Here is a 144,179-nt window from a genome sequence, read left to right on the forward strand (position 1 = left end):
AGCTGGGACTACAGGCACGTGCCACCACGGCTGGCTAATTTTTTTTTGTATTTTTAGTAGAGATCATGTTTCACCATATTGGTCAGGCTAGTCTTAAATTCCTGACCTCGTGATCTGCCCACCTTGGCCCCCCAAAGTGCTGGGATTACAGGTGTGAGCCACTGTGCCCAGCTTATTTCCAATTTTTTAAATTTATGAGTCTTATTTAATTATTCCCAAGAGCTGAACATAAGAGTTCAATTTACGCGCACAAATTTATTTACCAAAGGAAAGCCCTGCCTCTTGTCATACTCCTACTTCACAGATAACTTAAAATTTTAGCCACATACTACATTGCACTACAAAAAATGAAGTAATGAAAAAGAAAGTGCATCCAAATTTATATCTTGTATTGGTAACTTACCACAAAATGCATAAACTGTATTAGGTCATGATAATTTTATCTTGATGTAGCTACTTTTAGTAACCTGTTAAGGGAGGAGACCACCCCCTCATATTGTCTTATGCCCAATTTCCGCCTCCAAAGAAAAAAGAAGTAAAAACTAAAAGGCAGAAATGAAATCCACAGGCAGACAGCCCAGCGCTGCGCCCTGGGCCCTGTAGTTAAAGATTGACCCCTGACCTAACTGGTTATGTTATCTATAGATTCCAGGCATTGTACAAATTCCTGTCCTGTTCTGTTTCATTCTGATTACTGGAGCATGCAGCCCCCAGTCACATACCCGCTGCTTGCTCAATCGATCACAACCCTCTCACGCAGACCCCCTTAGAATTGTGAGCCCTTAAAAGGGACAGGAATTGCTCACTCAGGGAGCTTGGCTCTTGAGATAGGAGTCTTGCCGATGCTCCCGGCCGAATAAACCCCTTCCTTCTTTAACTCAGTGTCTGAGGAGTTTTGTCTGCGGCTCGTCCTACTACACTATCATCAGGTTGTGTTCTGAATTTCTCAGGTCTTACAACAGTATTTCTCAAAATATAAATCCAGACATTAGAATATGCTTCTTGAATACGAAAATAAATTATTCCCTGACTTAAAGTATGTTACTTACCTACATAAAACTATTTGGGAATATTTAGTTATAATGGTATATAGTACATAATTGTGTGATGCAACTTTTTCCCCACTTGAATCATTTAATATAATTTTAATCTTAAAACTGAGATAGTAAAGATTTACTTTTTGGTATAAAAATTCTAAAATGTGGTGTGTTACATTAATTTGACCTCAGGTTCATTTTGCAGCTACCGGAGAAATGGCACCCTCTGTACTATTTTGTAACACCTCGTGAGTCAAACTATTTCAAAATAAAAAGCAGTTTTAATTCATGGCAAATAAAAAATATATGTCAGACTGATGAATCTAATTCTTTCCAACTTATTTTGATTTTAATTTTTTATTTTTATTATTTTATTTTATATTAATTAATTTATTTATTTTTGAGACGGAGCTTTGCTTTTTTACCCAGACTGGAGTGCAGTGGTGTGATCTTGGCCCACTGCAATCTCCGCCTTCCAGTTTCAAGTGATTCTCCTGCCTCAGTCTCCCAAGTAGCTGGGATTACAGGCACCCGCCACCACCCCCAGCTAATTTTTGTATTTTTAGTAGAGATGGGGTTTCACCATGTTGGCCAGGCTGGTCTCGAACTCCTAATCTCGTGATCCACGAGCCTTGGCCTCCCAAAGTGCTGGGATTACATGCATGAGACACCACACCCGGCCCCTGCTCACATTTTATGACTGATGTGGGTAGCTAAGAAAATTGTGATACTAGGTAGGCTGGGTGCGGTGGATCAAGCCTGTAATCCTAGCACTTTGGGAGGCCAAGGTGGGCGGATTGCCTGAGCTCAGGAGTTTGAGACCAGCCTGGGCAACAATGGTGAAACCCCATCTCCACTAAAATACAAAAAATTAGCCAGGCGTGGCAGCATGCACCTGTAGTCCCAGCTACTTGGGAGACTGAGGCAGGAGAATCACTTGAACCCAGGAGGAGGAGGTTGCAGTGAGCCGAGATCACGCCACTGCACTCCAGCCTGGGCAACAGAGTGAGACTCCGTCTCCAAAACAAAACAAAAAGGAAAATTGTGATACTAGGCTAGGCACTGTGACTGGTGCCTGTAATCCCAGCACTTTGGGAGGCCAAGGCAGGCAGATCGCTTGAGTTCAGGAGTTTGAGACCAGCCTAGGCAACATGACGAGACCCCCATCTCTACTAAAAATACAAAAACTTAACCAGGTATGGTGGGAGGGTCGCTTGAGCCCAGTGGGTGGAGGTTGCAATGAGCCGTGATCGCTCATTGTGATGAGATTGTGACATGCAGACAAGCCAAGAAGTGCAGTAGGTGATTAGGATTTTCTTAGATTTTGGATGCTTTCATTTGTATCTTACTTATTTAAACTTACTTAAATAAGTTTATTTACACTTACTTGGGCATGGTATGTGAGTATTTCTATGGACAGAGCTGCTCCATTGGTCAGTAGAGTAGCCTTATCAGTTTTTTTCCCCCCCACACTTTAACTCAGGAACACTGTTTTATTTATAAACAAGCTTTGATTGCTAAAAAGGCAGGTCCTGAATGTTGTCAACAGAAGAGAGTATTGGTCAGCGTTCCCTGGGTTAGACTTACAACTAACTATATTTTGGGGGGTGCCACAAGTCAGCTGGGAGTCTATGGTTTGGCAACTCTGCTCCAGGCTGTAGGTAGATGGTGGGCGACTCCATGGTCCTCTCGTTCCGTGTTGTGGAGGGGCTTCACCCAGATTGAGGAAGCAGAGGTTCTTGGGGACATGTTCTCATCACAGGAGCCAAGAGTGCTGGTGGGAATTTGTAGTACCTCTAAAAGCTTCTGCTCAGGTACAGCACGCTCACCTCTTTCATCTTCTGCTAGCCAATGCAAGTCTCATGGCCAAGTCCAAAATCAATGGAGTTGGGGAAATATACTGTGTCTATAGGGAGGGGTGGCAAAAGTGGGGGGAATTAATCATTGTGAACAAATAATATAATCTACCACCCACAGTAAATATTATTAAGTCCAGTGTCTCTCTCTTTAAAGCGTGTGGAAATGGTATCAACTTACGTGAGTTAGAAGAGCTCAGTTCTATGAGTTATATAAATTCGAAGATGGTTGGCACAGGGATGATAATTAACATATATATTCAAATTGGAAAATGAAATCAGACCCTTTTGGGGGGCCGGAATTTAGTCTGATTCAGGTGATTAATTTGACAGTCAAGACTAACTTTGCCAATTAGGGTTTACAAAGGATGCTTCCCATAACCAGCTGAGCTAAATTTGTAGCTCCGAGGTTTTGACAAAAGTATATTTAAAACACATGCTACCGGAAAATCATTTTCTATCATGTTGGCCAACGTGTGTTGAAATTAACATTTTTATTACCCAAGAGCTTTCTGACTATACTGAGTCTTAAAAGATGCTTCTCAGCCGGGCGCAGTGGCTCACGCCTGTAATCCCAGCACTTTGGGAGGCTGAGGCAGGCGGATCATGAGGTCAGGAGATCGAGACCATCCTGGCCAACATGATGAAACCCCGTCTCTACTAAAAATACAAAAAATTAGCCTGGCATGGTGGTGGGCGCCTGTAGTCCCAGCTACTCAGGAGGCTGACACAGGAGAACGGCGTGAACCTGGGAGGCATCGCGAGAATGCCGTGAATTCAGGAGGCATCATGAGAATGGCGTGAACCCGGGAGGCATCGCGAGAATGCAGTGAATCCAGGAGGCATTGCGAGAATGGCGTGAACCCGGGAGGCATCGCGAGAATGGCGTGAACCCGGGAGGCATCGCGAGAATGTCGTGAATCCGGGAGGCATCGCAAGAATGGCGTGAACCCGGGAGGCATCCGGTCACTGTACTCCAGCCTGGGCGAAAGAGCGAGATTCCGTCTCAAAAACAAACAAAAAAAAGATGCTTCTTACAAGGATCACTTCAACACAGGAGTTCAAAGGTACCGTGAGCTATGATCATGCCACTGCTCTTCAGCCTGGGAGACACAGCAAGACCCTGTCTCTAAAAAAAAGAAACAAAAGGAATATAGGGATAAATAAACCCCAAATTTAGTTTAGCTTTAATCTGTGGGCAGGGGGCATGTGATTAAAGAGTGTGATGCTTCGGCTGTATCTGAAGTGTTTTATTATTTGTAACTGGCTATGATACAGAGATATTTATCATATCATCCTTTATTCTTTCAAAAATATTTTAAAGATGGCATCATAAACATTTCTAACATTTTAAAAGGGACTCACGTGCATTTAATACTAGAAATGTATTCATGAGGTGCAACGTATAAGATAAAGAAAAAAAATATTTCCGACAGAATAAGGAGAGCTGATGTCCCGCTTACTGAAAATGTAGTCCCCTCCAACACGATCGTTTTTTTCTGGAGGCAAGGGTTGTTAGGTTGGACACAGAGAGCAGCCCGGGATGAAAAGGCTGTACTGTGTGTTTTTTACTTACGCAAATTTCTTTTTATCACTGTGTGTATAAATGACGTCTGAATTAAAATGCAAACTTTGATCTCTTTCCAGATTGATGCTGGGTCCAAAGTTGTGTGTCACTGTAGTATTAGTAGCCTTGAATTCCACAGTTTCCTTCGGGCTGAGTGAGGTTTCACATTTTCTCCTTCACTCTCTTTAGTTCCTTTTTTTGCGGAATGGCATGCAATTCTTAAGTCCTTTCTCCCTCCTGCAGATGCATTCATCAATAGAAAAGATGAAAATATTTGTGTTGGGGGGATATCTTTCTATCAGTAAAATGTGTACTTTTTTTTTTTTTTTTGAGACTGAGTCTCGCTCTGTCGCCAGCAGGCTGGAGTGCAGTGATCTCGGCTCACTGCAACCTCCGCCTCCCGGGTTCAAGCGATTCTTCTGCCTCAGCCTCCCGAGTAGCTGGGACTGCAGGCACCCGCCACCACACCCGGCTAATTTTTGTATTTTTACTAGAGACGAGGTTTCACCATATTGGCCAGGATGATCTCCATCTCTTGACCTCGTGATCCGTCTACCTGGGCCTCCCAAAGTCCTGGGGTTACAGGCATGAGCCACTGCACCCGGCCAAATGTGTACATTTTTATGGCATGTTGCATATCATTGTTAAAGATGCCACGTAAAGTTTATCCTCTGAATTAAATTAGACGATGATTTCTTTTTTAAAGAAAGTTGTCAGAATCCCAAAGAAGACATCTGTGTTGGGAATGGAGGGAGAGGATTAGTGTGAGATATTTCAGAAAAAGACTCTGTAGGACAGATGTTTCCTCTCTACTGGAAGATTCTCAACAGTGTACACACATTTGGTACCGTCTATCTCAGCAAAACCCTCTCTTCCTTACACGCCGGTCCCTCACCTGTTTTTCTTGTGGCCTTGGTGGCAAAGCTCCTGGGAAGGGTTGTTTATACTCACTGTCTTCACTTTTTCTCTGCCCATTCTCCACTGAACCCATTCCAGTCAGGATTGTGTAACTCCATTCAGACCGTCTGTCAAGGTCAGCAGTCACCTCCAAATCACTGATCTAATGGCCACCTTTCAGTCTTTACCTCGCTCCCCCTTGGCAGCATCTGTTACTACGGAGCCTTCTCTCTTACAACACTTTCTCGACTTGCCTCCCAGACACCACACTCTCTGGTTTTCCTTTCACCTTCTCAGTGACTTCTTCTCAGTCTCTTTTGCGAGTCAAGTTCTTCTGAAACTCCAAACATTGGAGTGTCCCAGGGTTCAGCTGCTCCCTGTTTTCATCCAGTTTCACGGCTTTCAACACCATCACATGTAGACAGCTCCCAAATGGATGTCTCCAGGCCAGCCCCAGCCTCTCTCCTAACTCCACATTTGCGTCTCTGGCAGCCTACTTGACAACTCTACTTGAATTTCTAATGGGCATCTCACACATAACACATCCAAAATCACTCCAGACTACCATTCCCCAGCCCAAACTGCAATCTTTCCCATCTTAGCAAATAGAAAGTCCATTTTTTTCCAATTGCTCAGGCCAGAAGCACTTGGATTGGGCCAGAAGCATACCTGTAATCCCAGCACTTTGAGAAGCCGAAGTGGGTGAATCACTTGAGGTCAGGAATTCAAAACCATCCTGGCCAACATGGCAAAACCCTGTCTCTACTAAAAATACAAAAATTAGCTGGGTGTGGTGGCACGTGCCTGTAATCTCAACCACTTGGGAGGCTGAGGCAGGAGAATTGCTTGAACCCGGGAGGCAGAGGTTGCAGTGAGCCAAGATCACGCCACTGCCCTCCAGCCTGCGTGACAGAGTGAGACTTTGTCTTCCCCTAAAAGAGCACTTGGATTATTCTTGACTTTCTTTCACACCCAGACTTCCAACCCAGTCCTCTGGGCTCTAACTTCTAAATATATCTATCATGCAGTTATTCTCCTCACCTCCATGGGAGCCAACCTGATCTAACCCTCATGCCTAGATTTCTAACTAATCTCCCTGCCTTCATACTTACCTCTGTTCAGTCTATTCTCAGAACAGCCCCCAGAGATAACCGTTTAAATCATAATTCCGATCATGTCACTTCTGTGCTCAAAACCCTCCACTGACTTTCCACCTCACTCACCATAAACTCAAGGCCTTCAAAATGGTCATGTGTGTATTAGTCCACTTTCGCATTGCTATAAAGAGATACCCGAGACTGGGTAATTTATAAAGAAAAGAGGTTTAATTGGCTCACAGTTCTGCAGGCTGTCCAGGAAGCATGACGCTGGAATCTACTTGGCTTCTGGGGAGGCCTCAGAAAAATTTCACTCATGGTGAAGGACAAAGCAGGAGCAAGCATCTTCAAATGGTTGGAGCAAGAGGAAGAGAGAGAGAGCAGGGGGAGGCACTACACACATTTTGTTGTTGTTGTTGTTGTTTGTTTTTCTAGATGGAGTCTCACTCTGTCACCCAGGCTGGAGTGCAATGGTGCGATTTCGGCTCACTGCAACCTCCGCCTCCCAGGTTCAAGCGATTCTCCTGCCTCAGCCTCCCGAGTAGCTGGGATTACAGGCACCTGCCACTATGCCCAGCTAAAAGTGGACAAAGGATATGAACAGACACTCTCAAAAGAAGACATTTATGCAGCCAACAGACACATGAAAAAATGCTCATCATCACTGGTCATCAGAGAAATGCAAATCAAAGCCATAATGAGATACCAATGAGACACCAGATAGAATGGTGATCATTAAAAAGTCAGGAAACAACAGATGCTGGAGGGGATGTGGAGAAATAGGAAAGCTTTTACACTGTTGGTGGGAGTGTAAACTAGTTCAACCACTGTGGAAGACAGTGTGGCAATTCCTCAAGGATCTAGAACTAGAAATACCATTTGATGCAGCCATCCCAGTACTGGGTATATACCCAAAGGATTGTAAATCATGCCACTATAAAGACACCTGCACATGTATGTTTATTGCGGCACTATTCACAATAGCAAAGACTAGGAACCAACCCAGATGCCTATCAATGATAGACTGGAGTAAGAAATGTGGCACATATACACCATGGAATACTATGCAGCCATAAAAAAGGATGAGTTCATGTCCTTTGTAAGGACATGGATGAAGCTGGAAACCATCATTCTCAGCAAACTATCACAAGGACAGAAAACCAACACCACATGTTCTCACTCAGAGGTGGGAATTGAACAATGAGAACACTTGGGCACAGGGCGGGGAATATCACACCCCACGGCTTGTCATGGAGAGGGGGGCAGGGGGAGGGATAGCATTAGGAGAAATACCCAATGTAAATGATGAGCTAATGGGTGCAGCAAACCAACATGGCACATGTATACATATGTAACAAACCTGCACGTTGTAGACATGTACCCTAGAACTTAAAGTATAATAATTAAAAAAAAAAAAAAAAAGAGAAAACCTTTTCTGCTCACCCACACAAGTAGCAGTCCCAAGCATAATTCACAACTGCTTTTCATGCTTTGTTTATTTTCACCACCTGATAGAGCATAACTATTTTGTTTGAATCTTCTCGTCCCTAGTAGAAGATAAGCTCTATTAGATCAGAGACCGTCTGTTCTGTTCAATGCCATAGCACCCATCACCTGGAATTTTCTCTTCCATGGTCGGTGCTCAAAAAATACTTGTTGAACAAACGAAGGTGGGAAGAAGAGGGACAGGCTAGTGTGACTTCCAGGTTTCTGGCTTGGGTGGCGGGTGGCTGGTGATGTCATTTACGAAGATAGGGATATTTCAGCAGAATGGAGGTGGGGAGGGCAAGCTAGTGAAGTTTTATTTTTGCCTGGTTGGATTGGAGTCATCTGCTGTCTGGAAGGCAGATAAGTAATTTAGATTTCAGGGGAGTGGTCCTGCTGGAAATGGAGAGTTGGAAGCCATCTGACAGTGATTTCCCCAGAGAGAAGATTTTACCCTGCAAAAAAAGAAAGGGCTCTGCCAGAACTCTGGGAGACACCAGACTTGAGCAAATGAAAGGAGGAAAAGATGCTGATGGAGAAGACAAAAAAGGTGCAACAATGGAAGAAGGAGGAAAACAAAGACAGAGGAAACCAATGGAAATCAAGGATTGGAAGGGATTCAGGAAGGAGAACCAATGGACATCAAGGATTGGAAGGCATTCAGGAAGGAGAACCAATGGAAATCAAGGATTCAAAGGGATTCAGGAAGGAGGGAGGGGCTTACAGTGCTGACTGTTGAGTGCATGAGGACTGGGCAACAAGGTCATTGCAGATGGAGTGGAGTTCAGTAGCAGTGGAGGCAAAAGCCAGGTTGAAGCAGAGTAGGGAGAGAATGGGAAGCCATGCAAAGCAACACCAGCAAGATTAGACTGCTCCTTCCAGAAGTCTTACTGTGAGGAGAAAAGAAAAGCGAGGTGTACTTGAAAGGACTAAAGGGTCAAAGGAGATTTTCTGTTTATTTGCTTTTTTAATGGGAGAGACATGCACAAATTTATATGTGGGGGTGGGAGGAGAGAAGAGGCCATAGGAGGTAAAGAAAAAGAAGAAATAGGAATAGGAATGCTATGAAAGAAAGCTATGGAGGACTGGATAGAATTGCCTTTGATGGGAAGAAGGAGATTGGGTAAGGGATGAGTCAGAATGCAGAAGTGCAGGTATCAGGGAAGATAGAGCTGTATCAGTAAATAAAGCCAAAAAGAAAGCAGAAAAAGCTGTGCATGTTACCACAAAGCTAGTGATGGGACACTGGGACCTCTGCTGATGTTACACTCAGAAAATCCCAAAGCCTTGAGGACTGAGTTGGCCAACAGAAAGAAGCAGGAAGCCCAGACTCCACCTTCCCTTTCTTACAGATCTCTTGCAATGCATCTGATTGTCGAAATGCGAATCACAGCTGAAGCCCTGGCTGCAAAGAAAACTGCAATGTGGGAAAGTACACAGGAGGAGGGTAGAATGGATGTTGAGTCCCAGTGTTCCATATTCAGCCACCCATGTTTTATATATTGTTTTATATATATATACACACACACATACACATACATAAACAAATATATATGATAATGTATTTTTACATAAAATATAAAATTATAAAACTGTATAAAACGTAAATATAACATTCTAATAATATATTTTAAATTTAAATATATAAAGATATTTTTACATATACAATTATGCATTATATGTTTTTTTTAAATATATATATATATATATTTTTTTTTGAGAGACAAGGTCTCACTCTGTCACCCAGGCTGTAGTACAGTAACGTGGTCATAGCTCACTGCAGCCTTGAACTCCCGGGCTCAAGTGATCCTTTCTTCTTGGCCTCCCAAAATGCTGAGATTACAGGCATGAGCCACCATGTCAGGTCTATATTTATTTTTTATATGTAAATAAAAATTATATGTAAATATTTTATGTGTTTTATGTAAATTATTTTATATGTAAATAAAAATTTTATTTATATGTAAAAAATTTATATGTAAATAAAAATAATTATAAAAATAAAAATTATGTAAATAAAAATAAAAATTTAGACACATATCTTCTTTACTGAGATATAATTCACATCTCATACAATTTACCCATTTAAAGTATACAATGAATGGTTTTTAGTATATTCACAGAATTGTGCAACCATCATCACGATCAATCTTAGAACATTTTTATCACCTCAAAAAGAAATCCTGGAGGTGGAGCAAGATGGCAAAATAGAAGCCCCCACCAATCATCCTCCCTCAATTGCCTCCCTTCTGAACAGCAAGTGACTCCAATTCAACCAGTCAAAAATGATATAGGTTCTGCTATATCATTTTGAATTCTGGCTTCTACCTCCACTGCTACTGAACTCCAGTCCATCAGCAATGACCTTGTTGCTCAGTCCTCATGCTGTTGACAAGTGGTAGTGCAAGATGGCTGAATAGAAGCCTCAACTGTCTACACACATAAAGCATCACTGCAAGAACTGAAAATCAGGTGAGTGGTCACAGAGCCTGGTTTTAACTTCATATCGCTGAAAGAGGCACTGAAGAGGGTAGGAAAGACAGTCTCAAGTTGTTGATGCCGTCCCTCCCCCATCCCCTGACAGCGGTCATGTGGTATAGAGAATTTGTGCATTTCAGCGAGGAAGAGTACAAGCGATTGTGGGACTTTGCATTGGAACTCGGTGCTGCCTTATCACAGCAGAAAGCAACACTGGGCAGGACTCAGCCAACACCCACAGAAGGAGCATTTAGACCATCCCTAGCCAAAGGGGAATCATCCATCCCAGCAGTTGGAAGCTGAGTCCTGGTGAGCCTTGTCACTGCAGGCTAAAGTCCTCTGGGGTCCCAGATAAACTTGAAAGGCAGTCTAGGCCACAAGGACTGCAACTCCTAGGCAAGTCTTGGTGCTATGCTGGGCTCAGAGCCAGTGTCTTACCAGGGCATGAACCTTGTGAGATACCAGCCAGGGTGGCTAAGAGAGTGCTTATGCTACTCTTCCTCCAACCCCAGGCAGTGCAGCTCATAACTCCAAGAGAGACTCCTTCCTTCTGTTTGTGAAGAGGACAGGGAAGAGTAAAGAGGGCTTTGTCTTGAATTTTGGGTACTAGCTTAACTACAGTAGGCTAGGGTACTGGGCAGAGTCCAGAGGCCTGATTCCAGGCCCTAGGTCCTGGATGACATTTCTAGACATGCCTTGGGCCAGAAGGGAAGACACTGCCTTGAAGGGAAGGACCCAATCCTGGCAGAATTCATCATCTGCTGACCAAAGAGCACTTGGGCCCTGAATAATCAACAGTGGTAGCCAGGTGGTACACACCATGGGCCTTGGATGAGACTCTGAGATGTGCTGGCTTCTGGTGTGACACAGCACATTACCAGCTATAGTGGCGATGGAGAGAGATTCCTTTTGCTTTTCTAAAGCAGAGTAAAATGGACTTTGTCTTGCAACATAGGTACCAGCTCAGCCAAGGTAGAGTAGAGCACCAAGCAGGCACTTAGGCTTCCTGATTCCAGGCTGGGCCCTTGGTTGGCATTTCTGAACCTGCCCTGGGCCAGAAGGGAGCCCACTGCCCTGAAAGGTGAGACCCAGGCCTGGCAGCATTCACCACAAGCAGGCTGAAGAGCCCTTGGGCCTTGAGTGAACATTGGTGGTATCCCAGCAGCACCCCTCCTTTGACCCTGTGGGCCTGTGGTGGTGGTGGCCATGGGGAGAGACTCCTCTGCTTGTGGAAAGGGAAGGGAAGAGTGGGAAGGATTTTGACTTGTGGCTTGGGTGCCAGCTCAGCAGCAGTACACCACCAGGTAAATTCCTAAAATTTCTGACTCCAGGTCCTGGCTTCTAGATACCATCTCTGGACCTGCCCAGGACTGGGGAGAACTTGCTGTCCTGAAAGGAAAGACATGAGTGTAGCTAGTTTTACTACCTGCTAATCGCACAGCTCTAGGACCTCAGTGAACATAGGTGGTATCCAGATAGCGATCACAGTGGGCCTTGACAAGACCCAGTGCTAGGCTGGCTTCAGGTCTAACCAAGTGCAGTTCCAGTGGTGGTGACAACAGAGGTGCTTGTGTCACTCCTGCCCCAGCTGCAGGCAGCTCAGCACACAGAGATAAGCTCTTTATTCGGGAAAAAGTAAGGAGGAGAGCAAGAGCCTCTGCCGGTAACCCAGACAATTCTTCTGGATCTTATCAAAGACCACAATGCAGATCCATTCTGCTATTAAGAGAGTCTGATGCTTTCTTGGGTATGACAGATGCATTTTTCAACTCCAAAATTTCTGCTTGATTCTTTTTAATTGTTTAAATCTCTTTGTTAGATGTATCTAGTAAAATTCTAAATTCCTTCTTTGTGTTATCTTAAATTTCATTGAGTTTCCTCAAGCTATTTTGGGGCACATGTTCTCAGGACCTCCTGAGGGCTGTGTCATGGAAAAAAAAAAACACCAGCTATTTTGAATTATCTGTCTGAAAGGTCACATATTTCTCTCTCTCTGGGATTGGCCCCTGGTGTCTTATTTAGTTCATTTGGTGAGGTCACATTTTCCCAGATGTTGTTGATGCTTATAGATGTTCATTGGTGTCTGGGCATTGAAGAGTTAGGTATTTATTGTAGCCTGTGCAGTCAGAGCTTGTTTGTACCCATTCTTCTTGGGTAGGTTTTCCAAGAGCCCACATAGCCAAAGCAAGACTAAATAAAAAAGAACGAATCTGGATGCATCACATTACCTGATTTCAAACTACACTGTAAGGCCATAGTCACCCAAACAGCATGGTACTTGTGTAAAAATAGGCACATAGACCAATGGAACAGAGTAGAGAACCCAGAAATAAACTCAAACACTCACAGCCAACTGGTCTTCAACAAAGCAAACAAAAACATAAAGTGGGGAAAAGACGCCCTATTCAACAAATAGTCCTGGGATAATTGGTGAGCCAGATGTAGGAGAATAAAACTGGATCCTCATCTCTCACCTGATACAAAAATTGACTGAGGATAGGCTGGGCATGGTGGCTCATGCCTGTAATCCCAGCACTTTGGGAGGCCGAGGCGGGTGGATCATGAGGTCAGGAGATCGAGACCATCCTGGCTAACACGGTGAAACCCCATCTCTACTAAAAATACAAAAAATTAGCCGGGCGTGGTGGAAGGTGCCTGTAGTCCCAGCTACTTGGAAGGCTGAGGCAGGAGAATGGCGTAAACCCGGGAGGCGGAGCTTGCAGTGAGCCGAGATCCGGCCATTGCACCCCAGCCTGGGCGACAGGACGAGACTCCATCTCAAAAAAAAAAAAAAAAAAACAAGAGTATAATTGGGTTGTTTGTAACAGAAAGTATAAATACTTGAGGTGATGGATACGCAATCCCAATGGGAATATTATGCCTTGCATGCCTATATCGCAATATCTTAAGTATTTCATAAATATATATATTTATATATATATTTATGCATTGGATCTGTAAATTGCTTTCGGCAGTATGGCCATTTTAATGACACTGATTCTTCCTATCCATGAGCATGGAATGCCTTTCCATTTGTGTCATCTCTGGTTTCTTTTAGCAGTGTGTTGTAATTCTCATCGTAGAGATGTTTTACCTCCCTAGTTAGCTGTATTCCTAGGTATTCTATTCTCTTTGTGGCAACTGTGAAAGGGATTGCCTCCAGTCCCTAGTAACCTTGGACTCTCTAGATCCTGAAGGCATTAATGCCTAAGGCTGTGAAAAAGCAAAGATAGTGGCCTGGCCCTCCCCCTGGGAGCTCTATTCCAGGGAGGTGTAATGCTGCTACCAGTGACTGGCTGGAGTTCTAAGCCAGTGGGCCTTATCTTGCAAGGTGCCATGGAAGCAGGGCCTACGGATGGTCAATGCTCAGCCCCCTGGATTTAGCTCCTTTTCTAGGGGTAGAACCTCCCACTTCACTAGAGTTGCAGCTGCTTTTGCCAGGAAGTCCAGTTATCTAAAGTTCCTGGGGCTCCATGTATGCCTGAGTGGCTGCTCTGCCAAAATTCCACGTAGCTCTGCATGTCAGAATGCAGACCATGGTGGAGTGGGTTCATGAAGGGATCTCCTGATCTGAGAGTTGCAAAAATATATGGGGGACACATGGATCTCTGGGGTTGTTCACTCACTCATGGAGGCTCCCCTGGCTCTGTGTCACTCCTGGGCAGGCGATTGTCCTGCCTTGCTTTTCTCCATTCTCTGTGGGTTAAGTTGTTTTCCTGATGAATCCCAATAATTATACCTGGATGACTCAGTTGAAGGTGCTGTATTTACTCACCCTTTCTATTTGTCTCCATGAGAGTGGCGCACACTAGCTGCTTCTAGTCAGCCATCTTGACCATCCTTCTCCCTGACTGCCTTTCTTTTGGGTATATACCTAGCAGTGGGATTGCTGGATCATATGGTAACTCTATTTTTAGTTTTCTGAGGAGCCTCCAAACTGTTCTCCACTATTAGTACAATAGTAGTTGTACTAATTTACATTCCTATAAACAGTACGAAGGTTTCCTTTTCTCCACATCCTTGCCAACATTTGTTATAGCCTGTCTTTTGGATAAAAGCTATTATAACTGAGGTGAGATGATATCTCATTGTAGTTTTGATTTGCATTTCTCTGATGATCAATGATATTGAGCACCTTTTCAAATGCCTGTTTGCCATTTGTATGTCTTCTTTTTGAGAAATTTCTACTCAGATCTTTTGCCCATGTTGAAATTGGATTACTAGATTTTTTTCCTATAGAGTTAGTTGAGCTTCTTAAATATTCTGGTAATTAATCCCTTGTCAGATGGGTAATTTTCAATTATTTTCTCCCATTCTTTCCGTGGGTTGTCTTTTCACTTTGTTCATTGTTTCCTTTGCTGTGGAGAAGCTTTTTAACTTGATGTGATCCCATCTGTCTATGTTTGCTTAGGTTGCCTGTGCTTGAGGGGTATTGCTCAAGAAATCTTTACCCAGTTCAATGTCCTGGAGAGTTTCCCCAATGTTTTCTTGTAGTAGTTTCACAGTTTGAGGTCTTAGATTGACATCTTTGGTCCATTTTGATTTGATTTTCATGTACAGCAAGAGATAGTGATCTAGTTTCATTCTTCTGTACATGGATATCCAGTTTTCCCAGGACCATTTATTGAAGAGACTGCCATTTTCCCAAAGTGTGTTCTTGGCATCTTTGTTGAAAATGAGTTCACTGTGGGTGTATGGATTTGTTTCTAGGTTCTGTATTCTGTTCCATAGGTCTACATGTCTGTTTTTATGCCAGTATCATGCTGTTTTGGTGACTATAGCTCTGTAGTATAATTTGAAGTCAGGTAATGTGATTCTTCCAGTTTTATTCTTTCTTCTCAGATAGCTTTGGCTATTCTGGGTCTTTTGTGTTCCATATATATAAATTTAAGATTGTTTGTTCTAAATCTGTGAAGAATGCCTTTGGTTTTTTTTGTTTTTTTTTTTTTTTTTTTTTTGTGAGATGGAGTCTCACTTTATCACCCAGGCTGGAGTGCAGTGGCCGGATCTCAGCTCACTGCAAGCTCTGCCTCCTGGGTTCACGCCATTCTCCTGCCTCAGCCTCCCAAGTAGCTGGGACTATAGGCACCTGCCACCTCGCCTGGCTAGTTTTTTTGTATTTTTTAGTAGAGATGGGGTTTCACCGTGTTAGCCAGGATGGTCTCGATCTCCTGACTTCGTGATCTGCCCGTCTCAGCCTCCCAAAGTGCTGGGATTACAGACTTGAGCCACCACGCCCGGCCGTCGTTGGTATTTTGATAAGGATTGCACTGAATCGGTAGATGACTTTGGGTAGTATGGACAGTTTAACAATATTGATTCTTTCAATCCATGAACATGAAATATTTTTCCATTTTTGGTGTCCTCTTCGATTTCCTGCATCAATGTTTTATAGTTTTCATTGTAGACATCTTTCACTTCTTTGGTTAATTCCTAGGTATTTAATTTTATTTATAGCTTTGTACACAGGATTACTTTCTTGATTTCTTTTTCAGATTGTTCGCTGTTGGCATGTAGTTCACCAGGGATACAGCAGTAAACAAAATAGGCAAAAATGTTTTTCCTCGTGGAACTATATTCTAGTTGAGAAAAATAGATAAAAAGCAAATCAAATATATAGTATTATGAAGAAAAACTAAAGCATGGAAGCAGAATACAGAATATAATGGAATTGGGCAGAAATGTTAGATTGGTTGCTTTGGAAAGGCTTTACTGAGAAGGTGTCTTTCGAGAAAAGACCTGAAAGAAGTGAAGAAACTGTGTCCACACGGATTCCTGGGTAACAGACTTCCCAGTGAATGGCTAATGCAGCTGGCTTCTGTAGTGGGAGCATGCACGGCTAGTTCCTCAAACAGCAAGGAGACAAGTGTGGCTGCGGTGGAGTCAGCATGGTGGGTAAGAATGAGATATGAATGAGAAAGACAACAGGTGAGAGAAGGTTATGTAGGACCCTGTAGATTATAGTAAGGGCTTTGGCTTTTACTCTGTGTAAGCTGGAAAACTGTTGGAGGATTTTGAGCAGAGACCTGACATGTTCTGACTTACATTTTAAGTGGATCACTGTGGCTGCCGTACTGAGAACAGACTTTGAGGGGCAAGAGAAGAAGCATGGCTAGAGTTTTGTTGTTATTATTGTTATTATTTAATTTTACTTTAAGTTCTGGGATACATGTGCAGAATGTGCAGGTTTATTACATAGGCATACATGTGCCATGGTGGTTTGCTGCACCTATCAACCTGACATCTAGGTTTTAAGCCCCACATGCATTACGTACTTGTCCTAATGGTCTCTCTCCCCTTGCCCCACCAACCCCCCAACAGGCCCCGGTGTGTGATGTTCCCCTCCCTGTGCACATGTGTTCTCATTGTTCAATTTCCACTTATGATTGAGAACAGAAGCATGGATAGAGTTTGAAGATCACTACAACAATCGAGGTGAGAGATAAGGGTGGCTTTGACTAAGGTGATAACAATGGAGATGACAAAAGATCAGGTTCTCAGTATATCTTGAAAGCAAGCCAACAGGGTTTGCTGAGAAACTAGATGTGGGACGTAAGAGAAGCAGCAAGGATGTCTCCAATATTTTTGGCCTGAGCAACTGGGAAAAAAAAGATGCCATGAACCCACTTGGGGAATATCAGAAGACAGCTTTGGATATGTTGAATTGGCTAGCCTATTGGATATCAAAGTAGAGATGTCAAGTTGGCATTTGGAGAGGAAGGATTTTGCCCCACAAAACCTTGGAAGGCTTAGAAACTGGGGGCACCGATTTCCATGGACAGTAGGTGTGAGAGTAGGGGCTGAAAACTGTGTGACTGGTAGAAAAATCTGCAAATATATAAGTTAGACCTCAGGTTCCCTATTCCAATACTAGCAAGTTCATTTTTGAAGAAGCTGAACCAGAAAGTCCCTGGACTCAGAACACCGGGTACTGTGCAGGGCTGGATGCAAACATGGAGGTTAGGTGAAAGTCTATGTATTGAACAGTGAGGTCTTCAGCTCCTCATCCCCATGCATTTCTCAGGTTTATATTAACCAGGCAAGCATTTGTAAGATCCTTCTCTGAATGGCCCAAGAGAATAGACCTGCAGATACTGACATCTGGGAGTCAGTTAGATGAGTGAAGGAAGTCAAGTACCCAATCCTCTATAGTAAGCTAGGGTTTCACCATATTGGCCAGGCTGGTCTTGAACTCCTGATGCTGTGATCCGCCTGCCTGGGCCTCCCAAAGTGCTGGGATTACAGGCGTGAGCCATCGTGCCTGGCCAATAAATTGTATCTTGATCTTGGAAAGAAACAAAAAAAGCCCAAACTGAGATTTGAGAATCAAAGTTTGCCTTTGCATCCAGGCAGTTAACTGCCTGCAACAAACAAAAAAAATCTCAATGGTTTCAGAGGGAGCTAAAAGAAACCAGCATCTATACAACATAATATTTACAATGTCTAGCATTCAATCCCAAATTACTTGACAAGCAAAGAAACAGATAAATGTGATCCCTTATCAAGAGAAAATACAATCAAAAGCCCAATCCAAGATGACCCATATGTTGTAATTATTAAACAAGGATTTTAAAACATCTATTGTAACCATGCATAATGATGTAAAGAAAAATACATATTTATAATAAATAAACAAATGGAAAATCTCAGCAGATAAATAAAAACTCTACAAATAAACCAGGTGGAAGTTCTAAAATTGATTAAAATATCTAAAATTAAAAATTAACAGCAGCAGATAGAAGATGACAGAGGAGTCAGTGAATTTGAAGATAGATCAACAGAAATTATCTAATCTGAAGAAAAAAATTAAAATAGAAGAGATCCTCAACATCAAAATCTCTGAGATACTTTTAATGAGTCCCAGAGAAAGAGACAAAGAATGGGGCAGAAAAAAAACCTTACAAAACAATAGCTGAAATTTCTCCCAATTTGGTGAAAGACATTAATTTACAGGCACAAGAAATTCAGCAAACCCCAATCAGGATAAAGATGAAGAAAACTATGCATAGACAAATCGTTATCAAACTGCTGAAAACCAAAGACAAAAAGAAAACCTGATACCTGTCAGAGAAAAATGACAGATTACATACAGGGAATGACAACTCAAATGACCATGAACTTCTCACCAGATACTATGGAGGCCAAAAAATTATGCTTGATGCATCCCCAAGCATAAATTAAAAGGGAATTTGAAAAAATATTCAAAGAATCCAAAAGAAGGCAAGAAAGGCGGAACGCGGGAACAAAAAAACAAGGGACATACAGGAAAAATGACAATAATGTTGCAGACCTAAATTCAACTGTATCAACAATTATATTAAATGCTAATATACTAAGCACTCCAATTAAAATATGGAATTGGACCCTGTTCACAAGATATTGCCAAAAGCCAAGAAGGAAGCTCCTGCCCCTCCTAAAGCTGAAGCCAAAGCAAAGGCTTTAAAGGCCAGGGAGGCAGTGTTGAAACGTGTCCATGGCCACATAAAAAAGAAGATCCACCAAAAAATCAAGATCCACCCACCTTCTGGCAGCCCAAGACACTGTGACTCTGGAGGCAGCCCAGATAGTCTCAGGAGAGTGCCCCCAGGAGAAACAAGCTTGACCACTATGCTGTCATCAAGTTTCTGCTGACCACTGAGTCTGCCATGAAGGAGACAGAAGACAACAACACACTTATGTTCATCGTGGATGTTAAAACCAACAAGCGCCAGATCAAACAGGCTGTGAAGAAGCTCTGTGACATGGATGTGGCCACGGTCAACACCCTGATCAGCCTGTTGGAGAGAAGAAGGCATATGTTCAACTGCCTCCTGATTATGATGCTTTGGATGTTGCCAACAAAATTGTGTTGAGTCCAGGTAGCTAAATCTAAATATATGTATGTCTTTTTCACCATAAAAAAATATGGAATTGGAAGTAGCTCCCCAACTTACTGCTTGCTGAGGAAAAAGCATAGATCATCCATTCCCTTGCTTCCATACTCATTTGATATGTATCTACCCAAAAGTAATATGCTGTTTCACTCCCCTGTACTCTGCCTTCTGCCTCAAATGCCCTTCCTATCTCACACCATCCTCACCCCCAGCATTCAACACATACACACACACACACACACACACACACACACACACACTCCCTCATGTCTTGCCTTTCCATGAAAGTGATATGATCTGACCACTCCACTTACTGCAATAAAAATAGATCATATTTACGCATGGGTGAAATTATATCTTGCTATGCAAGCTCACTAAGAGCTGAGACTTCATTTTGTTTGTGATTGTAGCCCCTGAGCTAGGTGTATTTAGCTATTATGTCTAGGTGTATTAAGCTATTTAGCTATCAAAAACATTAATCAGTAATCAAAATTAAGTAGTGAATATGGTAGGCTGTTCCCCACTAATAAAGTTTATAATAACAAACTTGAATAGGGGAGTAATTCAAGCCAGACTATGTCCTCTGTTTTATAAAATAATATGCTGCCAACTTGGCATGACATTGTATTTTTTTTTCCTGACAAATACTGACATATTTGCTCAAATAAATTAATATTCTTCCTTTGATTCACTTTTTTTTTGGAGGAAATAAGTTCACATGTCAATGTAAAAGCTGATCCTTACAACCTCTCCTCCAAATGAATTTTTATGTCTTCATGATAACAAGATAATTAAGGAACAATAAACTTTTCTTTGTCTTTTTTTTTTTTTTAGACATAACCCTGGCCTTCCAAATGGAGCCCTCGTTACTGAGATAGAAAAACAATGATATGCTGCTAAATATTTAACAACCAGATCTTGGGGATGGGGAGATACTCTGATTTGTAGCATTTGCCCGTTTCCATGGTTTAAATACTCTCATTACGGCCAATTTTAAGGTATCGACATGACCTTACAAATGGAACATTAAGAAGAGCTGGACAAGTCGGGCACAGTGGCTCATGCCTGTAATCCTAGCACTTTGGGAGGCCGAGGCAGAAGGATCATGAGGTCAGGAGTTCAAGACCAGCCTTGCCAAGATGGTGAAACCCCATTTCTACTAAAAATACAAAAATTAGCCTGGTGTGGTGGTGGGCACCTGTAATCCTAGCTACTCGGGAGGCTGAGGCAGAAAATTACTTGAACCCGGGAGGCAGAGGTTGCAGTGAGCTGAGATGGTGCCACTGCACTCCAGCCTGGGTGACAGAGTGAGACTCCATCTCAAAAAAAGAAAAAAAAGAAGAAGAAGAAATGGACACAATATCTCAGAGCCAGTGTGAACCATTGTAAGAAAGACTACGTGATGTCAAGGACAGGGTAGGAAGAAATACTTGTAAGTTTCTATTTTTAAGAATTAAAACACTAGTGATTCTCTAAAATGAGAATCTGAGTGATTGTTTATTACCACAACTTAACCATATGAGTAAGTTCACCCCAAATTCTGAGTGAAAAGACTCTTGAGTCTCTAAACTTTTTCTCTTTCACCTCCCCCACTCCACCATAAAAAGCAACAACAACAACAAATTGACATATATGGTCATTTGTCCTGAGTTCCATGAGATTTGCTGCAACCAAGGTGACTATACCATGATCAAGATATTAAAAAATTGGTTGCATGCAGTGGCACATTTCTGTAATCTCAGGACCTCGGAAGGCCGAGGTGGGAGGATCACTTGAGGCCAGGAGTTCAAGACCAGCCTGGGTAACATAGTGGGACCCCATTTCTATAATTTTTTTTAAGTTAGCTGGGTATGGTAGCGTGTGCCTGTAGTCTGTGTGAAGGCAGAAGGATTGCTTGAACCTGGGAGTTGGAGGCTGCAGTGAGCTATGATCAAGGCTGCACTCCAGCCTGAGTGACAGAGACAGACTTTATCTCTTTACCATATATATATAATCTGGGAAAAGGAGAAGGCTCATAACACTGACCCTCGTAAACGTCAGCGAAGAGACCTGGACATCTGGGCTGTGATTGCTGATTGGATGGGAATGGGTTGGTGGCGAAAGTGGGTGAGATGTTTTAACCCGGGGCAGGGCACGGGGGAAATGTGAATGTGTGAAAAGAGACTTCTCACAGAAAGAAAGGAAGAGAAAAGTACTGGTCACTCCCCACAGAGAATGCCATGGAGTTGCTGTTTCTTGCCCATGAGTTTAATGACAAGCTTCCTTCCCCTTCACATGCCAACTAAGCAGCAGCCAGCAGGCCATTCCCCGTCTTTGCTGCCCAACCAGGCGTACAGTCTTCCCCAAACACAGTCACAGATATTCACAGGCTTGAATGCCATCCAGAGACTAGTCATTTGATGCAATTGCCTGTGGTCTGACAAACAAACTCCCACCCACACACGTTTTGCTTGAGGAGTCTGAAATCTACACATCTCCCGGGACTCGGGGCCCACTCTGACCGCAGGATTCTTCTAAAGACACCACCGACAGAAGTGTGTGCAATTGCACCATATAATTTTTGTCTGGGAAGTGAAATGTCTCTGTTGTTACATCATCTTCCTTAGCGTAGTGATCCCTCAAAAGAAGAAAGCCGAAATAAGATCCCTTTTCAAAGTCAACTATTAAAACAATCCTTTTTAATATTCTCTCCTGTCTTCCATGTTGTACAAGTAGAGCTCTCACACAATTTCTCTTCTGATCTTCAAAACGATTCATGGAGGGGTGTATTATTCCTGTGTCCTAGTCCAGCCAGGACTTCCTGCTCCTCCTTTCCCCCATTCCTGCAAAGGTGACATGGCCAGCCCGGCCAATTCACGTCTGAGAGACCGGCTTCCTGTGACAACCTTCGCCTGCCCCCCCGACCCACAGGCCCTGACACAAAGAGACCGCCGGAAACTCCCAACAACAGCCAGGCGGGTAGCCACAGTGTCCTGGAAAGGAATTCTAAGCCCACAACAGAGCGTTTCTCATCTAGTTTTTTTTTTTTTTATGGGACGGGCTGGCAACCAGCCAAAGACGGGTGGCAGAATGATGAAATCATGCAAGTCCACGGCACCGATTGATGTTGTAGTGGAAATGGGGACAGGCTTTTGTGCTAACCAGAATGTTCCTCATACACTGTCTGATTAATAATAGTGATGGCCCAGGAACAGCCATGGTAGTCGAAGAGAAACATTGCTTTATCTGTAATATTCTATTTTTTTAAAGAGCATATATGCATATATTCGTTATGTAATATAAGTTATCTTGAGAAATGAAAAGAAAATGGCCATTGCTGCCGCTTGGAGAGCCCTCAGACTCAGGGCTGTTGTGTGAGTGGGGGAAGATTTCTAACTCCCTGCTTAATTATCTCAAAACACCCCATCCATTCCGGTCAGTCAGCATTTGACTGCCTGCTACTGCAAAGCCCAGTACTGCACTGCCTAATAAGCGCAAAGCCCACAGGTCCCTCCAGGAAGGCAGGGGTGGTTGGTCAGAAAGAGCTGGCTCTCAAATCGCCCATGCCTGGGACTGGATGGGGAGGAGTTGAGACAACAGACACACAGCCAACTAACCATAACCAGAGACGAAGAAGGTAGGTTCTAGATCAGTGCTGGCATAGGAGTTGGTCCTGAAGAACTGCTGGGATTTTGATGGGGAAGGGAAGGGGTGGTGTGGGTGGGACAGTCTGCAGGAGGAAACATCTTGGAAGAAAATTCGGATGTAGATGAAAAGCAACCTATGGTCACTTCTAATTCCACCCCCATACCCTGGCCACACCTTCCATTCCTCTAAGATGTCCAGTCTATACACCCCTGCCACCACCCCTATCCCATCTCAGCAGGAGACAATGTGTGAAAAGAAAGCTCTTCGTTTTTATTTCTTTTTTCCTTCCTTTTTTCCTTCCTTTCTTCCTTCCTTCCTTCCTTCCTTCCTTCCTTCCTTCCTCCCTCCCTCCCTCCCTCCCTCTCTCTTTCTTTCTTTCTTTTGACAGAGTCTCGTTCTGTTGCCCAGGCTGGAGTGCAGTAGTGCAATCTCGGCTCACTGCAACCTCCACTTCCCGGGTTCAAGCGATTCTCCTGCCTCAGCCTCCTGAGTAGCTGGGGTTATAGGCACACACTACCACACCCGGCTAATTTTTGTATTTTTAGTAGAGACGGGGTTTCTCATGTTGGTCAGGCTGGTCTCCTGACCTCACGATCCAACCACCTCAGCCTCCCAAAGTGCTGGGATTATAGGCATGAGTCACTGCGCCCGACCTGCTTATTTTTCATTCTTGATATTCACAGACTGCCCAGAGACAGACAGGAATGGGCAGTGAGGGTCAGAAGGATTAAGGAGCTTGCCTAGCCAGTGAGGAAGGGAACAAGATAAGATGCAAACCTCAGTCTCTGACTCTTGGTTAAGTGCTCGCTACCCTAACCAGCTGTCAAATGAGGTGGATGGGGTCTTGATTAGGTACATAGACACCTGAATAAGATCAACCTGGTGTGAATCCCAGCTCTGATGTTGAGTGATTGACCTAGCCTCTCTCTGTCTCCATTTTCTCTTTTTTCCTTTTCATTTTTCTTTTTTGAGGCAGAGTCTCACTCTGTCACTGCCTCTGTTTTCCACAGCAAAATGGAATCAACAATGCTTACCTGAGGGATTAAAACGAAGACAATGCCTACCTAATGCTTAGAATGGTGCCTGGAACCTAGACGATGCCAAAGCAGTCCTTCATGCTTCCCTCCTATCGCTGTGATCATCAGTACCACCACGCACTGCTTCTCATTTAGTGCCTGAGTTTTAGAGCGAGCCTGCCTGGAAGCTGGAGCCCTGCCTGGACATTTCCCTTAATCTTGTTACCCTCCTCAGAGAGGCGGCACCCACCCCACTGGCAGACTCCTCGGGAATTCTCTGGGCCTGCTTGTCATCACTTCAGACGTTATTTAGAGTCCTTCTGTAAGCACAGCTGTTTCTAGTATCTGCAAAAACTCTAAGGGCCCCGGGGAGGATAAACACCAGATTGGGTCTGGGCTCACACTACCCTGCCTCCCCAGAGCCTCCTGGACGCTGTTTGCGAAGTCCTCACCGCCTGGAAGTCCAGGAGCCATTTTTAGGGAACAGCATTCAAGCTCAACACGGCAAGTTCCCTCTTTTCCTGCAGAGGGAGGACCAGAAGGGAGCCGGAGATGGGGGAGAAGGGTGGGAGGTGGATGGTTTGGAAAAGGGATGGAGGCCCAGACAGAGCGAAGCCAGTCAGCCAGGGTAAGCGAACAAGCTGCTGCCCAGGAGAAGCCTGGCCTCAGGCTCCCGGCCTCAGGCTCCCACCCTCAGGGAGGTAGATTCGGCTGTGATAGCAGCAAAGAATAACCACAGAGAGCGACAGCAGGTGCTGGCCATGCTGTAGAGGGGCTTCCTGGGAGGGTCCAGCCACAGGAATCAACGGGGAATCCTGAGCCGAGAATTCTGAGGGTAGGATCTCCTCCCTCCCTGAAGCTGTGGGCTGGGCCGTCGGAAGACTTTCAGTTTTGTTTCCTTGCCTGCAAGAAACGAAACTCAACTGAAAGACTCCAGAGAGCAGAACATGGAAGGAGCCTTCTCGGTGTGCAAGAACTGGTAAGAAAGCGCTTTCTCCAGCAGCAGACCTAGGCTGGTGAGGGAGAAACACCGAGGAGATAGGGCTGTTTCTGACGGGAGGAGAAAGTAGTTCCTGCATAAAAACACTTAGGAGGACAAGCAGCTGGAGACCGTGGGCCCCGAGGGTAGGAGGGTCTAAACTTGATAATCTCTGGGTGAGGGTGAACAGCATTACCTCCACTTCACTGCAGCCCCTTCCCCCCAAATTTTAGGCTTCCTGGGACGGTTGTGAAGACAAATAGCCCGGCCAGTGGTCCCAACTGGGCTACTCATATGTGAGACCTTGGGTCCTAATCTGGGGTTCTGATACTCTGACCTTCACACCAATCTGTGAAAGAAAGGGTCCCACGGAGATTCTCCAGGACTACTCTCACCCTCCTTGAAAGGGAGCCGTGGGGCAGAGCAGGGAGGACAGAGCAGGGGGCTGGGACCACACCTCTAAAGGGGCGGGGGCGGGGGCAGGGGCGGAATCTGACCCGTGGAAAATCCCCATTCTCAGAGCTCCCTACCTGTGGCAGGGACTTGAGTGGGACTCTCCCCAGAGAGCTTTGCTCCAGCCAGACCCTTCAACTACTCTGGTTTCTCAACCAGCCTAGGAGGAGCAGGGGGAGAAGGGACCAGGCCAGGCAGAGGAGAGAGAACAGAGGAAGGGAAAATGCTGCTGCCTGTGTGCCCGCTGCCTGGGCAGAGCAGAAGCAAAGAGCTTGTTCACATCAAGAGGAGAGAGGCTTTGACAGTCCCTCTCGGGGCACGCCCCATGTGCCAGGGACATGGGCATGCAACTGTTCTCGTCCTCTGGGCCTTTATGGCTACGGCAGTTTATCTGTAGGTCAACTATACTTCTATAAGGCTGTTTTTAAAATGAAACATTTCACTTTAAATAATGTAAATAATTAAATTATTTCAATTTCAACAATTCGAGAGAAGTGCCAACTTCTCTTGAATCTTTTTTCTTGTTTTCTGGTGCCCCTGTTTGGTCCACAGTGTTAGGAACACAGCCCTGCTAGGGCAGCCCTGCTCCCCATTTCCCTTCTCCTGAGCTGCCACAAGCAAGAGCTGATGGAAGTGAAAAGGGTCATTTCTTTCTTTCTTCCTTTTTTTTTTTTTTTTTTTTTTTTTTTTAAGATGGAGTTTCGCTTCTTTTTGCCCAGGCTGGAGTGCAATGGTGCGATCTCAGCTCACTGCAACCTCCACTTCCCGGGTTCAAGTGATTCTCCTGCCTCAGCCTCCCGAGTAGCTGGAATTACAGGCGTGCGCCACCATGTCCGGCTAATTTTGTATTTTTTTAGTGGAGATGAGATTTCACCATGTTGGCCAGGCTGGTCTCTAACTCCTGACCTCAGGTGATCTACCTGCCTCGGTCTCCCAAAGTGCTGGGATTACAGGCGTGAGCCACCACACTTGGCTAATTTTGTATTTTTAGTAGAGATGGGATTTCTCCATGTTGGTCAGGCTGGTCTTGGATTCCCAACCTCAGGTGATCCACCCGCCTTGGCCTCCCAAAGTGCTGGGATTACAGGCGTGAGCCAGGGCGCCCAGCCGAAAGGAGGCGCTTCTTGGTGAAGAGGATGGTTGGAGAAAAACGCCCTGCCCAGGAAGTGGGAGGCTCAGAACCCTTCATTCATTGTGGTCTCGGGAAGAACCTCGGAGTCTCTGTGAGTTAGCGCAGGTGAACCTGGAGGCAGAAGAGACTTGGGAAGCTCTCGCTTTGGAGATTCTGGAAGTTGGCATGGCCCTGGCGGGAAGCATGAGCCTAGCAGGGCTGTGTTCCTAACACTGTGGACCAAACAGGGGCACCAGAAAACAAGAAAAAAAGATTCAAGAGAATTTGGCACTTCTCTCGAATTGTTGAAATGGAAATAATTTAATCATTTACATTATTTAAAGTGAAATGTTTCATTTTAAAAACAGACTTATAGAGGTATAACTGACCTACAAATAAACTGCACATTTTAAAGGGTAGTAATTGGTAAGTGTTGGCCTATGTTATACACATCCATGAAACCCATCACCCCCAAACCTCCCCTGTGCCCCTTGGTAATTCCTCCCTCCTGCTCCTTCCCATGCCCCGCCCCAGCAATGTAAGAGCTCTGCAGAACGTCCTTATTCTTATTGGATGCTGCCGCACTGTTCTGGTTTTGGACCGACACAGGGAGTGTGGGGCAGGAGGTCATCATCATCACATGTTCAGTGCTTAAGGCCTCTGGAGATCTAGCCCTGGGTATGAAATACAGCTCCATGTTTTATAATTTGAAAATAAGTCTGCTTTCCCATCCCCCCACCTTGACCCTGTAGCAAAAGACACGTAGCCTCTGCCCACTTTGCCCTCCATGAGGCTCACTGCCTGCGGTTCCTGGTCTTGTGCCCGGAGTGTGAGGAGCCTGTGTCCAGGAAAAACATGGAGGAGCACTGCAAGGTTGAGCACCAGCAGGTGAGGAAGTGGCAAGGATGGGGTCTGGGAATTGGGGCAAGGGTGCAGTCCTGCCTGCAGGAGAGATGGGGTCTGAGAGTTGGGGGACGAGGGTCCAGTCCTCCCTGCAGGTGAGATGGGGTCCAGGAGTCAAGGTGAGTGTTCAGTCCTCCCTGCAGGAGAGATGGGGTCTGGGAGTTGGAGCGAGGGCTGGGGACTTAAGGCAAGGGTCCAGTCCCCCAGGCAGAAACTCACTTGAGGGTCATGGGAAGTCATTCAGCCCCTCCACACGAAGCCCCGTGGAAAGGAAATGTTAATCCTGCCTTTTCATGCTAATCTGAGTCTACCTCCAGTTTTCCCATTTCCAATCCTTTCCCTATAGGTTTATGGATCTGGCACAGGCAAGTAGTTCTGGTTTCAGGAAAAACTGGCTGTTCTCTTGAGATCTGTAAAGAGAGGACGTGAAAAAGGAAGGGCCTGGAAGGCAGTCAGGTTGAGCTTCATTTCCCGCCTTTCCATGTCCATTCCTCCTGGGGCCCCTGATCTGTCTCTCTGGAGATACTCAAGCTCAGGCAGCCACTGCGACTCAGACTGGTCTGACAAACCACTTCTTGAACACTGGGCTGGGTGCTAGAGAGAGACTGAGGTAGGCACACCGGATCCCTGCCCTGTAGGAGTTCACAGACCGAAACCCAGAACACTGTGAGCCAAAGTGGATGTGGGGCAGGCCCTGGGTGCTGGGTGGACCCACATCTGGTGTGTGTGTGTGTTTAGGTTGGGTGTACGATGTGTAAGCAGAGTATGCAGAAGTCCTCGCTGGAGTTTCATGAGGTAAGAGCCCCATGGGGTCCATGAGTCCAACAGAGCTCAGATCTCCCGAGGGCAGTCCCCCACTCTGGCCCTTCTCATCTGCTTACTCGTATTGGCCACAATTCCCTAGGGAGATGGGCACAAGTCCTTGATCTGCCTACAGTCAAAGAGGCCAGTGATCGGCCAGGTGCAGTGACTCGTGCCTATAATCCCAACACTTTGGGAGGCCGAAGTGGGCAGATCACGAGGTCAGGAGTTCAAGGCCAGCCTGACCAACATGGTGAAACCTCGTCTCTACTAACAATACAAAAATTAGCTGGGCGTGGTGGCGCATGCCTGTAGTCCCACCCACTCAGGAGGCTGAGGCAGGAGAATCACTTGAACCCAGGAGGCAGAGGTTGCAGTGAGCCAAGATCAAGCCACTGCTCTCCAGACTGGGTGACACAGTGAGACTCTGTCTCAAAAAAAAAAAAAAAAAGGCCAGTGAACATGCCCTTCCTGCTCCCTCCCACAGGTCAATGAGTGCCAGGAGCGCCCTGTTGAGTGTAAGTTCTGCGAACTGGACATGCAGCTCAGCAAGCTGGAGCTCCACGAGTCCTTCTGCGGCAGCCGAACAGAGCTCTGCCCAGGCTGTGGCCAGTTCATCATGCGCCGAATGCTCGCGCAGCACACAGATGTCTGTCCTAGTGAACAGGCCCAGCTCAGGAAAGGTGAGCACACAACTGGGGTGGAAGAGAGACGTTCCAAGGGCCAGAGCCTTTCCTGGATGGGATGCAAGGAAGGGAAGCTCTCAACAGGACGAATGACAAGTGTATTTGCTGTATAGATCTCAATTCATCTGACTATTCTAATTCTAAACCATGCCTCAGAGTGGCCTTCCTGTGTATCTGCTGTGGTCTTCAAATGACTGGTCCAGGGAGACCAGGAGGCCGGGGCTAGAGCCTGGCTGCCACAGAGTTGAGTAAAGAGGCCACGGAGAAGCTGGGCGGGGTGGCTCATGCCTATAATCGCAGCACTTTGGGAGGCCGAGGCGGGCAGATCACCTGAGGTCGGGAGTTCAAGATCACCTTGACCAACATGGAGAAACCCTGTCTCTACTAAAAATACAAAATTAGCCAGCCGTGGTAGCGGGCGCCCATAGTCCCAGCTACTTGGGAGACTGAGGCAGGAGAATCGCCTGGACCCAGGAGGCGGAGGTTGCAGTGAGCCGAGATCACGCCATTGCACTCCAGCCTGGGCAACAAGAGCAAAACTCTGTCTCAAAAAAAAAAAAAAAAAAAGAAAAGAAAAGAGAGACCATGGGGAATCCTAGGAAACAGGGGGCTTTCTTTGAGTGCCTCCAGCACAATCCTAGCCTGGCAGAGATCCATCGCATCCTTTTACAGATGAGAAACCTACACACAGAATAAAGCAGGGGCTTGCTAGAGGCAGAAATAAGACTGGACTCCCACATTTCCTGGCACCGAATCTAAGGCTTTTTCCATTATCAGCAATGGCCAGAAGGGAGCTAGTGATAGCTCCTGGCCAGGGGGCCTATGTATTGGCTCCCTGGTACCATTTTATGTTCACTTGACTCACTCACCTCTTTATGAGGGTATATTTATTGTCACACAACCATTTGGTGCATTTGCTGGTTGTTTTGGTAACATGGGAGAGAGTCTAAAACTCCCCAGTCCGTAACCCTCTCCTGATAAACAATCGATCCAAGGGCAAAACTGGCCAATGCAAACCTGAAAAGTGTGAGAGTCACGTCCATTTCCTTCATCCCAGCATGGCTGGACTTCAACAGAATCAAACACAATCTTCACAACTTCAGTGCAACACAACACAAAACACAACACAACACAGCTTCAACACCATCAACAAAGATGTGTTCAACCAACACCTGGTCTGATCACAGAGGCTGGAAACTGGTGGAATGAAAGCGCAGTCAGGTTGGAGTGGGTTGGCATCCGCGGCTACAGCTCCATTCATCGCCTCAGAAACCAGTCCTGCTCCAGGAAAACGTCTCTCCATTAGGGTTGTTGCTGCCCTGAGTGCACATCTGCGGCCGTAAAGGAAATGATGTGGGCGACTCGGCCAAGAGTTGCCTGTGTGGTCAAGGATGCCGGCAGCGCAGAAAAGTCGAGGCCAGGGAGGCCCGGGGGGTCAGTTCACGCTCATGAGTACAGGCCGTGTAGGCAGGTGTGGGAGAGCTGGGCTAGCCATTGACAAGGCGTTGTTGTTTCTCTGCTTATTCAGGAGAAAGAATTTCAGCTCCTGAAAGGGAAATCTACTGTCATTATTGCAACCAAATGATTCCAGAAAATAAGTATTTCCACCATATGGTGAGTAGCAATTAGTAATTTTCTGATGGTGCCAATAGTTCGTCCACATTCTGAAAAGTATCATAGGAAAGGCAGACTCTGGGCCCAGTTTTACATAGCACGGATATTAAAGGGTCCTACATTTATTTTTTGCTTTGTTCAAAAAGATATTTTAGTGACTCGCTTAGGCTAATCAAGCACACACAATTGGTCTTCATTTGTGCCCAGCCCTTCAAAGGGGCCTCTCTTACCACTCTGAACACCCCCTGATCACCTCTGACCATCTCCAGCCTTCATGGCCTGGACATTGCAATTTGGTCCTCAATAGGGCCTGTCCTACTGCTTTCTGTCCCATGTGGGAGTCTTCTCTGTCAGACTGTGAGTTTCCTACCAAACTGAATGACTTTTTCCATTTTCCTGACATCAGGGCTTGGTGCAAAAAGAGGACTCTGTAGAGATGCAGCTGTGTGACTGACTGACTGACTGATTTTGCCTGGGAACACTCACAGGCTCTTCCCTCCATAGCCCTAAGTGCCTTTTAGTGCACCGCTGTGCCAAGTTGCTCCCTTCTTTTGCACAGAATGAAGCATTTCCCCTTTGGGAAACTTACCAAGACTTCTCTCCAAAGAACTCTTCTCCTTGGGCAGAAAGTTGTTTACCTTTCTGAACACTTCAGTTCCTAAAACTACAGAATCTCAAAACTAAAGAAACCACAGAGAGGATCCAGCTTTTTGCTCTTTTGTGTGTGTTTTTACTGTTGCGGTAAACCACATATGATGTAAAATTTGCCATCGCTGTAGAGACATTTGGTATGTTCGCAGTGTTGTGCCATCTGGTTCTAGAATATTTTCATCATTCCAAAAAGAAATCCTGTACCCATTACCAGATACTATCCATTCCCTCATCTTCCCAGTTCCTGGCAACCACGAATCTGCTTTCTATCTTTATGGATTAGTCTATTCTGGACATTTCACATCAATGGAGTCATATACTATGTGGTCTTATGTAACCATCTTCGTTCACTTAGCATAATATTTTCAAGGTTTACCCATGTTGTAGTTGTGGTGTGTGTTAGCACTTTATTCCTGTCAATGGCTTTTTTTTTTTTTTTTTTTTTTTTTTTTTTTTTGAGATAGGGTCTCACTCTGTTGCCCAGGCTGGAGTGCAGTGGCGTGATCTTGGCTCACTGCAACATCTGCCTCCCAGGTTCAAGCGATTCCCCTGCCTCAGCCTCCCGAGTAGCTGGAACTATAGGTGCCCGCCAACACGCCTGGCTAATTTTTTTTTTTTTTTTTTTAGTAGAGACGGGGTTTTACCATGTTGGCCAGGCCGGTCTCAAACGCCTGACCTCAGATGATCCGCCTTCCTCGGCCTCCCAATGTTAATGGCCTTTTTATGGTCATCCCACATTTTGTTTCTCTACTTGTTGATAAACATTCGGATTGTTTTCACCTTTCAGCTCTTTGCTTTTTGAAGTGCAGTCTGTGGACCAGCTGCATCAGCATCACCTGGGATCCTGCTAGAAATGCAGACTCTCAGGCCCTCCCCCTAGAAATGCTCAATCAGAATATGCAAGGTCACATGATTTCCCAGGCATGTCAAGTCTGAGACGCGCCGCCCCAGCCACGGGATTCTCAGCCTTGGCTGTACATGGAAATCACCTACTGACTTGCTTTCCTTAGTACTGATGTTTATTCGATGCTATAAGTGGTCCATGTCTTCTATTTGAATGAGAAGATACTTGGTGAGCACCCAAACAAGAGTGAAGCTGACTACTCCCCTTCAAATGTTCAGCCTGGCAACCAAGGCCCCTACCTACATACTTATTTGAAGGCTGCAGGGAGGTGGGGAGCTCCAGTACACATGGAACTGGATTTGTGCTCAGAAACTCTGAATTTTAGTTCTGCTCTGCCCCTTACTGGCTGTTTAACCTCTCTGAACTTCTTTCTTCTTTTGAGGAAAATGGGGATAATGGTTTATCTCCTTGTTCAGGAAAAGAAGACATCCACGACCAGCCAACACCAGATCTATCTCCTTGGCAGCATCCACACTCACTTACTTTGCCTTCCCACCTCTTAACCATAGAGGAACTTTCTTTTTTTTTTTTTTTTTTGAGATGGAGTCTCGCTCTGTCACCCAGGCTGGAGTGCAGTGGCCGGATCTCAGCTCACTGCAAGCTCCGCCTCCCGGGTTCACGCCATTCTCCCGTCTCAGCCTCCGGAGTAGCTGGGACTACAGGCGCCCGCCACCTCGCCCGGCTAGTTTTTTGTATTTTTTAGTAGAGACAGGGTTTCACCGTGTTAGCCAGGATGGTCTCGATCTCCTGACCTCGTGATCCGCCTGTCTCGGCCTCCCAAAGTGCTGGGATTACAGGCTTGAGCCACCGCGCCCGGCCTCATAGAGGAACTTTCTATGTGCCCATCTAAAGCCTATCGCCTCCTACTGGTATACTATATCCTCTCTTTCTGCCTACACAAGGTCACACAAGGTTTTTGCTACACTACTCCAGCAATTCTCCCCTCTCTGTCCTGCAACAGGGAGAGGTTAAATGAGCTGTACCCATAGGCAACAACAAAGTCTCAAAACTCTAGGATGTCCTAACATTTCTTACAATAAGTTTTTAAAGGGGTACCACTACTGAGTATGTATATATCAATGGTGAATCTTTGGCCTTGCATGAAAAGCATTTTCTTTTTTAATTTTTGAAAATTAAGGATTGAAATCATGTATACTAGGTGGTTTGTGGTTTTCAGTCTTTAACTTTTTATTAACACGACCTAAAACCAGAAAAACATGTAATAAACACGACCTAAAACCAGAAAAAAACATGTAATACTTCTAATCCCATTTCCTACAAGCTACCGTCTTCTTTGTTGCCCTCCTCAGAAAAACATTTGAACTAGTTGTCTATAGTCACTGCCTCCATGTTTTCTTCTCCCATTCTTATTCCCACTCCAGTCTCGCCCTCCAATGTAACCAAATCTGCTCTTGTCAAAATCAATGACCTCTGCATTGCTAAATCCAATGCTCAGTTCTCAGTTCTCAATTTACGGGGAGCATTTACTGCTCATCACTCCCTCTTCCTTAACGCACTTTCTCAGCTTCCAGGGTACCACACTCTCATGGTTTTCAATGACCTTGGTGGTCTCTCATTCTCTACCTCCCCAACCTCTTAATTTTGAGGGGCCCTGGGGCTTAGTCTCTGGTCTCTTCTCTACCTCTATTCACTGCCTTATTTCATCCTACCTCCTGAGTTTTAAAAATGCCATATGTAGTCAGACACTTCCAAATTTATATCTAAGTCTAGGCTTTTCTCCCCAAACTCTAGATTTGCATATTACTATTTACTGCATCTTCACTTGAATGCTTCATAGACATCTTAAATGTAACACATCTGAAATGGAATCCTCTCTGCCACAGCGTGGCCCATCTCAGTTGATGGCAACTCTATCCTTCCAGTCGTTCAGGCCAAAATCTCAGTTTCGCTCTCAATTTCTCTTTCCCTCCGTGTTGCTACCCTGATATGAACCATCATTTTCTCTAGCCCAGATGCTGCAGCAGTCTCCTAAACAGTCTTCCTACTTCTCACCTTGCCCCCTGCAAGTCTATTCTCATCACAGTGGTCAACGTGATTCCTGAAAAATACAAGTCAGATTGTTTGGCTCCTCTGTTCAGGTATCTGTACTGATTCTTGCCCCATTTTATGCAAACTCAAAACTACAGTGACCTTAGAGATCTATATCATCTTTGCCTCCCTTCCTATCTCATCACCTCTTTGATCTCACATACTACTCCTGTTCAGCTCACTGGCCTCTTGATCGTTTCTTGAGCATACCATGCCTTAGAGCTTTTTCACTGGCTACTGCCTCTGGCTGGAAGCTACCTCTTCACCTTCCCCACCTTATTCCAGGAGCGAACTCTCTCACTTCTTTCAAGTCTTTACCCAGATGGCACCTGCTCAAGGAGATGTACCACAACAACCTATTTAAAATTGCAACCCCCTCTCCATCACATATTTACTACCCCCTTACCTTCTTCTATTATTTTTTTTCCATAGCATTTGCCAACTTCTAACATATTATCTAATTTACTTACTTATGATGGCCCTTGTTAATTATCTCCCACCACCTCAGTAAAACTATAAGCCCCACTGCTCCCCTTCATGCTAACTACTCCCCAGACACAAATACTCTACTTTCACTTTTAGCTGTTTCTTCCAGTAATCACCTTCATATGTCTAAAGCACCTTCTTACATTTTTTCCAATTTTAGATATTACCTGTTGACTCATAAGGATTTAGGAATATAGATTTCACTTTTTTATACCACCCATCCCACACACGTACCTCCAAAGTTCTTCATTTCATCCTTTCAATTTATTGATTTCACTCATTCTGGTTAAATAAATATTCGATATTACATTAGTATAACCACGTAAACATTATAAATGGTTTTCCACATGAACTGTGATTATGTGTGCTTTCTCCTACAACTTTTTGTTTTCCCTGGACTTAATAATTGCTTCAGTTTTTCATTTGCTTCACTTTCTAGGTACTTATCATTAAATCATCCCTAATATTCTCTAGCAGATATGAAAATTCCCCTGAGTACAACTAAACACATCAGATAGTCTATCCATTTCATTTTGGGAGCATGTTATTCTCCAGGCTTGATGATTAGCTGTTGGTCTGGAATTTCTTCCACTCTCTCCACGGTTGGAATTCTGATTCCCAAATCTCAGGTCTCATCTTTCTCTTTCTTAGGTTACTCCTTGTTTGATAGAACATATCCTAAATAGTTTCTTGAGAAAGAAAGCATGAGAGGCAAATTTTTAAGACCTTATATGTCTGAAAATGATAGCTTGAGTGGCTATAGAATCTATTGACCATCTTAATTTTTTTTAAAAAAAATTTATTACAATTCTGATTTGGCCACTACACATTGTATACATGTACAGAAGATCACTCTGTATTCTATAAGCATGTATCATTATTACTTGTCCACTAAAAATAAAAGAAATAAAATTAATTACAAAAAAATTCAAACAAATATGAAAGTAGAAAGTTAATACAATAAACGTTCATGTATTCACTCCCCAGATACAACAGTTGTTGTTCTAAACAAAGTTAATAAAAATAAATCTACTCTTAGATACATTACAGGTAAGAGGCAAAGGTAAAGAAGAAGATTACAAGCAAAGGAATGGCAATTAGGCTGAAAGAAAATATATCAACAGCAATAATAGAAGTGGGTATGCAGTGGAATAATCTTCAAAGTGCTAAGAGAAAATAGCTGTTAACATGTGGAAATCAAAAGTTTTCCAGACTTGAACTATTCTGTTTTCTTTTTTCTAAAGTATGTTAAAGCAAATCCAAGACATCCTGTTATTTCACCATCATTCTTTCATATCTCAAAAATACAGTCATTTTCTTAATCACGATGCCTTTATCACTCTCAATGACATTAACAATAATTTTTCCCCAATTGTTTTGAGGCCTTGCATTTACCACTCTTGTTCATTACTACTGCTGGTGCTGCTGCTGCTTGCTTCTCCCTTGTCTTCTATTGGATTGAGCAAGATTTCTTTATTCTTTCTTCTTTTCTACGGATTCAGCAATTTTACATTCTATTTCTATCATTTCAGTAGTTATCCTTAACATTTTAATATGAATACTTGACTTAATAAAGTCCAAAATTAGTCATTAGCTCTACTCTCCTTACAAACAGTATATACATTTGAGAACATGTTAATGCTGATCCTCTACTCCTATCTTACATGAAAATGCTGCCAGAATTTTGTTTCATTTTGCTTTCATACTACCCCTCTTTAGTGATTATTGTTGTTATTTATGTAACTCATGCCTGTTTAGATATACTCACAAGTTTTTTGTTTTTGCTTTTTTTCTTTCCTTTTTTGAGACAGAGTCTCACTCTGTTGCCTGGACTGGAGTGCAGTGGCATGATCCTGGCTCACTGCAACCTTCGCCTCCAGGGTTCAAGCAGTACTCCTGCCTCAGCCTCTTGAGTAGCTGATACTACAGGGGTGTGCCATGTCTGGCTAATTTTTATATTTTTAGTACATATGGGGTTTTTCCATGTTGGCCAAGCTGGTCTCAAACTCCTGATCTCATGTAATCTGCCCACTTCGGCCTCCCAAAGTGCTAGGATTACAGGCATGAGCCACTGTGTCCGGCTGGATATACTCACAAGTTTACCTTTCCCTTTGCTCACATTCTTTCTTGGATCCTAAGCTTTCCTTCTGGGTAAAATTTCTGTCTTCCTGAAACACATCTCAGCAGTTTCTTCACCAAGAACCTTGAGTAGTAAATCTTCAGTTGCCTGAAAATCTGCTTTTTGTTTTTTGCATTCATGAATGATAGTTTAGCTGAATATCAAATTCTAGATTAACAGCTATTTTCTCTTACCATTTTGTAGATTATTTCACTGCTGTCCCACTTCTGTTATTGCTGTTGATGTATTTTCTTTCAGCCTAATTGCCATTCCTTTGTATGTAATCTTTTTATTTGGTTGATTTCAAGATCCTCTTTGCCTTTTACCTGTAATGTATTTAAGAGTAGATTTATTTTTATTCATTCCGTTCAGAACAATGTACTCAAATGTGTTTGCTTTTCTCCTGCTCAGGATTTCTCTTTCCTTGATATAAAGATTTATACCACTAATCACGTCTGAAAATTCTCATCTATTATCTCTTTGAATTCCCAACGTTCCCCAGCTCTCCCACATTCTCTCAACTCTCCTTCTGGAACATAACACATGTGTATTAAACATTCTTATTCTAGCTTCATGTCTCTCTTTTTTTCATGTAATCTTTCCCCTTTTAATAGCCTTATGTCTCTTAACCTTTCATATTTTCTCTATTTCTATCTCCTGTATTCTGGGTAATTTCTTCAAATTATCTCCAAGTTCATTCATTCTTTCTTGGCCAAATCTAATCTGCTGTTTTTAGCCCATCCATTTAGATTCAGTACCTGCATTTTTCATGTCTAGAAGTTCAATTTATCTTTGTTTCAAATTTGCCTATTTTTGTTCTAACTACAAAAAAAAAAGATAGGTATGTGAAGTGATGGATATGTTAATTAACTTGACTTAATCATCCCACAATATATACATATATTAAAATATCACATGAATATATAAAGTTATTATTTGTTAATTACAAATTAGAAAATTTCAAATTTGCCTATTCTCTTTTTCACGAGATGTTATTCTTTTCCCAGAGTTAACCATTTTTAATTAATTTATTTTACAGTCTCTATTCCTATAGTTGCATAACCTGAACTTCTTGGAGGCTAATCTTACTACTTTTGTGTCTGTGACTCTTACTCAAGGTGGATTGCTTCCCTGTGTGTTTGTAATTTTGGATTGTGAGTTTTTATCTGGCGGGACTCTACCTGTGAGGATCCTCTATGACCTATTTTGAGGCTCTTGTCCCTCCAGAGAAATTTTGTGATTGTTTCTGCCAGATATCTCAATGTTTGTGTTAATTCTTCTGCTCAGGGATTCCCAGACCGTGAGGCTAAAGTAAATCCTAATGCCAAACACAGGAATGGCATGGACCTGTGAGTTTGAGTTTTCAGGGGCATGAGTTTTCTTCTCCACACTCAAATACCGACCCAAGAAAGAAAAACTTCCTTGCCACTTTCCTTTTCTCACTAGCTGATACTTTTCCTCTTACCCACCACAATTTACCCTTTAAAGCTTCCAGCTTTATGCAGGGTCAATAGAGTCTTACTTCCAATTCCCCTCCTGTGTGAATGGGATTTCCTCTCATCCAAGCCCCTAGTTACAAAATTGACCCTGTGTCTCCCATAACCAGTGTCAACTCCTGTGCTTAACCAGTCCATTTGTGCTGCTATAACAGGACACCACAGACAGGGTAATAATAAAGAACAGATAATTATTTCTAACAGCTCTGAAGGCTGGGAAGTTCAAGATCAAGGCACCTACCATTTGGTGTCTGGTGAGGGCCTTCTTGCTGCCTCCTAGCATGGTAGAAGGCAAAAGAGTAGAAGGCTGGAGCCAGATGCTTCATGAAGCCTCATTTATAAGGACCCTAATCTCATTAACAAGGGAGGAGCCTTCATGATCTAATCGCCCCCAAAGGCCCCACCTCTTAATACCATCACATTGGCAACACCTGAATTTTGGAGGAGACACATTCAAACCTTAGCAACCAGTCAGACCTTCATTCCTGGAATGCAAAATTTTCTTTCTTTCCTGCAAAGCCAGCTATTAAATTGAATGTCTGTCACATTTTATACAGCATATAACAGTGTTTACAGTGGGAATTTTTGTGTTATCTAGTCTACTGTATTTTCTGACCATGAAAGCTGAAGTCGTTTTAAAATTTGATATATTATTCACAATTGCAGGGTAAATGTTGTCCGGACTCAGAGTTTAAGAAACGCTTTCCTGTTGGAAAGTCAAAAATTCTTCCTTCATCTCTTCCAAGTCAAGCCGCTGAAAATCAAACCTCCACGATGAAGAAAGATGTTCGTCCGAAGACAATTAGTATAAACAGATTTCCTCTTCATTCTGAAAGTTCATCAAAGAAAACACCAAGAAGCAACAACAAAACCTTGGATCCACTTTTGATGTCAGAGCCCAAACCCAGGACCAGCTCCCCTAGAGGAGATAGAGCAGCCTATGACATTCTGAGGAGATGTTCTCAGTGTGGCATCCTGCTTCCCCTGCCGATCCTAAATCAGCATCAGGTACTCAGCCTCTGTTTTCTGCTTACCGTGCTGTACACCGTCTGCACAGTGTCTTTAAAAAGTCCAATACCTGAAAGCCACAACAAATGTTGTGACTGAAAAGGCCCTTTTCTCTGACTCCTGCTTCTCTGGGTGCCCAAATGCACTCTCTCGTAGCACTTACCACCTGGTTTATTTGCATCACCTCCGAGAAACTGAGTCACCTTTGACTCAAGCCAGGTCTTTGAAGGTGGAGCCAGGTCCCTCATCTCTGTGTCTTTAGCTTTTAGGCCAGGGATTGACATACAGCAAGTGCCCCAAAACGGTTGAGTAAACGAATAAAGCAGTGGATACCCAGTCTCTCTCTCTCATGGTGTAGACATGCCACTGAGGCTCAGAGATGAGATGTCTTGGTCAAGTTGGTGACTTACCTCCAGCAGATCAAGGTTTGCTTCAAGAAGATCAGGGTTTGTAGGCAACTCCCTGAATATCCTGATTTTTACGTCCTAGGTTATTTTGGTTTTTTTGAGATGGAGTCTCGCTCTGTCTCCCAGGCTGGAGTGCAGTGGTGTGATCTCGGCTCACTGCAAGCTCTGCCTCCCAGGTTCACGCCATTCTCCTGCCTCAGCCTGCCGAGTAGCTGGGACTACAAGTGCCCGCCACCTCGCCCAGCTAGTTTTCTGTATTTTTTAGTAGAGACGGGGTTTCACCGTGTTAGCCAGGATGGTCTCGATCTCCTGACCTCGTGATCCGCCCGTCTCGGTCTCCCAAAGTGCTGGGATTACAGGCTTGAGCCACCGCGCCCCGCCCGTCCTAGGTTACTTTCTAGTAATAATAACAATTGACATTAGACATTGTTAACCATGGTGTGCCAGTTACAATGCAGAGCTCTTTATAATCCTCATCATAAACAACAGGCATGTATTTCATCCCCATTTTAGAGATAAGGTAAAGTAACTTCCCAAGGGCTATACAATTAGAGGGTGGCAGGATCCAGCCTGAGTCTCCATGTATATAGCTCCAAAGTTTATGCTCTTAAGCTCCAGACTAAATGCCTCACTTAAAAAAAATTTGTTTACTCTATTTTTTTTCAACATACAAAAGTACTAGATTTTGTTGGAGCTAGTTAACATAATATCATATAAAGAGGTATAAAAGCAAAGCTAACCCTGCTTCTCCAACCCCGTACCCTGAGATACCAATTTGGACAGTCTTATGGGCATCTTTTCAAAGCTCTGTCTTTGTGTATACAAACCTAAACAAGGTTTTACTCGTTTCTTTTATCTGCACATACTATCTTACTGTACTTATGACTCTGCCACTTGCCTTTTTCACTTAGTATATGGCGCATGCTCCTTACAAAAGACTTAGTAGGCCAAAACCTTTTTTTTAACTTCCTTATGCATCTGTGTATGCACATAAGCATATAATTTTACAAAAATGGGCTCATTTCATATTTGCTGGGGGTGTTACTAGTGCCTTTTTTCCTGGCCTCCCACAATTTGGTATATTTCCTTTCACAATTTTCTCCATCCTTATATAACAGAGTTGCCAGATTTGGCAAATAAAAATACAGGACATTCAGTCAAATTTGAATTTCAGAGACACAAAGAATTGCTTTTAGTATAAGTATGTTCCATGCAATGATTGTTTTGCTGAAATTAAAATGTAACTGGGGCACCCTGTATTTTATTTAGCAATTTCTGACATGACCACATACAAACATATACATCTGGAGTCCTGTTATATACATTTTTTTACTTTTTCTTTTTTTTTTTTTTTTTTTTTTTTTTTTTTGAGACAGAGCCTTGTTCTGTCCACCCAGGCTGGAGTGCAGTGGCAGGATCTTGGCTCACTGCAATCTCTGCCTCCCAGGTTCAAGCAATTCTCCTGCCTCAGCCTCCTGAGTAGCTGGGATTACAGGCACCTGCCAGCAAGCCCAGCTAATTTTGCATTTCAGTAGAGACGGGATTTCACCATGTTGTCCAAGCTGGTCTTGAACTCCTGATCTCAGGTGATCTACTCGCTTTGGCCTCCCAAAGTGCTGGAATTACAGGTGTGAGCCACCACACCTGGCCAACATTTCTTTACATCCTAATGTAAATTCAGCAATACCCAAGGAAATCCCTACAAGCCAAACAATATGGCTTATTTTTATTTTTATTAATGGCTGCCTATGATTCCATGGTGTGAGTGTTCTCCCATCTGTCCCCTCACCCAGTGATAGCAACAGGCCCCTGTTAAACTTTGTTGCAAGCCTCCTGTACTCCTGGCTCAGTGGGCTCCTGACCTTTTCTGTGCCATTACACGCCAGTCTTTGGGCAGGGCTCATGCTCTGTAACGAGGGACAGCAATATCCAGAGATACTCTAGGAGCTAGCACTTCTTACTTTAACCATATCAAACTTTTTTTATATCTGTTTCTTAGGAGAAATGCCGGTGGTTAGCTTCATCGAAAGGAAAACAAGTGAGAAATTTCATCTAGATTTGGAAAAGAAAAGGTACTACAAATTCAAAAGATTTCACTTTTAACACTAGCTTTCCTGCCTGCTTGCTGGGGTGGTCTTGTGAAACATGATGGGTTTTATTCGTTGGGCTTTAAAAGAAAAGGTTTGACAGAACTAAAAACAAAACCCACATATCATCTCAATAGATACAGAAAAGGCTTTTGATAAAATTCAACTTGACTTCATGTTAAAAACCCTCAACAAACCAGGCGTTGAAGGAACATACCTCAAAATAATAAGAGCCACCTATGACAAAACCACAGCCAACATCATACTGAATGAGCAAAAGCTGGAAGCATTACCCTTGAGAACTAGAACAAGGCACTTCAGTCCTATTCAACATAGTACTGGAAGTCCTTGCCAGAGCAATCAGGCAAGAGAAAGAAACCATATAGGAAGAGAGGAAGTCGAAGCATCTCTTTGCAAACGATATGATTCTATACCTAGAAAACCCCATGGTCTTGGCCCAAAAGCTCCTAGATCTGATAAACAACTTCAGCTAACTTTCAGGAGACAAAATCAATGTACAAAAATCAGTAGCATTTTTATACACCAACAACATCCAAGCTGACAGCCAAATCAAGAATGCAATCCCATTCACAATTGCCACAAAAAGAATAAAATACCTAGGAATACAGCTAACTAGGGATATGAAACATCTCTACAACAAAAATTACAAAACACTGCTGAAAGAAATCAGAGATGACACAAATGGAAAAACATTCCATGCTCATGCATAGGAAGAATCAATATCGTTAGAATGGCCATACTACTCAAAGCAATTTATAGATTCAATGCTATTCCTATCAAACTACCAATAACATTCTTCACAGAATCAGAAAAAAAAAATGCCTTAAAATTTATTTGGAACCCAAAAAGCACCCAAAAAGCCAAAGCAATCCTAAGCAAAAAGAACAAAGCTGGAGGCATCACATTACCCAACTTCAAACTCTACTACAGGGCTACAGTAATCAAAACCGCATGATACTGGTACAAAAGCATGGTACTGGTACAAAAGCAGACACACAGATCAATGGAACAGAATAGAGAGCCCAGAAATAAAGCTACACACCTACAACCATCTAATCTTTGACAAAGTAGAGAAAAATAAGCAATGGGGAAAGAACTCCCCATTCAATAAGTGGTACTGGGATAACTACCTAGCCATATGCAGAAGATTGAAACTGAACCCCTTCCTTACACCAGGTGCAAAAATCAACTCAAGATGGATTAAAGACTTAAATGTAAAACCCCAAACTATAAAAACTCTGGAAGATAACCTAGGCAATACCATTCTGGACATAGGAACAGACAAAGATTTCGTGGCAAAGATCCCAAAAGCAATTGTAACAAAAGCAAAAATTGACAGATGGGACATGGTTAAACTAAAGGGCTCTGCACAGCAAAAGAAACTAGCAACAGAGTAAACAGACAACCTATAGAATGGGAAAAAATATTTGTAAACTCTGCATCTGACAAAGTCTAATATCCAGAATCTATAAGGAACTTAAATAAGCTAACAAGCAAAAAACAAACAACACAATTAAAAAGTGGAAAAAGGACATGAATAGACACTTTTCAAAAGAAGATATACACGTGGCTAACTAACAAGCATATGAAAAAATGTTCAACATCACTTCTCATTAGAGAAATGCAAATCAAAACCACAACGAGATACTATCTCACATCAGTCAGAATAGCTATTATTAAAAAGTCAAAAAGTAACAGATGTTGGTGAGGTTGCAAACAAAGGGGAACGCTTGTACACTGCTGGTAGGAATGTAAATTAGTTCAGCCATTGTGGAAAGCAGTTTGGCAATATCTCAAATAACTTAAATCAGAACTACCATTGACTCAGCCATTCCGTTATTGGTTATATACCCAAAGGAATCTAAAGCATTCTGTCATAAAGACATATATACACAAATGTTCACGGCAGCACTATTCACAATAGCAAAGTCATAGAATCAAACTAAATGTCCATCAGTGGTAGAATGGATAAAGAAAATGTGGCAGCCGGGTGTGGTGGCTCATGCCTATAATCCCAGCACTTTGGGAGGCCGAGGCGGTGGATCACCTGAGGTCAGGAGTTTGAACCCAGCCTGGCCGACATGGTGAAACCCCATCTCTGCTAAAAATACAAAACTTAGCTGGGCGTGGTGGCAAGCGCCTGTAATCCCAGCTACTTGGGAGGCCTAGGTAGGAGAATCGCTTGAACCTGGAAGGTGGTGGTTGCAGTGAGCAGTGATCGTGCCACTGCACTCCAGCCTGGGCAACTAAGCGAGAGTCTGCCTCAAAAAAAAAAAAAAAAGAAAAGAAAAGAAAAGAAAATGTGGCACATATACACCATGGAATACTATGCAGCCATAAAAAAGAATGGAATCATGTCCTGTGCAGCAACATGGATGGAGCTGGAAACCATTATCCTAAATGAACTCATTCAGAAACAGAAAACCAAATATCACATGTTCTCACTTATAAGTAGAAGCTAAACATTGAGTACACGTGGTTACAAAGAAGGGAACCACAGACACTGGGGCCTACCTGAGGTTGGAGCATGGAAGGAGGGTGAGGATCGAAAAACTACCTACCTGGTACTATGCTTTTTATCTGAATGATGAAATAATCTGTACAACAAACCCTCGTGACATGCAGTTTACCTGTATAACAAGCCTGCACATGTGCCCCCGAACCTAAAAAAAATAAGTTAAAAGAAAAACGTTTGGACTATTTTCTTCCTTTCGAACAAAGACAATGGTTTGCCCAAGGACTACAAATAAACAAGGGGAAAAAAGAAAGGTTCCAGTTTTGTCTGAAAATTCTGATTAAACCTCTGGGCCCTGCAGCCTGGAGAACCTGGAGAACTCCTACACCCACAGAACCCGGCTTTGTCCGCAAAGAATAAAAACACCTTTCTAAAAGCTGCTCTTCCACCTTTCTTTGGGTTCTGCCCTGGTTTTCTAGGGCCAGGGATGGCCACAACCGGGATCCCAGGATGAGGGCAGTGCTCAGGGAAAGGGGAGCACAAGGTGTTGAGGGAGGGAGAAAGAAAGGAGGCTGGGACAGTGGGTAAGGGCCAGGTGAAGTGGAGAGGCGCGGCTTCGAAGCCTTCAGGCAGGGAGAGTGGCTGGGGGAAGCCTAGCGATGCAACCTATCCAGCCGCAAACGCACACTCCCACCTTTCTGCCTGGGCTTTGAGGAGACCCAATTAGGGCACCCGCCTCTGCTAGGGGAGGAAAATAGGTGGATAGGACGTCTTTAGATTTCCCTCCCTGGTTGGCAGCTGTGTGATATGGTGGACCAACCCTGGGTTCGAATCCCACCTCCCCACTTCCTACACATTCTCATTGGGAAACTTTATGCACCTTCCAACACCTCCGTCTCCGTATTTGCGAAATGGATGTGTTTGTATTCCTACCTTCCTTGACGGGAAGGTGGAAGCAGTTCTCTGGCTTTGTCTTGCCCAGGTAAGTCTGGTGCTTAAGGCTTTCCTTTGGGAGCCTTGTCTAAAGAGAGGAAAGTGGACCCGAGGGCTGAGCACGCTGCGGCGGCTTCGATTTAAAAAAAAACCCGGGGCTGGGTCAGGATGGGAAAGGCAGCGAACTGAACGGGCTTGAGCCCCAAGTTTGGGGCTGAACGTCTTCCCTGCGTGCAGAAGGAAGGGCAGAAGCATGCCATCCTCACCTGGAGCGCCGGCCGAGCCTCCCGCCTCCCAGCGCCTGGCCAGGGCCCCGTCCGGCCCTCTGCACGTGGGATCCACTGACCTGGCAACTGTAGGTTTGGGACTGAGGCCTGGGGGCAGGAACAGAGTCTTGCAGGTGGCGGCGCGTCACAAAGGCGGCCCGAGGTTGGCATTTAGCCTGGGCCAGAGCAAGGCGCAGACCCCGGGCGCCCACGGAGTTGGCATCGGAGCAGCAGCTGCGCGGGCGTAGCAGGCAGGCGCGCTCGCAGTCCCCGCAGCCCAAACTGGGCGCAGCCCGAGCAGGGCTCAGCGAACGGGTAACGGGCGAGCGTGGGCGGGAGCAGGCTGGGGTGGCGGTGGGACGCCCCGAGGCCGGCGTAGGGGAGGCGGGCTGCTCTCATCACCTCCTCTGGGAAGGGTCTTTGGCTGCAGGAGTTGCCGGGCCAACTCTCCTCCCGCGGTGGGTAGGATATCTTTAGATTTCCCTCCCTGATTGGCAGCTGTGTGATATGGTGGAACAACCCTGGGTTCGAATCCCATCTCCCCACTTACTACACGTTCTCCCTGGGAAACTTCAATCACCTTCCAACACCTCCGTTTCCGTATTTGTGAAATGGATGTGTTTGTATTCCTACCTTCCTTGACGCGACGTTGCAGAAGTACCTGAGCACCCACTTTCTTCTTAATGGCCGCCAGCTCTTGTACAGCGTTTACTGTGGGGTAGGCACTGTTCCTGGTGCTTTCCAGGTATCAGCTCACTTAATCCTCCCAACACTAGGAGAAAGGCACTATTACTACCCCATTTACAGATATGAGGACTCAGACACAAAGCAGTGGACTTGCCTAAGGTCATCCGACTGCAATGGGCATAGCTAGGATCCAACCCACTAAGCTACACTGCCTCTGATGGGGTCTGGGGGGATAAGGGGAGGCTCCCAGGCATTAAATAGGACTTCGAGTCTCCTTGCAGCTACTCTTCCAGACAAACATATTCTTCCAACCCCACCCTACGGCACCAGCGTCTGATGATTTTTCTCACCTATGACCTTGCTGGCCAAAAGGCTTCATGGAGCTTTTATTTATTTATTTTATTATACTTTAAGTTCTGGGATGCACGTGCAGAACGTGCAGGTTTGTTACATAGGTATACATGTGCCATGGTGGTTTGCTGCACCCATCAACCCGTCATCTAGGTTTTAAGGCCCGCATGCATTAGGTATTTGTCCTAATGCTCTCCCTCCCCTTGCCCCCCACCCCCCAATAGGCCCCAGTGTGTGATGTTCCCCTCCCTGTGTCCATGTGTCCTCATTGTTCAGCTCCCACTTATGAGTGAGAACATGTGGTGGTCGGTTTTCTGTTCCTGCGTTAGTTTGCTGAGAATGATGGCTTCCAGCTTCATCCATGTCCCTGCAAAGGACATGAACTCATTCTTTTTTATGGCTGCATAGTATTCCATGGTGTATATGTGCCACATTTTCTTAATCCTGTTGATCGTTGATGGGCGTTTGAGTTGGTTCCAAGTCTTCGCTTTGTGGAGCTTTTAAGTTGGATTCTCTCTTCTGCAGCCCCTTTTAGGAGCTTTGCTTGGAGTGCTGTGGAGGCCCCTAGCCTTGTGCAGTTCACAAGTGGTTGAAGAGACCTATTTCTTCATTTGTTAAATGTTTAAGTAACTTCTTAAAAGCAGAAGGAGGACGTCAAGGGGTGTGTGGGTCCCTTGGGAGAAAAGGCAAGGACACAGATTATAGGTCAGACACTTTCCAGACTTCCCCACCTCTTCCTTCAACAGTTACCAAATCATGTCTTCTAAAGAACTCGCAAACACATCCCCATTCCCGCCACAATGCCGGGATTCTGCTCTTGACCATCCTTCCTCTACCCACCCTCCCCCTAGAGTGTCCTTTCCACACTTCAAAACTCACCACGTGGCTTCCAGACATGTGACCCATCAACCTTCATGGCTCTCCGTGACCTCAGCTGGGGTTTTCCACCCTGTTCTGCTGTTACACCTCTTGAATGTAAACACATCTGTCCACAATGTAGCTAGATACCGGAAGGGGACAGGCCATGCCAGTTTTCCAAAATCTTGGGGAAATGGGAAGTGGGACTCTCTGGCCTCTAGGACATAATCTTTATCCCTTCACTCAGGACCCCTTGATCCAGCACCTCCCACTGCTCCCACGTGATCCAGTTCCTCCATTTCCAGCCCACGTAACAAGTGCCAGATGACCAAACCATTTTTCGTTCCCTGAACGGGAACATATCACATACATTCACAGTTCTTTTTTTTTTTTTTTGAGATGGAGTTTCACTCTTGTTGCCCAGGCTGGAGTGCAATGGCACAATCTCAGCTCACAGCAACCTCCACTTCCTCAGCTCAAGCGATTCTCCTGCCTCAGCCTCCCAAGTAGCTAGGATTACAGGCATGCACCATCATGCCTGGCTAATTTTGTATTTTTTTAGTAGAGACAGGGTTTCTCCATGTTGGTCAGGCTGGTCTCGAACTCCCAACCTCAGGTGATCCGCCCGCCTCGGCCTCCCAAAGCGCTGGGATTACAGGCATGAGCCACCACGCCTGGCTCACAGTTCTGTGGCTTTGCACATGTTGTTCCCTCTGCCCAGAATGCATCAGTTCCTCCACCACTACCACTAGGCCCACCTGATCTGCCTCACAAATCCTACTCATCCTTCAAAACCCAACTCAGACGTCACCTCCTCTGAGCAGCCCTCTCTACTTCCAAACACTGTATTTAGCCAAACAGAGTAAGTCACCCTCCATGTGTGCTACCCCGCACTAGAGTCTGCCTGAACCTTCCCACTCTCTCACAGGGTTATAATTGAGTACTGGTCTGTATCCCTGGATAGACTGTGAAATCCTTGCAGGTGTGGACTGTCTCATGAATGTATCATTGAACCACCCACACCTAGCACAGTGCCTAATGCACTTGGGACCACAGGGAAAGCTGGTTCATTTGAGTTTCGTCTCTGTTTGACAGATAATGGCTCTTCTTTTTTACTCCCCACAGAAAGCAAGTGATTGCTTTCCTTTCCTCATTTTTGGAAGCCCTGCCTAACACACAGCTGCACTCTACATCCCAGTTCCTGGATGGATGAAGAAAGTGAACTGATCCAGCCCCAAGACCAGAGCTGCTGGGCCACTCTGCCCGATGTGTGTCTGTGCCGTGTTTTCTGGTGGCTAGGAGACAGGGACAGGTCCAGGGCTGCTCTTGTCTGCAGAAAGTGGAACCAGATGATGTATTCTGCTGACCTCTGGCGGTACAGGACCATCACCTTCAGCGGGAGACCTTCCAGGGTACATGCATCTGAAGTTGAGTCAGCTCTTTGGTATGTTAAGAAGTTTGGTCGTTATCTGGAGCGCCTGGAGGTCAAATTCCTGAATCCTTACAATGCTGTCTTGACCAAGAAGTTCCAGGTCACCATGCGGGGCCTCCTGTCTTGTCTGAGTAAGAGCAACAACCGTCTGAAATCTCTTTCCATCCAACACCTGGAGCTGGACCGCCTGGTGTGGAGGAACAGCATCAGGAGCTCATTCATCAGGAGCTTGAGCTTCTTCTTAAAGAAGATGGGCAAACACCTGGATTACCTCAACCTAAAAGGGGCCAGGCTGACCGTGGAGCAAGGCTGCCACATTCTCGACTCCCTCAGCCACCTGAGGAATGAGAATGTGATCTCAGAACTCAACATCGAGGACTACTTCAGTCATCACCTTGCTGTCTACAGCAGCCCCCAGTTCAAAAAGACCATGTCCACATTCCACAATCTTGTGTCCCTGAACCTCAACTACAACTGTATCTCCGACGAGCTGCTTGAGAACTTGTGTGAGAACGCCAGCACCCTCTGGACCATAAACATCAAATGCCACATTCATGACCCCCACGGACAGGTCATCTGGGGTATGTCCTGGGCCAAGCTGGCCAGGCAGGCCACCAATCTGAAGGTGAACTTCTACTTTGAACGGATCATGAAGTACGAACGCTTGGCCCGAATCCTCTTGCAGGAGATCCCAGTCAGGAGCATCAGTCTGAGAAGCTGCTATTTCAGTGACCCAGACTGGTCCATGAGACCCACTCTGATAGATCTCCTGCCCACCTTCCGGCACACTCTGCAGGTAGGTAGGACTTGTGAGGAGTGACTGCTGTTTAGGTGACTGGCTTCCCCAGAAGAAAGCCCACTGCTGCCTGCTCTTGGCTGGGTTCCCAAATGTTCACTCAATCTCAAATTGAAGTTCTAGCAAATATCACCAACTAAGCCTTCTCCCCTCCTCCCAAGACCACAGTAGGCAACAAAAGCTGCTACTCACTTCCTACATGTGGTAGACACAAGGAATTATCTGGTTAGCTGTCAGCCAGGGAAAGCCCCTAAATCCCCACTCAGAGCTATGAAGCCTGAGCCAGGAGGTGCCCTGCAGGTGAAGAGCGGCTGGGCTGCCTCTTCCTACCTTTCCACCAGGTCACAGCAGCATGCAGGAGACCCTGTGACTCCTGTGGTCAGATCTCAGTTGGGGGATCTGTCTGGTTATAGCAGTGCCAGTGCCTGGTAACTGGGGAGATAGAATGGGGAGGACCAGTCCAGACAAAAAGTCAAATTTGATTTACACAACCGAAGAACTCAGAGTTTCGGGCTGTTCCCTAATCTAGCAGCTTTCTCATCTGTAAGATCAGGATCATTTTGTCTTTCCAAGGACCTCACAGTGGTTGTGACAATTGATATTAACAAGTTTATGTATCTCTACAAACATGGATGGACTGCAAGGTGCTCGTACCTCATTCGGTATCCATATAACCCTAAGGTGGGGTAGGGCAGACATCGTCATGGTGCTTGTATGCTGCAGAAGAACTTGAGGTTCAGTGACCAGCCCACAGTCACCCAGCCAGTCCGCTGCAGGGCTGGGACGAGCACCTTGTATACTCCAAGTATACTGCCTCCAAATTCCAAGTTTTGCAAACTTGGATGAGATCACCATCATTCTCAAATCTCTTCCTCTAAGAACTACATGTCCAATGTACCTTATCTAAAAAGCCACCAAATTCCATTAACACCAGACCTGTCCTATAAGAAATGCTAAAGGGAGTTCTTCAATCTGAAAGAAAAGGGCATTAATGAGCAATAAGAAATCATCTGAAGGTACAAGATGTATACTTACTATTGCTTACTGGTAATAGTAAGTATGCAGAAAAACACAGAATATTGTAACACTGGAATTGTGGTGAGTAAACTACTCATGTCTTAAGTGGAAAGACAAACATATAAGCTGATCAAAAATAATAACAACAACAACTTTTCAAGACATTGTCGGTACAATAAGATACAAATAGAAACAACAAAAAGTTAAACTGTAGGGAGACAAAGTTAAAGTAAAAAGTTTTTATTCATTTGTTTATGCAATCAGTGTTAAGTTGTCATCAGTTTAAAATAATGAGTTATACGATATTGTTTGCAAGCCTCATGGTAATCTCAAATCTAAAAACATACAACAGATAAATAAAATAAAAAGCAAGAAATTAAACATAACTCCAGAGAAAATCACCTTCCCTAAAAGGAACACAGGAAGGAAGAAAAGAAGGAAGAGAAGACCACAAAACAACCAGAAAACAAATAACAAAATGGCCAGAGTCAGTTCCTACTTAATAATAACATTGAATATAAATGGACTAAACCCTCTAATCAAAAGATGTAGGTGGCTGAACAGATTGAAAAGAAAGACTCAGTTATCTGCTGCCTACAAGTAACATATTTCACCTATAAAGACACACATAGATTGAAAATAAAGAGATGGAAAATGATACTTAATGCCAATGGAAACCAAAAAAGAGCAGCAGTAGCTATGCTTATATCAGACAAAATAGTTTTCAAGACAAAATCTATAAAAAGAGACAAAGAAAGTCATTATATAACGATAAAAGAGTCAATTCAGTAAGAGGATATAACAATTGTAAATATATGTGCACTCAACACTGGAGCACCTAGACATATAAAGCAAATATTATTAGGGCTAAAGAGAGAGCTAGACCCTGATATAATAACAGCTGGAGACTTCAACACCCCCCTTTCAGTATTGGGTAGATCTTCAAGACAGAAAATCAACAAAGAAACAGCAGACTTAATCTGCATTAGGAACAAAAAGGGCCTAAAGGATATTTATAGAAAATTTTATCCAATGGCTGAAGAATACACATTCTTCTCCTTAGCACATGGATCATTCACAAGGATAGGCCACATGTTAGGTCACAAAAAAGTCTTAAAACATTCAAAAAATTGAAATTATAACAAGCATCTTGTCTGACCACAACAGAATAGAAATTAATAACTAGAAAAATTTTGGAAATTATATGAACACATGGAAATTAAACAATATGCTCCTGAATAACCAGTGGTTCATGAAGAGATTAAGAAGGAAATTGAAATATTTTTGAAACAAACAATAATAGAGACACAACATACCAAAACCTGTAGGATACAGTGAGCAATACTAAGAGGGAAGTTTATAGCTATAAGCGCCTACATCAAAAAAGAAGAAAAACTTCAAATAAACGTTCTAGTGATACACTTTAAAGGACTAAACAAACCAAGAGCAAACCAATCCCAAAATTGGTAGAAGAAACAATAAAGATTGGAGCAGGAATGAGTGCAAGTGAAATAATGCAAAAGATCAAGGAAATAAAGTTTTTGAAAAGATAAATAAAATTGACATATCATTAGCCAAAATAAGAAAAAAATGAGAGAAGACCCAAATAAATAAAATCAGAGATGAGAAAGGAGACATTACAAGCAATACTGGAGAAATACAAAGGATAATTAGAGCCTATAATGAGCAACTATATGCCAATAAATTGGAAAACCTAGAAGACATGGATAAATTCCTAGACACTTAAACTACCAAGATTGAACCATGAAGAAATCCAGAACCTTAACAGACCATTGACAAGTAACAAGACAGAAGCTGTAATAAAAAGTCCCGAAGCAAAGAAAAGCCCTTGACCTGACGGCTGTACTGCTGAATTTTATCAAATATTTAAAGAAGAATTAATACCAATCCTATTCAAACTACTCCAAAAAAATAGAAGCAGAGGGAATACTTTTAAACTCATTCTACAAGGCTGGTATTACCCTGATACCAAAGCCAGATAAGGACACATCAAAAACAAGAAAACTATAGGCAAATATTCCTAATGAACATTGATGGAAAATTTGTCAACAAATTACTAGCAAACCAAATTTGACAACACATTACAAAGATCATTCATCCTCACCAAGTGGGATTTATCGCAGGGATGCAAGAATGGTTCAAAATATGCAAACAAATCAATGTGATACCTCATAACAACAGAATTAAGAACAAAAAACATATGATTATTTTAATCAATGCTGTAAAAGCATTTGATAAAATTCAACATCCCTTCATGATTAAAACTCTCAAAAAACTGGGTGTAGAAGGAACATACCTCAATACAATAAAAGCCATATATGACAGACCCACAGCTAGTATCATATTGAATAGGGAAAAACTGAAAGCCTTTTCTTTAAGATCCGGAACAAAGTAAGGATGCCACTGTTACCACTGCCATTCAACATAGTACTGGAAGTCCTAGCTAGAGCAATCAGATGAGAGAAATAAAAAACATCCAAATAGAAAACAAAGTCAAATAATTTTTGTGTGAAGATGTGATATTATATTTGGAAAAACCTAAAGACTCCACCAAAAAAAAAACTATCAGCTAAAAAAATTCAGTAAAGTTGCAGGATACAAAATCAACACACAAAAATCAGTAGCATTTCTATATTCCAACAGTGAACAATCTGAAAAATAAATCAAGAAAGTAATCCTGTTTACAATAGCTACAGATAAAATTAAATACCTAGGAATTAACCAAAGGAATGAAAGATCTCTACAATGAAAACTATAAAATATTGATGCAAGAAATTGAAGAGGACACAAAAAATGGAAGGATATTCTATGTTCATGAGTTGGAAGAATCAATATTGTCAAAATGTTTATACTACCCAAAGCCATCTACAGATTCAGTGCAATCCTATCAAAATACCAATGACGTTCTCCACAGAAATAGAACAGAGAATCTTAAATTTATATATATATATGGAACCACAAAAGATGCAGAATAGCCAAAGCTGTCCTGACCAAAAAGAACAAAACTGTAGAAACCACATTACCTGACTTCAAATTATACTGCAGAGCTATAGTCACTAAAACAGCATGAGACTAGCATAAAAACAGATTTTGAGCTCCTTATATATTCTGGTTATTTATTAATCCCATAAAGACCAACAGAACAGAATAGAGAACCCAGAAACAAATTCATTCTTCTATAGTGAACTCACGTTTGACAAAGGTGTCAAAAACATATATTGGGAAAAGGACAATCTCTTCAGTAAATGGTGCTAGGAAAACTGGATATCCATATGCAGAAGAATGAAACTAGACCACTATCTCTTGCTGTATATGAAAATCAAATCAAAATGGACTGAAGACTTCAATCTAAGACCTCAAGCTATGAAACTACTACAAGAAAACGTTGCAGAAACTCTCCAGGACATTGGACTGGGCAAAGATCTCTTGAGTAATACCCCACAAGCACAGGCAACCAAAGCAAACATAGACAGATGGGATCACATCAAGTTAAAAGGTTTCTGCACAACGAAGGAAACAATCAACAAAGTGAAGAGACAACCCACAGGAAGAATGGGAGAAAATATTTGCAAGCTACCCATCTCACAAGGGATTAATAAACAACCAGAATACATAGAGCTCAAACAACTCAATAGGAAAAAAAAATAGTAATCCAATTAAAAATGGGCAAAAGACCTGAACAGGTATTTCTCAAAAGAAGACATATAAATGGCAAAATAGATATATTAAAAGGTGCTTGACATCACTGATCATCAGAGAAATGCAAATCAAAACCACAGTGAGATATTATCTCACCCCAGTTAAAACGATTTTTATTCAAAAGACAGGCAATAGCAAATGCCAGAAAGGATGTGGAGAAAAGGAAATTCTCATATACAGTTGGTGGGAATTTAAAGTAGTACAGCCACTGTAGAGAACAGTTTGAAGGTTTGAAGGTTCCTCAAAAAACTAAAAATAGAGCTTACATACGATCCAGCAATCCCACTGCTAGGTATATACCCCAAAGAAAGAAAGTCAATATATCAAAGAGATGTCTGCACTCTCATGTTTATTGCAGCACTGTTCACAATAGCCAATATTTGGAAGCAACCTAAGTGTCCATCAATGGATAAAGAAAATGTGGTACATACACACAATGGAGTACTATTCAGTCACAAAAAAGCATGAGATTCTCTCGTTTACAATAATGTAGATGCAACTGAGGTCGTTATGTTAAGTGAAATACATCAGGCACCGAAGGACAAACTTTGCATGTTCTCACTTATTTGTGGGAGCTAAAAATTAAAACAATTTAACTCATGGAGACAGAGAGTAGAAGGATGGTTACCAGAGGCAGGGAAGGGTAGTAGGGGGTGGAGAGGGAAGTGGGGATGGTTAATGGGTACAAAAAAAGTTAGAAAGAATGAACAAGATCTAGTATTTGATAGCACGACAGGGTGTCTATAGTTAATCATCATTTAATTGTACATTTTTAAATAACTAAAAGAGTATAATTGGATTGTTTGTAACACAAAGAATAAATGCTTGAAGTCACGGATACTCTATTTACCCCATTGTGATTATTACACATTGTATGCCTACATCAAAATATCCCATATACCCCATAAATATATATACCTATGTACCACAAAAGTTAAAAACTAAAATTAAAAGCTCCCAAACCATCATAGCTATCAGGCCCAGAGCCAGGTCGTGGAACTGTTACGGGACAATCCAGCCAGTCTCAGCGTCTCTGCCCACACACATCTTCCCTTTTGGTGCTTTTCCAGAAATTAACTTTTGAATTCAACAACAACCACGAGTCACTCGACGAGGAGCTGCACCTCCTCATCGTATCCTGCAGGAAGTTGTTTTACTTCAAAATCTGGGCTTTCCTTGATGTTAGGTTTGTGGAGCGGATCCTGAAGAGTCAGAAAGAACGGCAGTGTGCCCTGCGCACACTCAAGGTAAGCGGCCCCCAGGCTGGTTCCAGGAGGTGGAGTGGGGGCATCCGGGAATGGTACTTCCGCTCTGGAAGGAAGGGCAGAGATAAGGCAGTGAACAGAATCATCTGTTCATTGGAAATCAGCAGTTTCACAGAAGGGAATTTGGAGCTCTTTTTTCTAGCAGTTGGGTTTGGTCTTTTCCTGATTCTGCCAACATTCCTGATTTAACAACTGTATGTGTAGATCATTTAAGTTGTTGTCAAGCCCTGAAAAGTGTAGTCACAATGTGTCTGTGTGTGTGTGTGTGCATGCTCATATGTGGATGTATTTCTCTGTTGGCACAGGTGAGAATTTATACAAACAGATATGAAACGAATGAAGAGGACAGGACCCTGCGGGAAATTTACAGGAAGTATAGAAAGCTGATCGACTCAGAGCTTAGCTATTTCGTCATCGCTTACCCTATGATGTAATGAACGCTCTACAGATGAAGAAAGCTAGGAGCACTTTGAACTTGAAAATCATTTCTCTTAGAACTACACTCGGGCATGGCCAGCCCTTTTGCTCCTCTCTCTTCCCCTCCTCTCTTTTTTTTTTTTTTTTTTGGTCAGTTCAATACCAACACGAGCAGCCCAGCAAAGGCTGAGACTGCCGATGACCTGAAGGCTCCAGGTGGCTTTAAAGCACTATGTTTACCAACTATCCAGGTGTAATTTCTCTTTTTGTCAGTTTTGCTTTTTGACACCCTCACTCATCCACAGAGCTAAAAACCCAAAGCCACTCAGAGTAGCTTCCTTTTTGTTTTTTTGCTTTTTTTGAGATGTGTTGATGAAAAGACTCAAACTGTGTAAAATATTTTTAGAGATTTATTCTGAGCCAAATATTTTTAGAGATTTACTCTGAGCCAAATATGAGTGACCATGGCCTGTGACACAGCCCTCAGGAGGTCCTGAGAACATGTGCCCATGGTGATCAGGGTACAGCTTGCTTTTATATATTTTAGGAGGCATGAGACATCAATCAAATAGATTTAAGAAATATATTGGTTTGATTCAGAAAGGCGGGGCAACAAAGCAGGGGCTTCCAGGCTGTAGGTAAATTTAAACATTTTCTGGTTGACAATTGGTTGAGTTTATCTGAAGACCTGGGATCAACAGAAAGGAAATGTTTGGGTTAAGATAAAGGATTGTGGGGACCAAGTTTTACTGCGCAAAGGAAGCTCTCAGATAGCTGACTTCAGAGAGCGCAAGTTGTTAAATGTTTCTTATTGGACTTAAAATGGTCCCTGGCTCTTAGCTGATTATCTCCTGGAACTGGAAAGGAAGGAAGGAAAACAAAAGGGAAAGGAGATTCTCTATAGAATGTGGATTTTTCCCACAAGAGACTTTGCAGGGCAATTTCAAGGTATGACAAGGAAATATATTTTGGGATAAAACATTTTGATTTTCTTCCTTGTTATGCCAGAGTCAGATTGGAAAGTCACTATATACAGGGTTAAATAAAACCCATCTGACTAGAATTTATGGCTTGTAGGGCATGACTCCTCCTCAGACCCCTTCGATAGGAATTTGGGCAAGATTTAAAAAAAAATAAATAAATAAGAGCTTAGTCCTCAGACGGAGTCTCACTCTGTTGCCCAGGCTAGAGTGCAGTGGTGCGATCTCAGCTCACTGCAACTTCTGCTTCTCAGGTTCAAGCAGTTCTCCTGCCTCAGCCTCCAAGTAGCTGGGACTACAGGCATGTGCCACCATGCCCAGATAATTTTGATATTTTTTGTAGAGATGGATTTCACCACGTTAGCCAGGCTGGTCTCCAACTCCTGGCCTCAAATGATCCACCTGCCTCAGCCTCCCAAAGTGCTGGGAGTACAAGCGTGAGCCACCACACCTGGCCCCAGAGTAGCTTCTTACTAGAGGACCCTGACTCCTGCTGACCTGTGCACCTGAAAAGGTGTGTGTAACCATGGAGCAAATCGAATCACGTTTTCTACTGACTGACATTATCAGTTTATAAATCCTTTGTATCTGCTAATCTTCACGTGGGAACCTCCTGACATTGACATTGTCTGGGCCCGATCTCAGATGCATAGAAATCTCCAGACTGCCCTTGGATGAAGCAGGAAAAGCCCCACTTTTAGGAGGAATCTGCTCGGAGCTGGAACTCCCTCCCACAGAAGGAACTCAGCCCCTGACTTAATGGCATCATGGACTCGAATCTCCTGCCTCTGTTTTTGCTGTGTCTCCTTCATTTTTCCACAAATATGCTGGGACTGGGTCTGTGATATTGAACATAGACGTAAATGGTCAAGTTTGATGGCTCCAAACCTAGCGTTTGGAGCCAGGTGTCTGGGGTTGAGTACTGGCCTGCCATGCACTTGTCTTGTGCCTTTGGGTGAGAATTTAACCTCCCTGAGTTTCAGCTTTTCTGTGGGTAAATGAAGAAAAAAAATTAATTACATGCATTGCAACACACACACCTGGCCTGTGGTGGCTTTTATCTTGTTTAGTATATGAAGGAACAGGCTCTAAGGAAGTTAATTTACCCCGAGGCATACAGCCAATTTGTGGCAGAACTAATAACAAAGTCTCCAGATTTAGAACCCAAGACTCTTTCTTCCACCCAAACAACAAAATGCGAAGAACCCATTCCCTCTCCCTTCCTCCACCCAGCTTATCTCAGACAGATATTAAAGTGGTCGCTGGTTGAGTGTTTACATGCTAGATATCAATTCACCTAGTTTCATTTAATCCTCACACAGCTCTAGAAAGTAGAGACTACTGTTATCCCTCTTTTAGAGGGATCCTGAAGGGTTGCCAAGTCTAACCTGCCCCATCACGCATTTAGGAAGTGCTGGAAGGGAGTGTCAAACCCAACCCAATTCCAGAGCTCTGCTCTTAATTCCTACATACTATCCCCCACAGCAAGAGGATTTGGGGTCTGTTGTACCGTAATTCTACTAAGTGAAGAGCATGGTTGGAAGAGAGGATCAATGATAATAATAAATTCCTGAGCCCATGCCATAGACGTTGTATTACTTTTGGTCCTTTGAGGGTTTTGTGCATGCGATCGCATAGAGTTCTTTCTTTCAATAGATATAAATTAATAAAATCCCAGAACACTTTTAACAAGTGACATTTCAGATTTTGTTTGTCTTGCCTCTTGTGTGCTGTGCCCATATAGTTGCTTAGCTGAGGTTTTCGGAAGTGAGAAGTGTTGGTGACATTGTTAGACAAAGGATTTGCAACTGTCATAGACTCACCATCCACCACATGGGACTCACAGGTGGCATTTATTCACGAACAGACCTCAAGGACTCCAAAATACTGAGGATTTTCCATGGTATCCAGAGATGATGAGGGAACAAAGGTCTGTACCAGCTTGAGCAACAGGCACCCGTCAATACGGCTTGTTACTGACACGTTAATCTCCATGGCAATGTAAAGCTATTCTTTCCTTAAATTTAACCATCCCAACAAATTTGAGAAATGCTAACTCCCTCCAATAAAGACTTTGTGAACCTAATTGAGATCGTCCTTTTAAATGCCATTTATGATATGAGGCAGGCAATGGGAAGCATTTTATAAGTAACTTGTCTTCTTTAAGGATTTTAAAGAATATATGCCAGGGACTGACAGCCACAACTCACATAAGCCTCAAACCAAGCTACCCTGGGCTCCATAATGACTTTATTATGCAATTGGTATGAAGGTAAACCAGGAAAAAAAAAAAAAAAAAAAAAAAAAAAGGCTGGCTCAGGCTTTTTAGGTGTTAGAGACTTCAGTGTTTGGAATACAACTAGGTTGATAGCATTCTGCTAATTCCATTTCTGGACTAGACTAGATACTTTTCAAAGTCTCCATTCACAGCTCTAAGGTTTATGCCTTCAAGACACACATTTTTTAGGGCTGTAGGCCAAATTGAAAGAAGCCAACCTGCTATTTTATAATGTGGACTGTAGGCTTGCCTGTAGTAAACAGGGAGATGTTTCACTATTTCTTCTCTGTCCTATCAGCTTTTCTCAGCCCTTGAGGCAGTGTACATATCAGCAGACGGCAGAGGTTAGTCAATTTCTTTTCAAAGTCCAGCCAAAGATAAGCATCTTTAAGCCTCTGTCACACCACTGCACTCCAGCCTGAGCAACAGAGCGAGACCCCATCTCTAATACAAATAGACAATAGGTAAAACAAACATAAGCCTCTACACTTCTTGACTTCTTCCTCCAATACTCTTTTGGAATTGCTTTTGGCAAAGTGTCATTGCTGGCTGCCTAATTGCCACATCTAGAGGATGCTTTTCCTTTCTCAGCTGACTCTCTGGAGCCTTTGACCTGCTGACCTAGTGCCTCAAAAAGTGGCACCCAAGGCCGGGCGCGGTGGCTCACGCCTGTAATCCCAGCTCGTTGGGAGGCGGAGCCGGGCAGATCACGAGGTCAGGAGATCAAGACCATCCTGGCTAACACGGTGAAACCCCGTCTCTACTAAAAATACAAAAAATTAGCCGGGCGTGGTGGTGGGAGCCTGTAGTCCCAGCTACTCGGGAGGCTGAGGCAGGAGAATGGGGTGAACCCAGGAGGCAGAGCTTGCAGTGAGCCGAGATTGCGCCACTGCACTCCAGCCTGGGCGACAGAGCGAGACTCCATCTTAAAAAAAAAAGTGGCACCCATGACACCCATGCTCTCCTGGCTTCCTCCAGCCCCTGGGATGTTTCGCCCAACCTGAGAGTGCTGGTGTTTCTCAAGACTCAGCCCCTCGGCGGCTTCTACCACCACCTGTCTGCAGATGTCTCCCAACCCTCTTGCTACAGCCAGACCTCTCTCCACCCATAGGCTCCTCATACTCAGGGACAGAGCTTGGCCCCTTGGCTCTCCCGCCCTCACCCTTATTTTATTTTATTTTATTATTTTATTTAGACAAGAGTCTCACTCTATCGCCCAGGCTGGAGTGCAGTGGCACTGTCTCGGCTCACTGCAACCTCTGCCCCCCAGCTTCAAGCGATTCTCCTGCCTCAGCCTCCTGAGTAGCTGAGATCATAGGCACTTGCCACTACATCCGGCTAATTTTTGTGTTTTTAGTAGAGATGGGGTTTCACCATGTTGGCCAGGCTGGTCTCGAACTCCTGACCTCAAGTGATCCACCCACTTCAGCCTCCCAAAGTGCTAGGATTACAGGGGTGAGCCACCGTGCCCGGCCTTCACCCTCGTTTTAGAAGCCCTCCTCCTCCTACATTCCCTCTCAGCAATCCATTCACCCTGCTACTCAAGCCAGAAACCTGGGAGCCACCCTAGATCCCACCCTGTCCCTCACCCTGTATAACAAATCAGTCTCCAAGCCACTTAGCCCCCAGACATTTCTGGACTCTGTCCCTTCTTCACTATTTCTACATTCCTGTCTTAACTCAGTCTGTCTTATGTCTACCTGGATTGCTGGGCCTCCTGCATTGCCTTCAGGCCTCCAGTTCCAATCTCTGCCCAGCCTCCAGCCCCTCAGCCCCATCCAAAAGCACCTCGCTCTTTCAAGCATCGGTTTCTTCCTTCCCGTCTTCCTGGAATGTCCTTCCTACCTTTCTCCTTGACTGCTGAATTTCTGTTCATGTTCCATAGCAGGTGCTCACCAGTTGGTAATGGCTGTTTCAGACAGGCTCATCAGCGTCCTTCCTGTCTCAGTTTAGGCGGCTCCTCTTCCAGGAAGCTGTTCCTGATCCCTAAGGCCGTTCTCACAGCTATCATGGTTGTTGTCGCTTCGCCTCCCTCCCTACTCTGCCTGCTACATGATAGGTGCTCAATAAATGTGGGAGATATTTTGAAATTTGTACTTTTCTCTAGTCCCAGCTACTCAGGAGGCTGAGGCAGGAGGATCACCTGAGCCTGGGGAGGTCGAGGCTGCAGCGAGCCCTGATCACGCTACTGTACTCCAGATTGGGTGACAGGGCAAGATTCTGTCTCAAAAAAAAAGAAAAGAAAAGAAACTTGTACTTTTTATTTTTATTTGTTTCTTTTTTTGAGACAGTTTCACTCTGTCACCCAGGCTAGAGTGCAGTGGTGTGATCTCGGCTCACTGCAACCTCTGCCTCCTGGGTTCAAGTGATTCTCTTGCCTCAGCCTAGCGAGTAGCTGGGATTACAGGAGCCGCCACCATGCCTGGCTAATTTTTGGAATTTTAGTAGAAACGGGGTTTCACCATGCTGTCCAGGCTGGTCTCAAACTCCTGACATCAGGTGATCCACCCGCCTCGGCCTCCCGAAGTGCTGGGATTGCAGGCATGAGCCGCCGTGCCTGGACAAATTTGTACTTTTTAAAGCTCTGGTACTACTTTTCAATGTTTACTGTTAGATCACAGATGCTTTTTCTCAAAATATTGGAAACTGACTCATTTAAGGAGAAACTAGGTACCATTTAGTGGGAACCCATTACATCAGGCACTATATATACCATATCTCATTTTATCTTCACAACACCCTGGCAAGAAGAATGGTCTTCATCTGATTTACAGACCAAAACATGAAGATCAGAGAAGTTAAGTAACTTCCCTGAAGCCTCACAGCCACTTTGTGCAGAGCAGGAATTCCAATCTCACCCACTCCTTTCGCTGCCCCACACCCTGTGCTATCGCAGAGGCAGTATCCTGGCAAGATGCTGATTCAGGCTTTTTAGGAAATGGTGATTTGGAACTTGACAATGACCTTTCAAAAACTTCAGTCTTAAATTAGGCAGTTACCTGCTGACCCGATACGAAGAAACCCCTGCCTAGAAAGGCACCCTTGTGATGTATCTACACTTGTTAAGAGGAAGAAATTTCCCTGACATGCATTGGTCAATGGGAAACCACAAGAATCTCACTAGCCTCCTCTATCCCAGAGCCTGATGGCAAAGTGCCGCAGCAGGAAAGGGCTATGTGGATCACAAGGACAGCGTAGGCCTCATGACTCTGAGATAACAGAACAGAGGCACAGAGAGGCTAAGCAACTTACCCAAGGTCACACAGTAAGAGGAAGAGTGAGCCAGGATTTGAACCTTGGTCTATCTGACATAAAGGCCAGCATCCCATGTATAAAATGGAGCTAGTAATCATACCAGCCTCTTCAGGTTTTTGTAAAGATTTGATGAGAAAATATACGAGAAGTCACTTTATGAACCGTGGATCACAGCCGAGTGTGACAGGTCATGGCTATTGTTGTCCATCAGTCAATTATCTGGGATGGCCTGAGGTTGTGTCACACCTACATAAGCCATGGAAAAATTGACTCATGGAAAAATCAGGACTGGGCATGAATGAATGAGAAACTACGTTTAAATGGAGCCCAGACTGAACGGGAACCAAAGTTGGATTCTAATACCATCGGGGTGGTTACCTATGGCAGAAACAGCCCAAGCAAATATGTGACCAAATGCTCACATCACACCTAAATGTTTAAGTTGTTCTCTCATTTTGAACATTAATCTGTTTTCAGGGGGTGATTCAGGGAAAAGAATAAATCAAGCCATTACTGTGGTATTTGGACCAGCGGCCACATGCCATTGACATGCTGAGAACAAGGATGCAGGTTTACTTTTCATGCTGTTAGGAATGTAAGTCTAGGATCTGGACCCACTCTGAGGAATCTTTCCTCTCCACTCCCACTGGCTATTGGGAATCTTAGGAGCCAGTAAGCCAGGAATTTGACTGTTTATACTTTCCTCTTACTTGTTTCAATGGATTAAGGTACCAGATTGGTCTGTAACACCCTACGGTTTCTAACTGGCTTTCATTTAACACTGACACCATTAACGCCACCATGCAAGAATGAACTGTTTACTTGCCTGAGAAATTGCATGTGGGATTTAAAACTTTTTCTAATATTCATTTTTTCAACTGATGATCTCTCAGGAGTTTTTTTCTGGTGGTGTTTGAAACAGTGACTGATGTCGGCATTTTCCCAGGATGTGCAGGCCCCCGAGTTTAAGGCCCAGTTGACCCCGTGTGCCAGATAAGGACCAGTGATGTAAGAGGTTCTCCAAATCACACCACTAGCTTTGGAAAATTAGCTGAGAAAAATTTTATGTAGAGAAAAAAAGACTTGGAAAATTGTCTTCTGAATTAAACATATTAGTCTTCTTCAGGTAGCAGCAAATAGAACAATTGATTGTGACCAAGTGCCTTTCTTTCTTTCTTTCTTTCTTTCTTTTTTTATTTTTGAGACGGAGTTTTGCTCTTTATCATTCAGGCTGGAATGTAGTGGTGTGATCTCGGCTCACTGCAACCTCTGCCTCCTGAGTTCAAGCGATTCTCCCGTCTCAGCCTCCCGAGTAGCTGGGATTACAGGCACCCGCCACCACGCCTGGATAATTTTTGTGTTTTCTTATTTAGTAGAGACGGAGTTTCACCATGTTGACCAGGCTGGTCTCGAACTCCTGACCTTGGGTGATCTACCCACCCCCCCGTGGCCTCCCAAAGTGCTGGGATTACAGACGTCAGCCACCACACCAGGCCTCCAAGTACCTTTCTTATGGACCAAGTTCATTCCCAATATTTTAGCAGTGGCCTTAGGTAGACTGTATATGATGATTCTCCTAAATAAGGTTATTCTCTTTCTGTTAAATGTGGTTTTCATTGATTTATGGATGCATCTGGAACTATTATTCTGGCAGGTTTTACAAGGCCTCAGAATCAGTTTGGGTGCAGGAACTGTGTTTGACGTTTATGTCGAAGTTCTCATCATAGCCTGGAAAATGTGAAGCCTCTTTTGCAAGAGTGGAAATGGTTGCCTTTAAGCCAGATTTAAACACTGTTAGCGCGTTGTGAAAAACACAAGTGCCAGTGATTAACAAAGCATGTTTACCTAATTTACTTCAGATCTGGTCTCAGTTAAAGGTTAGCTCATCCTTATCAGGTGGCCACAGAAACTAGATCCCAGTAGCAGAGTGACCTTTGGAAGCTTGAATTCTAGTCAATGGACTTAAAGTGAGACCGTGGGAGCCAGTTCTTCACTTCATTAAGCAGAGTTGAAAGACTGTCTTCTTTCCAGCTCCCTGTTTTCCTTCCTTGGGCTATTTTCTGTAAGTCAGACTTGGTTTGCCTCAATACTACTCATGCCCTGTAAAAAGAAATTAGCTACACGAGACTGTTGACTGTATGGCCACCAGCCCTGCCCTGGTGGGCAAATGACTCTAGGGAGTGTCCTTTGCAACACTAGTATCTGAGGTGGAGCCCTCCATTCCTCGTGTTTTGCATCCACTCCCCCTTTCCTTTCTCTCCCCCCAACATAGGACTCTTTGCACAAGAGAGAGACCAATGGGTTAGCCAGCAGGCCTAGGCAGCTGCGAGGATAGGTCTCTCTTTTGCCTGGGGCGAAGGAGATACCAGCTTGACTCATGATCAGATACTTTATTTCCTATGACAGGCAGCTCAGAATCCAGCATCAGTGTTCCTATTAATTTCTTGTTAGTTTTGCAGCTTTGGGTGTCTGAACTTGTTGACAGCAGGCTGTACGAACATTTGTTGGAAACCTCAAGAATCTCACTAGCCTCCTCTATCCCAGAGCCTGGGATGACAAAGTGCTACACCAGAAAAGGGCTATGTGGATCACAAGAACAGTGTAGGCCTCATAACTCTGAGATAACAGAACAGAGGCACAGAGAGGCTAAGCAACTTACCCAAGGTCACACAGTAAGAGAAAGAGTGAGCCAGGATTTGAACCTTGGTCTATCTGACATAAAGGCCAGCATCCCATGTATAAAATGGAGCTAGTAATCATACCAGCCTCTTCAGGTTTTTGTAAAGATTTGATGAGAAAATATACGAGAAGTCACTTTATGAACCGTGGATCACAGCCGAGTGTGACAGGTCATGGCTATTGTTGTCCATCAGTCAATTATCTGGGATGGCCTGAGGTTGTGTCACACCTACATAAGCCACAGAAAAACTGACTCATGAAGGAATCAGGGCTGGGCATGAATGAATGAGAAACTACGCTTAAACAGAGCCCAGACTGAACGGGAACCAAAGGTGGGTTCTAATACCATTACTCACTACTGTTACCCAAATATGATGCTGCTCCCCTGGGAGGGCGGCTCTGACCTTGTCACTCCCAACCCTGGCACCCCCAGAGCATGCTAGAATGGCGGTGGAGGGCGAAGATGACAAGACATGGGCTCTCTGGGTTAGGGTGAGTGGCAGGCAACAGAATCCACAGAACAGAGAAATGCCTAGATTGGGTACCCTGGGAGAAAAACAAGCTTCTGGAGATTTTCCCAGCGTGCCAAGTCCTGTGCCACTGGGAGAATTCCCACTTATCACTGCCAAATGAACCATAGCAGAGACAGAAACTTTGCTCTGTGTTTCTTTTAGTTATGTGGATGACAGACACGTTCGACTTTGGTTCTATCTTAAGAAAATTCAAGTTTAAATGACTCCCAATTTAAGCGATGGCATTTTAAAATAAATTTTGTATTATCTAAGAAGAAAGCTGTATTTTATCTTAAAAAGATATCTGGCTTGGACAGGTCAGAGCAGTACGGAACAGGGTGGCCTTCATCAGTAGCTACGAAGGCTTTTGCAACTGTGGGCTAATTGCAGGTGTCCTTCATGAAACACAGCCTAAGACCAGATTTCATTTGTGAAACACGTCGATACCCAATAAGACCTAGGAAGTGCATGAGCAGGTTTACCAGCAAAACATTGTTTTCTTGAAATCTTAGATGTTGCTGCATTTTGTGTTTACATGTTGAGAAATGGTCTTAACCGTAATCAAAATTGCATTTCCCTTAAAATCAGCGTATTCCAGACACTGTTGAGAGTCTTCCATACGTTATCTCGCTCATCTAGGCTTTATTAGTCTTGTTTACAGATTAGGCAACTGAAGCTCGGGGAAGTTGAGTAACTCGGCGGGGATCATACCACAGGCAGACCGTGGAACTCATCCACCAGCTGATCTGAGTCACATCTCCCTGCAGAGCCTGAGATCTCAATCCACCACTGAGGCCGGCTGCCTCTGAGAGCAGTATTCACAAGAAAGGATTTAGCTCAGTGTCTTCACATCCTCTGGGACAGACCTCATAACCCTGCTAAGTTAGCAGAAACTCTGAGGTCTGCCCAGTGAGCTGGGAAGGCCTATTTGGACTCTTCCAAGCCAGAGCAGAAGAGCACCCAGAGGCTTCCCAGTGAGCAGAGAGGGGCCTCCCTCCTTGATTGGGGCTTGGGAAGGGCTGCGTATTTGCTGAGCACTCTGAGAGGAGATATTCAGCACTGGAGTGGCATAGATCAGAATTAAGCCAGCGCTTTTGGCCTCAAAGGGGATTTCTCCATCCCAGATTGGGAACATCCCTTTCTGATGGCAAAGAGTCTCTGGACCAAGGAACACCTAGATTGCAAAGCTCCCAGGTATTAGGCCCACACTCTGCGTTATCATTTTGCCCTACGACAGCCAGATTCAGGGAACAGCAAGGATTAGGAAGAGTTCCGGACCATATAGTCCATTCCTTACTTTACAGGCGGCCCTAAGGAAGGAGAGAAACTTGCCTGACAGTGTTGGAAGTAGAAGCTAGGTCTCCTGAGCTCCACACCATCAGGTGTCCATAAGCATCAGGGAACCAACTGTTAGCAGAGTGTAGCAGCGGCTTCACACATGGCAGGGTGCTGAGATGGTAAGCCTCGTGCTTGGAAGCTGTTCCTTCAATGATAGCGGAATAAGAAATGAATGCACAGTCTCCCCCAGCCAAGGTCTTCCTTTGACAGTAACCCACATCGATCTCCGACCTGCTGCAACTCAGCGGAAGGCAGCCTCCCGTAAGTAGAACCCTTTTTGGACAAGAAATAGTAAGTATATAAAACAGTCTTGCTGAAAACTTGTAAAGAGGTACGTAACCATTAAAATAATTATAAAGATAATTTAGCAGCATGAACAAAGGCTTGCAATAATTAGCAGTGAAGGAAAAAAACAATCATGAAATTGAGTTTATGCCGTTAAGTACAATTGTGCAGAAATTATGCTGGTAAAGGGTGGGACTGCTCACAATGGCTCACATTCATTAAACACTTACTGCCCCATGATACAGGCTCAGTATGAAGCCCTTCAGGGAAGTGATCTCATTCAACGCCCCCATAGCCTATGAGTAGGGACTGTTGGAGGTCCTGTACTGCAGATGGCGAACTCCACAACCTCCAGTCTTACCCATTGACTTGAACCCATGGCATGAATGGAATTTTTTTCTTTTTCTTTATGTTGTTTGAGTATTTAAAAGAAAACAAAAAACCTCTCACAATGATTACTAATGGTCTGGAAATCACCAAACACACTCTGAGGATATTTAGAGTCAGGAAAAGAAGATATGTAAATATCTTACCGCGTGGTGGCGCTAAAGGACCTACTCTACTGGTACCCGGAAAAGCTCGGGCCTGGAGCCCGGGAATGTTTGCCTCCTCTTTTCCAAGTTGGCAATTCTGAGACTGCAGTTCCTGGGGTGGGCACACAGGCTGTGTACCCCCATCAGCTGCCTCTCCCACGCCTGCCACCCACAACTGACACGTGCGTCCTCAGGCGCCCCTTAGAGCTCTCCTCCAGCCTGTGATATCCCCACCCTATGACCCCATAACCCCAGACAACAGCAACCTGGCTCACCCACTCTGCATTGCCTGCCCCCAGATCGAATTTTACTCCGGAGAAAGACCCAGAGAGGTGCCTACAGGCTCAAGACGACTCCCGATGGGGGCTGCTGCTCTTCACCTAGGTTTTGTAGGACTTGAATAAGCTTCCTATGGACCAGCCAGAGGGGTCTAAGTCAGCCATCACCACATTCTTTTCTAGAGAAAAGAAATTTTGAGAGCCAAGAGAAAGGTTAGCATCCCATCTCATGAGCAAGAGGGGCATGGTCTGCATAGGTGATCCAGCCCAACTACTTTATTGAATTGAATCTGAACTGAAATGTCTTGAAACCCTGTCCTGGGGCCCCAATCCTGGGATATTGTAAGAGTGGCCTGTGCTAACATATGGATTTTAATTGTTAGGCAACCACTACACCAGCAGCATAGGAAAATAAACTCGTCCCGAAATCAGCCCCCTGAGCAGGCTTGGAATGCCAGTCAAGAGTTTGCAGCAGGCTGGCTAGAGGCTCCGCCAGCCTGAAATGAGAGCTCGGTATGACTGTAACTACTGTTTACAATGTGGTTTAATGAGAATTGGAACTAGCCCTACTATTAGCAGACAGTATCAGGGCGGAGGCCCCCGGCCCAGACCCCTTGGTCTTCCCCATCCCGAAGTGAGATGGACTTCCTCATCTGCATACACAGCACTTCATCGATATAGATGGTGTTCTCTTTGACCTGGATCTCCTCCTGCAGGGCAAGCTGTCTGCGATGCAGCCCTTTCAGCTCAGACTGAGCTTGGGCTAAAGTTTCCTTTAATCTGGGAGAAAAGGAAGAACAGAAGAGAATCATTTCTCTCTATGCATTGCTTTTTCAAGGGAAAGAATGTTCCCCAGTGTTCAGTGCAGGAGCCAAATTGACATGTGCTCTTCCCCTCCCTCTCTCCTCATGAAGACAGAGATCTTATTAATTTTAGAATAAAATGCATACTGAAAAGGCCCTGAAAAAAAAAAAAAGAGAGAGATTTCAAATTGGTGGCCACAGGCCAGATTCATGACGTTGACATCTTCTGAAATGCTGATGTTTAAAACTGCAGATTTGACCTAAACATCTGGATTTGGGCTTCTGTAGAATCATTCAATATTGGGATCCATTTTCTCCAAGTCAACAATGTTGGCAGGAGGTGGTGGAGACTGCCCTGTAGCGGGGATTCCTCAAACATCACAGAGCAGACTGGCTTCATTCAGCCCGCTGGTCACTACCTAGCCTCTACTTGAAATCCAGGTTGGGACTGAGACCCTAAGGCCCTCTGCCCATTGGCTGCTAACCTACCTTGCAACGTTGTGGGTGATCTCTTGAACCTCCTTCATTAGCCTGTACTGTGCGACATCACGACACAGCTCCACGTTCGGCCGGTGTGTCCTGGTCTCCAAGCGTGTATGAGCCACCTTGGCTGGCCCTTCTTGGTCAAGGATGGCTTTTTCAAGAGCTGCAATATTTTTCTCCTGGGAAGCAATCTCTTCCATAACCTTACAAAAAGGATTAGAGTAGGTGAGGCCAAGCTGTGCTCCTCAAAACTCAACAGCTGACAGCAGATGCGTTGTGATCATGTAAGTTAGGAAGAGGGAACCTCGGATTTCTTCCTAAGCAGCATGCCATAGTAAGTCTGATCTCTCTTCCCTAAAGCAGTGATTGCTGGTGGGCAAGGTCACTCACCCAGACTTAGAACCTTATGGACTCAAGGGACAGGACGGGCCATTGTCACCTCATCTACCCACAGAAGAATGCCCTCAGCAAAGTCCTGGCTGGTGTGGGGATGTCACTGCTGCTCAAAGCCGCCTGCTCGCCTTGGTACAGGGTACCTTTGTATCGTGAGCAGAAAGCTGCCTATTTCCTTACACTCCTATCCTGCTAGCATCAGCTCTGTCCTCTGGAAGCCTGGGGAAAGAAGGAGCAGTTCGGTCTGAGTATGGTTGCTATTTTTGGGAGTGACTTTATGCACAGAAAAAGACTACTTTTAGGCCGGGCGCAGTGGCTCACACCTGTAATCCCAGCACTTTGGGAGGCCGAGGCAGGCGGATCACGAGGTCAGGAGTTCGACACCAGCCTGGCCAACACAGTGAAACCCCATCTCTACTAAAAATACAAAAATTAGCTGGGCGTGGTGGCACACACCTGTAATCCCAGCTACTCAGGAGGCTGAGGCAGGAGAATTGCTTGAACTCGGGAAGTGGAGGTTGCAGTGAGCCGAGATCGCGCCACTGCACTCCAGCCTGGGGGACAGAGTGAGACTCCATCTCAGAAAAGAAAAGAAAAAGACTACTTTTAAGTTACTTGGTTTTAACAAAATTAATATTTAACTGGTTTAAAATGTATTTCTTCATTAAGCACTTTTTAAAAGCTTGTACATCTACTTTTGCAATATACACAAAAGTAGATAGACTAGGGTAGATAGACTAAGGAACCTCGTATATCCATCATCAGTTTGAGCAATGAGCTTATGTGGCCAATCGTGCTTCATCTATACTGCTGTCCATCAGCTTCGTTATTTTAAAACTAATCCCAGATATTATCTCCTTTTAAATATTTCACTTAAATATTTGAGTGTGTATTTCTAAGCATAAGAATTCTTTTTTCTTTTGACATAACCACAATACCTTTATCACACTGAAAAAAGAGACAAAAGACTTATTCTTTAATATTATAATAATATTTAGTGATGAAATTTCACCAATTATTTCATATATTTTGGTAGAGTTGGTTTGTCCAAATTATATCCCAATGAGGTCCAGAAATTGCACTTGACTTTCTTAAGCTTCTTTTTAAACACTTCTTAAGCTTTTCATAAGTCCAGTTCTATTTATTTTTAAATTTAGCAGATATTAGCAATTACTTTAAGCTGATTTTGACTAATAATTGCTCCCACTTCAAACTTACTTAAAGTCCTTTGAATATTTATTTAAAGCAGCATTTATAAATTTGATATATAACTTTTTAAAAGATTTGAATTATCTTAACAAATAAGACCTCTGGAGTTCTTAAATAGATTTGCCAATCTAACAAATTAGTAAAAAAGATGATGCTTTAAATTCTCTTCAACATTCTAATGCTGTCTTCAAATTTAAATTTTCAACTAAAATCATAAGGTTAAAACAATTGTTTAATTATATATTTTAAAGAAATTTTTAAGAAACAGTCTAAATCTCTTAAATTTTATAAATACCTTAACCATCCAAAATACACAGATAACAATACACTTATAATAAAACTACTGCTGCTACGAGTGGGATCAAGAATCAGCAAACAATGCCTACGAACTAAATCCAGTCTGCAATCTGTTTTTGTACAGACTGAAATAAGAATTTTTTTAAAGTAATAGTCTTCATTTTTTTTTTAGAGCCATTTTAGGTTTAAAGAAAAATTGAGCAGAAAGTAGAGTTCCCATATGCTTTCTCCCCCCTACCTAGGTTTTCCTTATTATTAGCATCTTCCATTAGTGTGGTACGTTTGTTATTAATACAATTGATGAGCCAACATTGATATATTATTATTAACTAATATCCACAGTTTACATTAGGGTTCACTCTTTGTGTTGTACATTCTATGGGTTTTGTTTGTTTGTTTGTTTTGTTTTGTTTTGTTTTTTGAGACGGAGTCTCACACTGTCACCCAGGCTAGATAGCAGTGGCACGATCTCAGCTCACTGCAACCTCTGCCTCCTGGGTTCAAGCGATTCTCCTGCCTCAACCTCCCAAATAGCTGGGATTACAGGCATGCACCACCACACCCGGCTAATTTTTGTATTTTTAGTAGAGACAGGGTTTTGCCATGTTGGCCAGGCTGGTCTTGAACCTCTGGCCTCAGGTGATCCACCCGCCTTAGCCTCCTAAAGTGCTGGGATTACAGGCATGAGCCGCCACACCCGGCCGATTCTACGGGTTTTGACAGATGTATAACTACATGTATCTACCTTTACGATATCATACAGAATATGTTTTGCTGCCCTAACCCCCCCGGGCTGCTCCCATTGATCCTTCCTTCCTTCCTCCACCCACCCAAACCCTGACAACTGCTGATCTTTTTCATCTCCATAGTTTTGTCTTTTCCAGAATGTCATATAGTTGGAATCATGATTCATATCCTACAGTATGAGTTTCAGAGTGGCTTCTTTCACTTAGCAATATGCATTTAAACTTCCTCTCTGTCTTTTCATGGCTTGATAGCTCACGCCATTTAGTGCTGAATGATATTTCATTGTCTGGATGTACCACGGTTCCTCCATCCATTCACCTATCTTAGCTGCTTGCAAATTTTAGCAATCATGAATAAAGTTGCTATAGACATTCATATGCAGGTTTTTGTATGAATATAAGTTTTCAGCCCATCTGCGTAAATACCAAGGAAGGAGATCGCTGAATCCTAAGAGTATATGTTTAACCTTGTCAGAAACTGCCACGTTCTCTTCCAAAGGGACTGTACCATTTTGCATTCTCATCAGCAATGAATGCTGTTGAGGATGTGGAGCGACAGGAACTCTCATGCATTGCTGATGTCAGTGTTTTGGATTTTCTGTAGGCGCAGAGGTGGTGTTTTAATTTGCAGTTCCCTAATGACATAGGATGTTGGGCATCTTTTCGTATGCTTACTTGCCCTCTGTATATCTGTACTGGTGAGGCGTCTGTTTAGATCTTTCGTTCATTTTTTAGTTGGTCTGTTTTCCTATTGTTGAATTTTAAGAGTTCGTTGTATATTTTGGATAATAGTCCTTTATCAGATACATGTTTTGCAAATATTTTCTCCCAGTGTGTGGTTCGTGTTTTCATTGTCTTAAGCGTTTTTAAATGTTTAAATGGCTGGGGAGAAAAACAAAAGCAGAATATTGTCATGTGAAAATTACATAAAATTAATTTTTAATGCCCATCAATAAAGCTATTGAAACACAGCCATGCTTATTCATCTATTTATTATTGCTTCTGAACTACCATGGCAGAGTTAAGTCATGGTGACACACGGTATGTGATGGTCTCATGGCTTTGCACTGTTGCCCAGAGCACTATAAATCACAGTGACATGTTTATAACTTGACAGTTTTCCAACCGTGTATCACCATACAGTGATATCTTATTTTATTTTATTTTTATGTATTTTTATTTTTTGAGACGGAGTTTCACTCTTGTTGCCCAGGCTGGAGCACAGTAGTGCAGTAGCTCAATCTCAGCTCACTGTGACTTCCGTCTCCTGGGTTCAAGTGATTCTCCTGCCTCAGCCTCCCGAGTAGCTGGGATTACAGGCGCCCACCAACATGCCCGGCTAATTTTTTGTATTTTTAGTAGAGACGGGGTTTCACCATGTTGCCCAGACTGGTCGTGAACTCCTGACATCTCAGGTGATCCACCCACCTTGGCCTCCCAAAGTGCTGGGATTACAGGTGTAAGCCACCACGCCCCGGCCATGACATCTTATTTTATTGTTTTATTACCAGTGTATCTTTGTTTCTGCTCCTTAGCCTCTTCTCTTCCTCTCTTCTCAGTGCTCTCCCCTGCTCGCTCCTCTCCTATCTCAGATCCATCTTTCAAGGCCTATACTAAGTTCTTATTCTACCAGGAAGCCTCTGCAGTATTCCTTGGCTACCATCATCATCATCATCAATCAACTAATTTTTATTATTTATATGTATGATATTATATGTTAATCATATATGCAAATTGTGTGTGTATGTGTGAAATGTGTACATGCCAGGCACTGTTCTAAATATTTCATATGAGTTGTCTAACTTAACCCTGACTGGAGAAAACTATTGTTTCTTCCCATTTTATCAAGGAGGAAACTAAAGAACAGGGAGCTGGCTGGGCGCGGTGGCTCACGCCTGTAATCCCAGCACTTTGGGAGGCTGAGGCGGGCGGATCACGAGGTCAGGAGATCAAGACCATCCTGGCTAACACGGTGAAACCCCGTCTCTACTAAAAATACAAAAAATTAGCCGGGTGCGGTGGCGGGCGCCTGTAGTCCCAGCTACTCAGGAGGCTGAGGCAGGAGAATGGCGTAAACCTGGGAGGCAGAGCTTGCAGTGAGCCGAGATCCGGCCACTGCACTCCAGCCTGGGCGACAGAGCCAGACCCCGTCTCAAAAAAAAAAAAAGAAAAAAAAAAGAACAGGGGGCTTCAGGGTCTCCCTAAGGTCCCACGCAAGTGTTGAAGCCACAATTCAAACCCAAGATGTCTGGCTCTGACATCTACCGATTTCCACTAGGCTAGTCTACCTCTCCGTTTGCTGAATATTGCAGTTTCACCCTCGACGATACTCTGGTTTCTCCTGCACATCACAGAAATAAATCTTGTCCGCAGCTGGGCTCTGAGCTCCGGGACAGAGTGTTCAGGATGTGGCAACAGGACAGGGATTCAGGGGCTGAGAAGGCCTGGGCTCCACTCCCAGCTGCCGCCTTGGGGCCCTTCCCCTCTCTGTTTCAGCTGCACCAACAGTAAAGTATAGGGTGGGCTGCCAGTGACCTGCTGAAATGGGTAGCTTGAAATCCACTAGTGTGGAAGTATTTGTACTACAGATATCGACAAATTCTACAGGAAGGACCCTAATCTGTAGAATTTGCCGACATCTGTAGTACAAATGCTCCCACATTGTATTTGCAGTACAAATACTAACCCCCTCTGATATGGTTTGGCTCTGTGTCCCCACCCAAATCTCATCTTGAATTATAATCCCCACATGTTGAAGGAGGAATCTGGTAGAAGGTGATTGGATCATGGGGGCAGCATCCCCCATGCTGTTCTCATGATAGTGAGGGAGTTCTCACGAGATCTGATGGTTTTAAAAGTGGCAGTTTTCCATCTCCTGCTGCCTCCTGAAGAAAGTGCTTGCAATTCTTCTTCACCTTCTGCCATGACTAAGTTTCCTGAGGCCTCCCCAGCCATGCGGAACTGTGAGTCAATTAAACCTCTTTCCTATATAAATTACCCCGTCTTGGGGAGCTCTTTCCAGTGGTGTGAAAGTGGACTAAAACACCCTCTGAGAGACAGTTTACCAGCACAACACTGGATAACCAGGAGGAATGACCGGCTAGAGTCCTAAAGCTACAACCAGGTTTGGAGAAACTGGTTGCATTGACTCCTGTAACTTCAGAGCCCTAAAGGACACATGAGAGCACGTAGTCAATTTCTATATTTCACATATGGAGGAATGGCAACTGGAGTGGGAAGACAGCCAGGCACAAAGCTGCAGCCAGCCCCTAAGCCTCCCATCTCCTGCCTCAGGGTTCTGTCCTCTGCATTTGTGTTCTCTGCAGCAGTGAGTGAAAATGGAGGCCCAGAGTGGGGCAAAGTCCCACTCCAGTCCCCAAAAATGCAAAGCCTGCCGCTAAGCTGGAGAGATAGGAATGACCTTTACCCACGAGTTAACCCAATATTCCAAGCCCAGAATTCTAGCGGTCTGGCCCAGGGGGCATTCTTGTTTTCCATGGTGAAACCTCCTGAATCTGCTCTTCTTCCATGCTCCCTCAAGGGACCTCACCTTGGCCAGATGAACAGCCAGCTTGTCCCTGGCATCCTTGGTATCCTTCAGCCCATTCTTGAATGCCGTGTCCACCACATCACACTGCTTGCGCAGATCATTGGCTGTCTGGGACAGGATTCGATCCACCAGGGCTTTCAGTGTCAGAGAGTTGTTCCGCTGCTTGTCAGCCTTCTCCACGTTGGTGCTGGAGAAGTCCAACCAGTCTTCCAGACTCACGGAGCTGAAACAGACCCCACGCTTTCATTCACAGCATATTTGGGGTGGGGAAGGGGTTTGGGGAAGAGGGATGAGCTACACCTACCTCTCATCAGAAGCACCTAGAACGTTTCCCTATCTCTAGGCAGAGCAAATGGTGGTCTGTCAGTCTCAATAGCTGTCCCTTTGGGCAACCTCCCTACTCTGGCATTGGGCTGGCACCTTATAGACATTATCTCATTTAATCCTCATGATGGCCAAGTGAGCTAACTTTTTGAATCCCCGTTTTACAGATGAGGGAAACTGAGCTCAGAAAAATGAAGTAACTTGGGTGAGATCGCTCAGCTAGAGATCATTTGAGCATCAAAATAAATACTAATGTAACAGATTATAATACACTGAATAAAATAGAAACCATCCATCTATACAGATTGAAATAAACAAGTGAATAAATTACTAGTTTGAAGAGGAACTGTCTTCTGGAACGACACTGATGAACTTCAAAATAATGTTACTTGGAAGAAACCAGACACACACACACACACATCTAGCATATAATGCTGTTTAATGAAAACCTGGCAAAACCACCCTATTAGAAGTCAGGAAAGTTATTACCTTCAGGATGGAGGGAGGGACTATTGATTGGAAAAGGATAGGAGGATAGGGATGGTGATAATGTTTTCTTTCTCGACCTGGTAGGGATATGAGGCTTGTTCCGTTTATGCCTAGAGGCAGCCTCTGAGATGGCCCTTAGTGATCCCCGCTCCTGGTGTTCATGCCTTTGTGTAATCGCCTCGTCTTGAATATGGTATGAATTTATTGACTTGCCTCTCACAAATAGAAGGTTGTTGCTTCTGGGATTAGGATATAAAAAGACTGTGGCTTCTGTCATCAGTTCTCTCTCTTGGATCACTCATTATGGGAGAAACCAGTTGCCATGTCATGGGATATCCCCATGGTGAAATTCACAAGGCAAGGAACCAAGACCCACCATCACCCACAATCAGGTTGGAATTGGACCCCATCTGGGTCAAGCCTTCAGAGGGACTGCAACCCTAGCAGCTGGCTTGACTACAACCTCAGAAGACATCGAGCCCGGGGCACCCAGTTGGACAGGGCCTGGCTTCCCCACCCACAGGAACCATGAGATAATACATGTTTATACTCTTAAGCTGCAAAGTTTTGGGATAATTTATTATACAAGCAAAAGATAACTCACACAATGAGAATGCTTCGAACTTGTGCACTTTTCTATATGTATGTTTTATTTCAAAAAGAAGGTTTTAAAAATTAGAGTGAGTTAGGCTGTGATATAATGTTAACTGAAAAATGCAAATTAGATGTCACAGAAAAGGTACAGAGTATAATCTCATTTTTATAAACTAAACAAGTTTACCATATGTGTATGAGTGCATATGTACATATGTTTGTATGAACATGCAGCTAACACCAGTTATCTCAGTGGATGTAAAAATGGAAAGGGAAGGCCGGGCGCGGTGGCTCACGCCTGTAATCCCAGCACTTTGGGAGGCCGAGGTGGGCAGATCACGAGGTCAGGAGATCGAGACTATCCTGGCTAACACAGTGAAACCCCATTTCTACTAAAAAATACAAAAAATTAGCTGGGCATGGTGGCGGGCACCTGTAGTCCCACCTACTTGGGAGGCTGAGGCAGGAGAATGGCGTGAACCCAGGAGGCGGAGCTTGCAGCGAGCCGAGATTGCGCCACTGCACTCCAGCCTGGGCGACAGAGCGAGACTCCGTCTCAAAAAAAAAAAAAAAAAGAAAAAAGAAAAAAAAAAGGAAAGGAGAAAAATGCACTTGCTCTTTATACATTTTTAGATTCTTTTACTTGTTAAAAAGATGTATAGATAAAGGAATAAATTGTTTTAGTCTTTAAAGGTTTAAAGGTTTTATCTCAGACTTTCTTAGTGGGCCTAACCTGGAGGATCGGGAGCCTCTGGGCCCAATGTCAAGGTCACCATTCAACACTGCCTTTCCCCAAGCCCACCACCTCCAAGCTCTCAGCCAGCTGCAAGGACGAGTTACTAGGTCTTGCCTGTCTGAGAAGCACTGGGACATCACCAGCAGGGAGGAAGACGGCAAGGCTCACTCACTTTGGCTCAATCCTCACGGCGTTCTCAGAATATCTGATGTTTGGTGAATTGTTGTTGAGCGAGAAGCAGATATCATCTATGGTCAGGGCCACAAACTTGTCCTTCAAATCCTTCTCAAGATTGTACTTGGCAGAGCGGTTCATCCTGAAGGGAGAAAGTAAACTGGGTTTCTGCCTCTGGAGTGCCCAGGTGGCATCCACAGGTCCTCAGGGAGGTCCTGGAAAGTGAAGCTGCAGCTAGGTCTGGTGCAGGATGACGGTACTGCCCCACCCCGACTCCCATCACCCCAACACTCACTCATACACCATTTGATGCCCGGTGACAAATCAACATGACCAAACGTGGACTTGGAGATCCCCCTTCTACTGTGACACTTTCCAGTGTCACCACTGCAGCCTCCTGTGTGTGAAGGGTCAGCCTCGCCAGTGGGCTCCAGCGCCCTCCAGTCTATAACCAGGGTGAAATCCAGCTCCAGCCCCACCCTTACCGGAGGGCGGCTGCCATGTATGAGGGAGGTGGCCAGCTCTTACCCTGAGTGCTGGGGTGATCTGGGGACACAAAGTGGGAGTGGGAGTGTTGAACCCCTTTCCTTCTGTGCCATGAAGCCCAGCTTTTGTGGACACTGCTTCTTCTCAAAATTCCCAGTGGAGATGTGGAGGGCAGGCCAAAGAGTCATACCGAATCTGCTCGGAAGCCTCTTCCAAGGTACGGGTCAGCAGAGCCATAATGCCCCGGATGATCTCAGCCTCCTTTATCAGCTCATGCTCCACTGTGTCGTGCACCAGGTCAATGCCAACGCGCTTCTCCCTGGCAGGGGGAAAGGCAGCCAGTCAGCCAACATGTGCAACACGAGGTGACTCAACGTTGGCTAATGTCTGCACACCCAGATCTACCTGCACAACTGATTTGAGTGTCACCCGATCCATCCGATGAGGCAGTGGGTGACAGGTATTAGTTGGTGTCTATGTGACTTCAAAATATCCAAACACAGGGAAGAAAAATTGATTGATGACTGGTCACTAGGTCTGAAACATGCCAAATGGACTTTTTTCTCTCTTTTTCTTTTCTTTGCATTTGTTAAAATTATACTTTAAGTTCTAGGCTATGTGTGCACAACGTGCAGGTTTGTTACATATGTATACATGTGCCATGTTGGTGTGCTGCACCTGTTAACTCATCATTTACATTAGGTATATCTCCTAATGCTACTCCTCCCCCCTCCCCCCACTCCCTGACAGGCCCCGCTGTGTGATGTTCCCCGCCCTGTGTCCAAGTGTTCTCATTGTTCAGTTCCCACCTATGAGTGAGAACATGCAGTGTTTGGTTTTCTGTCCTTGTGATAGTTTGCTCAGAATGATGGTTTCCAGCTGCATCCATGTCCCTGCAAAGGACATGAACTCATCCTTTTTTATGGCTGCGTAGTATTCCATAGTATATATGTGCCACATTTTCTTTACCCAGTCTATCATTGATGGACATTTGGGTTGGTTCCAAGTCTTTGCTATTGTGAATAGTGCTGCAATAAACAAACGTGTGCATGTCTTTATAGTAGAATGATTTATAATCCTTTGGGTATTTACCTAGTAATGGGATTGCTGGGTCAAATGGTAATTCAAGTTCTAGATCCCTGAGGAATCACCACACTGTCTTCCCCAATGGTTGAACTCATTTACACTCCCACCAACAATGTAAAAGTGTTCATATTTCTCCACATCCTCTCCAGCATCTGTTGTTTCCTGACTTTTTAATGATTGCCATTCTAACTAGCATGAGATGATATCTCATTGTGGTTTTGATTTGTGACCAAATGGACCTTTTTTCCCAAGAAGAAGACAGTTTAAAATAATAATAATAAATTAAAGACCTGTTTCCTTCCTTGATCCTCATTCAGTATTTAGACAAACAATTGAATATAGAAAGATGTTTTAGGGTGGGTGCGGTGGCTCACACCTGTAATCCCAGCACTTTGGGAGGCTGAGGCGGGTGGATCACCTGAGGTCGGGAGTTCGAGACCAGCCTGACCAACATGGAGAAACCCTGAATCCACTAAAAATACAAAATTAGCCGTGAGTGGTGGCACATGCCTGTTATCCCAGCCACTCAGGAGGCTGAGGCAGGAGAATCGCTTGAACCCAGGAGGTGGAGGTTTCGGTGAGCTGTGATTGCACCATTGCACTCCAGCCTGGGCAACAAGAGCGAAACTCCGTCTCAAAAAAAAAGACGTTTTATAGTAATAATAACTATTAATAGTAATAACACCAATAGTAATATTGCCTCCGCCAGTGAGCACTTACTCTGTGACAGGCATTGTGCTAAGCTTTTTATATATAAACATTCTTTCTTAGCCCTTTCAGGTACTGATGGGGAAACTGAGTTTCAGAGAGATTAAGTGACCTACCCAGTGTCACGGAACTGTGTATCACTTGTGCTTCTAGCCATGAAGCCGTCCTCCTCCCAAACTGACCCCGCTGCACAACGTTTTGCTCTTTTTCAACCTGCATGATAGTGCTTGGAAAGGAGGTTCCCCTACTCACTAGTTGCGTGCCCTTAGCCACTATGTAACCTACCTGTGCCTTGGTTTCCTTTTCTGTAAAATAGGGATCATTATTAGTACTTCATAGGATTGTGGCACAGTACGAATGAGCTGTAAAAGCATAAGCTACCGTACCTGGCACATAGTATATGCTCAATAAACTTAGCAGCCTCTATGTTATCATTATCTTTAGGCTTAGACTTGAGCCAACTGGGTGTTGAGCTCTTTGATGAGCTGCTATTTCTCTTTGCTGCATAGACTTTCTAAATCTGGCTGGGGAGACTGCTGTCTGGTTCCTGCAAAGGGTCCTGGTTAAGCTTACGGATGGAATAGGGCTTTCCGGGAAGACAGCGGCATGGTGCATTTGAGAAACTGCAAGGAGCTCCCCACACCTAAGCACATCCTGCTACTGGGGACGAGATACGGACCCAGAGAGGTCACTGGGGGCCCTATCGTGATGAACCTTGGTTTGCTAAGCTAAGAAGCTTAAAATTTATCTTGAAGTCATTGGGGTTTGAAGGATTCTAAGCATGGCGGTGACCTGAAAAAATCTGCATTTGGAAAAGTTCACTGAACAGCCGGTGTGGAGGGTGCACTAGATTATAGGGGACTACGCTAACAGCAAGAAGACCTGTTAGGGCGCTCCAGCTAGGGCTGTGGCAGGACCCAGGTCCGGAAACCAGCATCACCCCAGAGTAGAAAGGATCATTCTACTCATTGGATTTAGAGGAGGGAAACACTAATTAAAAGCACCTTCATATAGTGCTGTCTGGATTACAAAGTGCTTCTGTGTGGCTCTGCATGGGAGTGACATACTGTCCCCCAGGAGCTGTACTGTCTGTTCTCACCTTCTTCCTTGGCAACAGAACCCCTGGTTTTTTAGCTGAGCACCTGGCTGCCCAAAGTAAAGCCAATCATTTCCCAGCTTCTGTTGGTGCAGCCATGTGATTAAGTTCTAGTAAATAGGATGCAAATAGAAATGATGAATGTCAGACCCCACTTATTCCTACTTGCTGGAATGTAGACACAATGGCTGGAGCTCCAGCTGCCATCTTAAACCATGAGGTAACATTAAGAGTGAAAGCCATGTGCAGTAGAACAACAAGATAGACAAAGCCTGGAACCCTAAAACTGTGGCCCACCACTCCAGCCCTGGACTGACTATCTCTAGACTCTTTAAATGTAAGAGAGAAAGAAATCGTTTTCTTTAAATTCAATGTCATTTTAGAGTTTTCTGCTACCTACAGCCAAACCTAGTCCTAACATATATTTGAGTTGAGTTACTCAAGAGCAGAGTTGAGGCATGAACTAAGTTCATTGCCCCTTGCCCTGTCCAGCACCAGGGGCATGCCGGGATAACTTCAGGCTCTAAAAGAACACCTGCTCAATTGCCATTTCTAACTCACCATCGCGCACAGCCAGCATTTACTACCCAGCATCTCGTTTGTCACAACATGTGAATCATTTGAAGGACCTTTGCTCCTACCTGTATGCCAGGCACGTCTCAGTAATGTGCAAGGGCTCCTTCAAGCACTCCAGGGCTTTTTCCAATCTGATCTTATATAGGAGTAGATCATCGGTTACATTCACAAGCTGCTCAAGTTTGTCATCTAACTCCTTCTTCCAGAACCGGACTTCCTCGAGTCTCTGTTCTGAAGCACACAGGGAAGTTGCACCAGGGTTAATCTATCCCAAGGTAGCTAACATTTGAATTAGCAACTTGAGGACTGTTGTAAAACTACCTGTGATATGCTCTTTTCCTCTTAGCACTGTGCTACTTGGGGCATCTTTTCATCTTTATAAATGTTTATTTGCAGGAAGGAAAGGAAGATATATTTTCTCACAGTCCACATCAAATGTGTCATTTTACGCTCACTAGTTCTTTGGTGCCTACTGTTTTTAATAACTTTTAATCTTATCAAAGATATAAATGTGTGTTGTTTGAAAAGTCAAATAGTATCACAAAGAGTTGAAACTCTCCGACCTGTCCCCACCCATGCCCACCTTCTGGGGGAAGCCACTTTAAACACGCTTATCACTTCTTCTGACATTTGCTTATACTGCTATTCACTCATTATCAGTTTTGATATTATATGTTGATTTCCTAGGATGAAAGATAATGATTTGCTCTTAACCGACTCACACGACATACTTTCATCTCCCAATATAGTTGTATCACCATTTTGTTAAACAATACATAAGTAAACTTGTTGTTTATTTACATTTTATAAATATATAAATGTTATTTACATCTGAACCCTATCATACACTGTGATAAATTTCTTTTCTTATAAAATTTTCTGTTTTGGGGAGGAGTTAAAATGGCATTTTTGCTTCACTTTCTTTTTTAAATGATAATTAAAGGCAGATTTATTAGGCACTATAAGTAAAAAATGACTATACTAGGAAAACTATATGTTATATATATATTTAACTGATAATGAGTAGTTCGGCATTTGAATCTTAAAAGTCATAATGTACTGCTTGTATTGTAGTGTCAGTTTCCACTTCCATAAACTGACTCTGTTTTAAAAAAATGTTATTGTGTATATTTGAGGTTTACAACATGATGTTATGAGATAGTAAAATGGGTAGCATAGTGATTGCTTCACTTTCTTTATGTTATTAATTTTTTCTCAATATGCCTTTAATATATTCCAACCCATCAAGTAAGCTATCAGTTTTCTTTCTTCCTTGGAGATGTCTCTCCTAGAGCATCTTCTCCTGCTGCAATCTTCTGCTGGATTGGTTCCTCTCTAGTTTGCTGTGTAGCTGTCATCCTATGACTTTGCTTCCAGGAATCCCCTTCATTCTTCTTGTGTTGCTGTCCCGTTTCCTGGATTGTTTTCTTCCTCTTCCTTGATTTACTCTTTCAGTATGCTAACGCATATCCTTCAGTAACTTCCTAAGAAATGGATGTATGTGAGGTAAACTTTTTGAAAACCTGCAAGTCTGCAAATGTCTTTATTCTACCCTCACCATTTCATTCTATTTGGCTGTGCCCTGAGTTACAGTTCGTAACTCTTTTTTATTTAGAATTGTGACTGTGTCCCTCTATTTCCTTCTAATTTCCGGAGTTTCTGTTGAGAAGTCTGATGCCATTGTGATTCCTGATTCTTTGTATGTGACCTGTTTATTCCACTCTGAAAAATTTTAGTCATCTTTCCATTTTCCTAGTGTCCTGAAATTTCACACTGGTGTCAAACTTATTTAATTATTGTGCCACATGCCAGCATACCCTTTGATATGGTTTGGCTCTGCGTCTGCACCCAAATCTCATCTCGAGCTGTAATCCCCACCTGTTGAGGGAGGGACCTGGTGGGAGGTAAATGAATCATTGGGGCAGTTTCCCCCATGCTGTTCTCCTGATAGTGAGTGAGCTCTCCTGACATCTGCTAGTTTTATAAGAGTCTCTTCCCTTTTCACTTTCTCTTCTCTCTCCTGCCACCATGTGAAGAAGGTCCTTGTTTTCTCTTCCCCTTCCACCATGATTGTAAGTTTCCTGCAGTCTCCCTAGCCATGTGGCACTGTGGGTCAATTAAACTTCTTTCCTTTATAAATTACCCAGCCTCAGGTATTTCTTTATAGCACTGTGAAAATGGAGTGATACAGAGAATTGGTACTGGAAGTGAGGCACTGCTATAAAGATAACCTGGAAATGTGGTAGTGACTTTGGAGCTGGGTAACAGGCAGAGGTTGGAACAGTGTGGAGAGCTCAGAAGAAGACAGAAAGTTGTGGGAAAGTTTGGAACTTCCTAGAGACTTGTTGAATGGTTTTGATCAAAATTTGACAGTGATATGGACAATGAAGTCCGACTCAGGTAGTCTCAGATGGAGATGAGGAACTTATTGGGAACTGAAGCAAAGTTCACTCTTCTTATGCTTTAGCAAAGAGACTGGCAGCATTTTGCCCCTGCCCTAGAGATCTGTGGAACTTTGAATTTGAGAGAGATAATCTGAAATTGGAACTTACATTTAAAAGGGAAGCAGAGAATAAAGGTTTAAATAATTTGCAGCCTGATCATGTGGTAGAAAAGAAAAATCCATTTTGAGGGGAGGAATTGAAGCCAACTGCAGAAATTTGCATAAGTAACAAGAAGCTGAATGCTAATTGCCAAGACAGTGGGCAAAATGTCTTCAGGGCATGTCAGAGATCTTCACAGCAGCCCTTCTCATCACAGACCCAGAGGCCTAGGAGAATAAAATGGTTTCCTGGGCCAGGCCTAGGACCCTGCTTCCTTATCTTCTTCTTTTTAGATACAGGATCTCACTCCATCACCCAGGCTGGAGTCAGTGGTGCAATCATAGCTCACTGTAACTTTGAATTCCTGGGCTCAAGAGATCCTCCCACCTCAGCCTCCTGGGTAGCTGAGACTACAGGTACACACCACCACACCCACCTAGTTTTCTTATTTTTGTGGAGGCAAAGGTCTCTCTATGTTGCCAAGGCTGATCTGAAACTCCTGGTCTCAATTGATCTTCCCATCTTGGCTTCCCAAAGTGCTGGGATTCCAGGTGTGAGCCACCATATCTTCTCCATTTTCTCTATATACTCTTTCTGAAACTCCTATTAGTTATTGAGCCTCCCAGATTGAGCCTCTAATTTTCTTGTCTTTTCCTTGCTGTTATTTTTTTTGTTGTCCTTTTTTCCCACTTTCTGGAGATTCTCAACACTTCTTTTGATTTCTAAGATTTTTCTGCTCTTATATTCTTAATTTCTAAGAACGCTTGTTTTCCAAATGTTATCTTTTTTAAAGACTCCTCTGCACATCCCAAGGACGCAATCTCTTCTCTAAATTCTTGATGGATTTGATAGTATATTTCTTCTTTTTCTCTATGCACTGTCTGCTCAGTTTCTGTGTCTTTGATTATTTGTTTTGGTGTCTGCTATGTTAGTGGCTTTCCTCAATTATTTGGTGATCATCTGATTTAGACCGAGATGCTAAAGTGCTACCTGGAAATGCTGTCTACAGGGACAGTGCTTGTCAACCAGAATGCTTTACTGTACAGAGTGATCAGGTGAGACCCTGGCATCTTGCTGGAGAATCCTCAAATGTTAATATCTATAGATCTTTCCTCTTGGGCCAGTTACTTCCTACTTTCTCCACAGAGAAGTCCTCCAGTCTCCTTCCTGAGGGAAGAAGCCTGGCTACCAGTGTCCTAGGAACCAGCTGGAAGAATTACTATGTAGACATAGGAATGAATGAATCACTAAGTAGACATTCATTGAACCCTTTAACCTTTAACCTTCTACTGGGGTGAGGGAGAGCCAGAGTGAAGAGGAAGCTCTTTTTAAAGACTTTCAACCAATCTGGTTTCTGGTTCTATCCTGACCCTTCAGCTTCAGAAGTAACTGGACGCATCCAGTTTTGAGCACTGCAAGATTTCTGTAGCACGAATCAACTGGCTTCTTATTGTTCTCTACCCACCCTGGCTTTCTGCAGTCCCTAGGTCTGTTACCAGTTGACTTTTGCTTTCTAAAATCTTGATTTCATCATTTGTTTACTGTTGCTTCCTCTTTAACTCTCTCTCTCTCTCTCTCTCTCTCTCTCTCTGTGTGTGTGTGTGTGTGTGTGTGTGTGTGTGTGTCTCAATCTCTCTCATGCTTGGGGCATAGCTTTATTACTTGTTAGCTTTACTGTTATTAATTATTTACTGCTATTTTGTTGCAGTTCTAAAAGGAAGAGAAGACAAATGCATGTGCTCAATCCACCACGTAGATTGGCGTCTTCCCATTGACACCTTGTAACTGATTTTCACCTCCACTGTGTACCCTCCACTACCCTACTGGACATCTCTTATCTCAAAGGTCACCAATCTTCAAGTCACCAGTCCAAAATTTTTTTGGCTCAGCTCTCAGCCTCTTTGACATTTAGACAACCACTGATACAATAGAAGACTTCCTCGCCTGTGAAACCTCATCTTTTGGCTTTCATAACCTTAGTCTCATCTTTTTGTTCTTCCACCTGAACTTCTGTTCCTCAGCTCTTCTCTTGGTCCTCTTCAACTCATGTGCCCTTTTCTTCTCTTTCAATACATTCTTTGGGTAATCTAATCTACCCTTATGGCTCCCCTTACCCATCTTTATGTGATTACTTCCAGATTTCTAGCATTACCTTTTAAATTCTAACAGGGTACCCACTGAACTGAACCTTCCAAATTCAAGGTCTTCCTCAGGCTTGGCCCTGCCTCATCCCCCTCTCGTCTTCATCATGCTGCTCTTCCTCACGTACTCTATACATCAACTTGGACCTCTTTACTCATTCCCCATAAATGTCACACTCATCCTGCGTTTATTATTTTGTCCAAGCTATCTCCTTGACTTCTGTTGTTAAAATTCATTCATAAATCCAACATACATATTATCGAGCACCTTTTCTCTCCATCTTTACTGTCATTGCCTTCATCTAGGCCAGCAACTTACAATAATTTTAGTTACTTGTCTTTTTACTTGTGTTTTGTCTCTCTTGCATAGTAGAATGTATCAGTCTTTTTCAATTTTATACTCCTAAGCATCTAGCACAGGGTCAGACCTATTTGAAGGACGAATGAATGAATGAATGAGCTCTGGTCCCATTAACCAGGATAGAGAACTACAGAAGCAGAAGCAAGTTTTGAAGGACAGTCGTGAGTTCATCTTGGGATATACTTATTTTGAGGTGCCTGAAGGAATCTAGGTGGCAATATATAGCAAGTAGTTCTTTATTTCCCCAAAAAGTTCTCATGAGAAATTAGAGTTGAAGATTTCTATTTGCAAACCAATAACACAAAGAAAATAGTGATAAAATTTCTAATGAGGTCATCAAGAGAGATTCCATGGAGGGAAGAGAAGAAAAAGCTAAGAAGACAAGAACAAAACACTAAAGAACACCAATAGGAAATGAATGGAGAAAGAAGCATCAACAATAGAGAAGAGGAAGAAATGGCCAGAGAGAAAGGAAATGAATCCAGAAAAATTTGTGCCATAGAATTCTAAAAGGAACTGGATGCATCCCGTTTTGAGCATCCAGTATTGTAGAGAGGTCAAGCTGGATGAACACTAAGTAAGCGTTAGATTGGGAAATTGAGTAGTCATTGGATGTGACCAGTTGGAAGTGATTTGCCCTCTCCTCCAATCTGACAGTGCTTTATTGGTGCCACTTATGGGATGAATCACACCGTATCCTGGGTATCCTGTACTGGACTCATCTCTACTTTCAGGCTGCAATCTCCCCAAGGGCAAGCACCAGTCTGGTGTATCTGTATCATCAGCACCAGCACAGGTACTTGCAAGTTATTTTTAACTTTTTATTGAAATATCAAAAACCTACAGAGGAGTACACATATCATAAAATCATAAAATTCAATGTATTTTCATAGTGAACACACACATATAACACAGACACAACTCAAGAAACAGAATATAACTGGCATCCTAGGAGGTCTCTCATGACCCCTTCCAGTTCCTATCATGCCACACACCAAGATAGACTTCTAACAGTATAGATTAATTTTTTCCTTTTATTTGGTTTGCTTTACTTTACATAAATAGAATAATATGGCATGTACTCATCTGTGTGTCATTTATTTCACTCAGCATCTTACTAAGTTTGTAAGAGTCATCTGTAGTGTTGTGTATAGCTGTAGGCCACTCATTCTCTTTGCTGTAAAGTATAGCATATTTATCCATCCTACTGTTGATGAGCATGTGGGTAGTTTTAGTTTGGGGCCATTACAAATGGCACTCCTTTGACCATTGCAGCATATATATTTGGTAAACATATATTCCTGTACGATGAAACTCTAAAAGTAGAATAACCAGGTGAAAAGTAGGCGTATCTTCAACTATAGTCAATACTGCCAAAGCTTTCCAAAGTGATTATAGCAATTTATATTTCCACCAGCAGAGTATGACAGTACCAGTTGCTCCACATCCTCTTCCCTCTCCTTTCTTCTTGTTCTCTTCCTTCTTTTTAATTGTAGCCATTCCATGGCTGTATAATGGCATCTCAACTTGATTTTAATTTGTATGTCCCTGATGACTCATAAAACTAGAGCACTTCTTCACATGTTCATCGGCTGTTTGAATGTCCTCACTTGTAAGGCGTCTGTCAAGGTTTTGTCCATTTTTTTTATTGAGTTATCTGTCTTTTTCTTTTGTATTCTTAAAAGTTCTTTATATATTCTGGATATGCATTTGTCAGATACTTATATTGCAAATATCTTCTCCTACTCTTTAGATTGCTGTTTAGCCTTTTGATGAGGTGTTTTTGTTAAACAAAAGTTCTTCATTTAAATATAGTTCAATTTACTGTTTTTCTTTTCTATGAATGGCTCTTTTCAGTCCTGCTTAAGAATAAGAAATCTTTGCCTTCTCCAAGTCATAAAGATCATAAAGATATTCTCTCCTAAGTGTCATTGTTTCACCTTTCCCATTTAGATATGCACTCCACTTAGATTTGCAGATAGATAGATAGATAGATAGACAGATAGATAGATAGATAGATAGATAGAAAATACGAGGTAGGGGTTGGAATATCTTTTTTTTTTTGAGATGGAGTCTCGCTTTGTCGCCCAGGCTGGAGTGCAGTGGCACGATCTCGGTTCACTGCAACCTCCGCCTCCCAGGTTTACACCATTCTCCTGCCTCAGCCTCCAGAGTAGCTGGGACTACAGGCGCCTGCCACCTCACCTGGCTAGTTTTTTGTATTTTTTAGTAGAGACGGGGTTTCACTGTGTTAGCCAGGATGCTCTCGATCTCCTCACCTCATAATCCTCCTGCCTTGGCCTCCCAAAGTGCTGGGATTACAGGCATAAGCCACTGCTCCCAGCCAGAATATCATTGTTTTATATGAATATCTAATTGGCCAATTAGAAAAGGCTCTCCTTTTTCCATTACACTGTAGTGTTGCTTTGTCATACTCAGATGAATGTGTGTGGGTTTGTTTGTGGACTCTGTCATGTTTCATTGGTCAACAGGTCTATCCCCACTTAGACTTTGCTGTCTCAGTTACCATAGCTTTGTCACAGCTCTCAGTACCTATGGTAGAAGTCTTCCAACTGTGTTCTTCTTTAAGATAGTTGTGCCTATTTTTTTCTTTTCTTTCTTTTGAGATGGCTTCTCGCTCTTGTCGCCCAGGCTGGAGTGCAGTGGCACGATCTCGGCTCAGCAGCTGCTACCACACCCAGCCAGTATACTTTAAATTGTGTCCGGCTTACTTATAATACCTAATACAATGCAAACACTATGTAAATAGTTGTTGAACTGTATTGTTTCTATATGTATTTTTTAATTGTTGTATTGTTATCTTTTATTGGTTTTTTCCTAAGTATTTTGGACCTACAATTGACTGAACCCATGGATACGAAGGGCTGACTGTATTCTGATGATTAATTTTTTTGTCTTTATCCTCTTCAAGCTAAAAGCCCCTACAAAGCAGAGATTCTGATCATTCCCTGTGATATGCCTCATGTGTAGTATATGGATATGCCCAAAGATGCTCAATAACTGCATCAAATCAACAAATAAATGAATGATGGGTGGCTGAAAATCAGACTGGGTTACCTTGTGTCTATCTTAGGGCAGTGAACTTAAACATAGAATCTGGAGAATACACTCGATTTTCTCTAATACTCAAGAATAATATGTTGCCACACCTGAACATGACACTATAGCTAAGCTCATCAGCCTCATCTTAGCATGTTCGTGAATATGCCAAGCATGTTTTCTTACCTAGTTTCTTGTTCACATCACTTTGAGATTTTCTTGTAGTCTTTCCAATTTCATCCACAAGCCTCTGGCTTTCTGCGACCAGGCGTTCCGATCGGGACCTTTGGGCATCTGCTCTGTGGTACTGGTTCTTGTTAGCAATGTGCCACTCTGAGGGCAGGAACTTGGGCGGAGGTTGTAATAGTTTAGCCATTTGAGGTTTCCAAAGTCCTGATCAGAAGTAGACTCTTTTAGATTAAATGAAAGCAATTTGTCCTTTTTATGTCAATTTGTATTAAAGCATGACATACATATGGAAAGTTGAATAAATCATAATCTGTACACAAAATGAATCCACCTGTGTAGCTGGCACCCAAACCAAGAAACAAGCATTACCAGCATCTCTAACCTCTTCCCAGTTACTCCACCTCAAGCCCCTCAGGGTAACCAGTATCCTGACTTTTAACACTACAAATTCGTTTTGCTGTTTTTGAATTTAACATAAATGGAATCATACAGTGTGTATTATTTTGTATCTGACTGCTTTAGCTCAACATTAGAATTGCGAGGTCGTGGAGTAATGTTCTGCCAAACAGATGAACCCAGACATGTTTTCTAGGAGAAGAAGAGGGAGAAGAAGAAAAGAAGAGAGAAGAAGAAGAAGAAGAAGAAGAAGAAGAAGAAGAAGAAGAAGAAGAAGAAGAAGAAGAAGAAGAAGAAGAAGAAGAAGAAGAAGAAGAAGAAGAGGAGGAGGAGGAGGAGGAGGAGGAGGAGGAGGAGGAGGAGGAGGAGGAGGAAGAGGAGGAGGAGAAGGAGGAGAAAGAGAAGGAGGAGGAGGAGGAAGAGGAGGAAGAGGAAGAAGAAGAAGAGGAAGAGGAGGAAGAAGAAGAAATGTGACGTGTAAACTGACAACTGGGTATCGGAGAACCTGTTCAACACGTAAAAGAATCTAAAAACTTCCAGGACAAAGGAAAGGAGAGGACAGGAAGGGGAACAACACAGGGGAAGCCAGCTGGCAGAAGCTGTCGGCAATGGAAACACTGAAATTACCCACTTCATCTCCATACAACTCTGATGGACCGTGAGAACTGCCTTCCTCAGACAGGGCTGAAATCTGCCCCCAATTCCAACTCTACCTCAAAGTCTGAGCTGCTGCTCTTAGGGGCCTCTGGATCTCTGAAGCCTTCACATATGTAAGGATGAAACTAGAGTCAGATCTTGACCAGGCTGAGAACCTCGGCCCACCCAGCCCCCTCAGGCAACATGGAGTTTCTCCATTTCTTCCTAGTCCAGTCCCTTTTATGACTTCTACCAAATGTATCTGAGTGTGGAGCCCAGCATTTAACTCAAGACTCCTGGATAAGTCTGAGTAGCCCCCAGAGAGGTGGGGACCTAAATTAGGGCTCATCCCCACGGCATAAGGATTTGGTTAGGCGGGGAGGGTTGCGGGTGGGGGTCCGTGGGGTAGGGTCAAGGTTTACTTACCTCAGCGCCGCCAGACAGAACCCACTTCACAAGCACAGGATGGGAGCCTCCTTACCCCAAATGGAGCTTCCAGCTCTCTTGCAGAACAAAGAGGTAAACATCGCGGTCTCCATGACAACAAGTGACGCGTTGCCAGGGCAAAGCGGGCGGGTTCCGCCCCTAAGCAGCCTTGCAGTGGCTTGGCGCAGGCGCAAATTCTGCGAACTCCAGAGCCAGAGACCCGGGGGTGTGGCGTGTGAGAAGGGTAAGGCCAGATGCTCCGGCCACCTCAACCTACCGCGAAGACGCGGGTCACCAAGCAGAAGACAGCAGCCAACGCCCCGAGCTGGGAGTCAGGAGACCTGCGTCCAGTCCGGGGCCTCCCGCAGGCCGAATCATCTCGGGTCGCGCTGCACCCCGGGTCTCGGACTCCCCGGGTGTACAGTGGGGTTGGGCTGGGTGATGCCTCCAGGCCCTCGCAGTCGCAGGTGAAATTGAGGGTTAAAAATCAGGAAAGCAAGTTGATGGATTATGGAAGCTCCAATGAGTTTCCTCCAGCGTTTGTGTAGGTCTGTGACCACCACTGGCTTATGTCTGCGTGGCACGCCCGATAGGGCGCTCTGTGAGGGCAGGTGTGAGTAGGACGCCTTTAGACAAACCCTCCAGAAGTCACTGCATCCACTAGGAGATGGAAAATATGGGAGAAAAATTAAATCAGAGGGGATAGGTCCAGAAGATTTAATATTTGTCAAGTAGGACTTCCAGAAGGAAAGAAAAAAAAAATGACAAAACAATTATGAAGGTGAGAGAGAAATAACTTGAGCTGAAGACTCAAGTCTTTAGATTAACGACCCACCTGAAATTAACACACACACACCCACTCCTTACATATAGTCCTCCCTATGGATTATACATATAATCCATAGAGTGGATCCATAGAGTGGATTATACATATAATCCAGAGAGTGATTAGCTCCAGGATCCTCCTCAGATACCGAAATCTGCAGATTCCCAGTCTCTTACATAAAATGCTGTAGTATTTGTATATAACCTATGCACATCCCTAGATAGGCATACTTTACATCATCTCTAGATTGCTATAATACCAAATACAATTTCTAATACAATGCCTAATACACTGCCTAATGCAATACATAATAGAATACCTAATACAATGCCTAATACCTAATATAATGCCTCATACAATGTCTAATACAATACATTATGCAACATCTAATACCTAATGTAATACCTAATACAATGCCTAATACCTAATACAGTACCTAATACAATACCTAATACAATGTCTAATACAATACTTAATACAATACCTGACAATGCCTACTCATCACTTCATTCGCATGGATTCAACACAGTACTCAGAGTGCAACAAATTCAAGTTTTGCTTTTTGGAACTTTGTGGAATTTTTTTCCTGAATATTTTTGATTTGCGTGTGATTGCATCCAAGTATGTAGAATCCACAGATATGAAGGGCCAACTTTATATTTATACCTATTCTGGTGGAATTTCTTAATTCAAAGAATAAGGAGAAAAAGAATAGGTATCAAGTGTTTCATCTCTAACACAGGTTGCTAGAAATGATGGTTGCTAGAAATGATGCTAGAATAATGCCTTCAAAATTCTATAGAAAATTATTTCCAATCTGGGATTCTACAACCAGTCAGAGCATTTCATGTATGAGAGCAAAATGAGGACTTCTTTGGACATGCTAGTACTCAAAACGGTGAGCGTACATTCTTTATGGAAAAAAAAAATAGAGCAAAAGTGAAAAATCCAGAAAGAAGGCGGCATTGGATATTTGGATATAAGACATAGTGGAATCGACCCAGCTGTGTGATGAAAACAAAGCTCAGTGTAATAGCTGTAGAACTAAAAAGCAACCAGTCCAAATTACAACTAAAAGTCCAAAGAAGTTTTGAAGAACATCTTTAAGAAGAGTTTTACAAACTATGATTCATAACCCAGAAGTATAACCACATGGTGAGTTGAAATTATGTCTCTTCTGATCAATAAAAAGTAGATAAACAATGTCAGGCTCCATGCTGCATGCCTGAAGTGCCGTCACTTGGGATGTCTGGGAGGGATGGTTTGAGCTCAGGAGTTTGAGACTGCAGTGAGCTCTGATCACACCACTGCACTCCAACCTGGGTGACACAGATCCCTGTCTATTAAAATATGTTTTAATTTTTGTAAGTTAAAAAATACACAAATACAAATTCTGAGAAAAGTCAAAAGCTGCACAAGGGCCAGGCATGGTGGCTCACACCTGTCATCTTGGCACTTTGGGAGGCCAAGGCGGGAGGATTGCTTGAGCTCAGAAGTTCAAGACCAGATTGGGCAATATGGTCAGACCCTGTCTCTAAAAACCTAAAAATAAATAAAAAATAAAAACCTGCAGAAGAAAGTTATAAGTATGAAGAACGTTAAATTTTGATGTCATTTTCAGAATAATATATGAAATACAAGAGATGGTGCCAAAAGTCACCAGCCCCTTCGTGATCATCCCAGCTGAACTCATTCATTCTCTGAACTCATTCATTCTCTGAACTCATTCATTCTCTGAACTCATTCATTGATTTGTTCCACAAAGATTTGTTGACCACTCTCTGAACTCGTTCTCTGAATTCACTCATTCATTAATTTGTCCACATACCTATTGAACATCTATGAAGTATCAAGACCTGTGCTAGACACTAAGGATAGATGAAGATAAAACATAGTCTCTGCCTTCTGTGGAGATTACAGACACACCGCTGTTGACACAGTTGTTCGATTCCACATCTAGGGATTTATCCTACAGATACATCTGCACATGCGCAAAATGATGTTAACTGTGTGAAAAAAATTATTCATTGCAAAGCTGTTCTTAGTAGGAAAAAATTTAAATATCCCAAATGTCCACCAAGAGGAGACTGGTTAAATACATTATGAAACAGTCATAGAGTATTTTTCACTGTAAAATATATAATTAGAAATCTTTTTTACATCTCTTTGATATGGAGTGACCAACAAGATATAGTAAATGAAAAAAGCAAGGTTCCGAGGAATCATACATATAATATTTTACCATTGTGATCATAGAAAATGGTTGAATGTAATTGTTTGTGTACCCATAGAATTTCTCCAGACAGATACATAAGAAACTGGTAACACTGGTTGCTGGAAAGAGATCTGGATGGCCGGGATGTGGAGGGGAAAGGAGACTTTACTGAATAATCTTCTGCCTTTTGAGAGTTGTACAATACATTATCTCTTTTAAAAGACTATAAAAATGCAGAAACTCTATAATAAATGATTTAAGTAAACGAATGACACAAATAGGGCAGCCGCTAAAAGAGCAGGAGGTGTGAGAGCGTTGAGACAGAGCTAACTAGTCATTTTGAAACCAGAAGAATTCGGAGGGAAATGAACAGAGGCAGTATGTCTAGGAGACGACACACTTAGCCGGGGGCCTGAAGACTGGCTTCCAGCCCGGATCTCACCACGGACGAGCCTCAGGTTTCCCATCGGTGATAAACCTGTCCTGCTCTCCTGAGCATTTTATGGATGCAAAAGTGCTACCCAAACATCAGATCTTATTCACTTCTTGTTTAACTTTCATACAGTGGCCACTATGACCCTTGACCTCTGTTTTGGTAGCACTGCCAGTGGTATTGGGATCTGTGTCAACTTCCTCACTGAACTGCACTTGGATGAGGGGGGAAAAAACTTCCGTCATATGAGGGTATTGGTAAGATGTGAATTGATTTCCATCTTCAGTTTCACTGTGGAACAGTGAGTTCATTGATAACAGTGAGTTCATTGATAAGAACCAGCCTTTTATTCTCGTTATAAACCACCAGCCTTTTATTCTCGCTACTCCTTATAATAAGTATCAATATCACAGGCCATTGTGTGAAGCTGGGCATTCAAGACCCCAGTGTCCTGGGTCCGCAACAGGAACTTAGTGCCCTGTTGCATGATGCTATCCCCAAATTAGCAGTTAATGAACATGATAACTTAAAACCTTTTCATTGGAATTTTAACCTACCAAATAACTGTGGTGTGCTTTGAAGAGGCCCTTAGGAGAATAAGAGGATATAAAGCATGAGCTTCCCCTTTGAAATAACAGATTTTCACTGTCAGCAAGGACGAAGAGATGTTCTCCACCATCTTTCTTTCAGATGGTCACAGCAAATCAACAAGGAAGAAAAAAATGGGAAAGATTCAAAGGACACTGATCAATTACAGGACTGTATGGCACACACCAGGATGTCCCAGCACAGTTCACAAATGAGGCCCCATTCAGGGTCCCCATCTCTCGTTTCTAGAATGTGGTTTTTCTCTGTAATTGACACCACAGTACAAAATAAATCAAAATCCTGAGGCTAGAAACATGACAGTCAAGAATATGTGCAACAGGTATTTATTTCTACGAGTCTTCACGAAATTTTCAAGTAGCATGCTTGTGGTATAGAATTAAATTGTGAAATGCTTCCTGTTTCTCAAAGGATCACCATCGCCACCATTTATCAAGCACATATTATGTGCCAGGCATACTTTGGAGATCTTATCCCGTTTAGTCTACACACAGCCCTTTAGGGAAGCTATGATTAATGACCCAATTTTTTAGAAGAGAGGAGGCACAAAGAAGTTACTTACAGCTACTAAATGGGAGAACAGGGATTTTAATTACCTGACCCCAGAGTCTGTAATGTTAACCACTCTTCCCATTATCTGAGCACCATATTGACTCACATGCTCCTAAGAGACAGGTTAGTCCTTTTCAAGATAGTGCATAATGATCTTTTCAATGTGTAACGTTGGAGGTGGGACTAGACGTTTCTGAAGTCTGGTTCCTATTTGCCTTCTGGAGTTTGAGCAAAGCGTCTATTTCCTGCCCTTCATCATATGCTGTATGGCTCTCCTTAAAGAAAAACCAGCTATGTGCGTGATCCTTTGAGCACCCCATCTGCCTCCACCGGCTCTCCTGTAAGCTTCTGCTCACCCAGTCCTGAGCCAGAAGTCTTGTTACCAGGCTGTCTCCTGCGTCTGGAAGTCTGGGCTCTTGATCACAGCAGGATCTTGACTGTGCTTTGGCAGTTTGAATTTGAGGACAATGAGCAGTCCCTCATCTCCAAAATTACTGGAGTAACTTTCATGAAACTCTTTTGTTTTAAGGGTTTAAGGTTTTTGCTTTGGAGACACTCAGGGAGTATGTATCTACTGCATCAGGCTTAGAAGGCTTGCTTTTGGCTGCTTTCTAGGCAACCAAACCAAACGTTGAACATATTCAGGGTTTTACCAAGTATTCCAAAAACAAGACCAAATATAATCAAAAGTAAGCAAGAAAGAAATGATGAGATGGCTTTAGAATGACACCTGCATGCACAATGTTACTCATTTCAGCATCGCTGATAATAGTAGAAGACTAGAAGCAACTTACATGCCCATCAGTAGGTGTCTTGCTAAACAAATTATGGTACATCCTTACCATTGGAAACTGTGAAGCTACAAAAGAATGAGGAAGAACCCTTTCGTAACCAAATGAAATGACCTCCAAAGGATAATTTTCAGTGAAAAACAATAAAGAATCAGTGTGATCCTCCTGCCTCGGCCTCCTGCGTAGCTGAAGCAGAAAAGTTGATATTACCTATTTTGTCCTCAAAAATATTTCTAAAAATAACAGGGGAGGAAGAAAACACATATACATATTTGCTTGTGAATGCATAAATATCTCTGGAAGGATACACAAGAAACTGGTGACCTTGGCTGACTCTGAAGCAAACTAGGTAGCCAGGGACAATGGTAGAAGGAGACTTTTCACTGAATACCCTTTTGTGTCTTTTACACTTTGAACCATATACATGTATTTACTACTTTTGCAAAAATAGTAATTGAATTTTATTTATATTACTATTATTAAAATTAGTTCTAGACCAGTATTGATAAGTAGGAGCAAGATAGAAAATCTTACAACAAATAAGACAAAGGGCTAGAATATTTCAGTTACAATGATGGGCTATGAACCGGTAAGGACTAGCCAGTTAAAAGAGTAGCTTCATTTGGTCATTTGCTTTAAAGAAAGCTGAAATCAAATCTCTGCTTTGGTAAAGCCATTACATAACCTGCATTTGGATTAATTCCAGTTCCTAACCATTGTTTCTTCTTGTAGTGAGGCCCCAGAAGTCATTCAGGCACAATAATGAATAGAAATGTTGTAGTTTTCCTTAATAATAGTAGTTGAGTGCCTGTATATCAGAAAGTGTTTGCATTATTTATCCATCATTTAACAAGTCCCTTTTTAAGCTCCGCTCCCTACATCGCACAGTGCTAGGTGATTCAGGGTGGGTAGCACGGGGTCAGCCTCTGGTGTCAGACTCAAGTTCAAGTCCAGTTCAGGCTTATACTACTTGCAGGATTTGTTTCCCTTGTTTTTTGCTTGTTGGTCTGTTTGTTTGGGGGTTGTTTAGCTTAGTTTCTTTTTCTTTTCTTTTCTTTTTTTTTTGCCAGGATCTTGCTCTGTTGTTGCCCAGGCTGAATGCAGTGGCAGCAATCGTGGCTCACCGCAACCTCCAACTCCTGAGCTCAAGTGATCTTCCCACCTCTGCCTCTTGAGCAGCTGGGACCACAGGCACATGCCATCACATCTCGCTAATTTTTTAATTTTTTGTAGTGACCGTGTTCCACTATGTTGCCCAGCCTGGTCTTAAACTCCTGGGTTCAAGCGATCCTCCTGCCTTGGCCTCCCAAAGTGCTGGGATTACATGCGTGAGCCACCTCACCTAGCTTGCATATTTTTAATTGGGAATTTTTGGCTCTCTCTCCAGTGCCTCATTATGTAAGGTATATAACTTGCAGGGCATGACCTCAGGCAACTTTCTAGTTGCCTGAACTTTCTAATGGCAACAACTAGGACACAAGAACACTTTTGCCACCTGTCCTACTGTTGCTAGAATAATGTTGGCCCTTGAGTTCATATACAAAGAAAAAGCAATTTCCTTCTGGCCACTCATTGGAGCAGAAAAAGCATCCCCACCCCTCTGCATTTTCTATGAATGAAAGAAAAGGAAGCAGAACTTCTGCTAAGACGATGTCCAGGAAAAATCATTTCTTTTGAAATTATTCTATCTTGTATTAGTCAATAAGGAAGTGTATAATATATAATCAATATATATTATATTCACTGAAAATTGCTTTAAAGATGGTGCTAGGCCAATATTGAGAAGAGTGTCTTTAACCAAATAGGCACTCGGTAATCTTTTTTAAAATTCATAGGCAAAAAATAAAAAATAAAAATATGTGGTTAAACTGGATTGTATTTCCCATACAAATACCAGAAGCTTCCAAGAAAAGTATATTTTGAGAACTTTTTTTCTTGAAGGGCATTTTTTTCATATAAAGTTTGTATTGAAAAAACTTTTACAAAGAACAATTCTATGCTATGGCAGAGTATGTCTGCACATCGCAGTTGTCTTTGTTCTTTATGATGAAATTATCAAACACATGAATGAGATCTGAAGGTCCAGTTTCCAAGAAAGGAGGATAGTCATGGATACTGGTGTAAGCCTTCTAGAAAATTTTCAGGCCTTTAGAAAAATTTGAGCAACTGCCTGATCCCTTGAGTTGTGAAAGGTATTTTAAAATTAGTATTACATAGTAAAAATTATGTGTTAATTATTGTTAATAGTCTTCAGTGTTAATTGTGGACTTACTAATTGCATAAATCATGACTATTCCTTAATGTGTTCTTTAAAAGTAGAGTTTAGGATGCTAAACATATGCTTATTGTTTGCAAATGCCTATGCGCTGGGATTTATGTAAGCCAAGCAGTCTGATTGGGCCAAACCCTGGAACATGTAAATATATTTATTTTTATTTTACTATTTGGCACAGCCTGTGTCTCCCGATAATTGTAATAATGTCTGCTATTGAATCTTGGCAGACACCACCCAGTGTTTCTCAGAACACAGGCAGCCCTCCTACACTCTGCATCAGATCCCCTCCCGCAGGGGATGCTTGTTAACGGTTGGATTCGCAGGACCCGCCGCAAACCTGCTGAATCACAACTTAAGTTTAAAACACGCTGCACCTTCACGGGTGCTTGCTCTGTCCTAGCAGTGGGCTTCCCTTTGGTTTCGCGTTTCCACAGGAAACAGGACATAGATCTAAAATTGCCTTTGCACTGGGACTGGTTTCCTTTGCTGGTCTAATACAGAATAGCTGTTTGTACTGTGAAACTGCGAGTGCGTTGAGCAGATCCTTTGTATTGTAGGAGAAGAAATTTAGTGCCTCGTTGCTCACCATCACCACGGGCCCTGGCAGCTCTTTGGATAAACCAGCTTGGATTTCACCCTCAAGGATTAACATTGCAACATTGCATAGGCACACAAAGCCACTTGAAAGTCAAAATGAGGCAGGGAAAACCCTGCCTGGAACCCTGGGATCTTTGTGTGGTTGGTTTCTTGTCTGTTGCCATTTGTCAGGCACAGCAGCTGTGATTGTTGAAGCTGGGAGTAACTTTTCAAGAGTTGAACCAACTGCAAGAACCTCTCCTAGAGAAGGGCCTGAAGGCTGCTGACCCACGTCCTGCTCCTCTGCCGAAAAACTCCACACCTGGCATTAGAGGGGAGGAAACCTTTACCCCATACTCTCTTATGATTCAGTCCTGGGAACATTCAAATTAAGCTGATAAAACACAGATTAACAAGAGAAAAACAATACAATTTTAACTGATGTTAATATTTTTATGTGCACAGGAGCTTCACAAAAAGAAGTGAAAACTCAAATAAGTGGTTAGACGTGAGAAAGTATATACTGTTTTCACAAAGGGTGATAAATGATGGATAAGTGACTGGACAAAGGAAAGAATGTTTGGACTTCTGGGGTAATAAATTGTGAGAAATTGCTTAGGAATATATCGGAGAAAATAATGGAAGATAAAAATTCTCTCTGTAAGGTTGGTTTATGCAGATTCTTCTCAATGCAACTCCCATCACCAGTGATAAGAGTCACTTTCCTTCTTCCGGGTACAGAGGGGCATCTTCCTCAAAGCAAAATTTAGGTCCTGCATTTAGGCAGATAAGGGCGGGAGGAGAATTTTTACTGCATCTGTTGTTTCTTCATTGCCTACAGCTTGAAATGTCTTTCTTCCCAGGTAGCATATTTTGGGGGTGGCATGTTCTGATCCTCTTTAGGATCATCGGCGCCGCCAGCTGGGGTGAGGCTGGACGGGGGCTGGCACAAAGGAGGCTTTCAGGCAGTTTCCTTGAGTTCTAACCGCAACCCCCGCAGAACAATTGGCCTGTGGCCTGTGGCCTGCTCTCCCCACTACGCCTGAATTGCTGTGGACTGATTTATGAGTAGCCTCTGAACCCAGAGGAAGCTCGAGGAGCAGGATTGACATACCCACTGGGTAGAATCGCTGTAGGAAGATAGAATCGGTGAACATTAAGCCCCCAAGTTCAAACAATTGAAAATGAAAGAATAATTCATTTTTAAAAGAGTTTTGTGAAATATGTGGATAAAGCATACTTTCCAATGAACCTAATACTATGAATGATAAATTATAAATGGGAGTCCTATTTCAAATCTAAGCAATGATTTTAACTCAAGGAAATCAATGTGTTCCACAAGAGGGCAGTATAATAACTCATTTATAAAACTAGGCTTGGAAGAGCCAAGGAAGTTTTGTGATCAGTTTTTAAATTTGTGATAAGAACTGCTTTGAACAAAACAAAAATCAAATACCATTTTTGCCATAAAGGGCTTTTCTATATGACATGAAAACTACTCAAGAAGATTGGGGTTTTATTAAAGTCTGAATGACATACTTTTGAAAACGTAAGCTCCTGGACTTGGAATTATACAGAATTGCTTTCATTAGCTGCTGTGTTGCTCGGTTGCTATGTGATCTAGTAGAAGCTACATACAAAATCAAGGAAATCACATTTCCTCTGAGTCCTCACCTCAAGTTGTGCCTGGAGCTACAAAGTTTGTGGGAGAGTTTAAATTGGGAAAGATGGTAATCTTTATAGCTAGCTTTATCTGAACTCTGAGTACCAGGCTGGGAGCGTTACATGGATTATTTCTTTCAGCCCCACGGTAGCTCTATGAGTTAGGAACTATTATTATCTTCATTTGACAGATGAGGAAACCAGGCCCATAGAGGACTGAGGGCTTGCCCGTGGGACACGGCTCATGCAGAGTTGGGATTCAAATCGGGCAGATCAAATCTAGATCCCAAGTTTGAACTATTTCTAGGCAATTAGTGGCAAAAACAGAATTAGAACCCATATATCTTTGTTACAAATTAAAGAGTGACTTTACTGTTGAAAAAGATGTGTATGGGCAGGACTGAGTAGAAGAAACCTTTGGAAGAGGGCTGATGGACCAGACACAAAGAGACTGTGTTTGCAAAAAGACAGGTTCATGCCAAGAAACAAGAATATTCCTGTCTGAGCTGGGATGTCCCAGTTATGCCAATTATGCAGTGTCAGAGTAGCCAAGACCAGAGGGATTTCCCCACTGCCTTCGCAAACTCCAGAGAGCTCTGAGATCCACAGGCTGGTGGGGTTCCCAGGAGAAGCCTGCAGAAGGTTCTTCCTCCTTCAGGGCAGAGAAGAGGATGGACAGAAGTTCCCCTAAATCCCCAGAGCCCTTAGTCAAGTTCATCCCAAAACTGTCAGAATAATCATCACTGCTATCCCTTGAGAACTCAAATGCCAGGCCGTATGCTACGCATTTTACTCGGGTTAGCTCATTTAATCCTTATAGCAACTCACTGAGGTGGGCCCTATGTTCACCATCTGGGAATTTCACGGGCTGGCCCCTCTCACAGGAGTTTCATCATGTAAGGCATGCATACGTATATGCATGAGAAAGCATGTCTTGTACACAAATTGGTTTTCCTAAACCGTGCCTCATCTTTGAGCAATGCAGCCGATTTTGTTTTTAAAATGCAGCCCACTTCTGAGTAAGCATGGCAGATTGCTCACTTCTCCCTTCCAAAACTCCACTGAAATGGCAATAAAGGAATCAAGAATATATCAACTCATAAGGGGATAAAATGAGGGAAGAGACGAACATGGATGAGAGAGTCCCGCAAATATCTGGAAGAGGGAGAGGAGCAGGAGCTGACTTGGCAGAGCTGGAGATCACTACCTGGCTCCCTGCAGATGAGGAAACTAACAAGAAGAAAGGGGCTTGGTCTTGTAGAACTCTAGGTGCTGAGGACGGGGAGATCCAAATCTACAGAAGGTGGGCATGAGGCATGGGACTAAAAACAGGGTGGGATAAGTGGCCTGTATAGGGGGAGGATGGACTCCCTTCCTCCTTCTACAGCAGGCGCACCCCAGCTCTCTCCACCCACCCATTGTACACCTCCCCACCCTCGCTGCCAGCAGAAGGTTTGACATGTTCTCTCTGGATAACCGAATGACTCCAGAGAAAATACCTCTAAATTCTGACATCTTGGAGTCCTGTCCCAATGTAAAAGCCAGTTTGCTGCCCAACGACCTTGTTGTAAGTCCTTCTGTGGACAAGCCTCACCTACTCCCTCAGAGTTCCCATTCATCTTTTCCGTGAGTCACACTTAGACAGGAACAGGCAACCCAGGATCACCAAACGTTTAAAGACAGCCTCCAACTTGGAAGAAAGAGACCCAAACAAATAGGAAAAAGGAACTTGGAGAAAGCGGAAATGATGGAAGATGTAGGAAAAAATGTGAAAATAAAAATTTGATAAGCAATTTCTTCAGAAAAATAAAATAAGGGTGATATCCATTAATCAAGAGTTAGATTTTTTTATAAACTTTAAGTTCTGGGGTACATGTGCAAAATGTGCAGGTTTGTTACATAGGTATACACGTGCCATGGTTGTTTGCTGCACCCATCAACCCATCATCTACGTTAGGTATTTCTCCTAATGCTATCCCTCCCCTTGCTCCCCACCCCCAACAGGCCCTGGTCTGTGATGTTCCCCTCCGTGTCCATGTGTTCTTACTGTTCAACTCCCACTTATGAGTAAGAACATGCGATGTTTGGTTTTCTGTTCCTGTGTTAGTTTGCTAAGAATGATGGTTTCCAGCCTCATCCATGTCTCTGCAAAGGACATGAACTAATCTTTTTTTATGACTGCATAGTATTCCATGGTGTATATGTGCCACATTTTCTTTATCCAGTCTATCATTGATGGGTATTTAGGTGGTTCCATGTCTTTGCTATTGTAAATAGTGCTGCAGTAAACATACGTGTGCATGTGTCTTTATAGTAGAATGATTTATAATCCTTTGGGTATATACCCAGTAATGGGATTGCTGGGTCAAATGGTATTTTTGGATCTAGATCCTTGAGGAATCACCACACTGTCTTCCACAATGGTTTAACTAATTTGCACTCCCACCAACAGTGTAAAAGTATTCCTATTTCTCCACATCCTCTCCAGCATCTGTTGTTTCCTGGCTTTTTAATGATCGCCATTCTAACTGGCATGAGATGGTTTCTCATTGTGGTTTTGACTTGCATTTCTCTAACGACCAGTGATGATAAGCTTTTTTTCATGTGTCTCTTGGCTGCATAAATGTCTTCTTTTGAGAAGTGTCTGTTCATATCCTTCTCCCACTTTTTGATGGGGTTTTTTTTTTCTTATAAATTTTTTTAAGTTCCTTGTACATTCTGGATATTAGCCCTTTGTCAGATGGATAGATTGCAAAAATTTTCTCCCATTTTATAGGTTGCCTGTTCACTCTGATGAGTTTCTTTTGCTGGGCAGAAGCTCTTTAGTTTAATTAGATCCCATTTGTCAATTTTGGCTTTTGTTGCCATTGTTTTTGGTGTTTTAGTCATGAAGTCTTTGCCCATGCCTACGTCCTGAATGGTATTGCCTAGGTTTTCTTCTAGGGTTTCTATAGTTTTAGGTCTTACGTTAAAGTCTTTATTCCATCTTGAGTTAATTTTTGTATAACGTGTAAGGAAGCTGTCCAGTTTCAGTTTTCCACATATAACTAGCCAGTTTTCCCAACACCATTTATTAAATAGGGAATCCTTTCCCCATTGCTTGTTTCTGTCAGGCTTGTCAAAGATCAGATGGTGTGGTGTTATTTCTGAGGCCTCCGTTCTGTTCCATTGGTCTATATATCTGTTTTGGTACCAGTACCATGGTGTTTTGGTTACTTTAACCTTGTCATATAGTTTGAAGTCAGGTAGCATGATGCCTCCAGTTTTGTTCTTTTTGCTTAGGATTGTCTTGGTTATGCGGGATCTTTTTTGGTTCCATATGAAATTAAAAGTTTTTTCTAATTCTGTGAAGAAAGTCATTGGTAGCTTGATGGGGATAGCATTGAATCTATAAGTTACTTTGGGCAGTATGGCCATTTTCACGATATTGATTCTTCCTATCCATGGGCATGGAATGTTCTTCCATTTGTTTGTGTCCTCTCTTATTTCATTGAGCAGTGGTTTGCAGTTCTCCTTGAAGAGGTCCTTCATATCCCTTGTAAGTTGTATTCCTAGGTCTTATTCCCTTTGTAGCAATTGTGAATGGGAGCACTCATGATTTGGCTCTCTGTTTTTCTATTATTGGTGAATAGGAATGCTTGTGATTTTTGCACATTAATTTTGTATCCTGAGACTTTGCTGAAGTTGCTTATCAGCTTAAGGAGATTTTGGGCTGAGACAGTGGGGTTTTCTAAATATAAAATCATGTCATCTGCAAACAGAGACAATTCGACTTCCTCTTTTCCTATTTGAATACCCTTTATTTCTTTCTCTTGCCTGATTGCCCTGGCCAGAACTTCCAATACTATGTTGAATAGGAGTGGTGAGAGAGGGCATCCTTGTCTTGTGCCAGGTTTTGCTCATTCAGTATGATATTAGCTGTGAGTTTGTCATAAATAGGTACTATTATTTTGAGATACATTCCATCAATACCTAGTTTATTGAGAGTTTTTAGCATGAAGGGGTGTTGAATTTCGTCGAAGGCCTTTTCTGCATCTATTGAGATAATCATGTGGTTTTTGTCATTGGTTCTCTTTATGTGATGGATTACATTTATTGATTTGCATATGTTGAACCAGCCTTGCACCATAAGGATGAATCTGACTTGATTGTGGTGGATACGCTTTTTGATGTGCTGCTGGATTTTGCTTGCCAGTATTTTATTGAGGATTTTCACATCGATGTTCATCAGGGATATTGGTCTGAAATTCTCTTTTTTTGTTGTGTCTCTGCCAGGTTTTGGTATCAGGATGATGCTGTCCTCATAAAATGAGTTAGGGAGGATTCCCTCTTTTTCTATTGATTGGAATAATTTCGGAAGGAATGATACCAGCTCCTCTTTGTACATCTGGTAGAATTTGGCTGTGAATCCGTCTGGTCCTGGACTTTTTTTGGCTGGTAGGCTATTAATTACTGCCTCAATTTCAGAACTTGTTATTGGTCTATTCAGGGACTCGACTTCTTCCTGGTTTAGACTTGGCTGAGTGTATGTGTCCAGGAATTTATACATTTCTTCTGGATCTTCTAGTTTATTTGCATAGAGGTGTTTATAATGTTCTCTGATGATAATTTGTATTTCTGTGGGATCATTGGTGATATCCCCTTTATCATTTTTTATTGCATCTATTTGATTCTTCTCTCTTTTCTTCTTTATTAGTCTGGCTAGCAGTCTATATGTTTTGTTGATCTTTTCAAAAAACCAAGTCCTGGATTCATTAATCTTTTGAAGGGCTTTTTGTGTCTCTGTTTCCTTCAGTTCTGCTCTGATCTTAGTTATTTCTTGTCTTCTGCTAGCTTTTGAATTTGTTTGCCTTGCTTCTCTAGTTCTTTTCATTGTGATGTTAGGATGTCAATTTTAGATCTTTCCTGCTTTCTCTTGTGGGCATTTAGTGCTATAAATTTCCCTCTAAACACTGCTTTAGCTGTGTCCCAGAGATTCTGGTAAGTTGTATCTTTGTTCTCATTGGTTTCAAAGAACTTATTTATTTCTGCCTTAATTTCATATTTACCCAGTAGTCATTCAGGGGCAGGTTGTTCAGTTTCCATGTAGTTGTGTGGTTTTAAGTGAGTTTCTTAATCCTAAATTCTAATTTGATTGCACTGTGGTCTAAGAGACTGTTTGTTATGATGTCCATTCTTTTGCATTTGCTGAAGAATGTTTTACTTCCAATTATGTGGTCAATTTTAGAATAAGTGCAATGTGATGCTGAGAAGAATGTATATTCTGTTGATTTGGGGTGAAGAATTCTGTAGATATCTATTAGGTCTGCTTGGTTCAGAGGTGAGTTCAAGTCCTGAACATCCTTGTTAATTTTCTGTCTTGTTGATCTAATATTAACAGGGGGGTGTTAAAGTCTCCCACTACTATTGTGTGGGAGTATAAGTCTCTTTGTACGTCTCTAAGAACTTGCTTTATGAGTTTGGGTGCTCCTGTATTGGGTTCATATATATTGAGGATAGTTAGCTCTTCTTGTTGCATTGATCCCCTTACCATTATGTAATGGCCTTCTTTGTCTCTTTTGATATTTGTTGGTTTAAAGTCTGTTTTATTGGAGACTAGGATTGCAACCCCCGCTTTTTTTTCTTTTTTTTTTTTTTTTCTTTCCATTTGCTTGGTAGATCTTCCTCCATCCCTTTATTTTGAGCCTATGTGTGTCTTTGCATGTGAGATGGGTCTCCTGAATACAGCACACTGATGGGTCTTGACTCTTTATCCAATTTGCCAGTCTGTCTTTTAATTGGGGCATTTAGCCCATTTACATTTAAGATTAATATTGTTATATGCAAGTTTGATCCTGTCATTGTGATGCTAGCTGGTTATTTTGCCCATTAGTTGATGCAATTTCTTCATAGTGTTGATGGTCTTTACAATTTGGTATGTTTTTGCAGTGGCTGGTACTGGGTTGTTCCTTTCCATGTTTAGTGCTTCCTTCGGGAGCTCTTGTAAGGAAGGCCTGGTGGTGACATAATCTCTCAGCATTTGCTTGTCTGTAAAGGATTTTATTTCTCCTTCAATTATGAAGCTTAGTTTGGCTGGATATGAAATTCTGGGTTGAAAATTCTTCTCTTTAAGAATGTTGAATATTGGTCCCCACTCTCTTCTGACTTGTAGGGATTCTCCAGACAGATCCACTGTTAGTCTGATGGGCTTCCCTTTGTGGGTAACCCGACCTTTCTCTCTGTCTGCCCTTAACATTATTTCCTTCATTTCAAACTTGGTGAATCTGACAATTATGTGTCTTGGGGTTGCTCTTCTTGAGAAGTATCTTTGTGGTGTTCTCTGTATTTCCTGAATTTGAATGTTGGCCTGTCTCACTAGGTTGGGGAAGTTCTCCTGGAGTGTTTTCCAACTTGATTCTATTCTCCCTGTCACTTTCAGGTACACCAATCAAACGTAAGTTTGGTCTTTTCACATAGTCCCATATTTCTTGGAGACTTTGTTCACTACTTTTCACTCTTTTTTCTCTAATCTTGTCTTCACATTTTATTTCATTAAGTTGATTGTCAATCTCTGATATCCTTTCTTCTGCTTGATCGAATTGGCTATTGATACTTGTGTATGCATCACGAAGTTCTCATGCTGTGTTTTTCAGCTCCATCAGGTCATTTATGTTCTTCTCTAAACTGGTTATTCTAGTTAGCAATTCGTCTAACCTTTTTTCAAGGTTCTTAGCTTCTTTGCATTGGGTTAGAACATGCTCCTTTAGCTTGGAAGAGTTTGTTATTACCCACCTTCTGAAGGCTACTTCTGTCAATTCATCAAACTCATTCTCCATCCAGTTTTGTTCACTTGCTGGCAAGGAGTTGTGATCCTTTGGAGGAGAAGAGGCATTCTGGTTTTTGCAATTTTCACCCTTTTTGCACTGGCTTCTCCCCATCTTCATGGATTGATCTACCTTTGGTCTTTGATGTTGGTGACCTTCAGATGGGGTTTTGGTGTGTACATCCTTTTTGTTGATGTTGATACTATTCCTTTCTGTTTGTTTTCCTTCTACCAGTCAGGCCCCTCTTCTACAGGTGTGCTGGAGTTTGCTGGAGGTCCACTCCAGACCCTGTTTTTCTGGGTATCACCAGCAGAGGGTTCAGAACAGCAAAGATTGTTGCCTGCTCCTTCCTCTGAAAGCTTAGTCCCAGAGGGGCACATGCCAGATGCCAGCCAGAGCTCTCCTGTATGAGGTGTCTGTTGACCCATCCTGGGAGATGTCTCCCAGTCAGGAGGCATGGGGGTCAGGGACCCACTTGAGAAGGCAGTCTGTCCCTTAGCAGAGCTCTAGTGCTCTACTGGGAGATCCACTGGTCTCTTCAGAGCTGGCAGGCAGGAACATTTAAGTCTGCTAAAGCTGTGCCTACAGCTGCCCCTTCCCCCAGGTGCTCTGTCCCAGGGAGATGGGAGTTTTATCTATAAGCCCGTGACTAGGGCTGCTGCCTTTCTTTCAGAGATGCCCTGCCCAGAGAGGAGGAAACTAGAGCGACAGTCTGGCTACAGCAGCTTTGTTGCACTGTGGTAGGCTCCGCCCAGTCCAAACTTCCAGGTGGCTTTGTTCACACTGAGAGGAAAACCGTCTACTCAAGCCTCAGTAATGGTGGATGCCCCTCCCCCCACCAAGCTCGAGCATCGCAGGTCGACTTCAGACTGCTATGCTGACAGCAAGAGTTTCAAGCCAGTGGATCTTAGCTTTCTAATCTCCATGGGGGTGGGACCCGCTGAGCAAGACCACCTTGGCTCCCTTGCTTCAGCCCCCTTTCCAGGGTAGTGAACAGTTCTGTCTCACTGGGGTTCCAGGTGCCACTGGGGTACCAAAAAAAACTCCTGCAGCTAACTCTGTGTCTGCCCAAATGGCCACACAGTTTTATGCCTGAAACCCAGGGCCCTTGTGGTGTAGGCACCTGAGGGAATCTCCTGGTCTGCTGGTTGCAGAAACCGTGGGAAAAGCATAGTATCTGGGCTGGATAGTACCGTTCCTCATGGCACAGTCCCTCATGGCTTCCCTTGGCTATGGGAGGGAGTTCCTGACTCCTTACATTTCCCAGGTGAGGCAATGCCCCACCCTGCTTCTGCTCGCCCTCTGTGGGCTGCATCCACTGTCTAACCAGTCCCAATGACATGAACCAGGTACCTCAGTTGGAAATGCAAAAATCACCCATCTTCCTCATTGGTCTCGCTGGGAGCCACAGGCCAGAGCTGTTCCTGTTTGGCTATCTTGCCAAGTTCCCCCTGCATTTTCTTGAATTATAGCTTTTAGTATTTTTTTCTGATCTTTTGCTTTGGTTTTTGTTCATCTTTCCATTGTGCTTTTATTTTGTGTAATGATATTATTTTGCCCTTTATTGTCTCTCTTCTTCTCTTTTTCTTTTTTTTTTTTTTTTTTTTTTTGAGACAGAGTCTTGCTCTGTCCCCCAGGCTGGAGTGCAGTTGTGCGATCTTGGCTCACCACAAGCTCCACCTCCCAGGTTCACGCCATTATCCTGCCTCAGCCTCTCAAGTAGCTGGGACTACAGGCGCCCGCCACCATGCCCAGCTAATTTTTTGTCTTGTTAGTAGAGACGGGGTTTCGTTGTATTAGCCAAGATGGTCTTGATCTCCTGACCTCATGATCTGCCCGCCTCAGCCTCCCAAAGTGCTGGGATTACAGACATGAGCCACTGCGCCTGGCCATCTCTTTTCTTATAGTAACTTTGTATGGGATTTGACTTCACTACTTTTCTATTGCCATTTTTATGTGCATTTTGTTTTCTACGTTAATAAAAAGAAGCTTGTTCAGATAACACATCTAACTTCTTGGATTCCCATCCATTTTTGTCCTTGTAATGTTCAAAAACATCATGGCCTGCTTTCCAAGATTTCCTGGCTTTGTTTCCCCGCCCTATGCTTTTCTGGATTTTTCTTTCATTTATTTCAGTTGAGTTTTTCCAAGGGCTTCTCTGAAGTGTTCTGCTGCATCCTGGAAGAGAACCCTGGCTGCCCAGTTTCAAGAGTTCCCTTAGGTTCTTAGGTCTTATCACGGGGCCTGGCACCTACTTGCTATTAGAGTGGTGATAGGCTTTGGATCTGTGTCCCCTCTAAATCTCATGTCAAACTGTAATCCCCATTGTTGGAGGTAGGGCCTGGTGGGAGGTGACTGGATCGTTGGGGAGATTTCTCATGAATGGTTTAGCACCATCTCCTTGGTGCTGTTCTTGCACCTGGTCGTTTAATGGTCCTGACATCTGGTCGTTTAAAAGTATGTGACACTGTTTTAGTCTGTTCTTGCATTGCTATAAAGAAATACCTGAGACTGGGTAATTTATAAAGAAAAAAGGTTTAATTGGCTCATGGTTCCACAGGCTGAACAGGAAGTATGATGCTGGCATCTGCTTGGCTTCTGGGAGGCCTCAGGAAACAAAATCATAATGGAAGGTGGAGGGAGAGCCAGCACTTCACATGGCTGGAGCCAGAGGGAGAGAGAGAGAGGGGAGAGGTGCCACACACTTTAAAGCAACCAGATCTCATGAGAACTCTATCATAAGAACAGTACCAAGGGATAGTGCTAAACCATTCATGAAGGATCCACCCCCATGATCCAATCGCCTCCAACCAGGTCCCATTTCCGACATTTGGAAATTACAATTTGACATAAGATTTAGGTGGGGACACAGATCCAATCCATATCAGGCACCTTCTCCCTCTCTCCCTTGCTCCTGCCTTCAGGATGTGATGTGCCTGCTCCCCCTTTGCCTTTTTCCATGATTGGAAGCTTCCTGAGGCCTTCCCAGAGGCAGAAGTCACTATGTTTCCTGTACAGCCTGTAGAACCATGAGCCAATTAAACCTCTTTTCTTATAAATGAGTCGGTCTCAGGTATTTCTTTACAGCAGTGCAAGAATGGCCTAAAACAAGTGGGCATGATCCCTCCTAGTTCCAGCTGTTGTTCCCAAATTGGCCGACTATAATTTTACCATTTTCAGGTTTGTCATATGTCCTGTTGTTTTCTTCCATGTTCTCTTGCACAGGTGAGATGTGGATAACACATAGGTCTTATGGCTATTGGTGGTTTGTCCCGTTTTGGAGTTTGCAGGGATTACTTGTCTGGCTTTTGGTAAATGTGATTCATGGGTATTTGATTTTGCTATCTAGTTGTTCTGTCTGTGTTTATGTGGCTATCCAGGAAGATCCAAATTCTGTACTGCCTCCACTGAAACTATCTTCCCAGAAATGTATTACTTTTTATCATTAAAAAGGAGGTATAGGAAGATTAATCTACGCACTGAATTTGGAAAGGTGTTGTTTGTTTGTTTGTTTGTTTGTAGGTTGCAGTGATGGCAGGGAGCCAATGTTTATTTCTGATATAGGAGGATAATGATCAGAGCAGGTCATCTAAAAGATTAACTTGGCAGAAGTGTGAAGATTTAAGAAAGGTAGTGGAGTGAGAAGGCTAATTCTGACACTACATCAGCAGTCCAAATAGTAGATGATAATGAGGGAAAGGTGAGTGGGAAGGGCAAGGAAAAGACAGCTGTGGGGAATTCAATAAACACTGAATCAGTGGCTTGGTGGTAAGGGAAGGGTGAAGAAGAGTTAGAAGAATCAGAATTGACTGAAAATTTGTAGGATGAATGTCTAGGGGAATAACATTACCCAAAACACCAGTGTAGATAAGGACAATGATATGGTGACAGTAATAATGAGGGGTTAGAGGGAGAGCAGTGACTAATTTTTTTTTTTTTTTTTTTGAAAACTTGCATTTGACTACCTGGAGGTACCTCAAGATAAAGATGTTGTATATGCATGTGCAAGGCTCAGGGAAATGTGCATGCTAGACACACAGATTTGAGAGTCATCTGCAGGGTATAATCCAGGAAAGATAGAACAAATGGCACTAAATATCCACAGAAAACTTAGAAACACTATTCCCGAAATGAAGATTGCCTTTGCTCATTGAAAATGTTCACGGTGTTTCAAGTTAACAATTAGTAAAGGACCAAGAGCAAGAACTATCCTCAGGAAAATACTGGCTATAAAAAGAAAGAACTGAAGCTCTACATGTACAGGTGGTGCTTGTGAACTTTTCTGAGTAGTCTGCTGGTGATTATTGGGGCATCCCCAGATGTTGATATTTGGAGATATTTTCCCTAGGGCCATTCAGAAGTTTTTTTAATAGATGCTTCTTCCAATTGCCTGAATTCAGAACAACATCTGGCTCCTGATGTTCTAGGGGCAGGGAGTGGGAAAAAGGATGGAGCTTCACTGTTCATTTTGCAGACTTTGACATTATGCCCATTTTACCTTATCCCCTAATCCAATGAATGGATCTCTGTACCTAATGCTGTAAGTTCAGATCCTCTTCATTTTGTTTCTCCAGAGAATAAAACTCTAGGGTCTTGACAAAGGTGAATCTTCTGTGCAAGGTGGGGTATGTGGGTTGGGCATTGTTCCATATAGAGACTTTTAGCCCGTCCTGGCATTTCTCACTTTCATGTATTCTAGGAAACGGGTAACTACAAGGCTTGGATCTTTGAGGGGTTCTCTGAGAGCTCTTTGGCTTGGTACTTACTGATATTCCCCCTCGACGCATTTTAGGTTATAGCTTCTACGATGTAAAGCTGGAATCCATTTCTCCATCTGTGCTAGTCTGTTTTGCATTACTATTAATATAAAGGAACATCTGAGGCTGGGTAATTTATAAAGAAAAGAGGGGCCGGGCGCAGCAGTTCACACCTGTAATTCCAGCACTTTGGGAGGCCGAGGCAGGCAGATCACGAGGTCAAGAGATCAAGACCATCCTGGCCAACATGGTGAAACACATCTCTACTAAAAATACAAAAATTAGCTGGGCGTAGTGGCACACACCTGTAGCCCCAGCTACTCGGTAGGCTGAGGCAGGAGAATCACCTGAACCCGGGAGGTGGAGATTGCAGTAAGCCAAGATTACACTACCGCACTCCAGCCTGGCTACCAAGCGAGACTCCGTCTCAAAAAAAAAGAAAAAAAGAGAGGTTTGAGGTTTGTTTGGCTCTTGATTCTGCAGACTGTACAAGAAGCATGTCACTAGCATCTATGTCTGGTAGGGGACCCAGGGAGGTTCCACTCATGTTGAAGGGTGAAGGGGGAGCAGGCGTGTCACACGGTGAGAAAGTGAGCAAGAGAGATGCCAGGCCCTTTTAAACAACCAGCCCAGCTCTCACGTGAATAGGATAAGAACTCACTACTTACCAACGGGAAGGCACCAAACCATGGATGAGGGATTTGTCCTCATTACCCAAACACTTCCCACCGGGCCTCACCTTGAACATTGGGGATCAAATTTTAACACGGTATTTGGTGGGGACAAACCATATCACCGGCTGCTTTTAATATTTAAAAAAACATTTTGAGAGAAAGGTAGTGGAGTGAGAAGTTAAAGGCCCCTGTCTTTAGTGTTCACAAAATTTTTCATCATGAGAAAAATACTGACTCAACTCTGGCTAGTCAAATGCAAGTTTACAAAAAATATATATATATCTTTCAGACCCTCTGAAAGAAGCAGACTGCTGCTGCAGGATCCGGGAGACACCCCAAATACTGTGAGTGCCCCAACTGTGGAAGTGGGAAAGGGAGACCCTCCTTTCCGGAACACACCCTCCCCTCTGGAGAAGCTGAAGGTCTGTTTCCGGGAGATGCTCCCGACTTCACCTGGAGCTGAGTCAAGTTAGAGAACTGGGCCAAGCGAAATACAGGGGCGGAGGAGGCAGCAGGGAGGCCCTGGGAGCTCGCTGAATCCCCAAGTAGCCTGTTCTTGCCTGGAACCACTGGGATCCATCAGGAGGGAGGCCAGAGGAGCAGGGGGTAAAACCCTACCCAGGAGAAGGACTTCCCTAGCTGAACTTTGTAACAATTTGAATGGGCGAGAAGCTTCCTGGCCAGAACCTGGGGAAGGACGCCCATCTGGCTTGCAGACTTCACAGGTGGGGGAAGAACTAAAGCCCTTTTGTTTCACAGGTGGGAGGCAGAAAGCCTTGGACAAGTTTTCAAGGCCGCCCTTTGCCTGGAAACAGACTCGGAGGTGTTGTGGGACACGGTGGGAGTGAGACCAGCCCTTGGGTTTGTGTGGGATCTGGGTGAGGCCTGTGACTGCTGGCTTTCGCCTGCTTCTCTGACAACCTGCGTGACTCAGCAGAGGCAGCCATAGTCCTCCTAGAGAGCCCCGGTTTAAGATCTCCAGGTGAAGTAGATTTGTACTATAAGTAACTCCTGTACTTTTTAAGTTGTGAGACATGCATCCAAGGTCGAATTCTGAAATAATGTCTGAATTAACTTCACTGGAGTCTTCTGTTGCCCACGTGGAGTAGGGAATTCTCCTAGTTCTGCTAGTGATTATTTTTTGGTGGTGGGGCGCTGGTGTAGTCTAGCAAGGAAAGGCTAGAGAGCAATTAAGACCAAGGGAAAGAACCTGGGCCATGGAAGGTTGAGTTCTCTGAAGGTTTTTAAAATATAAATATGTATTTTTACTGTAGAGATGCGGTCTCACTATGTTGCCCAGGCTGGTCTCCAGTGATCCTCCTGCCTTAGCCTCCCAAAGTTCTGGGATTACAGGAATGAGCCACCACACCTGGCCTTGCCTCTGAACGTTTTGAAAATTTTAGTTTCAATTGTCTATTTGCTTGTTCAATCATTCTGCATGACTGGATATGGTAAGGATCATGTAATTTGGGGAACAGAGGAAGAACTCTTGGATTTTTTTGGATGACTTTACTGGTGCGAAGAGTTCCCTGGTCACTTGACAGGGCAAGTGGAATTCTTCAGGAAGGGAAAATTTGTTCTAACAGAATCAACAGTAGTAGCTGTGGGAAAGCTTCTAGTCAATAAGTGAACATAAAAACAATGGCCAGGGCATATTAATAACACGGACTTAGGAAGCTGAATAAAATATCATTGCCAATGGAGAAAGAGTCCTGCTGGAGGTGGCTCTTCTCCTTGCTCTACCTTTATAACTTGTCCAGGATTCTATTTTTGGCAGATATCCCAAGTAAAGAGTGAAGTTTCCCCCACAAATGATGATGAAGGAGTTGAGTCAGTATTTTTCTCATGATGAAAAATTTTGTGAAGACTGAACGTCAGGTCAGGGACCAAGGAAAGATCAAGTAGCCTTCTTAGTGTCTTCAAAGCCTATCTTTGGACTTTTTGGTGTGTAAAACATCCACCTGGTTTTCAATTAGCCTTTTCATCTTCAGGGGCCTTTAACTGAGATATTTTAATGTTCTCAAATAGACGATAAATTGGCAAACTGAGTAGGTTTAATATCTGGTCTGATTACAGTGGGACTGGAAAGGTTTATAAACTGCTACTTAGCATATTTATCAGCTGAGCTTCCACTTGTGTTAGGGGTCTTATTGCCCATATAAGCTTCTGGGTTTTTTTTGGTTTTTTTGTTTGAGACGGAGTCTCGCTCTGTCACCCAGGCTGGAGTGCAGTGGCGTGATCTCGCTCACTGCAAGCTCCGCCTCCCAGGTTCACGCCATTCTCCTGCCTCAGCCTCCCGAGTAGCTGGGACTACAGGCGACCGCCACCTCGCCCGGCTAGTTTTTTGTATTTTTTTAGTAGAGATGGAGTTTCATCGTGTTAACCAGGATGGTCTCGATCTCCTGACCTCGTGATCCGCCCGTCTTGGCCTCCCAAAGTGCTGGGAGCCACCGCACCCGACCATAAGCTTCTATCTTGAGTATGGCCAGCTCTTGTAATAATAAGGTCTCTAGAAGGTTATCCACATTTCCCATTTTTAACTAGTGTTCCAGCTGTAGTCACAAATTCCCTGACTTTCCACAACATGTCAAAGTCATGTGATACCCTAAAAACATATCTATTATCCGTGTTGATGTTAACTCTTTGATTCTCAGCTAAAGTGTAGGTTCTTGTGAGCGCCACAAATTATTCTATCTGATCTAATTCGCACTGGGTAAAGCCTCATATGTTATGGGACTGTGGATATATGCAATGGCATATCCAGCCTGGAAACCTCTTTCTGAGGTCGGAGGCATGAACTATCAACAAAGAAAATGAGATCTGGATCTATAAGAGGTACTTCAGCAAGATCAGGACAGGGAAAGGTTAGAGCTTAGGTGGCTAAAATACAGTCATGGTGGTTGTACTTCAGTTGAGAGAGAAATGGTCACAAGGTTAAGATTTTGGTAATGGTGAATAGTAATGTGAGAAGGAGCAAACAAAAGGATCTCATAAGAGGTAAGGTTAGAGGTTGAAAAATGTTGGGGGTTTGCAGTCAGGACAAAGATGTGAACCACTTGGGCACAGAAGTGTGCGAAGTATGACCTAGCACAAAATCAACTGTGGCTTGAATCAAATTTGCTGTTGCCATGACAACTCAGAAGCAAGGAAGGCAGGCTTGAGCCATAGGGCCTAGCATGAAGGTAAGATATCCAGTGGGCCTCAGGCTCCTTTTGTATTTCTGAGACAGGACATCCAAAGTATGTTCTTCTCTCTCATGAATGAATAGGGAGAAGGGCAAGGAGTAGTTTGGAAGTCCCAAGCTGGGGAAAGAGGAAAGGGGGGTTTTTAAAAGGATCCAATACTGTGATAGAGGCTAATTCTCCTTGTAGGGGTTCAGACAAGGAATCCACATTCTACAACAGCCAACTAGTCTCAGAAAGTCCAGGAGTTGTCTCATTGTTTTAGATAAAGTATAATTAGGGATGTTCTTGATACATCTGGAGACAAAGTTTTTCCCTTACAGGCAATGTCATGTTTTAGAAAGTGAAACTGAAAATCGCAAAACTAAGGATAGTGAAATTATATTTTGTCTCTTGAAAATGATGTCCCTTTTAAGTCAGATCTTCCAAAGGGTACTGACTATCTGGCAATAAATTATCAAATGAACTGGGGCAAAGAAGGAGGACATCTACATATTGCATGATGATGCAATTACAAAGGGAAAACCAAATTCTTTAAATTTGCATTTTTAAAAATCTTAAACATTTATTTTAGGTTCGGGGTACATATGCAGGTTTGTTACATAGGTAAATTTTGTGTCATAGAGGTTCAGTGTACAGATTATTTTGTCACTCAGGTGATAAGCAGGTTTCTTCATAGGTGGTTTGTTTTGATCCCCACTCTCCCCCCACCCTCCACCCTCAAGTAGGCCCCGGTGTCTACTGTTCCCTTCTTTGTGTCCAGTTATAAGTGAGAACATGTGGTCTTTAGTTTTCTGTTCCTGCATTAATTCGCTTAAGATAATGGCCTCCAGTCCCATCTGTGTTGCTGCAAAGGACATCATTTTTTTTAAATGGCTATGTAGTATTCCATTATGTATATGGACCACATTTTCTTTATCCAGTCTACCATGGATGGGCATTTAGGTTGATTCCATGCCTTTGCTATTGCGAATAGTTCTATGATGAACTTAAGTGTCCACGTGTCTTTAGGGCAGAACAATTTATGTTCCTTTGGGTATATACCCAATAATGGGATTGCTGGGCCAAATTGTAGTTCTGTTTTAAGTACTTTGAGAAAATGCCAAACTGTTTTCCATAGTGGCTGAACTAATTTACACTCGCACCAGCAGTATATAAGCATTTCCTTTTCTGTGCAACTTCTCCAGTGTCTATTATTTTTGACGTTTTATTAATAGCCATTCTGACTGGTATGAGATGGTATCTCAGTGTGGTTTTGATTTGCATTTGTCTGATGATTAGTGATGTTGAATATTTTTTTCATATACTTTTTGGCCCTATGTATGTCTTCTTTTGAAAAGTGTCTGCTCATGTCCTTTGTCCAATTTTTAATGGGGTTGTTTTTGCTTGTTAATTTGTTTAAGTTCCTTATAGATTCTGGATATTAGACTTTTGCCAGATGCATAGTTTGCAAATATTTTCTCACATTGTGTAGGCTGTATGCTTAGTCTGTTAATATGTTGTTTTTTGTTTTGTTTTGTTTTGTTTTTCTGTATAGAAGCTTTTGGTTTAATTAGGTCACTTTCTCAATTTTTGTTTTTGTTGCAATTGCTTTTGTTTTCTTCATCATGGAATCTCTCCCAGGTCGTATGCCCAGAATGGTACTTTTTAGGTTATTTTCCAGGATTTTTATGGTTTTAGGTTTTACATTGAAGTCTTTAATCCCTCTTGAGTTGCTTTTAGTATATGATGAAATGAAGGAGCCCAGTTTCAATCTTTATATGGCTAGCCAGTTATATCAGCACCATTTATTGAATACGGGCTCCTTTCCTCATTGCTTGTTTTTGTTGACTTTCTCAAAGATCAGATGGTGCCGGTGTGTGACTTTATTTCTGGGCTGTCTGTTCTGTTCCGTTGGTCTGCATGTCTGTTTTTGTACCAGTATCATGTTGTTTCGGTTACTGTAGACCCATTGTATAGTTCGAAATTAAGTAGTATGATGTCTCCAGCTTTGTACTTTTTTTTAAATTACACTTTAAGTTCTAGGGTACATGTGCACAACATGCAGGTTTGTTACATATGTATACATGTGCCATGTTGGTGTGCTGCACCCGTTAACTTGTCATTTACATTAGGTATATCTCCTAATGCTATCCCTCCCCGCTCCTCCTACCCCATGACAGGCCCCAGTGTGTGATATTCCCACCCTGTGTCCAAGGGTTCTTATTGTAGGTTGCCTGTTCACTCTGATGGTAGTTTCTTTTGCTGGGCAGAAGCTCTTTAGTTTAATTAGATCCTATTTGTCAATTTTGGCTTTTGTTGCTATTGCTTTTGGTGTTTTAGTCATGAAGTCCTTGCCCATGCCTATGGCCTGAATGGTATTGCCTAGGTTTTCTTCTAGGGTTTTTATGGTTTTAGGTCTACCTATGAGTGAGAACATGTGGTGTTTGGTTTTCTGTCCTTGCAATAGTTTCCTCAGAATGATGGTTTTTAGCTTCATCCATGTCCCTACAAAGGACATGAACTTTTTTATGGCTGCATAGTATTCCAGTTTATATGTGCCACATTTTCCTAATCCAGTATATCATTGATGGACATTTGGGTTGGTTCCAAGTCTTTGCTATTGTGAATAGTGCCACAGTAAACATACGTGTGCATGTGTCTTTATAGCAGCATGATTTATAATCCTTTGGGTTTATGCCCAGTAATGAGATTGCTGGGTCAAATGGTATTTCTAGTTCTATATCGTTTAGGAATTGCCACACTGTCTTCCACAATGGTTGAACTAGTTTACAGTCCCACCAACAGTGTAAAAACATTCCTATTTCTCCACATCCTCTCCAGTACCTGTTGTTTCCTGGCCTTTTAATGATCACCATTCTAACTGATGTGAGATGGTATTTCATTGTGGTTTTTATTTGCATTTCTCTGATGACCAGTGATGATGAGCATTTTTTCATGTGTCTGCATAAATGTCTTCTTTTGAGAAGTGTCTGTTCATATCCTTTGCCCACTTTTTGATGGGGCTGTTTGATTTTTCCTTGTCAATTTCTTTAAGTTATTTGTAGATTCTGGATATTAGCCCTTTGTCAGATGGGTAGATTGTAAAAATTTTCTCCCATTCTGTAGGTTGCCTGTTCACTCTGATGGTAGTTTCTTTTGCTGGGCAGAAGCTTTTTGGTTTAATTAGATCCCATTTGTCCATTTTGGCTTTTGTTGCTATTTTGGTGTTTTAGTCATGAAGTCCTTGCCCATGCCTATGGCCTGAATGGTATTGCCTAGGTTTTCTTCTAGGGTTTTTATGGTTTTAGGTCTAACATTTAAGTCTTTAATCCATCTTGAATTAATTTTTGTATAAGGTGTAAGGAAGGGATCCAGTTTCAGCTTTCTGCATATGACTAGCCAGTTTTCCCAGCACCATTTATTAAATAGGGAATCCTTTCCCCATTTCTTGTTTATGTCAGATTTGTCAAAGATCAGATGGTTGTAAATGTGTGGTATTATTTCTGAGGGCTCTATTCTGTTCCATTGGTCTATATCTCTGTTTTGGTACCAGTACCATGCTGTTTTGGTTACTGTAGCCTTGTAGTATAGTTTGAAGTCAGGTAGCATGATGCCTCCTGCTTTGTTCTTTTGACTTAGGATTGTCTTGGCAATGTGGGGTCTTTTTTGGTTCCATATGAACTTTAAAGCAATTTTTTCCAATTATGTGAAGAAAGTCATTGGTAGCTTGACGGGGATGGCATTGAATCTATAAATTACCTTGGGCAGTATGGCCATTTTCACAATATTGATTCTTCCTATCCATGAGCATGGAATGTTCTTCCATTTGTTTGTGTCTTCTTTTATTTCATTGAGCGTGGTTTGTAGTTCTCCTTGAAGAGTTCCTTCACATCCCTTGTAAGTTGTATTCCTAGGTATTTTATTCTCTTTGAAGCAATTGTGAATGGGAGTTCACTCATGATTTGGCTCCCTGTTTGTCTGTTATTGGTGTAAAGAATGCTTGTGATTTTCACACCTTGATTTTGTATCCTGAGATTTTGCTGAAGTTGCTTATCAGCTTAAGGAGATTTTGGGCTGAGACAATGGGGTTTCCTAAATAGACAATCATGTCATCTGCAAACAGGGACAATTTGACTTCCTCTTTTCCTAATTGAATACCCTTTATTTCTTTCTCTTACCTGATTGCCCTGGCCAGAACTTCTAATACTATGTTAAATAGGAGTGGTGACAGAGGGCATCCCTGTCTTGTGCCAGTTTTCAAAGGGAGTGCTTCCAGTTTTTGCCCATTCGATATGATATTGGCTGTGGGTTTGTCATAAATAGCTTTTATTATTTTGAGATACATCCCATCAATACCTAGTTTTTAGCATGAAAGGCTGTTGAATTTTGTCGAAGGCCTTTTCTGCATCTATTGAGATAATCATGTGGTTTTTGTCTTTGGTTCTGTTTATATGATGGATTACATTTATTGATTTGCATATGTTGAACCAGCCTTGCATCCCAGGGATGAAGCCAACTTGATCGTGATGGATAAGCTTTTTGATGTGCTGCTGGATTTGGTTTGCCAGTATTTTACTGAGAATTTTTTGCATCAATGTTCATCAGGGATGTTGGTCTAAAATTCTCTTTTTTTGTTGTGTCTCTGCCAGGCTTTGGTATCAGGATGATGTTGGCCTCATAAAATGAATCAGGGAGGATTCCCTCTTTTTCTATTGATTGGAATAGTTTCAGAAGGAAGGGTACCAGCCCCTGTTTGTACCTCTGGTAGAATTTGGCTGTGAATCCATCTGGTCCTGGACTTTTTTTGGTTGGTAGGCTATTAATTATTGCCTCAATTTCAGAACCTGTTATTAGTCTATTCAGGGATTCAACTTCTTCCTGGTTTAGTCTTGGGAGGGTGTATGTGTCCAGCAATTTATCCATTTCTTCTAGATTTTCTAGTTTATTTGCTGCGTAGAGGTGTTTAAAGTATTCACTGATGGTAGTTTGTATTTCTGTGGGATCGGTGGTGATATCCCCTTTATCATTTTTTATTGTGTCTATTTGATTCTCCTCTCTTTTCTTCTTTATTACTATGGCTAGTGGTCTATCAGTTTTGTTGATCTTTTCAAAAAACCAGCTCCTGGATTCATTGATTTTTTGAAGGGCTTTTTGTGTCTCTGTCTCCTTCAGTTCTGCTCTGATCTTAGTTATTTCTTGCCTTCTGCTAGCTTTTGAATGTGTTTGCTCTTGCTTCTCTAGTTCTTTTACTTGTATTGTTAGGGTGTCAATTTTAGATATTTCCTGCTTTCTCCTATGGGCATTTAGTGCTATAAATTTCCCTCTACACACTGCTTTAAATGTGTCCCAGAGATTCTGGTATGTTGTGTCTTTGTTCTCATTGGTTTCAAAGAACATCTTTATTTCTGCCTTCATTTCGTCATGTACGCAGTAATCATTCAGGAGCAGGTTGTTCAGTTTCCATGTAGTTGAGCGATTTTGAGTGAGTTTCTTAATCCTGAGTTCTAGTTTGATTGCACTGTGGTCTGAGAGACAGTTTGTTATAATTTCTGTTCTTTTACATTTGCTGAGGAGTGCTTTACTTCCAACTATGTGGACAGTTTTGGAATAAGGGCGATGTGGTCTTGACAAGAATGTATATTCTGTTGATTTGGGGTGGAGAGTTCTGTAGATGTCTATTAGGTACACTTGGTGCAGAGCTGAGTTCAATTCCTGGATATCCTTGTTAACTTTTTGTCTCATTGATCTGTCTAATGTTGACAGTGGGGTGTTGTTAAAGTCTCCCAGTATTCTTGTGTGGGAGTCTAAGTCTCTTTGTAGGTCTCTAAGGACTTGCTTTATGAATCTGGGTGCTCCTGTATTGGGTGCATATATATTTAGGATAGTTAGCTCTTCTTGTTGAATTGATCCCTTTACCGTTATGTAATGGCCTTCTTTGTCTCTTTGGATCCTTGTTGTTTTAAAGTCTGTTTTATAAGAGACTAGGATTGCAACTCCTGCTTTTTTTTTGTTTGTTTGTTTTCCATTAGCTTGGTAGATCTTCCTCCATCCCTTTATTTTGAGCCTATGTGTGTCTCTGCTCGTGAAATGAGTCTCCTGAATACAGCACACTGTTGGGTCTTGATTCTTTATCCTAGTCTGTGTCTGTTCATTGGAGCATTTAGCCCATTTACATTTAAGGTTAATATTGTTATGTGTGAATTTGATCCTATCATTATTATATTAGCTGGTTATTTTGCTCATTAGTTGATGCAGTTTCTTCCTAGCATTGATGGTCTTTACAATTTGGCATGTTTTTGCAGTGGCTGGTACTAGTTGTTCTTTTCCACATTTAGCATGTTTAGTTCTTCCTTCAGGAGCTCTTGTAAGGCAGGCCTGGTGGTGACAAAATTTCTCAGCATTTGTTTGTCTGTAAAGGATTTTATTTCTCCTTCAGTTATGAAGCTTAGTTTGGTTGGACATGAAATTCTGGGTTGAAAATTCTTTTCTTTAAGAATGTTGAATATTGGCCCCCACTGTCTTCTGGCTTGTAGAGTTTCTGCTGAGTGATCCGCTGTTAGTCTGATGGTCTTCCCTTTTTGGGTAACCCGACCTTTCTCTCTGGCTGCCTTTAACATTTTTTCCTTCATTTCACCTTTGGTGAATCTGACAATTATGTGCCTTGGAGTTGCTCTTCTTGAGGAGTATCTTTGTGGCGTTCTCTGTATTTCCTGAATTTGAATGTTGGCCTGTCTTGCTAGGTTGGGGAAGTTCTCCTGGATAATATCCTGAAGAGTGTTTTCCAACTTGGTTCCATTCTCCCAGTCACTTTCAGGTACACGAATCAGATGTAGATTTGGTCTTTTCACATAGTCCCATATTTCTTGGAGGCTTTGTTCATTTCTTTTTACTCTTTTTTCTCTAAACTTCTTGCTTCATTTCATTCATTTGATCTTCAATCACTGATACCCTTTTTTCCACTTGATCAAATCGGCTACTGAAGCTTGTGCATGCATCACGTAGTTCTTGTGCCATGGTTTTCAGCTCCATCAGGTCATTTAAGGACTTCTCTACACTGTTTATTCTAGTTAGCCATTTGTCTAATCTTTTCTCAAGATTTTTAGCTTCTTTGCAGTGGGTTCGAACATCCTCTTTAGCTCAGAGAAGTTTGTTATTACCGATCATCTGAAGCCTTCTTCTCTCAACTCGTCCAAGTCATTCTCCATCCAGTTTTGTTCCATTGCTGGTGAGAAGCTGCGTTTCTTTGCAGGAAAAGAGGCACTCTGATTTTTGGAATTTTCAGCTTTTCTGCTCTGGTTTCTCCCCATCTTTGTGGTTTTATCTACCTTTGGTCTTTGATGATGGTGACTTACAGATGGGATTTTGGTGTGGATGTCCTTTCTGTTTGTTAGTTTTCCTTCTAACAGTCAGGACCCTCAGCTGCTGGTCTGTTGGCATTTTCTGGAGGTCCATTCCAGACCCTGTTTGCCTGGGTATCACCAGTGGAGGCTGCAGAACAGCAAATGTTGCCGAATGGCAGATGCTGCTGACTGATCCTTCCTCTGGAAGCTTCATCTCAGAGGGGCACCTAGCTGTATGAGGTGTCAGTCGGCCCCTACTGGGAGGTGTCTCCCAGTTAGGCTACTCGGGGGTCAGGGACCCACTTGAGGCAGTCTGTCCGTTCTCAGATCTCCAACTCCATGCTGGGAGAGCCACTACTCTCTTCAAAGGTGTCAGACTGGGACGTTTAAGTCTGCAGAAGTTTCTGCTGCCTTTTGTTCAGCTATGCCCTGCCCCTAGAGGTAGAGTCTACAGAGGCAGGCAGGCGTCCTTGAACTACAGTGGGCTCCACCCAGTTTGAGTTTCCCAGCCGCTTTACCTACTCAAGCCTCAGCAATGGCAGATGCCCCTCCCCCAGCCTTGCTGCCACCTTGCAGTTCTATCTCAGACCGCTGTGCTAGCAGTGAGCGAGACTTTGTGGGTGTGGGACCCTCTGAGCCAGGCATGGGGTATAATCTCCTGGTGTGCCATTTGCTAAGGCCGTTGGAAAAGCGCAGTATTAGGGTGGGAGTGCCCCAATTTTTCAGTACCATCTGTAACAGCTTCCTTTTGCTAGGAAAGGGAATTCTCCAACCCCTTGTGCTTCCCAGGTGAGGCGATGCCCTGCCCTGCTCCATGGGCTGCTTCTGCTGTCTTACAAGCCCCAGTGAGATGAACCCAGTACCTCAGTTGGAAATGCAGAAATCACCCATCTTCTATGTCACTCACGCTGGGAGCTGCAGACTGGAGCTGTTCCTATTCCGCCATCTTGGAACCTCCTCCACTTTGTACTTTTTCATTAGGATTACTCTGGCTATTCAGGCTACTTTTTGGTTTCATATGAATTTTATAATAGATTTTTGTAATTCTATGAAAAATGTCATTGGTCGTTTGATAGGAATAGCATTAAATCTGTAAATTGCTTTGGGGAACACGGTCATTTTAGCAATATTGATTTTTCCTGTCCATGAACATGGAATGTTTTTCCATTTGTTTGTGTCGTCTTGGATTTCTTTCAGTAGTGTTTGTAATTCTCATTGTAGAGATCTTTCACTGCCCTGGTTAAGTATATTCCTATGAATTTATTTTTGTGTGAGGCTGTTGTGAATGGGATTGCATTCTTGATTTGACTCTCAGCTTGGATGTTGTTGGTGTATAAAAATGCTTCTGATTTTCATACATTGATTTTGTATTCTGAAACTTTGCTAAAGTTGTTTATCAGATCTAGGAGCCCTGGGCAGAGACTATGGGGTTTTCTAAGTATAAAATCATATTATTTGCAAACAGGGATAGTTTGATTTCCTGCCTTGTTATTTGAATGTCTTTTATTTTTTTCTATGGCCTGATTGCCCTGGCTAGGACTTCCAGAAGCATGTTGAATAGGAGTGATGACAGATGGCATCCTTGTCTTTTTCTGGTTCTCAAAAGGAATGCTTCCAACTTTTGCCCATTCAGTATGATGTTGGCTGTAGGTTTGCATAGATGACTCTTATTATTTTGTGTTACGTTCCTTCAGTGCCTAGTTGGTTGAGGTTTTTAACATGAAGTGATGTTGAATTTTATTGAAAGCCTTAGATAATCATGTGGTTTTTGTCTTTAGTTCTGTTTATGTGATGAATCACATTTATTGATTTACATATATTGAATCAACCTTGCATCTCATGAATAAAGCCTACTTGATTGTGGTGGGTTAGCTTTTTGATGTGATGATGAATTCGGATTGCCAGTAATCTGTTGAAAATTTTTGGATCTATGTTCATCAAGGATATTGGTCTGAAGTTTTCTTTTTGTGTGTGTCTCTGCCAGGTTTTTGTTTTTGTTTTTGTTTTTGTTTTTCAAAACAGAATCTCGCTCTGTCACTCAGGCTGGACTACAGTGGCGCGATCTCAGCTCACTGCAAACTCCACCTCTCAGGTTCACACCATTCTCCTGCCTCAGCCTCCTGAGTAGCTGGGACTACAGGCACCTGTCACCATGCCCGGCTAATTTTTTGTATTTTTTTTTTTAGTACAGACAGGGTTTCACCGTGTTATTGATCTCCTGACCTCATGATCCACCTGCCTCGGCCTCCCAAAGTGCTGGGATTACAGGCATGAGCCACCACGCCCTGCTGTCTCTGCCAGGTTTTGGTATCAGAATTAGTCTGCCTTCAAACAATAAGTGAGGGAGGAGTCCCTCCCTCTCAGCTTTTTGGAATTGTTTCAGTAGGTACTAGATCTTTACTTTAGGCATCTGGTAGAATTTAGTTGTGAATCCATCTGGTCCTGGGCTTTTCCTGGTAGGTAGGGAATTTTTTTTTTTTTTTTTTTTTTACTGATTCAATTTTGGGACCAGGATTTCAATTTCTTACTGGTTCAATATTGGGAGGTTGTATGTTTCTAGGAACTTTATTTCTTGTAGGTTTCTTAGTTTGTGTGCACTGGTGCTCATAATTGTTTCTGAGGGGTTTTTTTTCCCCCTTTTTATTTCTTTGGAGTCAGTGGTAAAGTGATTTCTGACATTTCTGACTGTGTGTACTTAGATCTCTCTTCTTCTTTATTAGTCTAGCTAGTGGTCTACCAATCTTATTTATTTTTTCAAGGAAACAATTTACGATTTGGTTGATCTTTTGTATGGTTTCCCAAGTCTCAATTCAGTCCATCTCTGATTTTGGTTATTTCTCATCTTCTGCTAGCTTTGGGGTTGGTTTCCTCTTGCTTTTCTAATTCCTCTAGGTGTGATATTAGGTTGTCAGTTTGAGATCTTTCTAACTTTTTGATGTGAGGATTCGACTTTCTGCTTAATACTGCTTTGGGTATGTTTCAGAGATTCTGATATGTTCTTTGTTTTTATTAGTTTCAAAGAATTTCTTGATACCTGCCTTAATTTCCTTGTTTACCCAGAAGTCATTCAGGAGCAGGTTGTTTAATTTCCATATAATTGTATGGTTTTGTGTAATCTTCTAGTATTGATTCTATTTTTATTGCCCTGTGGTCTGGGAGTGTGATTGGTCTATTCAGTTTTGCTGAATTTGCTGAAAATCATTTTTGTGGCCGATTATGTAGCCAATTTTAGAGTGTGTACCATGTACAGATAAAAAGCATGTATATTCTGTTGTTTCAGGGTGGAGAGTTCTGGAGATGTTGTTAGGTCCATTTGGTTAAGTGTTGAGTTCAGGTCCCGAATATCATTCTTAGTTTTCCGCCTCAATAATCTGTCTAACACTATCAGCGGACGGATCAAAGTCTTCCCCTATTATTGTGTGGTTTTCTATGTCTCTTTGTAGCTCTCTCATTTTACGAATCTAGGTATTCCTATGTTGGGTGCATACATATTTAGGATAGTTAATTCTTCTCATTAAATTAAATCTTTTACCTTCTCTGTCATTTTTGACTGTTGTTGGTTTAAAGTCTATTTTCTCTGAAATTAGAATAGCAACCCCTGCCTTTTTTGTTTTACATTTGCTTGGTAGATTTTTCTCCATCCCTTGACTTTGAACCTATGGGTGTCACTGCATGCGAGATGGGTCTCTTGAAGACAGCATATAGTTGGGTTTGGTTTTTTAACTCGCTGCTCTGTGTCTTTTAAGTGGGGCATTTTGCACCTTTATATTCAAGGTTAATATTGATATGTGCAGGTTTCATACTGTTATTGTGATATTAGCCGGTTATCATGCAGACTTGCTTGTGTAGTTGCTTTATGGTGTCAGTGGTCTATGTACTTCATGTGTTTTTTTGTGGTGGCTGGCAACAGTTTTGGCTTCCATAGTTAGCACTCCCTTAAGGACCTCTTGTAAGGCAGGTCTGGCAATAATGAATTCCCTTGGCATTTGCTTGTCTGAAAAGGATCTTATTTCTCCTTTGCTTACGAAGCTTAGTTTGGCTGGATATGAAATTTCTTGGTGGGAATGTCTTTTCCTTAAGAATGCTGAATATAGGCCCCCAGTGCCTTCTGGCTTGTAGGGTTTCTACTGGAAGGACTGCTGTTAAGCTGATGTGGTTCCCTTTGTAGGTGACTTGCTCCTTCTCTCTAGCTGCCTTTAATATTTTTTATTTCATGTTGACCTTGAAAAATTTGATGACTATGTGTCTTGGCGATGGTTGTCCTATACAGTTTCTCACAGGGGTTCTCTGTATTTCCTGAATTTGAATGTCAGTCTCTCTACCATGGTTGGGGAAATTTTCATGGACAATACCTTCAAATATGTTTACCAAGTCTTTCTCTTTCAGGGGCACCAATAAGTCATAGATTTTGTCTCTTTACATAATCCTATATTGCTCACAGGTTTTAAATTTTTTTTTATTTAATAAAATAGAGATGGGGGGTCTCACTATGTTGCCTAGGCTGGCCTTGAACTCCTAGGCTCAGGTGATCCTCCTGCCTTGGCCTCCCAGTGTGCTGGGATTACAGGCATGCGCCACCATGCCCAGCCTTCTTGGAGATTGTGTTTATCTTTTTTATTCTTTTTTTTTTATTTTTGTCTGACTGAGTTGATTCAAAGAACTTGTCTTCAAGCTCTGAAATTCTTTTCTCCACTTGGTTTATTCTGCCGTAAATACTTGAAATTGCATCATGCAATTCTTATACAGAGTTTTCAGCTTTCTCAGCTCATTTTGATTCTTTTTTTAAATGGCTATTTCATCTTTCATCTCTTGTATCATTTTATTGGATTCCTTAAATTCATCTGATTGGGTTTTTTGTTTGGTGGTGGTAGTAGCGGTAGTGGTGGTTGTTTTTGGAGACAGAGTCTTGCTCTGTCACCCAGGTTGGAGTGCAGTGGTACAATCTCGACTCACTGCAACCTCCGCCTCCCCAGATCAGGCAATTCTCTGCCTCAGCCTCCCAAGTAGCTAGGATTACAGGCACCTGCCACCATGCCTGGCTAGTGTGTGTGTGTGTGTGTGTGTGTGTGTGTGTGTGTGTGTGTGTGTTTTTAGTAGAGACAGGGTTTCACCATCTTGGCCAGGCTGGTCTTGTGACCTTGTGATCCACCCACCTCAGCCTCCCAAAGTGCTGGGATTACAGGCATGAGCCACCGTGCCAGGCTTGATTCGGTTTTGACTTTCTCATGAATCTCAATGATCTTCATTCCTATCCAGATTCTGAATTCTGTGTCTTTGATTTCAGTCATTTCAGCAGAGTTAAGAACCACTGCCAAAGAACTAGTGTGGTCATTTGAAGGTGAGAAGACATTGTGGCTTTTTGAGTTGCCAAAGTTCTTGAGCTAGTTCTTTCTCATTTGTGTGGGCTGATGTTTCTTTGATCTTTGAAGTTGCTTTCCTTTGCGTAGGATTTTTTGATTTTTTATTCTTTAATGCCTTGAGGGTTTGACTGTGGTACACCATGGGTTCAGTCAACTGTCTTTGTTTAAAATATTTCAGGGAGCCAAGGTTCAGTTCATCACTCCTGGTCTGCATGTTCTAACTCTGGGGGGCTAGTACTGGGTCCTAGCTTTGTTCTGTGGCCCTTTGAGGTTAGAAACTTGCTGCAATAAGGGGGGCTGAGGTGTTCCTGGCTCAGTGGCCACAACACTCTGCCAGTAGGGTGCTGGCCAAAGTGCTTTGTTGTGGCAGTGGCAGTGGGATCCATGCTCGCATGTGTTTGCCAGCAGCCACAGCAGCACAGTAGGTGCCTGCACATCAGCAGTGGCGGGGCACCAGTGGGGGTGGGATGGCAGCATCCGTGCATGCACTAGCGCTGGTGGTGATGACATGGTGGGATATGCATGCGTCAGTGTGAACCGGGCACTAGTGGGGGTGGGGTGGTGGTGTCTGTATGCATGCTTGTGCCGATGGTGATGGGGCAGCAGCGTGTCCACACGTGTGCTAGTGGGGGAGGGGAGGGGAGATCTGCCCACACTCATACTGACAAAGCTGTGAGCGTGGGCTGTGGGTGACTGTGTGCTGGCAAGGTGGTGGGAGGAGGCTGCAGTGGGGAGAGGCTGTGAAGTGGTTGATCGCACAACAGTGGAGACTGGCCTGCGGGAGCCAGAGTTAGGCATGGTGAGCTGGTGAAGGAGTTATTATGATGGCTCTTGGAAGCACCCTGGTTTGGCATCTGAGGCTGTGCTGCAAGCAGATGCGGCAAGACTGGAGCCCCAGGAGAGGCTGGTAAACAGGCACACACTCAGATCAAACTGGTCCCATTTCATGGGCAAGACCTCTCTTCTCTGTCCAGGTCTGGCAGCCACCAAAGGCCAAAGCCACCTAGAGGAGCTTTCTTCCAGCTTCAGTTCAGGGTCTGCATCTTCCCTCTGTCTACTCTCAATGCCTTCCCTCTGAAGGTCTGCTTGGAGTAGGGCAGTCTTCCCTGTGGTCTGGTGTCTCAGTGGGAGGTGCTCTTCCTGGCTGCATCTAGTCAGCCATCATGGCTTCTCTCTAAATCTGCATTTAATGCCTGGAAAAAAATAGGCTGTTAATCCATGAGGCATAATAGTCCAAGTGTACTGCTAATTTCACCAGGTGTGAAAATAAATTTAAAAGCTGTTGGAACCCCAAAGAATACTTTTAAGCCTTGATAGAGATGTGACTGTGATCCGAGTTATGTATGGTCACAACTTCTGCTCTCAGATTATAATAATTGGTTAACTCGTTTTCTTATCTTTCTTGATCTGTTCAATGACTAGAGAGAATTAAATGATGGCGGGGACAAAAGCTTCCTGCCTTCTTAATTAATGACAGTTGTTGTAGATTAATTCCCCCTTTATTGTCCTGATTTGCTTAGACAAGTGACAGAAAACCCATGACTATTACAGCCTTTGCAAAAAAAAGTGTTAAATGTACCCTTACTCATAAGAAACACTGCATGTAAATAATCAAATTGCTGTAACTACGCCCCAACCCTATATGAATAATGCAATCCTGCTAAAAGCTCCTCTGTCTCTGCCTATATAAATGAAATCTTACGTTCCCTACTTCGGATGGCTGACTCTATTCCTTTGGAGTTGGGGTTTCCGGGTGGGCCATCCTCACATTCTGTGTGTGAATGAACTCTCTTTAAACTAGGCTCTGACTCTTTTAATTATTTTAGGTTGGCATTTGATAACCTGCAGATGGGACCTGAAGCAAGCCTTCTGCAGTCTTTACTGCTTTGCTGACATTTGGCACTTTGGTATAGCACAAGTGGCTTTCGCTTCTTGGACTTCATTGGAGCTGGAGAGGGTCTCTGGCCTGGCTTCTCTCAGATTTTGAATCTCTCTGGTTTTGGCTGAGATGCAGACTCTGTTGAAGCGTCTTGATTCCACACTCAACAAAAGTGAAACTGAAGCACTACTTTTAAAAGTAGGAGTTTCATTTATTATTTCTCTAGAGATTCTGTGGCTTTCAGATTTGTAATTTCACATTCCTTTCAGGATAAGATTTTGTTTTATTTGCAAAAATGTTCAGCCTTTTATCTTGTTCAAATTTGGTGAAGGAGAAAGTGTTTCTCTTTGAAAAGAGGAAGCAAATCTTTGTGGCTTAAAATCAATTTGTGGTTTTATACTTTCTAGGTTCTGAAGCATGGTTCAGTTGACATAGCTAAACTCTTCTTGAGTGACCACAATTTCCATTTCCACGGTCTTCGGTCACTTAACAAGAGAATTCAAATTATGGACAATCATCCCTCCAAAATCAAGTCTTTCTCCTTAAGGAGAGATCCACCTTTAGAAACTCCAGCTGAACTCATGTATAAAACTTAGAGTACCGCTTCTTGTCATTTAGAAAATGGTTGCACATAACTTGTGAAAAACTAAAATTGCAATGGCCAAAGCGGGATGCTTCAGCTAATTTACTTGTGTGCTCAATTAGAAAAAGCTGGTTCTAGGATAAAACAGAATATTTAGGAGAGTTATTTTCAATGGTATTTAAAGCATTCAAAAGAGATTTTAATGGAGTTATTTCTTTACAAAAGGAGAATAAAAAGTTATCTAGAACAATTTCCAAATTTAAAAAGACAGCTGAAATTTCTCCTCCTCCTCCCTCAGCTCCTCCTTCTCTTTGTCCTTTATTACCTGGTCTACTTTACCTAGAACTACCTCCTCTTTCTCCTCCTGCTGCTTCTACTGCTCTGGCTCCATCTCTGGAACAGCCAGTGTCTGGTAGGGATTAACCTGCCCTAGTTTATCAGTCATGGTCAAAGGCAGAACTTAAAGGTATAATTAAGGAATTTCCTGATCCTCACTAGGACCCTTGGAGTCCTAGTTTTCTGGTTTTGCCGGAAAATCGCAATTAAATATTTGAGCTTATGGCCCTGGCTCTATTTTAAGATGAATAAAAGTTATTTTAAATGGAGAACACAAGATCTTATTAGCAGACTGGAATCACCTTATCTGTAAATCCCACCTTACTACAAGGTCCCATTCCTTGAAGTAAACAAACAATTCAATCTGTAGGTTTGAACTCCAAGAGACTTAGAATTATTTAATACCTACATTTCTTTCTCCTCAAAAGAGGAAAATGTATTTAGAATTAGATGATAAAACTGAGTTACTAGACATACTTTTGTCAAAATCTAATCCAATTGCAATCCGTATTGACATAGAAGACACTAAATTATTGAGTAGTAAAAAATTATACAATCTGCTAAAGGTAGTGCCTAATCAATCATGGTTAAAGTCTTCCAGTGATTTTGGAAAATTTATCTCGCCTACCCCAATCAAAGTTCAATAGATTCATCAAAACCCCTTCCAAACCTTAAACAATACCCTCTAAGAACTGAAGCCCCAAAAGGTATAAAGCCTATAGTTTCAGATTATTTATTTATTTATTTGTTTTATTTTTTTGAAGTGGAGTCTCACTCTGTTACCCAGGCTGGAGTGCAGTAGCACAATCTCAGCTCACTGCAAGCTCCGCCTCCTGGGTTCACGCCATTCTTCTGCCTCAGCCTCCCAAGTAGCTGGAACTATAGGCTCCCGCCACCACGCCCGGCTAATTTTTTGTACTTTTAGTAGAGACAGGGTTTCACCGTGTTAGCCAGGATGATCTCCATTGATCTCCATCTCCTGACCTCGTGATCCGCCCGCCTGGGCCTCCCAAAGTGCTGGGATTACAGGCGTGAGCCACCGCGCCCGGCCTCAGATTATTTAAAAATAGGACTTGATTATTCCCTATAACAGCCAATGTAACACTCCAGTCCTTCCTGAAGGAAAGCAAATGGTAGAGGATGGATGTTTGTACAGAATCTGAAAGCAGTTAAAAACATAGTCACTCTTTGGCACCCAGTAGGGCCAAACTTCCGTCTGTTGTTGACTGACATCCCAACTGAAGCAGAGTTCTTTTCTTTTCTTTTTACTTTGAGACAGGGTCTTACTCTGTTGCCCAGCCTGGAGTGCAGTGTGATTACAGCTCACTGCAGCCTCCATCTCCTGGGATCAAGCAATTCTCCCGCCTCAGCCTCCTGTATAGCTGGAACTACAGGTGCGCACAACACTTGGCTACCTTTTGTATATTTTGTAGAGATGGGGTTTTCCCCTTTGTTACCCAGGCTGATCTTGAACTCCTGGGCTCAAGCCATCCACCTGCCTTGGCTTCCCAAATTGCTGGGACTATAGGCATGAGCCACTGCACCCGGCTGAAGCTGAGTTCTTTACCGTAATAGACTTATGTAGTACATTCTTTAGGATTCCCACAGATAAAAAAGAATCCATTTCTCTTCACCTTCACTTGGGAAGGCAGACAATACATGTGAACAGTCATGCCTCAGGGATGAACTGAGAGCCCAGCTTACTTTTCACAAATATTAAAAGCAGATCTCCCAGATATTGACTTCTTGAAAATTCATTTTAATAAAATACACAGGCAATTTACTCCTCTGCTCAGAGGATAAGCAAGTCTTTCTTAAAAATGGGGTTCACTTGTTACAACAATTAGCCTTAAAGGGACACAAAGCTTCTAAAGAAAAACACCAATCCTGTCAAAAACAAGTGAAGTGCTTAGGCCACCTAATATTTAAGGAAGAACTTTCTATTAGTCCATACAGACTGAAAGGAATTTTAGCTCTTCTGCCACGAAGAACCAAGAAACAGCTGCGAGAGTTTTGGGGGCTGGCAAGACATTTAAAAACTTGGATACCAAACTTTTCTTTAAAAGCCTGCCCCCTGGCCGGGCGCAGTGGCTCAGGCATGAGGCCTGTAATCCCAGCACTTTGGGAGGCCAAGGCAGGCGGATCACCTGAGGTCAGGAGTTCAAGACCAGCCTGGCCGACATGGTGAAACCCCGTCTCTACTAAAAATACAAAAAAATCAGCTGGGTGTGGTGGCAGGCGCCTGTAATCCCAGCTACTTGGGAGGCTGGAGCAGGAGAATCGCTTGAACCCAGGAGGCAGAGGTTGCCGTGAGCCAAGGTCGTGCCAGTGCGCTCAAGCCTGGACAAAAAGAGTAAGACTCCATCTAAATAAATAAATAGAGAAAAGCCTGGCCTTTACATGCTTCTTTTAAACAGAACATTCCAGACCCTCTTGATTGGACAGAAGAAAATCAAGTAATGTCAAATTAATGATCAAAAATGACTTTGCTAATGCCCAAGCTTTGGTACATCCAGATTATAATCTTCTGTTTTCAGTATTTGTACATGAAAGTGATAGAAACATTTTAAGGATCCTAACTAAAAAGCATGGAGCCCAAAAGAGACCTGTGGGGTATTATAGCCAACAGTTAGACTCTGTAATAAGAGGATTTTCATCTTGCATGAGAGCCCCTGCTTTGTTAGTTGAAGCAACTGACGAAATTCTCATGGTGACAGCCCTTAGTGGTTTTGTTCCTCATTCTGTGAAAGCATTTGCTAAATTCGCGTCATACTCAACATTATTCAGTTAGTAGACTAGTTTCATATGAAGTTTTACTTCTTTCAGCTTCTCATATCAACATCTCTAGATGTAATAACCTAAATCCTACAACTCTTCTGTCTCCATTTCCAGAGAAAACACTACACTATTGCATAACCCTAAGTGATGACTGATCAACTTCTTTCTCCCACGACTGACCTCTAAGAGACCCCCCTTACTACTGCTGATGGTGTTTGGTTTACAGATAGATCTTACCTAAAGGATAAATCTGGGACTTACTGCTCAGGTTATACAATAGTATCTTTAACTGGGAAAGAAAGAAGAAAGAAAAAGAAAGAAAAAGAAAGAAAGAAAGAGAGAAAGAGAGAAAGAAAGAAAGGAGGGAAGGAGGGAAGGAGGGAAGGAGGGAAGAAGGAGGGAAGGAAGGAAGGAAGGAAGGAAAGGGAAGGGAAGAAGGGAAGAAACAAAAGGAAGGAAGGGAGGGAGGGGGAAGGGGGAGGGGTGGGGGAGGGAGGAGAAGGGGAGGGGGAGAGACGAGAGGGAGGGAGGAGAAGGGGAAGGGGAGGGAGGAAGAGAGGGGGGAGGAGGGGAGGGGGAGGGAGGAGAGGAAGAGGGGGAAGAGGAGGAGGAGGAGGAAGAGGGGAGGGAGTTTTAACCTTCTAGGTACCACCTGAGCTCAACAAGCAGAATTAATTACATTAGTCAGGACTTGTCAATTGGCAAGAGGAATAACTGCTAATATTCATATGGAGAGTAGATATGCTTTTAGAGTAGCTCATGATTTTGAAACACTATGGAAACACAGGATTTTTAACTTCTTCTGGACACCTCATTTCATAATTGTTGAAAGCTATATTATTACCATAGTCACTGGTTATGATTAAAATTCCAGGCCATTTCAAATCAGATATCCCAGAAAGCAAAGAAAATTAGCTAGCTGATAAGGTAGCAAAAAGCGTGGCACTAAACAAAAGCATTCTATATTAACTCTTAAAGAAACACCTGAATTTGATATAAAATTAGCTCAAAATCAGAATACAAAGTCACACTTTGTGCTTGAATAAACTCCCTTTAAATTAGATTCTGATTCTTTTGATTATTTTGGGTTGATGCAGGTGAAGGCAAATAGATGTTGCGATTCAGGGCAGAGGAATTTACTGGAGAAGATGGAAACGTGAGTCAACCGTGAGGTAATTGGTGTCAGGGAGTATTGAAATGAGGATGGTTTTAGGGTTAGAAACTAATGGGAATCCAGGCTTCATTACTATTTATGGCTTGCAGGTATTGGACTAATTAATATTCTTCCCATTAAACTTTTGAATAGGCTTTATCTATCTATCTATCTATTTATTTATTTATCTATCTATCTATCTGAGATGGAGTTTCGCTCTATCGCCCAGGCTGGAACGCAGTGGCGCGATCTTGGCTCACACAACCTCCACCTCCTGGGTTCAAGCGATTCTCCTGCCTCAGCCTCCCGAGTAGCTGGGATTACAGGTGTGCACCACCATGCCCAGCTCATTTTTGTATTTTTAGTAGAGATGCGGTTTCACCACGTTGGCCAGGATGGTCTTTATCTCTTGACCTCATGATCTGTCCACCTTGGCCTCCCAAAGTGCTGGAATTAAAGGTGTGAGCCACCACGCCCGGCCAATAGGCTTTATTTTTTAGAACAGCATTTGATTTACAGAAAAATTGAGTATATAGTACAGAGAATTCCCACATATCCCTGTTCCTCTTTACACATAGTTTACCCTATTATTAGCATCTTGCTTTAGTGTTATTACAATTCACATACTTTACCTTATTAAATATAGTCTATTTAAAGACTATAGTTTATATTAGTTCACTCCCGGTATTGTATGGTTCTAAGGGTTTTGACAAACTTATAATGATTTCTCCATTACATGTTCATGCAGAAGAGTTTTACTTCCTAAACACCTTCTGTGTTCTACCTATTCATTCCTCTCCAGCTCTCTCCAACCCTCTGCCAACTGCTGCTCTGTTTACTGTCTCTATAGTTTTGTCTTGTCTAGAATGCCATCTAGTGTGAAGTTCCTCCATGTCTTATTTTCTTAAACTCAGTGGGAAGAAGCTCCATGTCTTTTAATTGTGTGATAGCTCATTTTAAAAATTGCTGAATAATATTCCATCTAATGACTGTACCACAGTTTGTTCACTCACCTATTGAAGGGCATCTTGGTCGCTTCCAGCTGTTGACAATGTTGAATGAAACCGCTATAAACATTTATGTGCAGGTTTTTGTGCTGAAATAAGTAGTTAAATATCTAGGAGTACAACTGCTGGATCAGATGGTAAAGCTGTATATTTAGTGTGTAGGAAACTTCCCAAGTTTTCCAAAGCGGCTCTGCCATTGTACATTCCCACCAGCAATAAATGAAAGTTCCTGTTGCTCTTCATCCTTGTCAGCATTTGGCATTGTCAGTGATATCTTGTTGTAGTTTATTTATTTAATCTTTGGTGTTTGAGACAGGGTCTTGGTCTGTGGCTCAGACTGGAGTGCAGTGGCACAGTCATGGCTCACTGCAGCTTCCACCTCCTGGGCTCAAGCAATCCTCCTGCCTCAACCTCCAGAGTAGCTGGGCCTACAGGCACATGCCAACATACATGGATAATTTTTAAATTTGTTTTGTAGAGATGGGGTCTTGTTGCCCAGGCTTGTCTTGAACTCCTGGTCTCGAGTAATCCTCCCACCTCAGCCTCCCACAGTGTTGCGATTACAGGCATGAGCCACTGCACTTGGCCTCACTGTAGTTTTCATTTGCAATTTCCTGATGGCAGATGACTTGAGCATCTTTTCCCATACTCATTTGCCATATGTCTACCTTCTTTCATGAGATATCTGTTCAGATTGTTTGCGCATTTTTAAGTTTTTATTCTTAATTGTGACAAAATATACATAAGATGTACCCTCCTAATCGTTTTTAAGTGTACAGCTCAGTAGTGTTAAGTACATTCACATCATTGGCAGTCATTCTCCAGAATCCTTCATCTTGCAAAACCAAAACTACACCCATTAAACAACTCCCTATTCTGCACCTTGCCCTCCTCCCCCTAGTTCCTGGCAACCACCATTTGTTATGGGAAAGAGCCAGAACACTATAGAAGCAAGTTCCCCCATACTGGGAAGGAGCCAAGACACCAAAGAATGATTTAGAGAAGTTCAGTTTGAGGAGTAGATGAGTTTACTGGACTTACCTACAGGGTACTCCTGGGCAGCAGCAGGCAGCAGGGCAACTCTGGAGGTCTGCTCTGCCACCTGTCTGCTTTTCATTTATCTATTTACTTTTACTTTCAAATAATTTTGTATTAATTTTTGTGGGTGCATAGTAGATGTATACCTACTCGTACACCTCATAGTAGGTGTACGGAGTATATGAGATGTTTCGATACCAGCATGCAATGCATAATAAACACATCATGGAAAATGAGGTATTCATCCCTTCAAGCATTTATTCTTTGTGTTATAAACAATCCAATATGCTCTTCGTTATTTTAAATTTATTTAAATATACATTAATGTGTAATTATTATTGACTATAGTCACCTTTCTAAGCTGCTTTTAGGCTAATTTTCTGGCTCTTCGCCTACTATGTGTGTGCGATGGGACTGTTTTCCTTGGTGTGCTCTCAGATACACTCTGGGATGTTTCGGTTCTCAGGAACACCTGCTCCTTGAGTGGGCCATTGACTCATTGCCTAGCTTTCAGGGTTCAGGCAGCAGACATAGCCTTAAGTAATCTGGTGGGTGACTCATCACACTATATTCAGCCATTTCATTTTCTTTAGCAGTGTCTAACCTTAGGTGTTGTACACGGAAAACAAAGGCATTACAGGAACTGCAAATAGGGATAAGGAACATTTTGTCAAGGAATCCTTGAATAATAAACAGATCTGAGACTTTCACTTGCTTCAGATTTTGAAGGAAACTGGGGTAATTCATGGAGGGGGAATGGTGGGGTCTATTTCTACTTTAAGTGCCCTGTTTCCCCAATATGTCTGTTGATCCTGTAACCAAAGAAACTGATGTGAGTGAGCATGTTCTGAGTGAGGGATACCAAGGGCTTGGGGAATTATGAGGGGAGCAAGGAAACTGGGGTGATCTGTCAGAGCTTTTGGAGGATAAAGGCCAGTGGGAAGGAGTTCCAGGACTTCAGGAATTAGTACTTTGGATAAACAAAAATATTAACATTCCAAATAGAAAGTAAATCCTGCTAATAGGTTAACAGGGATTGTGAAATTTAACAAAAAACTGTGTTGGGCATGATGGAGTCCAAGAGACACCAAAAGGGGCTTAGAAAGAGGCAAATCATCCACCCCTACTACTGAGGCATTATGGTAAGTAATTGTGAAGGTTAAGGGTAGAGTAGGTGGTTCTAGTATCTATTAGAAACGTCATAGGGTGCCCATTGACTGGGATTATTATTTCATCCCATGTGTTCAAGGGTATGTGGGGGCACAAAAGAGCAGATTACTCAAAGGGGAGTCATTGGGATGCTGACATTTTTCTTTTTGGACTTTGAGATATAAATCTGCAGGTGCTCCAGGCTACTCTAAGTTGTAGGGACGTCAACGTGACTTCAAGGCCTTGGGGTGATTTCCCATGAGTTGTTTCAGTTGAAGATCCATGAGTTTGCATGGATCAGTTGTTCAGATTACTTAGATGCCTGTACATCTTTTTGGTTTGTGCTAAAACATGGATCTTAGAGGGGCATTTTGGCAGCGGTACCTTTGATCAGTTACTTAAGTGGAATTTCATTCTCTCTTGACTTCTTTCACAAGGATGTATGAAAGCATGAAACTCAGAGAGAGAAAGGGAAAGTGTGTCAAAAGCAGATCACCCCTCTGCTTTACTCTTATCTTCTAGGTCCACAAATAGGTGTAACTTGAATTAGAACAGGTGGAGAGGAGCATATAATTAATACGACGTAATTCGTATGAATAAACTCGCTCAGTTTAGTACAGAGCTCATTAACAAAACTGGTAAAGCAGATGCCATCTAGAGTTAAACCTGGGCAATCCTTCCAGTAGAAAATTTCTCCCTTCATGGCTGGGCGCGGTGGCTCACGCCTGTAATCCCAGCACTTTGGGAGGCCGAGGTGGGTGGATCACTTGAGGTCAGGAGTTTGAGACTAGCCTGGTCAACCTGGTGAAACCCTGTCTCTACTAAAAATACAAAAATTAGCTGGTGTGGTGGCATGCACCTGAAATCCCAGCTACTTGGGAGTTTGAGGCACGAGAATTGCTTGAACCCGGGAGGTGGAGGTTGCAGTGAGCCGAGATCATGCCACTGCACTCCAACCTGGGCAACAGAGCAAGACTCCATCTCCAAAAAAAAAAAATAAAGAGTATCCCTTCATTATATGTAGTTTCATTTTCAAAACTACAGTTTCAAGAGGCCACAACATGACAACCATTATAAGTGATGATCTCGAGGTGGTCCATTTTGTGCACTGGTCTTCTTCAGCTTTAGTTACAAGCTCAGCTTCCTCTCTAAGTCTTGAGGTATCCTTGTATGTCATGATGATATCTATCATTTGTTGAATGCTTATTAAATTTTATAGACTGTGTTAAGAGCAAGTTTTCACAGTAACCTTTTTAATCGTTGAGTATCTCTATGATGTAGGTATCAGTATTTTGATTTTATTGATGAGAACATAGAGGCTGAGGCTGTATCCTCAGTAATGTGTCATGGGTCACACAGCAAGTTAGGGGCATGGCTAGAATGTGACTGAAGTATGTTCACCTCAAAACCCTATGGCCTTAAGTACTACACCAGTCTTTCTCTATTATCCCACACTCTGAAGTGCTTCCCATGAGGTAGTCTCAAACTCTTAAGTCCAACTCAAAGAAAATGACCTTATCTGAAGATAGTTTAATACTGTTTTGATTTAGAGGATTTTCCTACTGCCTAAAGGCTTTGCAGTGGTGAGAATGGGATGGGAATTCCCAAAGTAACCTGGACAAGTTTAATATTAATTTTTGTGGGTACATAGTGGATATATATACTTATGAGTTACATGAGATATTTCAATAAAGCATGCAATGCATAATAATCACATCAGAATGGAGTATCCATCTTTGCTAAAGGATAAAGCATTTATCCTTTGTGTTACAAAAAATCATAGTGGCGGGTGCCTGTAGTCCCAGCTACTCAGGAGGCTGAGGCAGGAGAACGGCATGAACCCAGGAGGCAGAGCTTGCAGTGAGCCGAGATTGTGCCACTGCACTCCAGCCTGGGTGACAGAACGAGACTCTGTCTCAAAAAAATAAAAATAAAAAAAAAATTAAAAATCCAGTTATACTCTTGTAGTTATTTTAAAATGTGTAATTAAATTATTTTTTACTATAGTCACCCTGTTGTGCTAGCAAATAAGTCTTACTCATTCTTTCTAATGTTTTTGTAACCATTAACCATCTCCATTCCCCATGCCCTACCCACTCCCCTACCGCATTACGCTTACCAGCCTCTGGTAAGCATCCTTCTACTCTGTGTTTATGACTTCAATTGTTTTCATTGTTAGCTCCCACAAATAAGTGAGAGCATTTAAAATTTGTCTTTCTGTGCCTGGCTGATTTCACTTAACATAATGACCTCCAGTTCCATCCATTGCAAATGACAGAATCTGATTTTGTTGTGGCTGAATAGTACTCCATTGTGTATATGTACTATATTTTCTTTATTGATTCAGCTGCTGATGGACATTTAGATTGCTTCGAAGTCTTGGTTATTGTGAACAGCGCTGCAAGAAACGTGAGAGTGCAGCTATATCTTCGATATTCTGATTTCCTTTCTTTTGAGTATATACGTAGCAGTGGGATTGCTGAATCAATGACAGCTCTATTTTTAGTGTTCTGATGAACCTCCATGGTGGTTGTATTAATTTACAGTCCCACCAACAGTGTACAAGGGTTCCCTTTTCTCCACATCCTCACCAGCATTTGTTATTGCCTGTCTTTTGGATATAAGCCATTTTTAACTGGGGTAAGATGGTATCTCATTGTAGTTTTGATTTGCATTTCTCTGATGATCATGATGTCAAACAGGATGTCTTCTTTTGAGAAATGTCTATTCAGATCTTTTGTCTGTTTTAATCAGATTATTATTTTCCTATAGAGTTGTTTATATATTCCAGTTATTAAACCCTTGTCAAATGGGTAGTTTGCAAATATTTTCACCCATTATGTGGATTGTCTCTTCACTTTGTTGATGGTATCCTTTGCTGTGCAAAAGTTTTTTTTGTTTTGTTGTTTTTTTTTTTTTTTTTTTTGAGACGGAGTCTTGCTCTGTCGCCCAGGCTGGAGTGCAGTGGCCGGATCTCAGCTCACTGCAAGCTCCGCCTCCCGGGTTTACGCCATTCTCCTGCCTCAGCCTCCCGAGTAGCTGAAAAGTTTTTTTTTTTAACTTGATATGATCTCATTTGTTGATATTTGCTTTGGTTGCCTGTGCTTGTGGGGTATTACTCAAGAAATTTTTGCCCAGACCAATATCCTGGAGATTTTCCCCAATATCTTCTTATAGTAGTATCATAGTTTGAGAACATAGATTTAAACCTTTAGACTTAAGTCTTTAATCCGTTTGATTTGATTTTTGTATGTGGCAAGAGATAGGGGTGTAGTTTCATTCTTTGGCATATGGATATCCAGTTTTCCCAGCACCATTTATTGAAGAGACTGTCCTTTCCCTGATGTATGTTCTCGACATCTTTCTCAAAAATGAGTTCTCTGTAGATGTATGGATTTATTTATTTAGTTCTCTATTCTGTTCCACTGGTCTACATGTCTGTTTTTATAACTGTACCATGCTGTTTTGGTTAATATAACTCTGTGGTATAATTTGACGTACGATAATGTGATTCCTCCAGTTTTGTCCTTTTTGCTCAGGATAGCTTTGGCTATTCTGGGTGGTGTGTGTGGGTGTGGGTGTGGGTGTGTGGTCCCATATAAACTTTAGGATTTTTTTTCTATTTCTGTGAAGAATGTCATTGATTTTTTTATAGGGATTGCATTGTATCTGTAGATTGCTTTGGGCAGTATGGATATTTAACAATATTGATTCTTCCAATCTATAAACATGGAATATCTTTCCATTTTTGTGTGTCCTCTTCAATTACTTGCATCAGTGTTTTATAGTTTTTATTGTAGAGATATTTCACTTCTTTAGTTAATTCTTAGGTATTTTATTTGTAGCTGTTATAAATAGGATTACTTTCTTGATTTCTTTTTCAGATTGTTCACTGTTGGCATATAGAAATCCTACTGATTTTTGTATGTTCTGTATCGTACAATTTTACTAAATTTGTTTATCAGTTTTAATAGTTCTTTGGTGGAGTCTTTAGGTTTTTCCAAATATAAGATTATACCATCTGCAAATAAGGATAGTTTGACTTCTTCCTTTCCAATTTGGATGCCCTTTATTTCTTTTCCTTGTCTGATTGCTCTAGCTAGGACTTCCAGTACTATGCTGAATAACAGTGATGAAAGTGGACATATTTGATCCTTGAGCATTCTTATTGAAAAAGAAAGAAAAAAATAAAAAAGAAAGTGGGCTTCCTTGTCTTGTTCCATATCTTAGAGGAAAGGCTTTCAGATTTTCCCCCATTCAGTGTGATACTAGCCATGAGTCTGTTGTATATAGATTTTATTATATTGAGGTTTGTTCCTTCTGTATCTTGTTTATTGAGGGTTTATATCATGAAGAAGTGTTAAATTTTATCAATTGCTTTTTTAGCATCAATTGAAATAATCATATGTCTTTGGTCCTTCATTCTGTTATGATATATCACATTGATTGATTTGCATATGTTAAACCATCCTTACATCCAGGGATAAATCTCACTTGGTCATGATGAATGATCTTTTTAATGTGTTGTTGAATTTGGTTTGCTAATACTTGTTGAGAATTTTTGCATCAATATTCATCAGTGATATTGGCCTGCAGTTTTCTTTTTTGGTGCGTCTTTTTCTGCTTTTGGTATCAGGGTAAATCTGGCCTCATAGAATGAGTTTGCAAGTATTCCCT

At 42.8% G+C, this 144,179-nt stretch overlaps 3 protein-coding genes across 9 annotated transcripts; 2 read left to right on the top strand and 1 right to left on the bottom strand.

The window, feature by feature from the left end:
* Positions 1–24,423: 24,423 nt before the first annotated feature.
* Positions 24,424–48,476, top strand: XAF1 (XIAP associated factor 1). 6 transcript variants are annotated; one of them, XM_073004655.1, is made up of 8 exons: positions 24,442–24,912; positions 27,229–27,364; positions 28,118–28,174; positions 28,668–28,863; positions 30,395–30,480; positions 38,852–39,193; positions 41,600–41,672; positions 48,384–48,476. In XM_073004655.1, the coding sequence occupies exons 1-7, from the start codon at positions 24,881–24,883 to the stop codon at positions 41,654–41,656; spliced, it is 906 nt and encodes a 301-aa protein (XP_072860756.1). In that variant the 5' UTR covers positions 24,442–24,880; the 3' UTR covers positions 41,657–41,672; positions 48,384–48,476. The 6 variants fall into 6 exon arrangements, with proteins under 6 accessions (XP_072860757.1, XP_037843306.2, XP_037843305.2 ...); XM_008010055.3 differs by lacking the exon at positions 48,384–48,476 and having other exon boundaries at positions 24,445–24,912; positions 41,600–44,246; XM_037987377.2 differs by lacking the exons at positions 30,395–30,480; positions 48,384–48,476 and having other exon boundaries at positions 24,441–24,912; positions 41,600–44,246.
* Positions 48,464–58,964, top strand: FBXO39 (F-box protein 39). Of its 2 annotated transcripts, XM_008010058.3 has the most exons (3): positions 48,464–49,486; positions 55,294–55,470; positions 55,794–58,964. In XM_008010058.3, exons 1-3 carry the CDS (start codon positions 48,464–48,466, stop codon positions 55,920–55,922), a joined length of 1,329 nt encoding a protein of 442 aa, XP_008008249.1. In that variant the 3' UTR covers positions 55,923–58,964. The 2 variants fall into 2 exon arrangements, with proteins under 2 accessions (XP_008008249.1, XP_008008248.3); XM_008010057.3 differs by having other exon boundaries at positions 55,294–55,867.
* A 9,605-nt stretch (positions 58,965–68,569) lies between these two features.
* TEKT1 (tektin 1) lies at positions 68,570–91,757 on the bottom strand. Its single transcript, XM_008010060.3, has 8 exons — positions 91,546–91,757; positions 90,085–90,291; positions 81,859–82,024; positions 78,518–78,646; positions 77,840–77,983; positions 75,525–75,747; positions 69,336–69,532; positions 68,570–68,823 (listed from the first exon to the last, which is right to left on the bottom strand). Exons 2-8 carry the CDS (start codon positions 90,272–90,274, stop codon positions 68,616–68,618), a joined length of 1,257 nt encoding a protein of 418 aa, XP_008008251.1. The 5' UTR covers positions 90,275–90,291; positions 91,546–91,757; the 3' UTR covers positions 68,570–68,615.
* Between the last annotated feature and the right edge of the window lie 52,422 nt (positions 91,758–144,179).

Source organism: Chlorocebus sabaeus, chromosome 16 (genome assembly GCF_047675955.1).
Source record: "Chlorocebus sabaeus isolate Y175 chromosome 16, mChlSab1.0.hap1, whole genome shotgun sequence".
Lineage (NCBI taxonomy): Eukaryota > Metazoa > Chordata > Mammalia > Primates > Cercopithecidae > Chlorocebus > Chlorocebus sabaeus.

What these genes read in the sequence shown, in the direction of transcription:
- FBXO39 (XM_008010057.3), top strand. Translation starts at nt 48,464, where the DNA reads ATGGATGAAGAAAGTGAACTGATCCAGCCCCAAGACCAGAGCTGCTGG. An exon ending in CCTTCCGGCACACTCTGCAG is followed by an intron (nt 49,487 to 55,293) that starts GTAGGTAGGACT and finishes GTGCTTTTCCAG; the next exon opens with AAATTAACTTTTGAATTCAA.
- XAF1 (XM_073004655.1), top strand. Translation starts at nt 24,881, where the DNA reads ATGGAAGGAGCCTTCTCGGTGTGCAAGAACTG. An exon ending in GCAAGGTTGAGCACCAGCAG is followed by an intron (nt 27,365 to 28,117) that starts GTGAGGAAGTGG and finishes GTGTGTGTTTAG; the next exon opens with GTTGGGTGTACGATGTGTAA. An exon ending in CCTCGCTGGAGTTTCATGAG is followed by an intron (nt 28,175 to 28,667) that starts GTAAGAGCCCCA and finishes TCCCTCCCACAG; the next exon opens with GTCAATGAGTGCCAGGAGCG.
- TEKT1 (XM_008010060.3), bottom strand. Translation starts at nt 90,274, where the DNA reads ATGGCTAAACTATTACAACCTCCGCCCAAGTTCCTGCCCTCAGAGTGG. An exon ending in TGATGTGAACAAGAAACTAG is followed by an intron (nt 82,025 to 90,084) that starts GTAAGAAAACAT and finishes TGTGTGCTTCAG; the next exon opens with AACAGAGACTCGAGGAAGTC. An exon ending in GAGGCTTCCGAGCAGATTCG is followed by an intron (nt 77,984 to 78,517) that starts GTATGACTCTTT and finishes TTCTCCCTTCAG; the next exon opens with GATGAACCGCTCTGCCAAGT.